A 144,179-nucleotide genomic window follows, 5' to 3' on the forward strand; every position below is an offset into this window, starting at 1 on the left:
TTCCCATGTCCTCTTCTCCTCTTCCCCCATTCCTTATCGTTTCTTTCACTTATAATATATGTAAGAAGAAGCATGGTGTAAAGAAAAAAGTTGAGATGTAGAATCCATGACATCTGAGCTCAAGCCAGGGATCTGCCACCTGCTGCCTTTGGGACCCTGGGTGAGTCTCTCTTGGCCTTTCTCTCTTTAGATCAATGCAGAGGCATATGCAGAGCATCCAGAACATGAGGCTTTGGATGACTTTTGGCTTACTTCTCTCCTCCTCCTCCCCCCACTTAGTTCATCCTGAGCGTGACTGCCAGACTGGCTCTCCTGCAGTTCCATACTCTCCATGTCTCTTTTCCATGACTCCTCTGACATCACAGTTTAGCTGTGATATCGAGGCCCATGTGGCCCCCTGCCTTCCAACTTTATCACTAACTTTATCACTTTATCTAGGAAGGACCTGGCATTATCTGGATTTTAATTCAAGTCAGATGAAAATAAACATTTAAAAATTGTGGTTAAAATATATATATAAATATATTAAATAAATATACATACATACATATATATATATATATATATATATATATATATATATATATATATATATAAAACATGGGGGCTTCCCTGGTGGCTCAGTAGTAAAGAATCTGCCTGCCAATATAGGAGACACAGTTTAGATCCCTGGGTCGAGAAGATCCTCTGGAGATGGAAACGGCAACCCACTCCAATATTCTTGCCTGGGAAATCCCATGGACAGAAGAGCCCAGTGGGCTACAACCCATGGGGTTGCAAAAGAGTCAGACATGACTTAGCGACTAACCAACAAAATACAACGTGAAATTTACCATTTTAACTTTAAGTATGCAATTCAGTGATGTTGCATACATTCACATGACTGTGCAACCATCGCCACCATCCAACTCCAGAACTCTTTTCATCTTGCAAAACTGCAACTCTGTGCCCATTAAAGAGCAATTCCCCCATAGCCCTCTCCCCTAGTTCTAGGTAACCAGCATTTTGTTTTCTGTTTCTATGAATTTCACTAGTTGAGTTTCCTCATATCAGTGGAAAGGTACAGTATTTGTCCTCCTGTGACTGGCTTATTTCACTTAGCACAATGTCCTCAAGGTTCATTCATGTTGTAACAAGTGACAGATTCCTTCCTTTTAAGGATGAGTATTATTCAGTTGTATGTTTATACTACATTCTGTTTATCCATTCTTCCATCAATATATACTTGGGTTGCTTCCACTTTTGACTGTTGTCAAATAATGCTGTGAATATGGGTGTGCTAACTTCTGCTTGAGGCCTTGCTTTCAATTCTTTTGGGCATGTACCTAGAATGAAATTACTGGATCATATGGTAATTTTATATTTAAAATTTTGAGGATCTACCATATAGTTTTTCATAGTGGCAAAAATGGTTTTAAAATATCTTCCTTAATTTTAAGACTAATATACATGCTTTATGAATGATTTGGAAATGACTGTAAAAGAAAATGAAAATTATTCATAGCACCACCATTCAGAGATAATCTGTTTACATTTTAATGCTGGCCTTGTAAAATGAGTTTGGAAATGTTCCCTTTTCTTCTGTTTTTCGAAACATTGTGAGAAGGATTCAGTTCAGTTCAGTCGCTCAGTCGTGTCCAACTCTGCGACCCCATGAATCGCAGCATGCCAGGCCTCCCTGTCCATCACCATCTCCCGGAGTTCATTCAAACTCATGTCCATCGAGTCGGTGATGCCATCCAGCCATCTCATCCTCTGTTGCCCCCTTCTCCTCCTGCCCCTAGTCCCTCCCAGCATCAGAGTCTTTTCCAATGAGTCAACTCTTCGCATGAGGTGGCCAAAGTACTGGAGTTTCAGCTTTAGCATCATTCCTTCCAAAGAAATCCCAGGGCTGATCTCCTTTAGAATGGACTGGTTGGATCTCCTTGCAGTCCAAGGGACTCTCAAGACTCTTCTCCAACACCACAGTTCAAAGGCATCGATTCTTCGGTGCTCAGCTTTCTTCACAGTCCAACTCTCACATCCATACATGACCACTGGAAAAATCATAGCCTTGACTAGACGGACCTTTGTTAGCAAAGTAATGTCTCTGCTTTTCAATATGCTATCTAGGTTGGTCATAACTTTCCTTCCAAGGAGTAAGCGTCTTTTAATTTCATGGCTGCAGTCACCATCTGCAGTGATTTTGGAGCCCCAAAAAATAAAGTCTGACACTGTTTCCACTGTTTCCCCATCTATTTCCCATGAAGTGATGGAACCAGATGCCATGATCTTCGTTTTCTGAATGTTGAGATTTAAGCCAAGTTTTTCACTGTCCTCCTTCACTTTCACCAAGAGGCTTTTTAGTTCCTCTTCACTTTCTGGCATAAGGGTGGTGTCATCTGCATATCTGAGGTTACTGATATTTCTCCCGGCAATCTTGATTCCAGCTTGTGCTTCTTCCAGCCCAGCGTTTCTCATGATGTACTCTGCATAGAAGTTAAATAAGCAGGGTGACAATATACAGCCTTGACGGACTCCTTTTCCTATTTGGAACCAGTCTGTTTTCCATGTCCAGTTCTAACTGTTGCTTCCTGACCTGCATACAGGTTTCTCAAGAGGCAGGTCAGGTGGTCTGGTATTCCCATCTCTTTCAGAATTTTCCACAGTTTATTGTGATCCACACAGTCAAAGGCTTTGGCATAGTCAATAAAGCAGAAATAGATGTTTTCCTGGAACTCTTTTGCTTTTTTGATGATCCAGCGGATGTTGGCAATTTGATCTCTGGTTCCTCTGTCTTTTCTAAAACCAGCTTGAACATCTCGAAGTTCACGGTTCACATACTGCTGAAGCCTGGCTTGGAGAATTTTGAGCATTACTTTACTAGCGTGTGAAATAAGTGCAATTGTGCGGTAGTTTGAGCATTCTTTGGCATTGCCTTTCTTTGGGATTGGAATGAAAACTGGCCTTTTCCAGTCCTGTGGCCACTGCTGAGTTTTCCAAATTTGCTAGCATATTGAGTGAAGCACTTTCACAGCATCATCTTTTAGGATTTGAAATAGCTCAACTGGAATTCCATCACCTCCATTAGCTTTGTTCATAGTGATGCTTTCTAAGGTCCACTTGACTTCACATTCCAGGATGTCTGGCTCTAGGTGAGTGATCATACCATCATGATTATCTTGGTCGTGAAGATCTTTTTTGTACAGTTCTTCTGTGTATTCTTGCCACCTCTTTTAATATCTTCTGCTTCTGTTAGGTCCATACCATTTCTGTCCTTTATTGAGCCCATCTTTGCATGAAATGTTCCCTTGGTATCTCTAATTTTCTTGAAGAGATCTCTGGTCTTTCCCTTTCTGTTGTTTTCCTCTATTTCTTTGCATTGATCGCTGAGGAAGGCTTTCTTATCTCTCCTTGCTATTCTTTGGAACTCTGCATTCAGATGCTTATATCTTTCTTTTTCTCCTTTGCTTTTCGCTTCTCTTCTTTTCACAGCTATTTGTAAGGCCTCCTCAGAGAGCCATTTTGTTTTTTTGCATTTCTTTTCCATGGGGATGGTCTTGATCCCTGTCTCCTGTACAATGTCACGAACCTTAGTCCATAGTTCATCAAGCACTCTATCTTTCAGATCTAGTCCCTTAAATCTATTTCTCACTTCCACTGTATAATCATAAGGGATTTTATTTAGGTCATACCTGAATGGTCTAGTGGTTTTCCCTACTTTCTTCAATTTAAGTCTGAATTTGGCAATAAGGAGCTCATGATCTGAGCCACAGTCAGCTCCCGGTCTTGTTTTTGCTGATTGTATGGAGCTTCTCCATCTTTGGCTGCAAAGAATATAATCAATCTGATTTTGGTGTTGAGCATCTGGTGATGTCCATGTGTAGAATCTTCTCTTGTGTTGTTGGAAGAGGGTGTTTGTTATGACCAGTGCATTCTCTTGGCAAAACTCTATTAGCCTTTGCCCTGCTTCATTCCGTATTCCAAGGCCAAATTTGCCTGTTACGTCAGGTATTTCTTGACTTCCTACTTTTGCATTCCAGTCCCCTATAATGAAAAGGACATCTTTTTTGGGTGTTAGTTCTAAAAGGTCTTGTAGGTCTTCATAGAACCCTTCAACTTCAGGTTCTTCAGCATTACTGGTTGGGGTTGGTATTCTTTAAATGGTAGAATTCACTGGTGAAGCAATTTGGCCCTGGACTGTTGTTTGTTGGGAGGTTTTGATTACCGATTCAATCTCCTTACTTATAATTGATCTGTTCATATATCCTATTTGTTTATGATTAAACCTTAGAAAGTTTTATGTTTCTGAAATTTATCAATTTCTCCTATGTTTTCCATTTGTTGGCATATAATTATTCATAGTTGTCTCTTATACTCCTTTGTATTTCTGTGGTATCAATTGTAATGTCTCCTCTTTCATTTAAAATTTTATTCTAGTCCTCTTTTATTTCTTGGTAAGTGTACTTAAAGTTTTGTCAATTTTGTTCATCTTTTCAAAACAATAGATTTTAGTTTCAATGATCTTTTCTATTGTCTTTTTACTCTCATTTATTTCCACTCTTTCGTTATTCCACTCTGGCCTTTTTTTTTTCTTCCTTCTCCTAACTTCAGGATTAGTTTGTTCTTCCTTTTCTAATTCCTTGAGGTACAAACTTAGTTTGCTTATTTGAGATCTTTCTTCCTTCTTAATGTAGATATTTATCACTATATACTTCCCTCTTAGAACTGCTGTTGCTGTATCTCACTACTTTTGGTATGTTCTGTTTCCATTTTAATTTGTTTTACAGTCACTTTTCTTTTTTTCCAGTTTTCTTAAAGAATAATTAACATATCATTGTATATGTTTAAGGCATACAGCTTGATGATTTGCTTTATATGTATCATGAAATGATTATCACAATAGTTTCAGCTAACACCAAGATTTTTCATTTCTCTTTTGTTTTCATCTTTGATGCATTGGGTATTGAGGAGCATGTTGTTTAATCTCCACATACTTGTGAATTTTTCAATTTTGTTCTTATAATTGGTTTCTAGTTTCATACTATTGTGGTCAGAAAATATGCTTGATATGATTTCAATCTTAAATTTATTAAGCCTTTTTTGTGCTCTAATATGTGATCTATACTGGAGAATGTTCTGTGCGTGCATGAGACGAATGTGCATTCTGTTGCTTTTGGATGGGATGTCCCATAAATGTTTCTTAAGTTCATCTGATCTAACATGTTAAGTCCAATATTTCCTTATTAATTTTCTGTCAGATGATCTACTCATTGATGAAAGTGAGGGATTGAAGTTTCCCACTATTAGTATATTTCTATTTCTTTCTTTGGGTCATTTAATATTTATATATGTAAGTGCTCCTCCGTTGAGTGCATATTTACTAATGTTATATCTTCTTGGTGAATTAACTCCTTTATTATTATATAATGGACTTCTTTATTTCTTTTTACTGTCTTTGGTTTAAAGTCTGTTTTGTCTAATATGAGTATAGCTAATTCTGCTTTCTTTTGGTCTCCATTTGCGTGGAATATTGTTGTCATGTTCAGTCCACTGTGTCCCTTAAGCTAAAATGAGTGTCTTGTAAGCAGCCTGTGTTTTGGTCTTGTTATTTTCTTTGCTTGGGCACTCTGTGTTTTTTGATAGGAGAATTTAGTCTCTTTATATTTAAATGGATTATTGCTATGCATTGACTTACTATTGCCATTTTGTTCATTTCTGGTGTTTTGTAATTCCTTTGTTCCTTTTTTTCTCTTTTCTTTCTCTTCTTTTGTGAGTTGATGATTTGCTGCTGTAGTATGCTTTGATTCCTTTCTCTTTACTTTTTTATGTATCCGAGTTTTTGCTTTGTAATTACATGGAGGTTTACGTAAAACATCTTGTATTTATAAAGTCTATTTTAAGCTGATAACAACTTAACATATGAAAGGTCTACATTTTTAACCCCCTCCCATTCTGTGTTTTTGATGTCACAATTGCATCTTTTAACTAGTGTGCTGCTGCTAAGTCACTTCAGTTGTGTCCGACTCTGTGCGACCCCATAGATGGCAGCCAACCAGGCTCCCCCGTCCCTGGGATTCTCCAGGCAAGAACACTGGAGTGGGTTGCCATTTCCTTCTCCAATGCATGAAAGTGAAAAGTGAAAGTAAAGTCGTTCAGTCATGTCTGACTCTTCACAACCCCATGGACTGTAGCCCACCAGGCCCCTCTGTCCATGGGATTTTCCAGGCAAGAGTACTGAAGTGGGGTGCCATTTCTTTCTCCATTTATGTAGTGTATGTAATAACAAATTATTATAGTAATAGTTATTTAGCACTTTTGCATGTTAGTCTTCACATTAGAGCTAGTATGACTTACCCACCCCATTACAACACTAGCATCATTTACTCAATGAACATGAGTTTGAGCAAACTCTGGAAGATAGTGAAGGACAGGGAAGCTTGGTGTGCTGCAGTCTATGGGGTTGCAAAGAGTCAGACACGACTTAGCAACTGAACAGCAACATTAGAATATTCTAAATTTAACTATATGTTTTCTCTTATCAGTGAGTTTTATACTTTCATATGTTTTCATGTTACTAATTAGTGCCCTTTTATTTCAGCTTAGCAGTTCTTGCAAAATTGGTCTGCTTGTGATCAATAGCCTCAGCTTTCGACTGTGTGGAAAACTCTTTATCTTGCCTTCAATTCTGAAGGACAGTTTTGCCAGATAGAATATTCTTGGTTACCAGGATTTTGGTTTTTTTTCTTTTTCTATCAGCACCTTGATTATATTTTCCCATTATCTTCTGTCCTACAAAGTTTCTCTAAAAATCCGCTGATAGTTTTATGAGGATTCCCTAGTACATAACAAGTTGCTTTTCTCTTGCTGCTTATAAGATTCTCTTCTTGTTTTTAACTTTTGATTATATAGTGATAATGTAATGTGGTGTGAGTCTCTTTGGATTCATCTTTTTCATACTTTATGGTATTCCTGAGTCTTAATGTCTCTTTCCCCAAATGAAAGAAGTTTGTAGTCATTATTTCTTTTAGTAAGCCTTCTGCCCCTTTCTCTTTCTCTTCTGCTTCTGGGACCTCTATAATATATAAATTGGTCCACTTGATGTGTCTTACAAGTTCTTTAAGCTATCATCACTCTTTTCATTCTTTCTCTTTGCTCCTCTGATGGGATAAACTCCATTGATCTTTTTTTTCCACTTGATCTAGTCTACTGTTGAACCCCCTCTATTGAATTTTTTTCATTTGGATATTATATTCTTCAGCTGTGTGAATGTATGCTCTATAGTTTTTTATACTCTCTCTCTTGGGCTTCCCTGGTGGTTCAGCTGGTAAGAATCTGCCTGCAATGCAGGAGACCTGGGTTCAATCCCTGGGTTAGGAAGATCCCCTGGAGAAGGAAACGGCTACTCACTCCAGCATTCTGGCCCAGGGAATTCCATGGACTGTATAGTCCATGGGGTCACAAAGCGTTGAACACAACCAAGTGACTTTCATTTTCACACTTTTTTTTTTTTAATTCCCACTTTGCTTTTTTGACCACAGTGAACATCCTTATGACCATTATTTTGAACTATCAGATAAATCTCTTATCTCCATTTCATTAAGATCTATTTCTGGAGGTTTATCTTATTTTGTTTGGAACATATCCTGTATTCTTCATTTTTTTTGCCTCTCTGTATTGGTTTCTGCACATAGGATAAAACAGCCACCTCTCCCAGTCTTGACAGAGTGGTCTCCTATAGGAGATAAATTCCATCAGTCAGCCTGGGCTGAGCTCATGCTTGTCTCTCAGACCTCTGTGACTGTCCAGGCCACCATCTTTGCTCTCCCAGTACTAGAGTGGCTGTGCCAAGACCTGTCTGTGTCCCAAAGGAGAGGACTGCATTTAATGCCTAGATGCAGGCTGGTGAGAAGTTAGATTCTCAGGCGGCAACCGGGAGAGTATGAACTTAAGCCCCTTCCAGGGAGAAACTGGAAGACAGGCACTTTTGTCTGCTCCCTCTGTACTGGGCCCATGTGTGTAGCTGTGGTGCAAGTGCTCCACTCGCCACTGCTTCTTTGATTGCTACAGCTCTATTGGGCTCATGAATGGAAGCCTCTTTGGCTATTAGAATCGTGCGATGCAGGAACCCATGCATTGGGTAGCAGCTGCAAAAAGTAGAGGCTGGAGGTATGTACACACTCTCTTTAGGGAGATACTGGCAATTTGGGTCAGACCACAGGAAGACAGCAGTGGAGATGTCCACCAGCTTCCCTGATCCTCTGAGAGGATCAAAGCCAGCCCCTAGATAAGTGATAACTTAGAAGACTGACACTTTGGCAGCAACTCGTGAGATGAGGTCTTTTCAGGAGAAGGCTGGGAAATGAACGTTTTGTCTGTCTCCTCTGGGCCGAGCCCTGAGGGGACAGTCAGTTAAAAACTCCTTTGGTGGGTATAGTCTTGTGGCGTTCGTGAATGGAAGCCCCACTGGCTATCAGACCCAGGCAATCTGGGGATATGCACCTTGGGCAACAGCTGCAAAAGCGTGGTTGCAGATGTGTGCACAAGCTCCTTTCTGAGAGAAACTTGTGATTTGGAACAAGTGATGAGAGACAGTGGGGGAGGTGTCTGCCAGCTACCCAGCCCCTGAGGAAGATCATAACAGCCCCTAGATGTGTTCTAAATTAGCAACCTGACCCTCAGGCAGCAGCTTTGAAAGTTTTCAGATGGAAAACACATGGACAATCCCAAACACATGGGATGATCATAAAAACAGATAGTCTGACGTTTAGAAGGAGATTGTCTGCAAGTTAACCAGATGTTTTTGAACTGTGGTGTTGGAGAAGACTCTTGAGAGTCCCTTGGACTGCAAGGAGATCCAACCAGTCCATTCTGAAGGAGATCAGCCCTGGGATTTCTTTGGAAGGAATGATGCTAAAGCTGAAACTCCAGTACTTTGGCCACCTCATGCGAAGAGTTGACTCATTGGAAAAGACTCTGATGCTGGGAGGGATTGGGGGCAGGAGGAGAAGGGGACGACAGAGGATGAGATGGCTGGATGGCATCACTTACTCGATGGACGTGAGTCTGAGTGAACTCCGGGAGTTGGTGATGGACAGGGAGGCCTGGCGTGCTGCGATTCATGGGGTCGCAAAGAGTCAGACACGACTGAGTAACTGATCTGATCTGATCTGATTCTTACTGTCTGTATATTATTCTCCTGAGGAACCAACTAGATTAAAAACACATTTTAAAACAAGTTTCAGAAATGAAATGTTGCCCGTCGGGAAATCTGCCTACTCTATCCCTATCATAACAGGCAGGATTCCAAACCACATCCAAATTCAGTCTAGCAAAATCTTACTTAATCCTTTCAAATAAAATAAAATAACAAAGTAAAATAAAATGTTTCCTTCAGTCCTTCAGAAGGGTTTAGATCACAACTCTTTAAAAAATCCTTGATATGAAATTTTCTAGAAGGTACTTGTGTGCATGATAAGTCACTTCAGTCAGGTCCAACTCTTTGCAACGCTTGAATTGTGGCCTGTCTGGCTCCTCTGTCCATGGGGTTCTCCAGGCAAGAATACTGGAGGTATACTGGGTTCCCAGAGGATCTTCTTGATCAAGGAACCAAAACTGTGTCTCCTGGGGCTCCTGCATTGCAGGCAGATTCTTTGCCACTGATCTACCCTAGAAGGTATAGTCTCACTTAAAAATTTGAAACTAAGAGAAATTCTCTTGGGCCCATGTCATAGCCAATTGTATCTCAGGTTCAGCCAGGAAAAAGCACACCTTCAAATTATACAAGTCCCTACAGGGTCAAGATTAAACTGCTGGCAGGTGCTACTGTGATCAGTATGGTTATCTGAGGAAGGAAGATTTATCTAAACAGTGAACCAGACTCACTATTTTCTATATCTGCTAATACATAAGCATTTCTCAGGAATAGGGTGTCTCTGCTTTAAAATCTTAACCCTTTGCATGAAAATGAAAGTGTTAGTTGCTCAGTCATGTCTGACTCTTTGTGACCCCATAGACTGTAGCCTGCCAGCCTCCTCTGTCCATGGAATTCTCCAGGCAAGAATACGGAGTGGGTTGCCATTTCCTTCTCAGCGGATCTTGCCAACTCAGGGATCGGACCTGGGTCTCCTGCATTGCAAATAGTCTCTTTACCATCTGAACCAAATAGCCTTGCCATAGTAAGGGTTGTCTAGTGGTGAACTTTTCCCCTTAGTAAATTTCTCAAGAATGAGGCTCTTATCTCTTTGTAATCCTTTATATTGATTTACAGCTTGAAAGATAACACTTTGTGTTTATTAACTGGAAAAGAAGGAAGAGGAGAACAAGGTGGAGAAGGGAAGGTCCTGGTTCCAGTTTTGATGGCACTCCTAGAGGGCAAAATATCCCAGGAGGAGAAAGCTCTACTGAGCATTTTCAACTCCTGTGAGGTGAGTGTTCGGAAAAGGCAATGGCACCCCACTCCAGTACTCTTGCCTAGAAAATCCCATGGATGGAGGAGCCTGGTAGGCTGCAGTCCATGGGGTCGCTAGAGTCAGACACGACTGAGCGACTTCACTTTCACTTTTCACTTTCATACATTGGAGAAGGAAATGGCAACCCACTCCAGTGTTCTTGCCTGGAGAATCCCAGGGATGGCGGAGCCTGGTTGGCTGCCATCTATGGGTTCGCACAGAGTCGGACACGACTGAAGCAACTTAGCAGTAGCAGCAGCAGCAGAGGTGAGTGTTGGATGAACTTCTGGATCCTGGATCCCAGGGTTTCTAGGTTGTGCTCCTGCTGCTGCTGCTGCTGCTGCTGCTTCAGTCGTGTCCGACTCTGTGCAACCCCATAGATGGCAGCTCCTGAGTCCTCCCCAATTCCGGTGAGGCACTTCAGGGACCTTGAATCGAGGGTGGGAGACAAGGCATGGAAATGTTATTTGGAAGCCCAGGTGCATAAACACAGATTTAACAAATCAGTCAGAGCAAGTCTTATGTTTTAAATTGTGGTAACTCACTCCAGTATTCTTCCCTGGGAAATCCTATGGACACAGGAGCCTGGCAGACTGCAGTCCATGGGGTCACAAAGAGTGAGACATTCCTGAGTGCACACATGCACAAACACAGTTAGTGCAGCGGACGATGCGATGTGGCAGGTAGATCCTGGTTCAGGACTGAGACATCTGGTCCTGAATGGCTTTCCCCTTCTGCTGGACATGTTAACAATTAATGACTCTCAGTTGAGTCCCTCTCCAGGCATTTCCCTGAATTGCCCTTGGCGGAAAAGAAACACCTTATCCAAGGTCATGCTCCCTCCTCAGAGGCAGCATCACTGGTCCATGTGGGGTGTATTTAAGAGGCTTGCCCTCACTGGGCCATCCAGAGTCTAGATCTGCCCTCTATGAGGTCTGCTGAGACCTTTGCTGCGATGGCCTCTATCCACTTACTTCTGTCCATAACTTCTCTCTATCCTGTCCTTTTTCCTTCATCCCCTTACCTTGAAAGCACTGATTCCAACAACACTCCTCAATAAATCTTGTGCACGTAAATCTCAGAGTCTGTCTCTCTGGAACTTGCCCTACGACCATTAGACCATTAGTCATCCACACACTGTGAACAAAGGGGATACAGAACTACACAACTTCCCTCTGCTGCTGCTAAGTCGATTCAGTCATGTCCGACTCTGTGCGACCCCATAGATGGCAGCCAACCAGGCTCCCCCGTCCCTGGGATTCTCCAGGCAAGAACACTGGAGTGGGTTGCCATTTCCTTCTCCAATGCATGAAAGTGAAAAGTGAAAGTGAAAACTCTCAGTCATGTCCAACTCTTAGCGACCCCATGGACTGCAGCCCACCAGGCTCCTCTGTCCATGGGATTTTCCAGGCAACAGTACTGGAGTAGGGTGCCATTGCCTTCTCCCTCTAGGACTCCTGAAGGCTGGCACCCTCCCCAGGCACCACCCAGAGCAAAGAGAGGAGTATGTGTAGAAGAGGCATGGGGTCTCCAAGAAAGAGCAGGCCTGGATGGGGCGGCAGAGCTGGGGCCTCCAGGCAGCCAGACCGTGTGGTCTGAGCACTGCATAGGAAATGCCGCCACCCCGGAGGGAGATAGGAGAGAGGGGACCCAGGAGGTGAGAAAGAAACCTGTGGTTCTCAATCGCACTAGAATCACCTGAGAATCTTTTCAAATATATTACTGCCAGGAGCACCCTTACTCAATCAAGATTCTGACTTGACTGATCAGGGGTGGGGCCCAGGGACAAACATTTTAAAAATGTTCCCAGGTAATTCTAGTGCATAGGAAGAGTGGAGAATCATTTGGTTAACAGAGGTGTGCAGACAGGAAAGGCTGATGACTTTCCCTGAAATCCCCTCTACAAGTTTACTCTGCCCCCTGCTGGACCGATCCTGACTTACTACTCATTGGGCCCCAGGCTGAGCTCACGGAGGGCAATCCCACCTCCTGACGGTATGAAGGCTAGAGAAGGCTAGAGGACCCCTCTTATACCACCAGTGTCTCGGCAGGGACCATGTGTGCATGTGATGAGGGTGTTGGTTCTTCTAAGTAGTGTACCAGCCCCAGCCAGGCTACTCCAGGTATTCAATATCAACTCCCAATTTCCTGAGATGCTTATCAAACCTGTGGATTCTCTGGCCCCACCCTAGACCTACTGAATACGAATTTCTGGGGTAAGGCCTGAAAATCCTCATTTTCAACACACCCCTACCCTCTCCAATGAATCTTGTGCACCTAAGTTTGAGAACTGCTACTGACAGCATCACCGATGGCATCACCGACTCAGTGGACATGAGTCTGAGCAAACTCCAGGAGACAGTGAAGAACAGGGAAGCCCGGCATGCTGCAGTCCATGGGGTTGCAAAGAGTCGGACACATCTTAGCGACTGAACAACACCAAGTGAGAGTTCACTTCCAGGAAACCCTTAATGCCCCAGTTTGCTGATAGGGAAGCCTTGCTTTCTCTGCAGCAGAGGAGTCCTGGCCTGCTCCTAGTTTTCTAACGCACACTGGAGTAGGCGGAGTCAGCTTCCTGGATGACCAGCTCAGCTTCCCACTGAGCATCTGAGCACAGCCTGAGAATCCTCTTCAGCAAATTCTTTCCGGTTCTTCTTTTTTTTTTTTTTTCCCCTTTTAGCTGCTCTCGTAAACATGGCTTGTGAATTGTCCCAAATACTTTTTTTTTTTTACATTGTGCAATTGAATCAACAGTTTTGCATAATAAAAGGTTAACTTGATGAGCGATCAGAAAATGAATAAAGCCTGATTGTTCAGATTAAGATTTGCCACTGAGCGCTCTGTACTTCTTTCCAGACTCTGCCCGTTGTCTAATGATTGCCCTCTCCAGATTAAGTGTGGCTCTGAGGTGGATAAAAATATTCACAGGTTTGGATGCGTCCCCCTCCCAGCAGCATCGTCTCATCAAGGAGGCACGACTATTTCTTTGACCTCCCATATTGGCTTTTGGGAATCATAACTGGCATATCTGAGCTTGACTGAAATCTCCTCTTTATGAGGCACGTCTGTGTATTCCTTGGACACGGTACTGAGCGGTTTGTTTGTTTGACTGTGCTGGGTCTTCATTGCTGCCAGAGGGCAGGCTTTCTCCTGTCCCAACAAGCAGGGGCTACTCTCTCATTACGGTGTGCGGGCTTCTTACTGCAGTGGCATCTCTTGTTGCAGAGCACAGGCTCTAGGGCTCACAGGCTCAGTAATTGTGGCTCACGGGCTTTGCTGCCTCACTGCTTGTGGAATCTTCCCGGACCAGGGATCAAACTCATGTCCTTGCACTGGTAGGCAGATTCTTTATCACTGGACCACCAGGGAAGTGCCTATTGGGCAGTCTTAACATCCTCATTTAGTTACTCTGTGAGGGTGCCAGCATCCATAATAATGAAATTACTTTGATTATCTTCCATAGAGTGTCCGTGGGCAGTTAGCAGCTCCGTAAGGAGCACAGTACAGATTTTCTGCCAGTTTATACTTAGGGTTGGAGAAGGCAATGGCACCCCACTCCAGTACTCTTGCCTGGAAAATCCCACGGACAGAGGAACCTGGTAGGCTGCAGTCCATGGAGTCACTAAGAGTCAGACACGACTGAGCGACTTCCCTTTCACTTTTCACTTTCATGCATTGGAGAAGGAAATGGCAACCCACTCCAGTGTTCTTGCCTGGAGAATCCCAGGGATGGCGGAGCCTGGTTGGCTGCCGTCTATGGGGTTGCACAGAGTCGGACACGACTGAAGTGACTTAGCAGTAGCATACTTAGGGTTTCCCCTTTTATCTCCAGATCTCTCCACCTTCTCTCCATTTTGTTTTCCTGGGGATTCATTTACCTGCTCTGTTAACCTCTTCAGAACATCCCTTTCTTTCTGTACTCCCAATATGAGTATAGGCGTCCTTTTTAGTTTTCTTGCTCATTACATTAGGGGACAGATGAGGGAGCCCACAGATCCCCAGGCAGAAGCTGTACTGGCCTAATGGGGCTCTCCGAGATTGTGTTCTGAGAGGGTCCCTGGATCCCTGGAGGTCTCTGCCATCAGGACTGACAGCCTCTTTCCAGGTGAATCACTCAAAATTAAGCAATCCTGCCATAGCCCCACATGAATTTGGGTTGGTGCTGCCTGTTGTGGTCTGGGCGCAGCTTGGAAAAGATTTTCCAGATGTGAGGCGGATTGAGAGGGAAAGTTTATTAGAGTGGGAGACTGTTAGACCAGTGGGCCAGCTCAAGGGAGAACTGACACTGAACAAGGGTCCTTAGTCTACTTTTATACCCAGGGCACAAGGAGTGAGATAGGGGTCTTGTGGGTCTTTTGCTAATTGGATGAGGCACATATACTGGGTGGTGGGGTAGGGAGAGTAAGGCAAATATCTTCTTCCTATGGGGTAGGACGGAGAAGGCAATGGCACCCCACTCCAGTATTGTTGCCTGGAAAATCCCATGGGCGGAGGAGCCTGGTGGGCTGCAGTCCATGGGGTTGCAAAGAGTCGGACATGACTGAGCGACTTCACTTTCACTTTTCACTTTCATGCATTGGAGAAGGAAATGGCAACCCACTCCAGTGTTCTTGCCTGGAGAATCCCAGGGATGGGGGAGCCTGGTTGGCTGCCGTCTATGGGGTTGCACAGAGTCAGACATGACTGAAGCAACTTAGCAGCAGCAGCAGCAACAGCAGCATGGGGTAGGAGGGGAGACAGGTTATACTGCTCAGGAGGACCAGAAATCCATTAATAGTTACAACACAGGGGAGGGAAGGATGGTAAGGGTCTGGTTTTTCTGTTCCTGCATTCCAAGACCCCTCTTGGTTTTATCTGCTCTTTCGCCCTTGGGTAACCACACTGCCATCAGGCTTGGTGGATTCCTGGTCCCTGCAGGAACCTGCTTGTCATCCTTTGTCCTGGCCACACTGCCTCTTCCTCCCCAAAGTCTGCTCACCTCCAAGGTCAATCACTGACTTTTCTGGGCAAGCACAGCCTTTCCCCACCTGGTTACCAAAGGCCCTTCCTCTCTCGGCAGGCCACTCTGAACCATCTAATCTGTACTCGTCTCTACCCCACCCCATTTGTCACCTTTCAGAAAGAAGGGAGACTTTTCCACAGTCCCCTGGGGTAGCTCAAGAATGAAAGTTTGGGGAGTAACCTGACTCTAATCCTTCCCAAGCCACCCTCGTGTGTGTGGGCTGACCTAAGCCTTCTTGCCTCCCTGGGGATGCAACCCGAGAAGGAAACAGCAATCACAGTCCTATATCCTGTCATCTCACTCACATTGTCCATAGCCTCAGGACAGTGCTGGTCCACACATCCTTCTTGGGCTGCAGTGACAGTGATCACCCTTGGATTGTGCTTTCATGGACCTGGGTGTTCAATGATGGAGCCCTTGCCCTGAAGGATGCTGGGGCATTGAGGGCCAGAGTAGTGCCCAGGGACCCTGTGCCTACACATACACATGTCTCTCAGGGTGCTGGTTTCCTGCTTCTTTAGCACAAGTAGGACATGGGTTCCCCCTATCCCTCTCCACTGTGGCCACCATATCAGAACACAGGAAAGGGGTCCATCTCCTCTCAGCCCCCTCACTATGAAGGTTTCCCTCATTATGAAGAAAGCACAGCTCCTTTCTACTTAGCCAGATGCCTCTGTATTTCTCAGGTCAGCAACATGTGGCAACACCACATAGAAGCAGACCATGCTGGTCTCAGCTGGTTTCTTCAGGCAATACTTATGTAGACTTACTTGTTATGGAAACAGAATTTTATGAAATGGATGAAGACAAGTTTCCTTTCCCTTTCTGGACTTTCTCTTCATCAGTGTCAAGCTCTCCTTCCCTAGCCTGAGGCATCACCTTTATCCTTCCCTTATCCTTCCCCAAAGAGTCCATGGTTTCCACCTTGGAGGTCCCAGCCTCTCTCCTAACAGTAGTTCTCTGAACTCCCAGCACCCGGGTACTATGTCTGGCTTCACTAAATAGCCACTATAAAGCCACTCATCGTTGCACAGTTACTGTCTGTCAGGCATAGTAGTAAGCAATTCACCTGCCTTTGCATTTTTTTTTTTTTTATTCTCATTGTGGCTGATGAGTTAAATTCTATTATCATCTCCATTTTGGATTTAAGGAAACAGGCTTAGCATTAAGTGTGTGTGTATGCGGGTCATTCATGTCTGATTCTCTGCAACCCCATGGACTGTAGCCTGCCAGGGTCCTCTGTCCATGGGATTCTCCAGGCAAGAATACTGGAGTGGGTTGCCATTTCCCTCTCCTTGCATTAAGTAGCTTGTCCAAAATTCCACGATAAGCAAGTGATTGTGCCAGGACATTTCAGTTTGAAAACTTGAGTGTTTATGATAGAGACAGAGTAAAGAGACAAAATAGATGATTACATAGTTTATCCCACTAGGGGATTGTAAGTACAAAATATATGGGAAACCCCTGTAAGTTAATGATTATTCAAGAAAGCAGAATTACTTAACCACAAAGCCAAGCACGCTTGCTTAGCAACAAAACCATGTGACAGAAGCATGAGGCATGCCCCCAGACAATAAAACAGTGGAGGCAGGAGACCCATATCCTGCCCAGTGAGATAAATAAGGAAATGATCCCTAGGACATACTCTCTGCACACATAAAAAACAATAATTCATGGACCTAGCTTGACCATGTCCCAGGTGGTACAGTGGTAAAGAACCCACCTGCCAATGCAGGAGACACAAGAGACATGGATGGGTTCATCCCTGGGTCAGGAAGATCCCCTGGAGGAGGAAACGACAACGCACTCCAGTATTCTTGCCTGGAAAATTCCATAAACACATGAGCCTGGTGGGCTACAGTCCATGGGGTCACCAAGAGTCAGACATGGCTGAGTACACACACACACTTGACCATGAAGGGACAAGAAAACTCCCCTGCTCAGCTTGGAGGAGGAGCTGATGATGGCAGCATGATGTCTACTCAAGAAAGACAAGGAAGTTCTCCCTGCCACCCCTCCATTTTTCCTTTGATTACAAATCTGTAGCCCAATAAGTTCCCAGGGTGTGGCATCTCTCACCTGCCCATTTGTAAAACTCACAAGCATCCTATTCTAATAAATCACTTCTTACCCATCACTTTTCCTCTCGCTGAATTCTTTTCTGCACTGAAACATAAAGAACTCTGGTACCAGAGCTCTTCAGAACCTCCCCTCTCCAGGAAATACCAACTAACCAGTTTCATTTATAATGCTTCTCTTGAAGATATTGTTAGATTTGTCACCTATTGCTCTGAGTCTAAGAATATGACTTGGCTGATTCATACAGAGTGCAGCCCACAGTGCAGCACTAAAGCTGGGTGAGCTTGTACTTTACACTTCTTAGCACTAAGAAAAATCATCTCATTTTGTTGACTTTTTCCACCCACAGAGGAATGTAAAAACCCATGAAATCTGTGAGATGAGCCATTTGATTACATGGCAAATACTCTGTATACCTGTTTGCCCCACCACAATAGTCTCCTTTGTCATATTTTATAGGGACTTTTGATTTAATCCCTTAAATCAACTCTGAATTTGTTTTCTTAAAAGAGGAAGAGGATAGAGCTTATCAAAATGCACAGGACTGGGAATAGTTGACCTTGAGGCTCTCCTGGAGGATAGTGATGGGAAGGAGATCCCCAAGCGGGCTTTGGGGTGCTGGTAATGTCGGCCCTTAACGTGTCTGTGGGTGATTTGGGTTTCACTTCATCCAAGGTCCTCAAGCTGTCCACCTGGGATTTGTACTTTCTCACCATGCTCACCCCTGCCTGGACCACTTCACCACCTTCTTCTCTTGGCAAACGCTCCACTACCCATCACTCCTTAGCAGGGCCTCCTGCATCTCATCAGCAGAAATAAGTTTTCCTTCTTTTATATTGTGAGTGAAAAATACTGCCAGCCATGTCAGTAGACAAAGGGTGTTGCAGTCATCAGCCACTACAAAAGCCCTGGATGGATGGACAGGAACAGGCCTGCCCACTGCCAAGGACCTCGGACATTGTGGCCACCCCCAACAGCGCACCCTGAGGGGACTCAGGCTGAGAAAGAAGAGGATACTGGCCATAGATAGCTGAGGTGCATATCAAAGGAATGATTCCAGTGAGCCTGGACTCTTGCGTCTTCCCATAAACAGAAAAGTGCCAAATTCCTTAACTTGAGATACGTGATTTTCTTTCCTAAACGGTAACCTTTTGATGTTCCAACGAACCTGGTCTTTGTTATAAAAACTCCTATAAATCCTGGTTCCTCCCTTACCTCTTTGGAGCAGTCCCTCAGAGCTATCTGAGAGGCTGCCTCTCAGGCCTGAAGTCCTAAGAATTCTCAACTTCTAGGCTGTGCATTTTTTTTTTCAATCAAGGCCTACAACATGAGTGGGCCATGCTATCAGTGGTCTGGAGTCAGGAAGTGCCTGCCTTACACGCTTCATCCCTTTCTCCACCATCCATTAAGCACGAATGATGCAGAGACCTTCCCCGGGTCTCTCCACGCCCAGGGTTCATCGAGTCTGCCATTTATATTTGTCAAAAGGAGATGCTCTTCTGGCACAAAGCCCATGTGGTGTGACTTACTTTGAGTAGTTAGTTGCTCTTGATGTGTGACACCTGGTGAAGGCACTTGGGATGTGAGAAAGAGGCACCAAGGAAGGGCATTTCCCTCTTCCTCAGCCCTTCCTCTGAAGGAAAAGTCCCTGAAGTTAAAACAAAGCAACTGAATTATTTGGAAACCTCGGATGACCACAAATCAGGCAGCCAAGAAATCGAAAGCTCGGGACTCCAGGAAGTGAAATGGGATCAGGTGGAGACTGGCTTGGGGGAAGATCTGCAGTTCAATCCAATATCTTCTCTCCAGGTCCCAGGATGGAGTCACTGTTTAACTAAGGTGGGGCGGTGTCTGCCGTGCCCATATAAGGAAGAGCCCAAGGGGAAGAAGCAAGCAGACATCCAGGCAGTTGACCGTCAGCCAACTGTTTCTGCAAAGGAACTGCCACTGTGCCACCACCAGTATCCTCCATTACTCTCTATCCTGCAGAGTGGCTGCAGCCAAGCTGGTGGGACCCACCTAGTCCCAACTTGGCTCCCTGTGGGGGAATCCTGCTGACCAGGCTGCATCAATACACCTGTCTTCAAAACAGGTAGGGTGTGAGAGGTGACTTCTCAGGACTTTGGACCAAGAAAGCACTCCAAACTTTAGTAAGCATATAAATGTTTCAGAGACTGTCTTAATTCTGTAGCTTCGAAATTTCCACCCCCAGAGATATGGATTCAGTAGCTCAAAAAAGCAGGTGTCTGTGATGCAAAGGGTCCAAGAACAAGTTTTAAGAAAAACTAGGGCAAAGGGTGAGTTGACTCCCTAAATGAAGATAACCTCAACTTTGCCCGTTTCATACAGTGAGAGGATCTCTTAATCGGCAAGTCACCTTTGCTTTCTGCTCATTCAGTCACAACCTGGAGGGCTACATTATCATCAGGGATACCCTGATGGCAGGAACCATGCCTTTGTTTACCACTGTATACTTTCTGACATACAGGATAAGCAAAATTACTTGTCTTTTCAAAAAAAATAGCTCTTGGTTTCATTGATGCCTTCTATCATCTTTTTGATCTGTTTTATTTATTTCCTCTCTAATCATTTCCTTCCCTCCGCTGACTTTGGGTTTTGTTTGTGCTTTTCCTAATTCTTTTAGGTGGTAAGTTAGGTTGTTTCAGATGTTCTTGTTTCTTGAGGAAGCCTGTATCACTATGAACTTTCCTCTTAGAAGTGCTTTTGCTACATCCTGTAGATTTTTTGAAGGGTTGTGCTTTCATTTTCATTTTGTCTTGAGGTATTTTCTGATTTCCTCTTTGACTTCTTCATTGGTAGTATTCAGTGAGTGATTCCCTGGAAAGAATGCTTTAGAAGAAAGGGTGCTAGTGAGAAATATACAGATTAATGATCCACCTACTGACCCTGATGGTTAACTCTGTGTCTAGCTCTGTACTTGATCCTCACATGTGTGATTTCTAATGCTATCATTTGGGCATGTTATATAACCTCTCTGGGTCCCAGTTTCCTCATCATTAAAATGTAAGATGTATAGAACAGTCTTTTGGACTCTGTGGGAGAGGGTGAGGGTGGGATGATTTGGGAGAATGGCATTGAAACATGTATAATATATGTGAAACGAATCACCAGTCCAGGTTCGATGCATGATATAGGATGCTCAGGGCTGGTGCACTGGGATGACCCAGAGGGATGGTATGGGGAGGGATTTGGGAGAGGGGTTCAGGATGGGGAACATGTGTACACCCGTGGTGGATTCATGTTGATGTATGGCAAAACCAATACAATATTGTAAAGTAATTTGACTCCAATTAAAATAAATTTATTAAAAAAAAATAAAATGTAACAGTAGTGTATGCTTCACACAAGCATACACTTTTATTGAAAAGATTAAATGAGATAATATATGTAAAGTACTTAGATAATATATATAAAGTACCTGGCACATGATAAGCACTCAAAATATTCTAGTTATTACTGTTGATATTATTCTATCCTGGGTTCTCTACAAAACAAAGCTTGAGGCAAAGCTTGAATGCTAATGCCTCACTGGGAGGTGCAATCCCAGGGCAGCAAAAGTGAGGGAAATAACAAATGAGGAGAGGAGGATGGGAAGCAATACAAGGTGATGTATCACCCACGTCCCTTCACAAAAAGAAATAGCTACTTGGCTAAAGCAGGACACCTACAACTAGTTTTGCAAAAATGCTGGGTCTTGGAATAATCCACAGGAGAGATGTTAGAGAGGAAATTTACATGTAGGCTCCCTTCTGTCTTCCATCTCTCATTGCTTAAAGTTTGCCCCATGGGGAATTAATGCTTCTGAACCTCTGGCTTGTGCATCTGGCCCCTTGGCAGTCACTGGGAAATCCAGATCCTACTCCTTGAGGTTTGGCACCTCACCTCAGTCCGGAAGAGGTGAGAAGAGCCTCTTCTTTGCCCAGAGTCAAAGAAAACCCTCAAAAGAGAGATAAGGGTCCCAGAGACAGTTGAGACCAAGAGGACCTGAGACTGCACATAAGGTTCCTGCCCACTGGGAAGCGAGCCGTCTGGAGTGACCTGGGGAGGATGGGTTGGAGATAGTAACTCTTAAAATCAGATAATCATTTGATACATGACGGGCCCCAACTTCCTAAATCCCCCGAATGTGCTTTAGAAGGAGTTTAAATTAGTAAGTGGGAAGTGTATCCTCTCTTTATGGATGGAGGAAGAACCGTGCCCAGAAATCCGTGATCATACTGAATGTTACACAGTGTTTCTGGGACACATGTAATTATAGAACCCAGGAAGAAGGCTCTGCCATGTCCTCAGAATACATCGACAAGCTACTTGGGAACTTTCTAGGCCTCTTCTGTATTGAGTAACACGTCAAAGCATTTGGGAGATGGGAAGGAGAAGCGTTTCATGCGAAGATGTTTGGATTTTCTGTGTTTGCACGTGATGAACTTAACTGAAAGGAATGCTGTATTCCAGTTTCACTGCCTGCCCAACAGTATCAAGGAGTGTGCATAGAACATTCTCAGTTCCAGAAACACAGAACGTTACCGCTGAAAAGCACTTCAGAGAGTAAGTCCAACTTGCTCAGTGTTCCAAACGGTGAAAGGGAGGCCAGAGAAGAGGCACGGCTCATGGACTTAATGGAGTGGCTCAGACTCCTTGCTGCCTGGCAAGGGCTCTCCTTGTTAACCCACAGGGTGCCCTGGGAGGGACCCATCAGCCATGAGTCCCTGAAGAGGCTGGGTCCACATGGCGAGGCCACCTGCTAGAGAGCACAGTGGGGTTGCCCCATCCATGAGCCACACCAGTGGTTTCTGCTTTCTGCCACTCTTGTGCCAGGCTGTTCATCTCCTTGGCAGTCAGCCCAGCGTTGAACCCAGAGTCACTGGCAGACGATGGATAGTTCTATTCTGAGTACTCACTTCTCTGGCACCTGGTCCCCATCTGGGGTGCTGCAATGCTCTGTAAATCTGAAGCCATGTGAAGGCTTCTCTCATCATTCCCTCTCCCGAGGCCCTTGGATTAGAGATTATCTCAGCTCCAACAGAACAGAAAATAAAGATACCCCTCAGCAGGGCCCATGACAAGCTTTGCTTCCAGGCCAAAGCACCAGCCTTGAAGCTGGGAGCCAGACAGCCATCTACTCCCCATGCTGCCCAGACACCTCTTGTCTGATCTTAAGCCTCAGTTTCCCCTTCTGCAGAGAGCCCTGGATAGTCTTCCTCTGAGGCTTGCCTTTCCAGGGACCAGAAGCCTCCATTCACAGCTTCCAGGCCATTAAGGCAAGGAACGCCGCTGAGACGATTCTGAAGCCGGGGAGCCACCCAGGTAAAGCCCTGGTCTAGGTGTTAAGTTCCATTTTAAAGCTCGAAATTTATGTTCATTCTCACCTTCTCACAGTCTCATATCCATTCTCCTTGAGAAATAGTCATGTGCCCTCCCCACTCACAGTGAATTTACCTCTGCCCCAAGTCCCCTCTCCCTCCTTCCCTCCCCGCCATCTTTGTTCTTTCTCTCCAACCCTTCTCCCCACCCTCTCTCTCCCTGCGAAGCCCTGAGGTGTGCGAGGTCGCGCACAGCTGAGAGTGGTTTGCACGGGGCTCTTTTCCACCGGAGAGCAGTTAAGTGCCTTATTTTCCCCACTCGGGTGGCTAAATTATTCTCGATGTGTTAAACAGTGTAATTAAACACATACACACGCGAGTGCGCCGGGCCCCTCCCCCCACTCTTCCTTGCTCCCTGTCAGCAGAGAGCACAGTCAGCCCGAGCCTTCAAGCTCTGTTAGTTTTAATTTGAGTTGTGGAATTAGTAATGGGTTTTGCCGGAACACTGTTGTGGGAAATAGATCGCTCCTCATGCGGGGTGTGGGCACCATTTCAAATGAGTATTTGTTAAGAGAAAAACCGTCCCTTGTCGTGTTCTGCTACATTACATCAGATATATTTCCACTGTTCTGGAAAAAAACACGAGCTAGGAAAGAGCTGTGTGCAGCCCTCCTGGCAGGGAACAGCTGAACGCTGCTTCCGGTTTCTTAGTGGACTGAGAACAAAATGCAAACAGCATCCCTCTTGGTGGCTGGGATGTGCTAAGCTCAGGCCGGAGGCCAGGTCACCAGGGCCAGCCCTGCACCTGTCACTATGAGGTCTGTCCTGTCCTATCACTGACAGGAGGGAACTGGGTGGTTTAGTGGCAAAAATACAATGTTGAAGACAAGCAGGTGAGTGCAGAGAACCTCTGCAGGTCAAAGTGAAAGGATCTGCCCAATTCAGGGCTACTTCTGCACCCCTGTTTTATAATCATCCAACCTCATCTTGACTGTCTCCACTTACGGGTGCTCAGGCCCTCCTGGTTCTGTGGTCATCGCTGCCATTACCCTCTTACCCTTGACTCTGTCTAATAAGACAGGTGCTAGCCATGTGTGTGGGTATTTAAATATAAATTCAGTTCAGTTCAGTCGCTCAGTCATGTCCGACTCTTTGTGACCCCATGGACTATGGCACACCAGGCTTCCCTGTCCATCACCAGCTCCCCGAGCTTGATCAAACTCATGTTCATCGAGTTAGTGATGCCATCCAACCATCTCATCCTCTGTCGTCCCCTTCTCCTCCTGCCTTCAATCTTTCCCAGCATCAGGGTCTTCTGCAATGAGTCAGTTCTTAGCATCAGGTGGCCAAAGTATTAGAGCTTCAGCTCCAGCATCAGTCCTTCCAATGAATATTCAGGACTGATTTCCTTTAATTAATTAAATTAATTTAAACTTAAAATTCAGTTCATTCGTTGCATTTGCCATATTTTAAATGTTCAAAAGCCACATGTATCTAGTGGCTACTCTGTTGGACTCAACTCTGGGGACCTGGGAAGGCCTACTGTTAGAAGTCCAGGAGTAACTGGCCAATGCCTGAGGTGCCCCTTCCTGTCACAGGGTAGGGCGGTGGGTACCTGAGGAGATCCTGGTGGTGATGGTCACAAGATCTACCTACCTAGTTGTCGTTATGTTCCATGCCAAGCCCTTTACAAGAAACTTCTCATTTAATACCCACCTACTGTTAAAAGGCTGGTTTTATTGCCACCACCTCCAGTCCATTTTATATGTAAGAAAAGGAGGCTCAGAGATATTAAGGACACTGCTTAGTCATTAAGCAATATCTGGATTCAAACCAAAGTTTCAACCTGATTCCACATGCTCTTGACCACTATTCCACGATGTCTTTTTTTTTTTTTCCTTAAGAGATAGGGCAAAGCCCAGTTTTCTAAAAGGGAGTATTGGGAGTTAGAGAAGCAACAAAGGTTCCACCTGTGGGACCAGAGATTGTTAAATCTGTGCTCTCTAAGACCAGGATTATTCTAGAGGGCTGGGGATTAGGACTACAGGGCTGGATCTGACAGTCACTGTAAATTGTTCAGTCTTTCTCCCAATAGATATTCTTAGATTTCTAACTTCCCAGGAATTAATCTCTAGATTCCTTGTGTACTTAGCTGATGGCAAGTTTGTGCCAATTAGAAAAAGTCATCACCTTTTCTGGGTGGATATTACTGCATACTAGGAAACCATCCTTGCAAGCAGACTGCTTCCTCCCTGGCGAGGTACCCTCTGCTACTCTCTTTGGATACCATTGAAGATGTTGATGTTTCTCTTAAAGTGTGGCCCCCAGAACTGAACACAGAGGGTTAGATGGCCATGAGAAGATTTGATTAGGGGGCTGGAGGTGTCCTTTCCAAAGCAACCCCTTACTACTGTGACAGCAGTTCAGATTGTATCCAATCTTTTACCACATTTAAAACAGGAAGTCAAGTAAGGCACACAAAATAATTCTGAAATGAAATTTAACCGAGGCAGAGCCCGCTCACTATTTACTTGCAATTAACTTTAAAATGTGAAGACAGCTTTGTAGTTTCATTGGTTATATTCCATCTTCTCGATTTTGAGGTCCTTTAGAATTTTGTTTCTGCCATCTGCCTGGTTAATTGTAATGTTTTCTTTCTATCATTAGAAATGATGAAAGTGTTGAAAAGTATTTTCCTTTTCACTTCAACATCTTCATCCAGGACCAAGATAAAAATGTTAGTGCAAGGGACAGAGTTTTGTGACTATTACAGTATGATGATTCCAAGATAATCTGAAATCATTCATCTGTGATTTCTGGTTCAAACTGTGAATTATATTTATTATATTTTATTTTACTGTGCTATACTGCACTGTACTTCTATATAATACTACAGGATACATACAACCTACTCAGTCTAGCTTGATTTACCATCTTGTATATAAGGAATAAAGGATTATTTTTATTGGACAATTTTTAAAATCAATATATTTTATCTATCTATATGTATATAAATCAATCATAAACATATGACCATATATATGGTATTCTCCTATTATTCTAAAATTGGAAGTCTATTGTTAGAATAAAAGAAAAAAGAAAAAGAGCAAGAAAGTTAAATGATTAATTTTGGTAAGGCTCTATTTGCCTCTAGAAAAACATGCACCATTTCCTAAGTACTCAAAGTGTTTCTTTACAAGTTCATTTCATCATTTTGCTATGAATATCATAGTGCTTCTTTACAAGTTCATTTCAGAGTTTTGCTGTGAATATCATACTTCTTGAAAACATTATTATAGGGCCATAAAAATTTTTAATCAATACTTTGGGGAATGAATGTGTAAATTACTAATGAACTTCCTGTTTTTAAAAAGAGAAACTCTCACAAAGTTTCTTAAATTAAGTTCCCATAAGAATTAACATATGGCTCAATTAAAAAAAAACTAAATTTCTAAGCAAAGATTCATAACATGTTTATATTTGTATACAATGAATATCTTTGTTCATCCAAAGACATTATAAAGGAGGTAAAAAAAAAAAAATAAACCACCAACTGGGAGAAGACGTTTGCAACACATATGACCGACAAAATAGAAATATCCAGAGTAAATAAAGAATCCTCCAAGTCCATAAGAAAAATATAACTTACAGACAAATAGGCATAGATGTGAATATTCATCTCATACAAGAGGGAGTACAAGAATAAACATATTGAAAGATGCTTGGTCTACCAGTAATTTCAGGGAGACATAAATTAAGACTGCAAGGGGTTGCCATTTTGCTCCCACCAGATGGATACAAATAAGAATCCTGCCAATATGCAGCATTAATGAGGAGATAGAGGAACAGGAACTCTTTTACATCACTGGTGAGATTATAAATTGTTAACAACCTTAGAAAATACTGAGACATATGTAGTAAAGTTGAATATATGCAAAAGTGAAACCCAGAAATCCCACTCAGTAGACATATCATTTCACATGTGCACCAATAGTATGTTAAAGTTCCAGCCATTCCATTTTGCCTCACCAATACTTAGTATAGTCAATATTTTTAATTTTAGTCTTTCTACCGCATGTTTGGTGGTATCTCATTGTGCTGTTAATGTCCATTTAACTGACAAGATGTGGAACGTTTTTCATATTGGTCCTTGCCTGTTTTTGTATACTTCTTGGTAAAATGTCTGATCAAATCTTTTGATCATTTTGAATGGATTATCTTCCTTTTATTATTTATGAGTTCTTTATATATTCAGAGTGCCTGATGAACTATGGACAAAGATTCGTGACATTGTACAAGAGACAGGGATCAAAACCATCCTCAAGAAAAAGAAATGCAAAAAAGCAAAATGGCTCTCTGAGGAGGCCTTACAAATAGATGTGACAATAAGAGAAGCAAAAAGCAAAGGAGAAAAGGAAAGATATACCCATTTGAATGCACAGTTCCAAAGAATAGCAAGGAGAGATAAGAAAGCCTTCCTCAGTGATCAATGCAAAGAAATAGAGGAAAACAATAGACTAGGAAAGACTAGAGATCTCTTCAAGAAAATTAGAGATACCAAGGGAACATTTCATGCAAAGATGGGCTCAATAAAGGACAGAAATGGTATGGACCTAATAGAAGCAGAAGATATTAAGATGTGGCAAGAATACACAGAAGAACTGTACAAAAAAGATCTTCACGACCAAGATAATCACGATGGTGTGATCACTCACCTAGAGCCAGACATCCTGGAATGTGAAGTCAAGTGGGCCTTAGGAAGTATCACTACGAACAAAGCTAGTGGAGGTGATAGAATTCCAGTTGAGCTATTTCAAATCCTAAAAGATGATGCTGTGAAAGGGCTGCACTCAATATGTCAGCAAATTTGGAAAACTCAGCAGTGGCCACAGGACTGGAAAAGGTCAGTTTTCATTCCAATCCCAAAGAAAGGCAATGCCAAAGAATGTTCAAACTACCACACAATTGCACTCATCTCACACGCTAGTAAAGTAATGCTCAAAATTCTCCAAGCCAGGCTTCAGCAATATGTGAACCATGAACTTCCAGATGTTTAAGCTGTTTTAAAAAAGACAGAGGAACCAGAGATCAAATTGCCAACATCCGCTGGATCATGGAAAAAGCAAGAGAGTTCCAGAAAAACATCTATTTCTGCTTTATTGACTATGCCAAAGCCTTTGACCGTGTGGATCACAATAGACTGTGGAAAATTCTTCAAGAGATGGGAATACCAGACCACCTGACCTGCTTCTTGAGAAACCTATATGCAGGTCAGGAAGCAACAGTTAGAACTGGACATGGAACAACAGACTGGTTCCAAGTAGGAAAAGGAGTACGTCAAGGCTGTATACTGTCACCCTGCTTATTTAACTTCTATGCAGAGTACATCATGAGAAACGCTGGGCTGGAGGAAGCACAAGCTGGAATCAAGATTGCCGGGAGAAATATTAATAACCTCAGATATGCAGATGACACTACCCTTATGGCAGAAAGTGAAGAGGAACTAAAGAGACTCTTGATGAAAGTGAAAGAGGAGAGTGAAAAAGTTGGCTTAAAGCTCAACATTCAGAAAACTAAGATCATGGCATCTGGTCCCGTCACTTCATGGCAAATAGATGGAAAAACAGTGGAAACAGTGTCAGACTATTTTGGGGGGCTCCAAAATCACTGCAGATGGTGATTGCAGCCATGAAATTAAAAGACACTTACTCCTTGGAAGGAAAGCTATGACCAACCTAGATAGCATATTAAAAAGCAGAGACATTACTTTGTCAACAAAGGTCCATCTAGTCAAGGCTATGGCTTTTCTAGTCATGTATGGATGTAAGAGTTGGACTATAAAGAAAGCTGAGCACCAAAGAATTGATGCTTTTAAACTGTGGTGTTGGAGAAGACCCTTGAGAGTCACTTGGACTGCAAGGAGATCTAACCAGTCCATCCTAAAGGAAACCAGTCCTGGATGTTCATTGGAAAGACTGAGGTTGAAGCTGAAACTCCAATATTTTGGCCACCTGATGTGAAGAGCTGACTCATTTGAAAAGACCCTGATGTTGGGAAAGATTGAAGGCAGGAGGACAAGGGGACGACAGAGGATGATATGGTTAGATGGCATCACTGACTCAATGGACATGAGTTTGGGTAAACTCTGGGAGTTGGTGATGGACAGGGAGGCCTGGCTTGCTGTGGTTCATGGAGTTGCAAAGAGTCAGACACAACTGAGCGACTGAACTGAACTGAACTGATACGAGTCCTTTGCCTAACATATGTGCTTCATATGAATATTTTTCTCCTGGTCATGGTTTGCATTTTTGTTAATGGTGTCTTTTACACTTCTGATTAAGTTTTATTTATCCATTTTTTTCTTGTAAGGCTCATATTTTTGTGTATAAAAGACCCCAAGATTGCAAATATTTTCTATATTTTCTTCCAAAATACCTTTGTGATCCTTTTGATTGGATTTTGTGTGTATTGTATGAAGGAAGGGTTTGTGTTTACTTTTTTTTCCCAAGTGAATATCTTGTTGCTCTAGCATCCATTTTTGAAATACATTTCTGTCCCCGTTGAATTGCTTTGGAATCTGGACAAAAATTAATTGACCACATATGTTTTGGTCTATTTCTGGATTCTCTACTCTGCCACATTGATCTATTCATCTGTCTTTTTGCCAATACTGTATCTTTATAACAAGTTCTGAAGTTAAGTTGGCTAAATCCTCCAGTGTTTTCCTTTTTAAAAATTCTTTGGTTATTCTAGGCCTTTTGTGTTTAGATACAAATTTTAGAATAGGCTTATTAATCTCTAAAAAAAGAGCATGCTAGAATTTCAGTTGGGATTTTATTGAATCTTTTGGAAGAACTGTAATACTTAGCCATCTAATCAATGAACCTGATCTATCTTTCTGTTTATTTAGGTCTTATTTAATTTCTTGTCATAATATTTTATAATTTTGATATGGAGAACTTGGATGTCTTAAGTTAAATTTTTTCCCAAGCATATATAATAAAATATTACTATTTTCCTATTGTTTGCAGCTTGTATCTGTGATCTCAAATTCAATTATTAATTCTAATAGCTATTTTGTAGATTTTGTTTCTGAAATCCAAATATCAAATAGGGGTCATTTTTTTCTTCTTTCTGATCTTTTTTTTCTTTCCAATCTTTTTGCTTTTTATTTTCTTACTGAATTGGCAAGGACCTCTGGTACAATGTTAACTAAAAGTGGTGACACAAACAAAAGCCCAGGTCCAGATGGCTTCACAGCTGAATTCTACCAAAAATTTAGAGAAGAGCTAACACCTATCCTACTCAAACTCTTCCAGAAAATTGCAGAGGAAGGTAAACTTCCAAACTTATTCTATGAGGCCACCATCACCCTAATACCAAAACCTGACAAAGATGCCACAGAAAAAGAAAACTACAGGCCAATATCACTGATGAACATAGATAAAAAAAATCCTTAACAAAATTCTAGCAATCAGAATCCAACAACACATTAAAAAGGTCATATACCATGACCAATGGGCTTTATACCAGGGATGCAAGGATTCTTCAATATCTGCAAATCAATCAATGTAATTCACCACATTAACAAATTGAAAAATAAAAGCCATATGATTATCTCAATAGATGCATAGAAAGCCTTTGACAAAAGTCAACATCCATTTATGATAAAAACTCTCCAGAAAGCAGGAATAGAAGGAACATACCTCACCATAATAAAAGCTATATATGACAAACCCTGAAGGAAAGTTATGACCAACCTAGATAGCATATTCAAAAGCAGAGACATTACTTTGCCAACAAAGGTCTGTCTAGTCAAGGCTATGGTTTTTCCTGTGGTCATGTATGGATGTGAGAATTGGACTGTGAAGAAGGCTGAGCGCCGAAGATTTGATGCTTTTGAAGTGTGGTGTTGGAGAAGACTCTTGAGAGTCCCTTGGACTGCAAGGAGATCCAACCAGTCCATTCTGAAGGAGATCATCCCTGGGATTTCTTTGGAAGGAATGATGCTAAAGCTGAAACTCCAGTACTTTGGCCACCTCATGCAAAGAGTTGACTCATTGGAAAAGACTCTGATGCTGGGAGGGATTGGGGGCAGGAGGAGAAGGGGACGACAGAGGATGAGATGGCTGGATGGCATCACTGACTCGATGGACGTGAGTCTCAGTGAACTCCGGGAGTTGGTGATGGACAGGGAGGCCTGAGGTGCTGCGATTCATTGGGGTCGCAAAGAGTCAGACACGACTGAGCGACTGATCTGATCTGATCTGATGACAAACCCACAGCAAACATTATCCTCAGTGGTGAAAAATTGAAAGCATTTCCCTAAAGTCAGGAACAAGACAAGGGTGCCCACTTTCACCACTACTATTCAACATAGTTTTGGAAGTTTTGGCCACAGCAATCAGAGCAGAAAAAGAAATAAAAGGAATCCAAATTGGAAAAGAAGAAGTAAAACTCTCCGTTTGCAGATGACATGATCCTCTACATAGAAAACCCTAAAGACTCCACCAGAAAATTACTAGAACTAATCAATGAATATAGTAAAGTTGCAGGATATAAAATCAACACACAGAAATGTCTTGCATTCCTATACACTAATAATGAGAAAATAGAAAGAGAAATTAAGGAAACAATTCCATTCACCACTGCAACCAAAAGAATAAAATACTTAGGAATATATCTACCTAAAGAAACTAAAGACCTACATATGCTGCTGCTGCTAAGTCGCTTCAGTCGTGTTCTACTCTGTGCGACCCCATAGACGGAAGCCCACTAGGCTCCCCCGTCCCTGGGATTCTCTAGGCAAGAACACTGGAGTGGGTTGCCATTTCCTTCTCCAATGCATGAAAGTGAAAAGTGAAAGTGAAGTCGCTCAGTCGTGTCTGACTCTTAGCGACCCCATGGACTGCAGCCTACCAGGCTCCACCGTCCATGGGATTTTCCAGGCAAGAGTATAGAAAACTATGAAACACTGGTGAAAGAAATCAAAGAGGACACTAATAGATGGAGAAATATACCATGTTCATGGATCGGAAGAATCAATATAGTGAAAATGAGCATAGTACCCAAAGCAATCTATAGATTCAGTGCAATCCCTATCAAGCTACCCATGGTGTTTTTCACAGAGCTAGAACAAATAATTTCACAATTTGTATGGAAATACAAAAAACCTCGAATAGCCAAAGTAATCTTGAGAAAAAAGAATGGAACTGGAGGAATCAACCTGCCTGACTTAAGGCTCTACTACAAAGCCACAGTCATCAAAACAGTATGGTACTGGCACAGAGACAGAAATATAGATCAGTGGAGCAAAATAGAAAGCCCAGAGATAAATCCACACACCTATGGACACCTTATCTTTGACAAAGTAGGCAAGAATATACAATGGAGTAAAGACAATCTCTTTAACAAGTGGTGCTGGGAAAACTGGTCAACCACTTGTAAAAGAATGAAACTACAACACTTTCTAACACCATACACAAAAATAAACTCAAAATGGATTAAAGATCTAAATGTAAGACCAGAAACTATAAAACTCCTAGAGGAGAACATAGGTAAAACTCTCTGACATAAGTCACAGCAGGATCCTCTATGACCCACCTCCCAGAATACTGGAAATAGAAGCAAAAATAAACAAATGGGACCTAATTAAAATTAAAAGCTTCTGCACAACAAAGGAAACTATAAACAAGGTGAAAAGACAGCCTTCAGAATGGGAGAAAATAATAACAAATGAAGCAACTGACAAACAACTCATCTCAAAAATATGCAAGCAACTCCTGCAGCTCAATTCCAGAAAAATAAACGACCCAATCAAAAAATGGGCCAAAGAACTAAATAGACATTTCTCCAAAGAAGACATACAGATGGCTAACAAACACGTGAAAAGATGCTCAACATCACTCATTATCAGAGAAATGCAAATCAAAACCACAATAAGGTACCATTTCGTGCCAGTCAGAATGGCTGCTATCCAAAAAAGTCTACAAGCAATAAATGCTGGAGAGGGTGTGGAGAAAAGGGAACCCTCTTACACTGTTGGTGGGAATGCAAACTAGTACATCCAGTATGGAGAATAGTGTGGAGATTCCTTAAAAAACTGGAAATAGAACAGCCTTATGACCCAGCAATCCCACTGCTGGGCATACACACTGAGGAATCCAGAATTGAAAGAGACACGTGTACCCCAGTGTTCATCACAGCACTGTTTATAATAGCCAGGACATGGAAGCAACCTAGATGTCCATCAGCAGATGAGTGCATAAGAAAGCTGTGGTACATATACACAATGGAGTATTACTCAGCCATTAAAAAGAATACATTTGAATCAGTTCTAATGAGGTGGATGAAACTGGAGCCTATTATACAGAGTGAAGTAAGCCAGAAAGAAAAACACTAATACAGTATACTAATGCATATATATGGAATTTAGAAAGGTAACGATAACCTGTATGCGAGACAGCAAAAGAGACTCATATGTATAGAACAGTCTTTTGGACTCTGTGGGAGAGGGAGAGGGAGAGGGTGGGATGATTTGGGAGAATGGCATTGAAACACGTATAATATCATATAAGAAACTAATTGCCAGTCCAGGTTCGATGCAGGATACAGGATGCTTGGGGCTGGTGCACTGGGATGACCCAGAGGGATGGTACGGGGAGGGAGGTGGGAGGGGGATTCAGGATGGGGAACGTGTGTACACCCGTGGCGGATTCATGTTGATGTATGGCAAACCAATACAATATTGTAAAGTAACTAGCCTCCAATTAAAATAAATAAATTTAAATTAAAAAAAAAAGTGGTGACAGTGGGCATCTTTGCCTTGATTGTGATCAAAAGGGAAAAATACACTCTTCCATCATTAAGTATGATTTTAGCTGTAGGTTTTTCATAGATGTCCTTCATCAGTTTGAGGATGTTACCTACTTTTTCTAGGTAACTTTCCTTTGAAAGTTTCTATCATAGGTATATGTTGAATTTTGTGAAATAATTCTAATTCAATTATTGGTTTTCTTTTTAGCCTTTTAATATGGTTAATTACACTGATTTTTTAAAGTGTTAATCCAACCTTACATTCCTAAAATAAATTCAACTTAGTCTTAATGTATTACCCCTTTTTTCTTTTTTACATTGTTGGATTTGGTTTGCTAAAATTTTTAAAGGATCTTTGCCATCTCTGGTCATGAGGGATGCTGATTCATAATTTGATGAGGGGCAGGGTGGGGGTGGATTCCTTTATAAGGCTTGGTTGTCAGTGTTATGCTGTCCTGATAAAATACATTCAGCACTGTTTCCCTTCTCCTTTCATTTCTGAAGAAGTCTATAATCTTAGTGCTATTTTCCATTGACGGTGTAATAGAATTCACTAGTGAAACCACCTAATTCTGGGAGTTTCTTTGGGGGAAAGCTTTTGATAACATATTCAGTTTCTTGATTAGATATAGGGTTATTTAGGTTCTTCTCCAGTCAACTTTGGTAAATTTATATTTTTATTTTATATTTTTCAAGAAATTTATCCATGTCATATAACTTATAAATTTGTTGGCCTTAACTTGCTCATAGTATCTCACCGGTTCAGTTCAGTTCAGTTCAGTCACTCAGTCGTGTCTGACTCTTTGCGACCCCATGAATTGCAGCACGCCTAGATAGCATATTGAAAAGCAGAGACATTACTTTGCCAACAAAGGTCCGTCTTGTCAAGGCTATGGTTTTTCCAGTGGTCATGTATGGATGTGAGAGTTGGACTGTGAAGAAAGCTGAGCGCCGAAGAATTGATGCTTTTGAAGTGTGGTGTTGGAGAAGACTCTTGAGAGTCCCTTGGACTGCAAGGAGATCCAACCAGTCCATTCTAAAGGAGATCAGCCCTGGGATTTCTTTGGAAGGAATGATGCTAAAGCTGAAACTCCAGTACTTTGGCCACCTCATGTGAAGAGTTGACTCATTGGAAAAGACTCTGATGCTGGGAGGGATTGGGGGCAAGAGGAGAAGGGAACGACAGAGGATGAGATGGCTGGATGGCATCACTGACTCGATGGACGTGAGTCTCAGTGAACTCCAGGAGTTGGTGATGGACAGGGAGGCCTGGCGTGCTGCGATTCATTGGGGTCGCAAAGGGTCGGACACAACTGAGCGACTGAACTGAAGTGAACTGAACTGAGGCTTCAGTTCAGGCTATCAGTGATGATATTGGTGATTTGTGTTCTCCCTCTTTTGTTCCTTCCTCATTTGACTTTGGGTTTGTCAATTCTGTTGATGTTTTCAAAGAAGCAGCTTTTGCTTTGTTCATTTTCTCTACTGTTTTTCTCTTTCATTCATTTCTGCTCTTGTCTTTATTTACTGCCTTCCACTTCTTTGGGGTTTTCTTAATTCCCTTATGATATCACCTTTGACTCAGGATTATTTAGAAATGTGTTTAATTCTGGATATTTGGGGTTTTCTTAATCATTGTTATTAATTTCTAATTTTAATTCTGTTGTGGTTCAAGAATACTCTATGAGATTCGATCCTTGGAAATAATTGTGTTTTACGGCTCAGCATATTGTCTATTTTGGTGATTATGTATCACATGTTTGCAAAGAAAGTATATACTACAGTTTATATGTATAAAGTAGTATATATGTCAATTAGACTGAGATGATGGATTGTGTTATTCAGATATTCTGTTTCACTAATGTTTTTGTCTAGTTTGTCTACTAAATGATGAAAAATGCATGCTGAAATTTCATTATAATTATGGTATTGTTCCTGTCTTTCTTTACTTCTGTTAAGTTTTGATTTATATATTTTCAGTTTCTATTATTAGGTTAGATTTATGATTTTATTTCTTTCTGATGTATTTTTATCAATATTAAATGTCCCTGGTAATTTTATCCCTGGTAACACTCTTTGTTATGAAGTCTGACTAATCAATCTACTAAAAATATTCACACCAGCCTTCTTATGATTACTTTTTGTCCACTTATATTTCTTTTTGTCCACTTTTTTTCAAATTATTGTGGCTTTGCATTTAAAGTATGTCTTTAATAGGTAGAAAATAGTTTAGTCTTACTGTCAATCTCTGACTTTTACTGGAATTAAATATTTAATTATTAATATGGTTGGACTTATGTCTATTTTATTTGTTTTATCCACTCTTCCACTTTAATTGATTTCTGTTGATTATTTGAATATGTATTTGTATTCCATTTTAATTTGCCTATTGGATTTTGGGTATATCTCTTTTTGTCAGTGGTTATCTGGGAATTAGAGTGCACATACTTAACCTTTCTCATTCTATTGTACCACTGCATTCTAAAATGCAGAATATTTGCAACCATATGCATCCCTTTCATTCCCTTCCACTATTCCTTATTTATAGTTATCATATGAATTATACCTGCATATATTTAAAATCTCTCCTGATAGTGTTATAATTTTTGCTTTAAACACATATGTATTTTAAAGAATTTAAGAGGAAAAATAGTCTTATATACTTATTAAGATATTTACTATATACCATTTCTGGAAATTCAATTTTCCCTATTATTACTCCCTTTTATTATTTATTACTGTTCTTTATTATTTATTTATTACTTCTTTAATATTTCTTCTGAGACATGTCTCTGCATGATGTCTCTTCATTTTTGTTTATCTGAAAAGTCTTTATTTTTATTCCTGAAATTTTCACTGGATATGGAATTCTAGGTTGACATTTCTTTCTTTCAGCCTTTTAAAGTTACTCCACTGGTTTCTGTCCTCCATGGCTTTGGATAGGAAATTTGTCAGTATTGTCTCCATTTTTCCTTTCTGTTTAATGTGTTATTTTTCTCTAACTTATTTTAACAATTTTTCTTTCTTTTCTCTAACTTCTTTCTTTATCTTTGGTTTTCAACAGCTTGATTATGATGTGTCTAGTTACGGTTTTCTTGACTTTGCATGCTTCTCTAGTTCATAAATTTATCATCAAATTTGGGGGGTTTGGGGCCATTATTTCTTCAGGTACTTTTTCTGCCCTGATATCTTGATCCTCTCCTTCTGGATTTTCAATTACACATAAATCAGACATTTTGATATTACATCATGTGTCTCCCTGTGGTTATATCCTACTTTATTTTCAATGTTTTATTCAGTCTCTTCTTGGGATGGATACTTTTTATTGATCTTTTCCCTCATTCCACTTATTCTTTCCTCTGTCACCTTCATTCTGCTTTTCAGCCCATCCAGTGAATTTTTTATTTCAGATTTTACATTCTTCAACTCAAGATTTAGCTTCTATTTGTTTCCTTTTTTTTTTTTTTTTATAACTTCTGTTTCTCTATTGAGATTGCCTACCTTATCATTCATTTCTAGTGTGTTTCCCTTTATTTCAGGAGCATAGTTTACTAGTTGCTTTAAAACCTTTTCTTTGTAATTTCCACATCTAGATCATTGCAACATTCTCATTTGTCAGTTGTGTTTTCTCTTGTAAATAAGTCACCTTTCCTTAGTTCTTTTATTTTGAGAAGTTTGAGATTATATTCTGGACAAAGTGGATGTTATGTTGGGTAGATTTTGTGTTCTGTTATAATCTTCTGGGGAATGTTGATTATTTTCAGAAGCAGGAATCAATTTTATTAAGTTCAGAGTATACATTCTAGCTCACCTTCTGTGGAAAGTGATTCAAATATCAATTTATTTCTTTAAACCTCTGCTGTACTGATTTGGCTCTGGATCACACATCTATAATACAGAGAGGTTAGGCTAAAACAAGTGCAAGCTTGCTAACATACTTAGACAATCTCATTCTCTGGTGCCCTCTCTTCTCGGCTTCTTTCCCCTAGTGTCTTCTCCCTCCAAGTCTGTAGGAATTCCTTTCCCAGAAAAACAGCAGAGTGTCCACCAAAGCTTCAGTTATCTGTACTGGGACACTTGATGACTGAGCCCCATCCTCATGGCAAAAGTATGAGAGGGAAAAATCAAAGACCTGGAAATTCACCCTCCTGCTTGTTTCTTCTCCAAGTTTTGACTCCCCTGTACAATTTGCCAGCTTTTGTTTTCAGATTCCCAGTTTTTATTGTTTCCAGAGGTTATAGTTACAGTTATAATCAGGAGGACAGGTGGATTGTATAGGGGGCTTCTTACATTGCCATAAAGGAACTGGAACTCCTCTCTATAATTTTTAAAAGCTGAAAAATAAGGAAAAGTAAAATGATTCAATATAGAAATGCATAAATATGTGATAAACCTGTTTTTCAATAAAAGCAAGAGAATGATAAATACAGCATTCTGGTTTTGGCCTCCTCTGGGGGAGGAAAGCACAAATACCTTCATAAGTATTGGTGTGTTCATAACCTTGGTGGTAGGATCATGAGTGTTCATGAGGTTATGATATTTCATAGTCTACATAGCTTATGTAGGTCAAAGGCTAACAAAATGAAGCAGGTCAAAGGCTAACAGAGTTTTGCCAAGAGAATGTGCTGGTCATAACAAACACTCTGTTCCAATAGCACAAGAGAAGACTCTACACATGAACATCACCAGATGGTCAATACCGAAATCAGATTGATTATATTCTTTGTAGCCAAAGATGGAGAAGCTGTATAGAGTCAGCAAAAACAAGACCAGGAGCTGACTGTGGCTCAGATCATGAACTCCTTATAGCCAAATTCAGACTTAAATTGAAGAAAGTAGGGAAAACCACTAGACCATTCAGGTATGACCTAAATCAAATCCCTTACTATTATACAGGGGAAGTGACATAGATTCAAAGAATTAGATCTGATAGACGAGAGCCTGAAGAACTATGGATGGAGCTTCATAACGTTGTACAGGAGGCTGTGATCAAAACCATGACCAAGGAAAAGAAATGCAAAAAGGCAAAATGGTTGTCTGAGGAGGACTTACAAATAGCTGAAGAAAGAAGAGATGCTAAAGGCAAAGGAGAAAAGGAAATATATACCCATTTGAATGCAGAGTTCCAAAGAATAGCAAGGAGAGATAAGAAAGCCTTCCTCCGTGATCAATGCAAAGAAATACAGGAAAACAATACAATGGGAAAGACTAGAGATCTCTTCAAGAAAATTAGAGATACCAAGGGAACATTTAATGCAAAGGTGGGCACAATAAAGGACAGAAGTGGTATGGACATAACAGAAGCAGAAGATAGTAAGAAGAGGTGGCAAGAATAAACAGAAGAAATATAAAAATAAGATCCTCATGACTCAGATAACCATGATGGTGTGATCACTCACCTAGAGCCAGACATCCTGGAATGCAAAGTCAAGTGGGCCTTAGGAAGCATCACTATAAACAAAGCTAGTGGAGGTGATGGAATTCCAGTTGAGCTATTTCAAATCCTAAAAGATGATGCTATGAAAGTGCTGTACTCAATATGCCAGCAAATTTGAAAACTCAGCAGTAGCCACAGGACTGCAAAAGGTCAGTTTTCATTCCAATCCCTAAGAAAGGCAATGCCAAAGAATGCTCAAACTACTGCACAATTATACTCATCTCACATGCTAGCAAAGTAATGCTCAAAATTCTCCAAGCCAGGCAACAACAATACGTGAACTGAGAACTTCCAGATGTTCAAGCTGGATTTAGAAAAGGCAGAGGAGCCAGAGATCAAATTGCCAACATCTGTTGGATCATCAAAAAAGCAAGAGAGTTCTGGAAGAACATCTACTTCTGCTGTATTGATTACACCAAAGATTTTGCCTGTGTGGATCACAACAAACTGTCGAAAATTCTTCAAGAGATGGAAATACCAGACCACCTGACCTGCCTCCTGAGAAATCTGTATGCAGGTCAAGAAGCAACAGTTAGAACTGGACATGGAACAACAGACTGGTTCCAAATAGGAAAAGGAGTACGTCAAGGCTGTATACCGTCACCCTGCTTATTTAACTTGTATGCAGAGTACGTCATGAGAAATGCCAGGCTGGATGAAACATAAGATGCAATCAAGATTTCTGGGAGAAATATCAATAACCTCAGATATTCAGATGACACCATCCTTATGGCAGAAAGCGAAGAAGAACTAAAAAGCCTCTTGATGAAGTGAAAGAGGAGAGTGAAAAAGTTGTCTTAAAACTCAGCATTCAGAAAACTAAGATCATGGCATCCAGTCCCATCACTTCAACACAAATAGATGGGGAAACAATAGAAACAGTGAGAGACTTTATCTTTGGGGGCTCCAAAATCACTGCAGATGGTGACTTCAGCCATGAAATCAAAAGAGGCTTGCTCCTTGGAAGAAAAGCTATGACCAACCTAGATAGCATATTAAAAAGCAGAGACATTACTTTCCTTTTTTTTTTTTGATTGTTTCTTTTTTTTTTAATTTTATTTTATTTTTAAACTTTACATAATTGTATTAGTTTTGCCAAATATCAAAATGAATCTGCCACAGGTATACATGTATTCCCCATCCTGAACCCTCCTCCCTCCTCCCTCCCCATACCATCCCTGTGGGTCGTCCCAGTGCACTAGCCCCAAGTGACATTACTTTTCCAACAAAGGTCTGTCTAGTCAAAGCTATGGTTTTTCCAGTAGCCATGTATGGATATGAGAGTTGGACTATAAAGGAAGCTGAGCACCGAAGAATTGATACTTTTGAACTGTAGTGTTGGAGAAGACTCTTGAGAGTCCCTTGGACTGCAAGGAGATCCAATCAGTCAATCCTAAAGGAAATCAGTCCTGAATATTTGTTGGAAGGATTGTTGCTGAAGATGAAGCTCCAATACTTTGGCCACCTGATGTGAAGAACTGACTCATTGGAAAAGACCCTGATGCTGGGAAAGATTGAAAGCGGGAGGAGGGGATGATAGAGGATGAGATGGTTGGATGGCATTACCAACTCAATGGACATGAGTTTGAGTAAGCTCTGGGGGTTGGTGATGGACAGAGAAGCCTGGCGTGCTGCAGTCCATGGGATCACAGAGTTGGACACGACTGAGTGACTGAACTGAACTGACATAGCTTATATATTGTCTTACATATATCAAAGTGGCCTAATTTAAAAACTAACAAATGCAATTGTTTGTAAAGTTTAAAGACTGGCTGTGCTGTGTTGTGCTTAGTTGTTCAGTCGGGTTTGACTCTGCTACTCCATGAACTGTCCATGGGCTACATGGACTCTAGGCTCCTCCGTCCATGGGAGTTTCCAGGAAGGAATACTGGAGTGGGTTGCTGTGCCCTCCTCCAGGGGATCTTCCCAACCCAGGGATCAAACCCACATCTCCTGCATTGCAGGCAGATTCTTTACCATATGAGCCACTAGAGAAGCCCATGTATTCTTACAGCTATCCATCTCTGAGTGGTAGAAATGCATGAAAATTTAGGACAAGTTTATTGGAGTCAGAGAAATAAGAAATTAATATCTTTGTATAATGTTTCATGACTTACATCTCGTCCCACCTATTTTTTCATTTTATTTTTCAACAAAGTGTCATTGTACCCATTTGACAGAAAAGAAAACTGAAGTTCTAAGTGCTTAGAAAAACGTCTTTGGGCTCATATGACTAATAAGGGGCAGAATAAAAACTTGAGTTGGAATCTTCTGTAGTCATTTAACTTTGGGACTTTTTTTTTCTTCTGAAGTCCATCTTCTCTTTATGTTAGAATGGCTCTCATTAAAAAGTCTACAAATGATAAATGCTAGATAGGGTGCAGAGAAAAGGAAACCCTTGTAAACTGTTGGTAGCAATGTAAATTGGTACAGTCACTATGAAAACCAGTAAAAAACTAAAAATAAAGCTACCATATGATCCAGAAATCCCACTCTTGAGCTTATATCTGGAAAAGATGAAAGTTCTAATTCAAAAATATACATGTACTCCACTGTTCATAGCAGTGCTGTTTATAATAGCCAAGAAACAGAAGCAACCCAAGTGCCCATCAACAGATGGTTTAAGAAGATATATAAATATACAACAGAATATTGCTCAGCCAGCAAAATATTGTCATTTGCAGCAATATGGATGGACCTAAAGAATATCATACTAAATAAAGTAAATCAGACAAAGAAAAATATCATTTATATGTGGAATCTAAAAATTAATACAAGTGAATATATACAAAACAGAAAAGATTCACAGACATGGAAAACAAACCTATGATTATCAGAGGGGGAAGGATAAATTAAGAGTATGGGATTAACAGATACAAACTACTATATGTAAAACAGATAAACACTGAGGTTTTACTGTAGAGCACAGGGAACCATATTCAATATCTTATAATAACCTATACTGGAAAATAACCTGTACATATATGTGTGTGTATATATATATATACACACATATATATCTGAAAAAAACTTTGCTGTACACCTAGAACTAACACAATATTGTAAATCAACTATATTTCAGTTTTAAAAAAGAACTTGATTTCAACTCTTTTTGCCATTTTTCTAGCTTCTTCTATGCCATTTTCATTTTGAGATCAATAAGATACCACAGCAGCAAGACTAGGTATATTCTGACTATCGGGTAGGCCTTCCATCTTTCTTTTTTTCTTTCTCTTTCTAAGATAGTTGAGTCTTCTCCTGCCTTTGTTTATTTTATAAAGTGAAGCAAATATGATATAGAAGAAAAGGAATAAGCCAAAGAGTCCTTGCCAAAGTGACAGGTGGGAATATTGTTTGGCCTTTTCTGCTGCACGCAAAAGGGAGATGTTGTCAAGTTCTGTAAACCCTTTATGCCCAAGAAAGCGAGTCTACAGGCTCTTCCCTGGCAAAGCCATTACCAATTCAAAGAGCAAGAAGGTGAACCCAGTAGGTGTGATATCTGTGCCTATTGAGGCTCCCTTCCAGCCTATTCTCTTTTCCCATCAGTATTCTCCTCCCTCCCAGAGCAGCAGACTACCTCCTCCAGCAATGGAACCAGGCCTGCCGCCTGGCCCCCAGAGCCTTCTCCTTCCTCACTGCACTCTTGGTTAGTGGAAACAGAGCAGTGGCAAAGCCAAGGACATGGGTCTGATGCACCACTCCTGACCCTTACCCATGCTGGCCCTTCTGGGCCTGGCCCATCATTCATAAGAGCAAGTCCTCCTCTTAGAGGGTGTATGACTTCTGCATGTCCTTTCATGGCCAAAATGATAATAATGTTAATTATGCTAATAACCACTGTTCAGTGACCAGTTTCTGTTGATTAGTCAGTGCTAAACATTCAGCAAGCATGGTTTCATCTGAGTCTCACCACAACTCTATAGCTTGTGTATGAGTATCATCTCCATTTCACAAAAGAGAAAAGAGAGTCTTAGAAGGGGGATTCCTAAAGCTACCCAGTCCGCTGCCCAGTAGTGGGCAGTAAGGGCCCTGCAGATGAGCCTGGATCTGATCCCCAAACATAAGGCCTTTTTTCAAGATTCTCGTGGAGAAGTCAAGCCAAACTCTTCCGACTCATTTTCAGCTGTAATTAAGAGCTGCTTAAGAATAGTCCCATAATCATAGGTTAATGGCTTGGTGGTGCTGTATTGGTTCCACCATCCCTAAGCATGTGCAGGGTTGGCAGACCCACAATTTTCACAACTCTTCCTTACCAGGTGTCATTGCCTTGTCTTTACTTGGAAACCAAATTCTATTATTGTTTTCTTGTTCTTGAATTGTACCTGACTGTTATTTCAGCTTTATTACTCTTACATAATTTGTTGTAGGTTTTCCTCTTAACCCTATAGTGAGTGGTGAGGTACATTGACATATTTTCACCTGTTATTTTCCAAGAACTAGAATGAAGAAATGTATATATCATACAGGACTAAACCAAATAAAATTGCCCATATTTACTTTCATATGGTCCAACCTAGTAGTTCACATATAAATTATTCTTACTTTGTTTATTGGGCAATTGTATATATAATTCTCTCTAAATATGTGTGTGCAGTGATACTTCATTGGTGCTATTTTGTGTATTTATTTGTGTTATCTAAATAATTTGCAATATACTATTATATATTAACTGTAAGAAAATTATAAATTATTTTTTGTTTGCATATTTTTTCTGTGATCTGAAATCTTGATTATAAGCTCATATTCTTTCTTTATGAGTTGTTCATTCATGTTCCTCTCTAGTTCTTTGTCATCATTCGATTGCTTTTTCACTGTGAAGTAGGTATGGATAGGACATATGAACCTTGGGGTCTTTTGTGTCACCTTAACAGACTCTGATCAAAGAAGCTTGAAAAGTACAAGTTTAAGTGCTAAATAGGTTTTTCAAGTCCCGCAGCTAGTAAGTGTGGATTCAGATCCAACCCAGCTTGTCTAGCAGATGGAGGATGTGAAACATATTTTGTTAAATGGCATCAGTTACACCCCTGTAGCTTCCTGAACAAGAAAACCCAGACTTCCTTGACTTCTCTTTAGAGAAATTAGGACACTGACATTTATTGACTGCCTACTGTTGCCAGGTGGCTCAGTGGGTAAAGAATCCATCTGCAATGCAGGAGATGCAGGCAGACATGAGTTTGATCCCCTGGTTGGGAAGATCCTCTGGAGGAGGGCATGGCAACCCACTCCAGTATTCTTGCCTAGAGAATCCCATGGACAGAGGAGGCTGGTGGGTTACAGTCCATACGGTCGCAAAGTGTTGGACACAACTGAAGTGACTGAGGATTATTCAGTCTGTTAGGTCCAACCTCATTTAATACAGCAATAAACACTCCAAGATTGGTATCATCAATCCGTATAGGTAGAGAAATAGGTTCACAGGGTTGAATACTAACTCACGATTGCAGAACTGGATATGTAGCTGGTGAGAGCAGAAAGCAAACTCAAAACTTATTTGATTGTTCATCACACTGCCTTTTCTTTTTCCTACCCCACATCTCCATATTCTACCTGTATATACCTATATATATATATATATATATCAAGCCCTATATATTCTACCTATAAAATGACTCTAGAATCTCTCTCTCCACCATCTTTATGACCACTGCCATAACACTGACCCTCCCAAGGACAAATGCAGCAGCCTCCCAACCTCCGCCCTGTCTCAGACCCTCTCCATTCCGCCACCTAGCCTCCAACTTGCTCCGTAATCCCACACACGGATCTTCAATGGCCCTGCAGCACTTGAAGGGTATAAAACAAAAACAATCCAGCTTTCCAACCTACCTTCCCGGCCTTGTCTGGCAACACTCATTATCCCCAACCCCAACTCCACCGACCCTCCAGCCCATCCCATTCCCTCTAACACCCATGACCTTTCTAATCCAACTCCTGGTCCTCCACATACTTGCTACTTGGGACACTGGAGGGACTTTTAAAAAAATTTTATTTATTTATTTATTTTGCTATCCTGGGTCTTAGTTGTGGCATGTGGGATCTAGTTCTCCTCAGGGATCAAACCCATGCCCCCTGCATTGGGAACACAAAGTCTCAGCCATTGGACCACCAGGGAAGTCCTGGGACTTTTTTTTTTTTTAATCTACCTACCATTTCTCCACCTGGAAAATTCTTTTCCCCCAAGGCCAATTGCAGGGTGAGAACTCGTGGGAGAAACATTTCTTGGCAGTTCCTAGCTCCTCCTCTTTATATCCACAGGACTTTTTACACATTTTTAAGTAGACCATTTCTGTTGAACGATAGCTAGTTGTTGAAATGTCTAATATATTTTGCCACTTGATAACGAGCCTCCAGGGGATAAATATCATGTCATATTTATCTTTGAATTACCGGCATTCAGAAAAGTGCCTGGTACAAGGTCAGTACTCAATAAATGTTCATTAATGTACAAATAGTCTCTCATGCATGTAAGAGTATCCTGAAAAGCTGTTCGGTATGCAGATTGAAAACTGACCTAGAAGGAAGTTTTCTTGGATTCTAGTCTGGGCTTGCCCCCCACCAACTGGCTGGGTCCACAGGGACAGAACTTACCTGGTTCCAGTCTCACTTGTAAAGGTGGCAGACATCTGAATGCCTTCCAGGGCTCACATCCAGTGATGCAAAGTACTTGACAGCTTATCCCTAAAAATACCTCTTTTTCTCACCCAAAAGGAAAGATCTGATACCTCTTCTAGGAAGAATCATGGCACACAACCAGCAGTTTCCAGCCAAGACCCCCATCATCAAATTCAAGGAGCAGGACTTTTACTCCTTGCGGGATCATTGCCTAAACAGAGGGCTGCTGTTTGAGGATGAGACATTCCCTGCCGAGACTTATTCCATAGGTCTGCAGCTCCTCAAGGGAAAAAACCTCTCCAACCTAAGCTGGATGCGGCCAAAGGTGAGTGAAACTCCCCACCTGGGACATGCCCAGCTCCTGGGCCCTCTGACTGTCTCCCATGGTACTTCCCACTGAAAGGATGGGCTTGAAACCTGGTTTTCAGGGCTGGCCCAAACCAAACTGGAAGGAGACTGAAATTCATCTGATCCCCTCAGCTACAGTGTTGCATCCACAGTGGGATGGAAAGACTCTATACCAGGAAACAGGACCCCTGGGTTTTAACCCAGTTCTAACACAGCATGTCACTAGGTTACATGTCTCAGGATTCCCACATAAAAAATGGGGAAGCAAAGGTATGAGGATTGTAGTAGTAGCTGTAGGGTCTCTTCCATCTCCATAAACGAGCCCCTCTGTCAGTGTTCATCAGTCTTTATTCTGTTCAGGTATCACTGTCTTTTTCTTTTTTCTTTCCTAGTTAGAATTTACTCAAAGGGAAGATAACATGTCAATCATTTGTACAATAGGATGAATTTCAACAATTGCCTTGCCTCTCTCACATGTATTTGTATTTTTAGTCTTGTAAAGGCTGATCACCTATAAAAGAGTTTTAGACATCAGTTATAAAATTAAAGAAATATTTTGTGGCAATGTTCAAACCCCCTGACTCCCCCACCCCAACAGATGACCACTAACTCCACCTTGCAGCCAAGTGAGCCCACTTGGCTTTTCTAGAACTATCTCAGTTTCAGGACATGAAGCTCCAAGGGAAATTTCTCAGTCCACTAAACATTCTTGTGCTGGCATTTTCAATGATACAAAGGACCTGGCTAAGGGCCACTTTGAGGGCACTGATGCTCAAACATCCTGTTCATGCTTCCAAAAGCCGACAGCAGAACCTAAAACAAGAGGACAGAGTATAATGTCTAGTAAGCTAATGATTATAATATCACTAGCGTTACTGAATGGGAATGAAACGCCAAGCACTCTGTGGAACACACTCAATGAAGCCAGGTTAGGTTACACAGAATAGGGGTTTTCTGATGACAGAACAAGACATAAACCTTGGAGTAACCATCTCTTGACCCCACTCCAGTACTTTTGCCTAGAAAATCCCATGGACAGAGGAGCCTGGAAGGCTGCAGTCCATGGGGTCACTAGAGTCAGACACGACTAAGCGACTTCACTTTTTTTGCTTTCATGCATTGGAGAAGGAAATGGCAACCCACTCCAGTGTTCTTGCCTGGAGAATCCCAGGGACGGGGGAGCCTGGTGGGCTACCGTCTCTGGGGTCGCACAGAGTCGGACACGACTGAAGCGACTTAGCAGCAGCAGCAGCAGCAACCATCTCTTGTCCTAATTCAGGACTGATTTGTAGCTTTGGGGAAGGCGAGGGTGAGTGGGGATCTGATGGGGTTTAGGATGCTGCTTAGTTAAGATGGAGAAGGAAATGGCAACCCTCTCCAATATTCTTGCCTAGAAAATTCTGTGGATTGAGGAGCCTGGTGGGCTACAGTCCATGGGGTCGCAAAGAGTTGGACGTGACTGAGCGACTTCGCTTTAGTTAAGATGAGGGTGCTTCAAACTTCTAGGATCCAGCTTACCAGCAAGAAGCAATAAGTCCCCAACAATGACTCCCTTCTGGACTTCATTCCTAAGGAGAACTGAGCAGAGAACTCTATTTAAAGCTTGGAAGGATTATTTTTTTCCCCCCTTTGTTATTTTCAGATGAGATTCTTTTAGAATGTTGTTTTTTCACAAGGTACTGAGCAATAGATGTGAGACTATATTTATAGTGTTGAGAATTTATAACATTTTTATTTAGAAAGGATTGAGTTTTTTATCTAATTCCAACAACATCTCAACTTGTGATGTCTTTTGGGGTCAAGGAGAAACTGAGGCAAACAGAAATGAAATGACTCACACAGAATCATTCCAGGAACCCATAGTAGAGGCAGCCAAGGGCCAAGTACATTTTACTCCCATTCTTCTTCTCACCCCAAAGCTTATCCATCCAAAAACTCTACCAGGGGATCATTTTTCATTCCCACATTTCTTTTAAAATGTATATGTTGATATTTCTTTGTATCCCTTATCGCAACTGGCAGCACTGAACATTTGTATTTTTCAGAGCTTTCCATACGTCTTCTCTTTCTCTGTTTTTTGTTCTTCCCAGTTTTGTGAGGGAATGGGTTCAGACAGGTGATGTGACTTGCACAATGTGACATAGTTAGGGAAAGAGCAGGATTTAAACTAAACTTTCTGACTTCACATACTACATGTGTGCATCTTCAGTTGCTGTCATGTCTGACTCTTTGCGACCCAAAGGACTGTATGCAGCCCACCAGGCTCCTCTGTCCATGGGATTCTCCAGGCAAGAATACTGGAGTGGATTGCCATTTCCTTCTCCAGGGGATCTTCCCAGGGATAGAAACTGAATCTCCTGCATTGGCAGGCGGATTCTTTACCACTGAGCCAACTGGGAAGCCCCCCACATACTGCACTTTTCCTCATATTATATTTTAGGCTCCTGTTTGCTACTAATAATACCTTGTGCATCAGTAGAATCTCCTGCATTGTCTGAGTAACCAGGAATCAATCTCTGTCTATGTTCTGCCCATTTTTTCATTTTTTTAGGTGAAAAGAATGAGGATAAAAATGGTGCCAGTGCCTAACAAGATTATTTTAAGGAATAAATGAAGACAATACATAGAACATTGTCTAGCACATTGTAAGAACTTACTAAACACTAGTTATTGTTACTCTGATTAATTTGAGAGGGATGGCATCGTATAGCAGCTACAGGGGCCATCCCCTAGGATTCCTTGGACTTTCACTGTCTAGTCATCTCAGCTTCAGTCTTCAGCTAATTTCAGCAGAGACTTTTAAGGAGAAATGTGGGTCAGAGGAAACCATCTGGGGAGCCCAGGGGAGGCTGGCAGGGAGTGTGCAGCGTGCTTTTCCTCTCACATTCTGCTGTCTATCTCTATTAGAAGGGTGCCTCCCAATCTAAAGCTTGCTCAGTGCCGACCTGACTGCATCCCCTAAACTTCAGTTATATAGCAGCTGAGGTGGCACCAAGGCTCCCTAGGCCATTTCTGCATTCTGTGTTTTCTAGACAATGGGAAAGCATCATACTCTAGGCAACCGCTAAACCAGCATGGGTATCATTCTACCTCAAGTACTCATTCACGCTTGGTAGGTTCAACAACAGAGCAAGAGTCAGGGACATGAAACTAGGCTTGGCTTTCTACACGAAGAAGAAAAGTTGTTTCTCCTGTAGTTTATGTTCTCTCTCTTGTTTTGTCTACCTCTTCCTTCTTCGGAGAAGGCAATGGCAACCCACTCCAGTACTCTTGCCTGGAAAATCCCATGGATGGAGGAGCCTGGTAGGTTGCAGTCCATGGGGTCGCTAAGAGTCGGACATGACTGAGCAACTTCACTTTCACTCCTTCTTCTTATCTCCTCTCTCTCTAACAATTAAACCTGATCCATTTTGCTACTGTTCCTCCCATTGCTTCCTTCAGCTGGGTTTAAGGAATCAGCAACCCACTCCCCAGACTCTCCCTTCCCCCGACCAGCAGGCAGTCAGGTTCCATAAATGCCTGTGACTGTGCCCAGAGCAAAAGGCGCTGAAAGGACCCAACTCCTCATCCTCCTCAATGCTTCCTGCAACCCCAGCCTCAGGAAAAACGATGCTGGGAATTACACCTGTACTCAGAGACTCTACATGAGGTTTCCTCGAACTAAATTTGGTAGAGTCACTTTCTTCTAAAAATTTTATCTCATGAATAGTATCAAATTCCATTTATCAAGCATGTTTCTATGCTAAGTATTAATCTAAGCACCTTACACACAACATTTCATTTAGTTGCCATAACAGGCCTCTGAGGTAGATGATATTGTGTGTGTGTATGTTAGTCGCCAGTGGTGTCTGACTCTTTGCAGTCCCATGGACTGTAGCCCGCCAGGCTCTGTCCATGGGATTCTCTAGGAAAGAATGCTTGAGTGGGTAGCCATTTACTTTTCCAGGGGATCTTTCCAACCCATGGATCGAACCCAAGTCTCATGCATTGCAAGCAGATTCTTTACCATCTGAGCTACTAGGGAAGCCCAGATGATATTATCCTCATTCAATAGATCAGCGCCATCCAAAAGAACTTTCTGCGAGGATGGAAATGTCCTTTCTGCAAATACAGGAGCCACTAGTCACATGTTGCTATCAAGCAACTGAAATGTGGCCAGTGTGACTGAGGTGTTGAAGATTTAATTTCATTTAAATGTAAGTAGCTAATATAGCTTGTGGCTACCATATTGGAAAGCACAGAATTGTAGATGCAGATCTTCACAGCAGAGTTGCCAATATATCAGGCTGTATATGCATGTTCAGTCATGCCTGACTCTTTGTGACTCCATGGACTGTAGCCCCCAGGCTCCTCTGTCCATGGAATTTTCCAGGCAAGAATACTGGAATAGGTTGCCATTTCCTTCTCCAGAGGATCTCCCTGATCCAGGGATTGAACCCATGTCTCTTATGTCTTTTGCACTGGCAAGCGAGTTCCTTACCAGCTGAGCTGGATTTAATTTAATTTGAATGTAAGTAGCCAATATGGCTTGTTGCTACCATATTGGAAAGCAAAGAATTATAGATACAGATCTTCACAGCAGAGTCACCAATATGTCAGAGTAAGAGATTGAAATTTCATCTTTGTCTTCATTCTTTAGTGGAAAACATGTTCATTACACAACTGAAGAAAGGGCTGTGGGCCCAAAACAGGTTCAGGGATCAGCACCCAGCCCCACTGTGGATTCTGGCCTGTGGCAAGCCCAGAATATCACTTACCCAGATGACAACATTCATCTTCCAAGTAACCAGAGCAGAGTTTCTGAAAGGACCATTTACTAGGTATGACTCACCTTGGTTTCAACATAAGTTGTCCCAGAAAGGAAGGGGTTAACAATAGGTAACAGAAGGCAACAGACAATTAGCACAGCACCAAAGAACTTTGATTCCAATAAAGCAAAGTTCTCTAGCAAAAAATAGAAAAGGGAGTGACGCTGCCACCTGGCCCTGCCTGAACTCTGGCCACTGGCTGAAAGGGGCTGTGTCTGAAGGCCAGCATGCTAAGCCTGGTGTTTCCCCATCCCAGAGCAGCAACTGTCTGGGGCAGGGCATGAGGAGCTCTTGAAAAGAACACAGGAATCACCGTCCAGAACATAGGAAGTGATGCCACTCTAGAAAGACACCTCCAAGGATGTGTGCGGGGGAGTGCCTGATGTCATACCACTTCAGATATGGGTGTGGGTGTGGATGCAGAGGGGAAGAGGGAGGCAGAGAGGGGAGAGGTCGAGATCTCCTATAGGACATAACCAATAGTAACTGCACAGATATAGCCTGTGGCTTCATCTATTATGAGGAATTGGCACACGTAGTTATGGAGGCAAGACATCCCACAGTCTGCTATCTGCAAACTGGACACCCAGGAGATCCGATGGTACAGTGCAGCCCATGTGGGAAGGCCTGAGAACCAATGGGGCTGATGATGTCATCCCCAGTCCCTGGGCAGCAGTCAGGCAGAGAAGGGGTGAATTCTCCCCTCCTCTACCTTTTGTCTGTTCAGGCCCTCCATAGATTGGATGGCGCCCATCCACATTGGGGAGGGCAATCTTCTTTACTGTGTCCCCTGATTCAGATGCTAATTTCATCTGGAAGCACTCCTTTGAAATAATGTATAACCAAATATCTAGGCACCCTGTGAGCCAGTCAAATTGACACATAAAATGAACCATCACAGCTTCCTTCTGTACGGATGATGTTGCAGAGGCCTCAAAGGGTCAATCCATGTCACAGAATCAGAAAACACTGAAGACCCTGCCTGCTGGTGTGGTCCACAGCAAAGGCACTGTGTGAGTGGAGTGTCTAATGCACAGCCTGCCTCCTGTGTGACCTAGGATAAATCACTCAGCCTCTCTGAACCTGCTTCTTGCCCTGCTGAGCCTCGGAATCACCAGAGGAGCTATAATACAGGTTGTGGGAAGGCGACATCCAGCAGCTTGTATATCTGCAAAACTTGTGGGTGATTCTGAGTCACTCCCGGGGCGGAGGCTGCCCATCACCAGTCCTGTCACACTCCCTTGCAGACATGGTGCACCCGGCCCACGTAGTGCCAGGGCACCTGCCCAGGGCCAGAGGGTTTTTATCTTCCAAGCATATTGACCTGTTTTCTCTGAGGGCCTGGTCTCAAAGCCGGCCCAGCAGACTGAAATGCTTCTGGGTATGATTTCTGTCTCCTCCTACCTTTGCTCTTTTGGGATTGCCCAGGACCCTTCTTAAGCCAGGGTGAGGAAGGAACGGGTAGCTCAGGAAAAGAGACAAAAAATGCTAGTTTTGTGCCCAACTTTGATGCACACACTTCTGGTGTTTGTCCATGAACTTGATGTTGATGACTGATTTTTGGTTTGAAATAATTGCCATTTAATCTTCAAAACATTAAAGTATCCTTCTGTTCCTACTTGGCAAAAATTTCAGTTTTTTAATTTTAATATTCTGGTAAATCAGAAAAATTTGTGCATTTATGAAATGCCTTCATGGCATTTACTGGAAAGAGAGCAATTATTTTTCTTTTGGCCTATGTAAATGTCATTTGATGTCATCAGATATCCTGATAGGAATCCATCCTGGCATCCTACATTTCTGTGGCAAACCCTACTTGATGATAGTGGGTTAGCTGTATAATTTATTGTTGATTTCCTTGCCAGGGATTTATTTCAGTATTTTTCCATAAGTGAAATCAATCTCTGTGTGTGTGTGTGTGTGTGTGTGTGTGTGAGGTTGGGCATCCTGGCTGTGCTGGCTTCTTAAAATAAACAATGACAGGATTCTTTTTTTTTTCCTAACGCTGAAACTACAAGCGACACAGAAATTGTTTATTCCCTGAAAATCTGAGAGAACTCAGCAACAAAATTGTGTGTAGAAGCCTTGACAGAGATATTAGGGAGATATTCTTTAATCATTAAAAACTACTATAGCAAGGTTATTGATTTTCAGGTGATTTACCAACTTGGATCATTTTTGGCCATATTAATTTTTGTCCAACAATCTTCAGTATGTTTTAAACCGATTAGTATAGAATTTTACATCATGTTTTTATATTGTTAAAACAAGATTTCTAATTTTATTTGAAATAAGATTCTCTACCATATTAGCCAAAGATTGGGTCTAAGTAAACCTTCTCCCCCAATACAATGTATTTGCTGATCTTGCTATGTTTCTATTTTGTAATTCACCAATTGTTCTCTTTATCATTTTCTCCCACCTATATATGTGAGGCTCTTTTTTCTTTCTTTTATTTTATAATTCGACTGTGTAAATCATGTTTTTATTCTCTCTTGTTTCATAATGAATGCATTGGAGACACTAGGTTTATCCATGAGTATGGTCTTTTTAATTTTGCAAATATTACAGAAGCAGGGAATCAATATTTATTGAACAGGCCCCTTGTCTGACGCTATGCTAATATTTCACATCCTTCCTCATTTGTAAAATAATGAAGACTCCTGTTTGTCAAGTCCATCAGGAGATCACTGTGAATGAGGCATCTCATCCTCCACGAGGGTTTGGTCACAGCAGCCAGGACATCATGACTTTCTCATTTGATGCCATTTTCTTACATATGAAGAAACCAAGGCTCAGCAAAGTAAAGGAAGTTGCTCAAGGTCACCCCAGGAACAATGCAGACAGGATTCCACACCAGGTTCTGCTCTTCTGACCCTCAGCACACCCACCCCTGCTCTGCCCATCAGGGTGGTAAACCAGGAATAAATGACGAAGAAGCTGCAGCGTTCTTTATGCAGTGGTCAAGAAACCTGAGCCAAAACCCAAACGCCTTCACCTTCTTTAACTCCCTTGAGTGGAGGATCTCCAGCCAGCCTCCACTAAGATCTCAAGTTCCCTCTTCCAGTAGAAAGGGAGGGGACAACTAGAGGCACTGAAGCACCCCAACCTGCTTTGACACTGGGAGAGTTGCTCCCTCTTGGGCCCTGTGACAGCTCTGCCCTTTCTGTTGGTATTAAGAGAGACCCCGAGTTCTTTGCAGCCAACGGTAGGGCAGAGGGTCAGCTCAGGGCCTCCACTGCAAGGACTTGGGCCTGAGGGCCCCCCTCGTGGTCATCAGAGAGGGCCAGTTGTATGCAGAGAAGATGGTGGGAGGAGGCCTGGTGCGGTGGGCTGGCTGAGTTGTTTGCAGGCACGCACACCTTTGTTTGCCCCTTGGAGGCTCCACCAGGAAACTGGAGGGCAGTTTACGAAGGGCTGACAGGTCTCACTAAGATACAGGACTCCACATGTTCATGGCTGTTGAGCAGATGAATCCTTTTCCACTTTGCAGCCCCTTTCTCTGGGAACTCTCTTGTCAATGTGAAAAGAAATGACACAGGAACAATTATACCAAATCATGCAAATCCATGCAATGGAGATCCAGGACACAGAGAGGATGCTGAGGAAATCCTGTGGGCTCCTGGTTGCAGGAAAACCTAGAAGCTGCCTGGGGTCTTCCAGAATCAGTCTGGGTGTTAGCCAGGGAGTGGGCAAAGACCTGAGTAATACACAGCCTGCATCCTGTACCGCATGTGGCTGGACTTGAACCTGGAGCTCCGAATGCCTATACGGACTTCTGAGAGATGACATTTCACAAGGAAAGTGTGATTATGCTTGTAAAATTTCCTCTAGTAAATGCATCCTTTTCTTTCTTGGCTAATTATAGACTCTTAATGAAACACTGCTGTTGGGACCAGGATGGCTGATCATTTGATGTAGGATCCTGGTCCTTATCTCCTCGTGCAGTCTGCCCATGCATTTACTGCCTATCTGGGCAGTTACACATACGGCCCTCTGACATCTGCCTCCCTGTTAGCAATAAAACCTGAAGAATGAGGGGAACTTTCCTAACTCAGATCCTAAACACCTCTTTACAAAGTAACCTCTACTCCTCAAAGATGAGGAGAGTGATGTCTTGGGTACCACACTGGGAGACAGAGGGATAAAAGATGCTCATGGCTTTCCCCTGCTCTTTTCTAAGGATTTATTGAAGGGTAAATCAGAGCCTCTCTTCATCCTGGAAGGTGCGAGCAGATTTGACATCCAACAAGGAGAGGCAGGTAAGAACTCAACCTCTTTCTTCTTGGCCCTGGATGGAAGCAGGCTGCCCAAAGTCCACCTCTGAGCAGTGGTGGGTGGAGAGAAGTGCCCCCACCCAGACCCATAGAGGCCGACACCCTCAGTGTTGCTGTGGTTGGATTATTCATGCTCAGACCTTCAGCCTGCAAATCAGCTTAGCAGTGGGTGTGCAGAGCCCTTTAGGGAGAGGAATTGTCAAAGAAAAGGAGAAAATATACACAGAGTTTAGTCTGAGCACTGAGTAGAGGGAAGTAAATGTTTATTGAACTGCAAGGCTTTGCTAGATACTTTGCATGAAATAGTTCATTAACCCTGCAACATCCTCATTTTATATATGCAGAAGCTAGGGGTCCAAGGGACACAATAATGTCTGTCATGTCACAAAAGCAATACATGACAGAGTTGAGTTTGAATCTAGAGCTGTGTGACTCCCTCCAACCCACTGGACAGGCACAGGGTGGAGTTGTTGCTGAGACCTGAGTGTGGCAGGAGAAGGGAGGCCCATGGGCGGTAGCAGGTGTGGCCATGCAAGACCCCTGAGCTGAACCCTAGGAGTGGGGGCCGAGACTCCTTGGGGTGGGCACGTGGACATGGAGCCCAGAGACATAGCAAAATAAGATACAACCCTTGGGACTCCCCTGGTGGTTCAGTGGCTAGGGCTCTTTGTTTCCAGTGCAGGGGGCCCAGGTTCGATTTCTGGTCAGTGAACTACATCCCACATGCCAGAACTAAGACCCAGTGCAGCCAAATAAATGAATAAGACACAACCCCTCTGACAGCAGGCTCTACGTCCTTAGAATGTCACTTTCCAGTTAATGCCCTGGCACTTGGACTTCAACTGGTGAATTTGATAGAAGCCTGCCTGGCTTGCTGTCTGTGTTGGAGAAAGTCCCCTCCAGCCAGTAGCCTCCTGACGGGAGAAGGGACCTCTCCCAGGGCATCCTTGTGGCTTCTGCACCCAGCAGCATGCCTGACTTGAAAGGGCATTCAAGCCATTGTGTGAAGATGGAGAGAAGACTCAGGAGAAGAGGGTGAGCTTACTCAAAAGGGCTCACAGTGACCTTCAAGGAGAAACTCAAAGCTATGTTCCCTCAAGGGGGAAGAGGGGAGAACCTGGATATGGGCTGGAAAGGCCCCGACACCAGGAGGAACTGAGTAAATATTAGCAAAGAAAAACAGAAATCTGTTATCCCCAATATTAGAGCACACCATTTCCACTGATGCTGGCAACAAAATTTCCTGTAACTTTGGTTCTGGGCACCTTGGGCCAAACGAGAATCAGAAGGCAAGTTGGCCCATCAGCTTGGCTGGGGCTCTCCTGACTGCACTACCATCACCATCAGAGCAGCACCAACACCACCAACCCTATCACTACTCCAGCCCTACCCCCACCGCTGTCTCCATAACTACCACCATCACCTCTATCTTGTTTGGAACTGGCCCCAGTGAATCTTTCCCCCAGTTCTCCTCTCTCAGACAGGAAAAAAAAAAAAAAAGCATTATTTGGAAGGAGGTACGCCAACTCTGAGCAGTGCATGGGGTGGATGCTGTCCAAACAGCATCTCACGACTTATGTCCCCCTCCCCTCCAGGAGATTGCTGGTTCCTGGCAGCACTGGGGGCCTTGACACAGAGTCCACAGTATCTGCAGAAGATCCTCATAGACCAAAGCTTTTCATACCAGGATGCGGGGATTTTCCATTTTCGGGTAAGTATGCTGCTGGGATGCTCCTTAAATGGGATTCTCTGTGAGCCTAGGGAGGCAACTGTCTGGAATGTTCTCTTGGTCTAGCAGCCTGAGATGTGGGAGAGACACATAAGTGTTAGTTAATGTGTGTTAGTGCCTCAAAAGGATTTGAACTCAGGATCTGACAACACATAGGGAAGATAAGAGTTAACATGTTTTCGTGTAAATATTGGGCTGGCCAAAATGTTCATTTGGGTTTTTCCATAGCATCTTATGGAAAGATCTGAATGAACATTTTGGGCAACCCAATAAAAAGTATGGCAGAAACAATCAGCCAAAGAAAACAATTCTTGATCAAAGACCCCGTACCTCATTGAGGTTTTGTCTGTCTGTCTGTCCTGTGCCACACCCTGTTGTTTTGATTACAGCAGCTTCAGAGTGAGTTGTAACAGCTGGTGGCACACGTTCTCCTTCATTATTCAGTATCTTTCCCTCAAAAATATTTTATCTTGTCAATTCTTGCACATTTATTCTTCTGTGAGAATTTTTAAATCGTTGTATCTAATTAAAAAGAGAAGCCACCATGAAGCAGAATAGAGCAGCATTAAATTTATGTATTAATTTGGAAAAATCACATTTTTATTATTGTAATTATTCCTTTCCAAAAGCACAGTATATCTTTCCATTTATTCAGAACTAGTTTATGTCCTTCAATAAAATGTAATAGTTATGTTTTGATATTCCTTCCATACCCTTCTTGATAAATGTATTCTCAGATATTTTTCTAACTATATGTTGATGGAAAGAGAATGCTAGTCCTTTTTTTATATTAAGTTGTATCTAGCCACCTTATCAAATTCTCTTATTCTCATTTTTTCTTTATTAATGTCTGGATATTTTTTAGTTATCTAATATTATCCACAGATAAAGATAATTTTGTCTCTTAATATTTATAGAGTTATTTTGTTTTGCTGTATTAATTAGAAGATGTAATTTTGAATGAGGTGACAAGAGCAAAATTCTGCCTTCTCTTGATTTTAGTGGCATACTTTCTTGGTATGCCATTCTTTTAATCCACTGTTGGATTCAATTTGCTAGAAATTTATTAGAATTTTTGTATCCATATCACATGTGCAATTAGATTCCAGATTTTTGTTGTTTTTCTTTGGAGTTATACTAGCTTTTTAATATGAGCACACTGAGATTTACTTTGATCTGAAATAATTTGTATAGTGGTTGTTAATCATTATCTGTTCTTTGCAAGTGAAATAGACAATTGTTAAATTGTCTAGACCTATCTCCTTTTAAAATATGAATTCTTTAACTCTTCTAATGTGTTCAATAGCTATTGATCTGCTTGGGCCTCTTATTTCTTCTGAAGTTAATTCTTGAAATTTATATTTTGCTGGAAGAATCAACTATTTCTTCTATAGTTCTAAATGCATTGCCCCAAAGTTGCTTATATAAGTCTCTGAAAATTTACTTAATTTCCTCTAATTTGTGGTTAAGTCTACTTTATCAATCTCTTTGCTATATATTTTTTAATATATTATCGAATGTTCGTAAGTTTAATATATGCAATCAAATTCTCTGATTTATAGATTATATAATCCGCAATTATCTCTATTGTCTTGGCTTATTTTTTATCTGTTTGTTTTGGCATATTCTAAAAGAAGTGAATTAAAGTTCGTTCCTTCCCAACGTTATAGTTTGGAGGGTTCCTTTTATGTTCTGACTATATAGTTTTCTTGCTGTATTCTTTTGTACCCAAATAATTATGTTTTTGCTCTTCAGTTGTTAGAATAAAACTTACACAATATCCCTCTTTGTTATGTATGAAGCTTCTAACCTTGACTTCCTCCTCACCTGATCTTCACATTGCTATTCTAGATTCCCGTTACTTTCATTTCCCTGTTATATTTTTGCTCATCCTTTCACTATCAATTTTACTTTCACGATGTTACAAGTATGTTTCTTGTCCACAGCATATTCAAAACTCATTATTCACCATTGTTTCCTTCAGCCTTCATTTCCCCTTAAGATTTTTGTTCTAACTTCATTATCATTTGGTAGAAGTAATTCCTTGAATAGTTTCCTCAGATTACATGAGTAGTTTTTCACTTGCTCTGTCTTAAAAACAGTATTTCAGTTGGGTTTAGGATTTTTGGATTACATTCCTTTTTCTCAAAGATCTGTAAACATTTTTCCATTGTCTTGTAGCTTCTCCAATGTTGCAGAAGAAATATCCAATCTATCTTCTTGACCTTGTATGCAATTCATCCTTTCAAATTGAAAATTTGTATAGGCACTCTCTCTCTCTCTCTCCTTGGTTCAGAAATTTCTTTAGAATATGTCCAGATGTATGCCTTTTTTATAATTAAATGTATTTATTTTTAATTTATTTATTTTAATTTATTTTTAATTGAAGGATAATTACTTTACAGTATTCTGTTGGTTTCTGCTGAACATCAACATGAATCAGCCATAAGTATACCTATGTCCCCTCCTGCTTGAACCTCCCTCCCACCTCCCTCCCCATCTCACTCCTCTAGGTTGTTATACAGAACCCTGGTTTAAGTTCCCTGAGTCATACAGCAAATTCCCATTGGCTATCTATTTTCCCTGGTGGCTCAGACGGTAAAGCGTCTGTCTACAATGCGGGAGACCAGGGTTCGATCCCTGGGTCGGGAAGATCCGCTGGAGAAGGAAATGGCAACCCACTCCAGTACTATTGCCTGGAAAATCCCATGGACAGAGGAGCCTGGTAGGCTACAGTCCACAGGGTCGCAAAGAGTCGGACACAACTGAGCTACTTCACTTACTTACTTACTACTTAATGTCTATGTTTCCATGTTACTCTTTCCATACATCCCACCTTCTCCTTTCTCCCCCACCCGGCTGTGTTCGTAAGTCTGTTCTCTATGTCTGTGTCCTTTTGAAGAATAATCTTGCCTGGAATTCATGAGCCCTTTCATTCTGAAGACCTGCCTCCTCTTTCTGCTCAGCTGTTTCCTTCCATTTCTTTTCTGGGCATCCTCCTTTATCCTGTTTTCTCTTCCTGAAGTCCAATTATTTGCATGCTAGGTCTTCTAACAGATGATGCTGATATTACTGGTCCAAGGATCACACTGAGAAGTTAGCCGGAGGGGGCAGGGTTTAGCATTGTCCAGGCTCACCTCAAAGCTACAAGTGGTGGAGAGACAGGTGGTTAGGACAAATTGAGGTCTAGGCAGGGTGTGCTCTGCCCTTCTGGAAGGTGAAGAAAGTTCCACTATTCTCCAGAAATAGCTGCAGTGCTGACCTCTGTACATCTGTTCTTTCTGAGTTTGGGCACAGTTCTCAGGAAAGAGCCCTGTATCTGGGCAACTTGGATGCTTTGCCCAAAACCCTTCTGGTTTCCTGCAGATACTTGGGTGCTGGTCAGATGGCCCAGCCTGCTTGTTAAAGGGTACAGACATTATCTAGGGGCCAGCCCTCCTCATCCAGAGAAGTGAACTAGGAAACACAGATCACTGACCTCATTCTTGACCACCCCATTTTCATCAGGCCATTTGCATCCTTTCTGGGAACAATGATCTTACCTGAGGTTCCCTTTGTATAGGGAGAGCAAGTCTGGTCAGCTCTACTGGCGTGGGAAGGTGCGAGTAAGGGTGGAACCAACCAGAGGGGCTCATTCAAGCCAGGACTCACTCAGTCTTGATGGCATACTGTGTGCTGGGCACTATCCTAGGTGCTGAACAAAAAGGCTATTGAAAAAACAGTTCCTTCTTTTTTTTTTCCTTTCTTTTTCCTGTGATCCCACTCTCATAGTCTCATCCGATCCCAGTCGCAGTGTGAGGTAGTTCTTACTCTTACACCATTTGACAGATGAGGAAACTGAGTCACAGAGAATTAAGTATCTTATCCAATAGCTATTGCTGAGGACAAAACTAGGCCTGGAGCACGGTTCCACTGACTGGACACTGGCTCCTACACTTTGCCATCCAATTAAACTCAAATGGGTCTGTCCTTCTGGTACCCTCCATCCAAGAGTCAGGGTTATCTTCCTTCGTGCTTCAGACATGTTCAGTGATTTCACTATAATAGCATCTCTGTTGGCTCCCCACTTCACCCGCCTGTGCGTCTGACTGCAGTGAGGATGCAGACCCACAGCTGTGAGAACACCAGCTCCAGTGGACTGGTTCATTAAAGACCACAAGAACACCTTCTTTGTTTTGTCTCCCCTGACATCTCTGTCTTGGTCTCCATCTCTGCTTCGATAATGCATCCTCATGCAGGTGCAACAGACCAACACCTGGGACATTCAGCTGTGGACATGGCCACGAGGATGGCTCCCCCTCACCACGAGCAGGTGATGGATCACATCCACCCGGCCTTACTCTGAGCCCCGCTGTCAGAGGCTTGCCTGCGTCAAGACTCAGGCCTAAGACCAGAAGCCCTGTTGCTGATCCAGAGACCAGCAAACAAACTCCAAAAAGCTGGTTTTGTTATGAATTTTCATCATTTGGCAGTGTCCCCGGGTGAACCATTAAGAGTTGAATGCTGAAGATTAAACCAGTCTGTTTTGGAGAGGAACATCTGGTTCGTTTGCGCTCTTGGCGGCAGCAGTGCCAGCCCGCTTCATTGCTGCTGATCTGATGGCAGGGCCAGCTGGACGTGAGGATAGGAGGGCCAGGGCGAGGCTCAACCTGCTCAGTCCTCCCCAGCAACCTCACGTTTGTTGGCCTCCGGGCCCTGCCCACTCTGTGGCTACCATCTGGGATGCTTTCCCGCCTCCTTGCCACCTGCAGGAATCCTGCCCGTCTTCCCTCGAGCCTCCAGCTCCCTGAAGGCTGTCCTTCCCCATCAGGACACTCCCAGTCACCCATTCTCCTCTGCTATCAGCATCTGCTCCCGCCGTGCCCATTTTGTACACAAGATGTACCTGGAGCATCTTGCGTGTGTCCAGAGCTCACAAAGGACATGCCAAGGTGAGGCAGGGATTAGTAGCAAAGTCCAGCTAGACCCGAGACGCCTTCCTCCCGACTGTGTTTTCCTTGATTAACTCGACCTGTGACTCACCTGTCAGTGGAGATGACAGGCCCGTCCCCTGTCTGCAACCTGGGCTACGATTTTGATCTGCATAGACTTGTCGCACGGTAGTGGCCATACAGCGACGGTGGTAATCTTTTGGCCTGGGCTGGGGGTCAGCACCTTCCTCCTGCCCCAGCTCTACTAAGGCATATATTTTGCTCTCTCTCCTCCAGTTCTGGCGGTGTGGCCAGTGGGTGGAAGTGGTCATTGACGATCGCCTACCTGTCCTGAACAACGAGTACCTCTTTGTCAAACCTCGCAACAAGCGAGAGTTTTGGCCGTGCCTGCTGGAGAAGGCCTACGCCAAGTAAGGATGGTCTTGTCCCTATGCCTGGGGCCTGGACACTGGCCCTGCCTGCCCAGCCACTAGCCCTGACAGATGCTCCCCACCAGTCGGTCCTGAGACCTTTGGCTGCTGCTGCTGCTGCTAAGTCGCTTCAGTCGTGTCCGACTCTGTGCAACCCCATAGATGGCAGCCCACCAGGCTCCGCCGTCCCTGGGATTCTCCAGGCAAGAACACTGGAGTGGGTTGCCATTTCCTTCTCCAATGCAGAAAAGTGAAAAGTGAAAGTGAAGTCACTCAGACCTTTGGCAACACTGCTCAATTCAAGCAATGCCCCTGGGAGCCTCAGAGCCTTTGCCACCTGGTGGGACATCCTATATAAATAACCACGTGTGCAAGGGTGTGTTAGACACAAGCATTGGGAGGGACCCAGAGGCACATAGCGCGGGATGGGCAGGGCAGAGCTGGACAGAAATAGGGACTGACAGTAGTATTATTTTAGGGGTGGTGTACAGGCCCAAATAAAATACAATATCATGGTCAAAGTCTGCTGAGAGGGCAGAGAAGAGAGCAGTTCTGACTTTCTGACTCACAGAGAGTCAGCTGACGCTGCACAGTGGAGGTGGTGGAGAGCGAGGCCTTAAAGGATGGGTGAAATTTCAGCAGAAGGAGAGGGGATGTGGGGGCATGGACATCCCCAACAATGGGAATGATATGAGCAGCAACCCCAGCAGACAGTCTGGGGCCTGGTGTGGGTACCGTGAGATTGGATTTATATGTGGGGGGCAGGGCAGGAGCTGCTTATTATTATATGGTCTAAACACCCTGTGTCAAGGACTATTTTCTGGTGTTCACAAGCTGAAGTACCTATAAACTCAAGTCACGTGCTTCACTTGCACAATTTGGGTTGATTTTATTCAGCAGATGTTTATTGTGCCTTTAGTCATAGTCTAGGCACTGCACTGCATGCTGGGATAGAGATGCTCAGGCTGGCCCAGGTTGGGTATGCAGGAGTCATATGTGTGTAAGAGCCACATCAAAAGCCACACAGGTGAGGGACACATCACAGCTAAGAATACTAGGAGACAGAAGGCCAGGGGACCACACATTTCGGGAGAAAATGAGCCGTGGAGAGTGTTCTGGAATCAAGTTCCCCAAAGATCTTCCTAACCAATGCTTCATATGATGAATGGAGAAGCCAAGACTCTGAACAGTGATGTGGTGGCAGGTGTAAGGGATTAACCTGAGTCTACTGAGGTCTTTGGTCGTGTGATCAGGTTATTTGGCAAGACTGAAGACCCCACCCCGGCCAGTCTTGGGCTCTGAAGAATGGTTACCACACCATAGACCACCACCAGTCCCTGTCCTGCTGAAGGGCACATAGCTAGCACTCTTTTTATACATTGTTTCTTTTGAGTCAACTTGTTCAAAACTAAAGCTGTTACTCATTTCCAGTGTCAGGAAGAGCTGGACATTAACATTTGAGAATGAAGCCCAGAAAACAACCAAGGTGGTTGAAACAATCCATATGTTTTGGGAGGTTAATTCACTTCTAAGCTTCTTATGCAAATACTGCCATTATCTTTCTTGGGTGGATTTAGCGTTCACCATTCCAGGGCTTCATTTTTTTTTTTTCCTTTATTGAAAGGGGGGGAGCAAGATGGTTCACTTGGAGAATTAGAGAGCTCAAGAATGAAGTGATGACTTTGACCCCATTTTGTTAACAGCTGACCTAAAGCTGTCATTCAGCTTGAAAAGAAATGGGAAACTGGACTCAGAATCCACATTGAACCCCCTGAAGAAATCTAGAGCAGGAGAAAATGTTGCCAACTCCAAAGCTATTTAAAAGCTTTTCCCTCCATCCAAAGAAGGGGATTGTAGAATGTGGAGGAAATCAAATAGAGCACATCAGAGCTAGAGGGAGCCTCTGTCAGCATCAAAGCCTACCTTCTCTGAAAGATGAGGAAACCGAGGCTGGTGGGGGATGAAATGACTTGCCCAGGGTCACACAGTGTTGGAGGCCAAGCTGGGATCAGATCTGTCCTCCCCAGGCACATGCCTGTCCATCATCCCTTATACTGCCAGTCCTGGAAGAAAAGGATTTGTCTTTTGCTTCTTTTTGCTTCAGTGTCTGGCCCACAAGAATTGCAGAAGAAGTATGGAGAACCCACATGTCTGAGTGGAGATGGTCCTCTTTCCCTCCCAGGGTGTAGACAATACTGAGTGAACACGTGGATTCCAGACTTTGAAACACTGTTGCAGCTGGGGAGTCTGGAAATGAATTGGTCAAGTGAGTCAGATGTGGAGGGAAAAATATATATATTTGCCTGGCTTTTTTCCCCAGAGGTCACAAAACAGGAGAGTGGGGGACAGAATCTGGTAGGCTGCCTAGCATCCTTTTTGGGATCCCTGCAACTCAGAATTACAGCCTTTCAGCATCCTTCCTGGATCTGATTTGACATCTGAATTCTTCCCTCTCTCCTATCATTGTCAGGTAGAGAGACGTTTTCCTAAAATGAGGCTGAAGCTGAGGGGTGAGAACAAGGCTCTCTCAGAATTCCTGGGTCCAGGTGACAGGCTTGGTGACAGGAGCGGCAAACGCAGCGCTCTCTGTCTTTCCCTCCCCTTCTATTTCCTGTCAGCCGAGGAGGCTGAGAAGAGCTGCCATGTCCCTGAAACACAAGCAGGATCTGTGAGCTCGTGTCTGAAAAGCAGAGAGAGAGCTCTTTGTCTAAACACTCAGCCACTGCTGGGACAGGAAACACAGGCATCAGGGAGACGTAGCGAGAGGAGGCTGCTGGCCGTGGACCCTTCCCCTTTCGTTTGATGTCTCTGTGATGGCTGCTGAGGGTAGGTTGCTGACATCAGATACAAGAGTCATATGTGTGTAAGAGGTTGCTAGCATCAAGAGCCACACAGGTGAGGGACACATCACAGCTAGGAATCAATACTAGGAGACAGAAGGCCAGGGGACCACACATTTCAGGAGAAAATGAGTAGTGGAGAGTGTTCTGGAATCAAGTTCCCCAAAGATCTTCCTAACCAAAGCTTCATATGATGGATGGGGAAGCCAAGACTCTGAATAGTGATGTGGTGGCAGGTGCAAGGGATTAACCTGAGTCTACTGAGGTCTTTGGTTGTGTGATCAGGCAACATTATTTGGCAAGACTGAAGACCGGGGACCGTCCAGTCTTGGGCCCTAAGAAATGGTTACAACCCTACAGACCACCACCAGTCCCTGTCCTTCTGGAGGGTGCATTGCAAGTACTGTTTTTGTACATTGTTTCTTTTGAGCCACCTTGTTCCTAACTGAAGCTGTTGCTCATTTCCAGTGTCAGGAAGAGCTGGATGTTAGCATTTGAGAATGAAGCCCAGATAACAAGACAAGGCCTGTAGACACTGAGGTTGTGGCCCTGGAGTGACTGGACAGAGCCAGCAGGGCCTTTCTGGTGTGGCTCTGGTGAGGTTCTATTTGAAGCCAGAAGGGGGTGTGGCAGCAAGGGAGGTGGGTCATGCTGGTGGGCTCTGGAATAGATTCTAAAACCCTGGTCTTGGGCTTCCCCGGTAGCTCAGACGGTAAACTATCTGCCTGCAATGCAGGAGACCTGGGTTTGATCCCTGGGTCAGGAAGATCCCCTGGAGAAGAAAAGGGCAACCCACTCCAGTACTCTTGCCTGGAAAATTCCGTGGATGGAGGAGACTGGTAGGTTACAGTCTATGGGATTGCTAAGAGTCAGACACAACTGAGCAACTTTACTGGTTCACTGGTCTTGGTGACCTTCCGGCACCCTCAGCACCCTCTTAATCTATGACCCAGAGCCTGAAAACATGTGGAAAATCAAGTGAGTCAGATATACTGAGACCCACCTGGGCACAATCGTGACCAAAGGGAAGCTTTGCAGTTGACTCAGCAAACATTACAGAGATAAGAGTCTAATACCGAACATAACCCTGGTCAGAGAGAGGGAGATAAGATTTAGAACCGGTTTAATAACAAGTTGAGATCCGTCTGTCATCTGTTTCCTGTAGAATGGCCCTTGGGTTCTGTGGGTTCTTTGCTTTCATTAATACAAGGCTTTCTCAGCATCCATGGTGTTTGTACCTGGGACAGTGTCCTGCTGAGAGCGGCTGCTTGATCTGTGTTTGCTGGAGTGGGTTTATGTGAATTTTGGGGGTCTCAGGGGAAGAGAACAGCAGAGTTGGAAGTATGCTGAGAGAGGGGTGTCTGAGGGGCCCCGGAGCAGGTCCAGGTGAAGGGCTGAGGACTGGGAGGGGTCTTATCCGAGGCCATGGGCCCCAGTAGAGGCGGCAGCAGAATGGACCCACGCCTGACCTTCATCACCAGAAAACAAGCCAAGGCCAGGGCTTTCCCTGGGAGGGGCTTGGCCACTGCTTGCCCATCGGGGACAGGAAAGCTGAGATCCCTTGCCAGGGCCCAAGTGACCAGGCAGTGGTGGGGAACATGCCCACCAGACACCTTTGACTATGGGAGGCAGGGTCTCCCACCCAGTCTGGCTCACCTCCATGTTGCTGTGGGTTTGCCCTGCCTGTATTTTAGGACCCCACAGTAATCTTCCCAGGTCACCCCATTGACAGGAATTTGAGTTCTCAAATCGAATATGACCTCATCCATCTGGCCCCTGCTGTAGGCTTTCCCCGTGATCTATCAATCTTGCCTCTCCCAGGAGCACCAGTCAGTCCATCATTGGCCCCGCTCCACCATTCTCTTCCAGCTCCAGAGCCTCCCTGATTTGTTCTTCCTCCCCAGAGTGTCTGTCCCACTGTCCTTGTTGTTCAGTTGCTCAGTCATGTCTGATTCTTTGTGACCCCTTGGACTGCAGCACGCAGGCTTCCCTGTCCATCACCAACTCCTGGAGCTTGCTCAAACTCATGTCCATTGAGTCAGTGATGTCATCCAACCATCTCATCCTCTGCCGCACCTTCTCTTACTCTCAATCTTTCCCAGCATCAGGGTCTTTCTCAATGAGTCAGCTCTTTGCTTCAGGTGGTTAGAGTTTTGGAGCTTTGATATCAGTCCTTCCAATGAATATTCAAGGTTGATTTCCTCTAGGATTGACTGGTTTGATCTCCTTGCAGCCCAAGGGACTCTCAAGAATCTTCAATACCACAATTCGAAGGCATCAATTCTTCAGTGCTCAGCCTTCTTTATGGTCCAACTGTCACATCCTGACATGACTACTGGAAAAACCATAGCTTTACTTGGATAAAACTTAGTTCAGAGTTGTGTTCCTTCTCAGAAACTTTCCCAGAACCCCCAGTCACTTCGTCTCTGTTCCAAGTTGATCCATGCACTTTCATAATTAAGAGACACCCGAGGTAGGCCAAGCAACCTGACATGTCCTTTGAAGGGGAGAGCATCTCGGTGGCAAGTGCTGCTGTTCATGGGGGACAGTAGGAGCAGGGAAGCAGGGACTTGCTGTCCCGATTGTGCCCATGCAAAGCACACCTCCGTGAGCCAGACCCTCTCCACATGCTGTGTGTGCTTTACTGGCAGCACCGCTGCAACAGCCCATTCCCTGGATGAGCAGAGGGGGCCTTGAGAAGCTCAGCCTCCTGCCCGAGCCTGAGACATCATGACAGGGGAGGCCAGGAGTTGGCCCAAGCAGATTGGCTCTTGAGTTGAGACTGTCTGCCTCACCAGTAGGTGATTGGGGCTGCCGCAGTTGGGAGAAAATTGGGAGGAAGGCAAGATAGAGGCAATAAGGCTGGGCTTTTCTCAGGGTGTGGGTCCCAAAGCAGAAACCCCATGGGAGGGTGGGAGAGGCACTGTGGAGCACGGGTCTGAAATTTAGGTGGTTTGCTTTGGGGATGTGTATGGAGGCCTCGTCCTCACCTGTGTTACCTTCAGTGACATCACCTCCCTGATGATTCTTGGGGTGGGGGAGGGTTAGTTCTGAGGATGGAAAGGGGAATTCTGCATCAAGCTTCACACAAGAGTAAGGACTAAGGCTGCTTATGGTCACAGAGGGCATCAGAGTTGTTGACTGTGGTCTCTTGGAGGACAGAGGTCTCACCTGTCTTTGAATACAAAGTACCCTGCACACAGCCAGTACTTACCACTGTTGTTAAACAGGAAACAGTGGATCCTCATTGTATTAACAGCCAGTCTTTATTAAAGGCTTTCCACATGCCAGGCACTATGTGAAGCCCAGCCCTAGGAGGTTAAGTAACTTATCTAAGGTCAAGTAGTTAAATATCTGGGGAATTGGGGTTTGACCCTTGGCCTGTGGCCCCAGCACCTGCATTCCTAACCTCTATATAATGCTGCCACCTGTGAGACTGCCCAGGGGACCAGGAGAAGGAAGCGATAAGGGTGGCACATTGCTAGAATCTTTATCCAGGAGAGCAGAAGTTGGGCGGATGGCCACAGCCAAGGGGTGGTTTGGTAAATCCTTCCCCTGGGAAATACACAGAGGTCCAGTGTGCTATCTCCCTTCCTGGAGGCACCAGAGGCACCACTGGGGTTGATCTGCCTTCCTCTTTCTCAGGTTTCATGGGTCCTATGCCAACCTGCACTATGGCTACCTCCCCGATGCCCTGGTGGACCTCACGGGAGGGGTGGTCACCAACATCAGCCTGCACTCATCCTCGTCTGACCTGATGACGATGGTGAAGACAGCCGCGGAGGCAGGCTCTCTGATGACCTGCAGCACCCTGGCCGGGGTGAGTGGATCAGGGATCTTGTTACACTGGTTCGAGCCTTTCCTCACCCCAGAGTGTTCAGCCACTGGCCCATTCAGTTAGTAATGGGAATGGCCAAGTGACCACCACGGAGCACTGATGCTGTGCTTTATTGACACTGCCTCATTTAATCCTCACAACGGCCCTCCATCTGAAACAGGGATCACAGAAATCACTTACAGAAGAAGAAATGGGCTCAGAGAGGCTAGGTGAAATGCCCACCATCACACAGCCAGTAAATGGCTGAGCAGGGCTTCAAATGCTGTTGTCTAATGCTGAAGCCTTTGCCCATTGCTTCCTGTGACCAGAAGCAGTGGGGTTCAGAGTGATCAGGGGAGGCCCTTTGTTCTCACTGGCTCTAAAGGCAGCACCCCAAAGGCAGCATGCCCCATTCTGAAAAGCTCGGCTGACCCTCCAAATTATCTGATTCAGTTCCAAGGCAGCCAATGCCCTATCCCTGCGGATCCTTCCTTCACCCTTTAACCAAATGGGCTTTGAGTCACACACCCCTGGTCTGAAACACCACCTGAAACCAAAATGCACTTTAAATCCCAATTCCTCACGGCCTGGAGGTGGCAGGTCTCCCCGACTCCCACAAAATGCCCAGAAGATATGTGTTGGGGTATGTCTCGTTGATAACAAGCCATTAGAGAAAAGCAAGCAGCCCAGGTCCTCAGGACCCAGTGGGCTTTTGTCTGTCATAGAGTGGTCTCCTGAAGTATGAAGTGCTGGGGCCTCAGACACCCTACAGCCTTCAAACTCCTCCTCTCTAGGAAAAAGATCCAGGAACACATGGCGTTCCAGCGTGAGTCAGTGGGAGGCTTGTCATCTAGACCCAGCTCAGCTGCTGAGTGAATTGTGCTTTTCTGGGTTTTTTCTGAAGAATGTATGAGTGTTTACTGCTTGGTCTGCTTCCCTCCTTTGAAGCCCACAAGCGAGTCCGTGACGATGGCAAATGGACTGGTGAGCCGGCACGCCTACACGGTGACTGGCGCTGAGCAGGTAAGGCTCCCTGTGGACACGGTGCCCCAGAGTTCTTGCTCCCCTAAGCAGGAATCAGAATCACATGCCAAGTTGAGCCCAGCAAAGCTGAAATGGGTACTGATCACTCTTGCCTCCGCTTTGTCCAGGCTGTCACGGACAACCTCATTCCCTCTATTCGTCCAAACGTTCTGGCGTCTGGTATCCCCATCCCTCAGGGACAACCCTGCCAAACCAGAGATCTTACTCTCCTTAAATGACCTCAGAGAGGCTGAGTGTCTAGCCAGGTTGGGGGATTAGCCCCAAAAGAAAGCAGAATAGCTACCCAATTGACTTTGGAGGAAAGTTTGCCCCAAAAGGGTTTTATTTGCTACATACCAACTTAACTATGACAAAGACTCTCCAAAATGTAGGAGCTCAAACAAGATCAAGTTCACGTCTCAGGTGAGCAGGCGATTCCAGAGCTGGTAGGTGGCTCTGCCACCTATAACATGGAGCTTCTACCTGCGAGTCCAGGGCAGCTGCCTCCCGTCTCCTCATCTCCCAGTCTGGGGAGGAGAAAGAGGCTAGGGACACTTACACACCCATCTGGAAGGCATATGTCAGCACAGGCACACACCATGGCCTCTCAGATCCCATGAGTCTGGACCTAATCAGGCCACCCCAAGGCCCAAGGGTATCTGGAAAACATATCTGGTAGGGCCGCCATATGCCCAGCTAGAACTTTATTCCCACCAAAGAAGGGAGGGTGGCTCTTGGGGGATAGTCTTTCTCCCCAAGGCAACAACCGACTTGGGTTGGACAAAAATGCATGTCACCAGTGTGTGCAGTAGCATTTATTCTGGAAAACATGACTTAAGTCCAGCCTCCTCCATTCATAAATGGGAACCCGAGGCCTGAACGGGGAAGGTCAGGGTCGCATAGCTGCTTGCAGTGGCTGGGCTCAGACACCACGTCTCCTCAGTTCCCATCTATGCTTACCACGCAGACATGCTATCCTTCCTGGCCTTGTGATGATTTCCCACAAATGACCCCCCCCCACCCCGATCCCTCTATTTCTCACAGCTCTTGAGGTCTGATAATGTTTTCTAGGCCCTTAGAGACAGAGTTACAAACCCCAGGGTCCATTTTTCACATGTATTTATGGAGCAAGGAATTCAAAGCCTCAGCTTCTATTTCTGGCTTGTTTCTCGTATCTCCTTTCCCTGTGCCAATCTGTCTCTCTTGTCCATTGACCAAAGGCCAGTTGCTCTACTGTTTTGTGTTTGGGTGAATGTTCCAATCTGCAAAACAGAGGCAATATCTTCTGTCTCCTGCCCGCCTGCCTACCTCCCTAAGGAAATCAGTACCAGAATGCTTCCTCTGCACAGCACCTGGAGGAGAGTAGGCACCTAATAGATGCTCTTGGATCAGTGGATGTGGGCACTTGCCTGAGTGAATCAATGCTTTTGTCCTTGGCCTGTGAAAATGACATCACAGATCCTCCATCATAGAACGTATGTGAGGAGCTCAAATATTTCTCAGAAGCAAGAAAGAGGCCCTGACAAACCCAGGCCACAGAAGAGCCCAGTCTCAACGGCTCCAATGCACTTCATCTGGAACTGGCCATGCCCTTCTCTGAATTCTCAGTGGAGACAGACAGTACTGTCATCACATCTGACCATGGATGGATGCTCCGCTTCCCCAAAGCTCCCCACCCCAGATGTGGACAATTCTGGGCTAGGGAGAGCAAATTGGCTTTCTCATGTGCCAGCCTTGATCCCGGCACTGCTGCCTAGATAACTGTGTCAACAAGACTTTGGCTCTGCTTCCAGACTTGGAAAAGAGAGCTGTGATCAATGAGTGACATCTCTGCTGGGCCTGGAAGGAAAGAGCCGTGGCACCTGTGTGATGTGCCGGCCATTCCTGACAAGGCCCTTTTCATACATTGAAATGACCTCTGATTCTTCTCTGAACACAGGGGAGAAGGCACTTTGTGTATTGAGAGGTCTGGATGGCTGTGGAATGTAGGTCCTGCCAAGGCTGGGCCTGGGGATGGCAGTGACAGAGTAGCCAAGTAAACTTCTAGGGCAAATTCAGGGAGGCAAACTGGGGAATCCAAGTGTGGGTTTAGCCAGGGTTTGGGCTCCTGAAATGTGAAGTCAAGTGGGCCTTAGGAAGCATCACTATGAACAAAGCTAGTGGAGGTAATGGAATTCCAGTTGAGCTATTTCAAATCCTGAAAGATGATGCTGTGAAAGTGCTTCACTCAATATGCCAGCAAATTTGGAAAACTCAGCAGTGGCCACAGGACTGGAAAAGGCCAGTTTTCATTCCAATCCCAAAGAAAGGAAATGCCAAAGAATGCTCAAACTACTGCACAATTGCACTCATCTCACACGCTAGTAAAGTAACGCTCAAAATTCTCCAAGCCAGACTTCAGCAATATGTGAACCGTGAACTTCCAGATGTTCAAGCTGGTTTTAGAAAAGGCAGAGGAACCAGAGATCAAATTGCCAACATCTGCTGGATCATGGAAAAAGCAAGAGAGTTCCAGAAAAACATCTATTTCTGCTTTATTGACTATGCCAAAGCCTTTGACTGTGTGGATCACAATAAACTGTGGAAAATTCTGAAAGAGATGGGAATACCAGACCACCTGACCTGCCTCTTGAGAAACCTGTATGCAGGTCAGGAAGCAACAGTTAGAACTGAACATGGAACAACAGACTGGTTCCAAATAGGAAAAGGAGTACGTCAAGGCTGTATATTGTCACCCTGCTTATTTAACTTCTATGCAGAGTACATCATGAGAAACGCTGGGCTGGAGGAAGCACAAGCTGGAATCAAGATTGCCGGGAGAAATATCAATAACCTCAGATATGCAGATGACACCACCCTTATGCCAGAAAGTGAAGAGGAACTAAAGAGCCTCTTAATGAAAGTGAAAGAGGAGAGTGAAAAAGTTGGCTTAAAGCTCAACATTCAGAAAATGAAGATCATGGCATCTGGTCCCATCACTTCATGGGAAATAAATGGGGAAACAGTGGAAACAGTGTCAGACTTTATTTTTTTGGGTTCCAAAATCACTGCAGATGGTGACTGCAGCCATGAAATTAAAAGACGTTTACTCCTTGGAAGGAAAGTTATGACCAACCTAGATAGCATATTGAAAAGCAGAGACATTACTTTGCCAACAAAGGTCCATCTAGTCAAGGCTATGGTTTTTCCAGTGGTCATGTGAGAGTTGGACTGTGAAGAAAGCTGAGCGCCGAAGAATTGATGCTTTTAAACTGTGGTGCTGGAGAAGACTCTTGAGAGTCCCTTGGACTGCAAGGAGATCCAACCAGCCCATCCTAAAGGAGATTAGTCCTGGGTGTTCTTTGGAAGGAATGATGCTAAAGCTGAAACTCCAGTACTTTGGCCACCTCATGCAAAGAGTTGACTCATTGGAAAAGACTCTGATGCTGGGAGGGATTGGGGGCAGGAGGAGAAGGGGACGACAGAGGATGAGATGGCTGGATGGCATCACTGACTCGATGGACGTGAGTCTGAGTGAACTCCGGGAGTTGGTGATGGACAGGGAGGCCTGGCGTGCTGTGATTCATGGGGTCACAAAGAGTCGGACACGACTGAGCGACTGAACTGAACTGGGTTCCTGGTGATGCTGCTCATGGCCCTGATGTTTTCCCCCCACAGCACATGCTTTGAGTTGTTCTTACAATGCATTAAGCAGTCTGAACAGGACATTCTCCTGTGACAGTAGGTGATGAAAACCGTGTGTCCTGCACGGTCCATTCCCGCCATTCCTGCCATTCTGTGGCTACTGACACTTCCCAACGTGTGCTCTCATCAATCCCAACCTGGTGAGATGCTCTGTGAAAGCAGTATTTGGATGTTAGCACTTAAAGTCTCTGAGAAGGCCTGTATTAACAACGTAAGTGCAGCTTGGTTTTAATCTACTGTTAGCCATGAAACAATTTTCTCTAGGAGTCACTATTAACCACCTTGAACTCACATTCAAGAGGATACTTTCAAGGAATTATTATCCTAGGAAAGATGACCTGGATCACCTCTTCCCTGTGCCCACTTTCTGAGAGATCTGACCAGGGTCAGGGTACAGTCAGTAGCCAGGAAAGTGATGCAAGAAAGCTCACCCATTGTCAGATGCAGCTGTGACCTTGGCCTTGAAGGTGACTCCTGAGCCCCTTGGCCAAGGCCCATGTGATAACAGAGCCCTGTCAGAAAGAAGTAACACAGTCAGACAAGGACCCAAGAACTTGATTAAAGATTCTTCCTTCAGAAAGAGGGGCTTATAACTCTGACCATAAGTGCTAAGATTAAACCAGCCCATAAATGCAGCATGCTTTTTAATCTGCTCATCCTCCCTCTGGGCGGGACACAGACAGGAAGATAAATGAAATTGGCATTTTTTACTACACACCTACCTGGGTCGGTGACTCCCCGGGGCAAGGGGATGTGTGTTTCTCTGCACGCATCATTTAGCGCTGCCTCAGCCCCTTCCAGTCACTGGCTGCTCTTCTCCCGTGCCTGCCTGAGCCCCTGACTGTCCCTTAGGCACTAAGGGTGGCTTATTAAGCTTTTTGGACCACCAGAAGATTGTTTCTCACATCCCTGTTCCATGGGCTCCATCATATGCTGGCGGTTAGTAATACACCATGTACAAAGCCTGGGGTCCCAGGGGATGGGGCATAGAAGGGGAACCCCCATCTCATGTGGCATTAAAAGTCAGAGTACCTTCCACTGCAGTGTCAGCCAGACAGGAGTAGACAGAAAAGAACTGTACGCAAGCTAGGTTCATGTGCCCTTCTCTGACCCCATTGCTGTCTCCTGTATGTGTGTTAGTTGCTCAGTCGTGTCCGACTCTTCGCAGCCCTGTAGACTGTAGCCCACCAGGCTCCTCTGTCCATGGAATTCTCCAGGCAAAAATTCTGGAATGGGTTGCCATACTCTTCTCCAGGGGGTCTTCCCCACTCAGGGATTGAACTCGGGCTTCCTGCCTTACAGGCAAATTCTTTACCATCTGAGCCTCCAGGGAAGCCTCTTGCTCCTTCATGGCACCACCCTTTTGGTAATCACATGCTCGCCCAGGGTTTCCATGCAAGGTCAAAGTCTCAGCCACATCCAAGAATGAGCTGGGCCATGGAGCAGCTGTATCCTTTATCCACTCCCAATTCCAAAATTAAGAGCCTGGGCTTTGGAGACTGACCGTGGTGAGGATCGGAATTCCTCCTCTGCCACTCACTCTGTGGCCTTAGGAAAGTTGCTTAGCTTCTCCCATGCTCATTCTCCACCTCTGCAAGACAGGGGTTACATGAACATCTACCTGGGAGGATTGAAGGCTATAGCACACATCACACGCTCAGTCAGGCCTGGCTCTGGGCCTGCCTTCACACACGTTTCTTTTCCACGTGGAAATATTCCACTCAGAACTTTCTCCTCTGACCTGGAATTGGTGAACAAATCCTCCCCTTCTTCACCCCTCTGTCTCTTCCGACAACATTAACACCGATCAATATCACGGCTGCAATTCCATCATGCTTTAATTCCTCTCCCCAGGCAGAGGCCTACTGGATCCAGGAAGTTAAGTTCAAAGGGTTGTGATTGTTTTAACTTGCAACAGACAGTCCTGCCCTCTGGCCTTAGTGGTTTGCTGGCCTCCTTATCTGGGAGGGATAATGATGTGACCCCTTCCACCTCCACCCCCCCACCCCCCAGGAAGGAAGGAAATTTCAGAGCACTCAGGAGATGCCCCTACAGAGACAGGCTGCCAGAGCCAGGTGCAGCACCCCCCCTGCCCCCCGCCCCAGCTGCAGGCTGGGCGAGGGCTCAGTTCCCAGGCAGTCCTCTTCCTGCTCAGATCAGCCTCCTCTATTGGCCTTGCTCAGGACAGTGCTATGGAGACCCCAGCACAGCTCCCAAGGGGCTGCCAGCCAGGAAGCAGCTATTTCTGTGGAATAGAGATGCTGGCTGCAACAAGATGTGGAGGAGGCTGGGGACCCATAAAGATCTCCCCTCTGCAGCCGTGGCAGCACCATCCTCAGTGTTTATCAGCCATGCAGTCTCAGCTGGCACAGGCTTTAGGATGCAGTCTTACGGAATGAGGAAGCCGCACCTGCCTTCAAGGTGCTGCGCAGAAAAAAAATAGGACCATTTTCTTCTCGATCTCATTCCAACTCCACACGGGCAGAAGCATTGATTTTTTTTTTTTTTTCCTTTCCGTTTTTTCTTCTGGCTGCAGCCAAATGAGGTCAGAAGTTAAATTAGTCCTTGGAGGTGAAAAGCAGCTGCATTCATATCCCTTCTGCCAACTTTTGCTGGGAAACACTGACAGTTTTCCTTTTCTGTTCTTTGCAGATTGAGTACAGGAGGAGCTGGGAGTATCTTATCCGCCTGTGGAACCCCTGGGGCAAGATCGAATGGAGAGGGCGCTGGAGCGACTGGTATGCCTTCTAGAAACCTTTCTCTCTCTCCTTCATGGACACCTGGTGTTCAGAGAGCACCCTGGCCTACGAGGGCAGCAGGTGGACCTCCCTGCGAGCCTATCCAGCTCACACCTGTGTGGGACTGTCCATCCATCACACACTCCCATGATGCCATTCACCAGGCATCATTTAGACACCTACTGTGTACTCTGTACTAAGTACACTGCGGGATGGGAGCTGTGGGACAAGAGATAGTGTCTGTCCTCCAGTGGGTACAGCAGAGTAGTGAACTCATATACTACCTAGAATAAGTGAAAAATTTAAAGGGGTGGGGCAGGGCAGACGCTGGGTTCTACTTGGCAGACAGAGATGGAGAGCAGGAGCCTCAGCCCATAAAAGGATCCCATGGGATTCAGGTCCTGCTGATGCTATGTCATCAGGATGGAAAAGCCTTCTTCTAGAGGGGGAGATGGCACGCTGAGGCAAAGATCTGGCTGGTTTTTTGACTCAGTCCACCTGTGTTTGTCTCTCTTGCCCTATCGGTCCAGACTCACCTTGCTGGCGGTGGGAGTGACGAGGGGAAGTGGGTCTTAGTTGTGGCCATGTTCCAGGCAGCTGCTCGCTGGCCCAGCTGACCTGTGGGGCCCCCGCTGTGTGGTCTGTGGTTCCTGGGAAGCTGGGCTGGCCTTTCCCAGCTGCCAGGAGGACTAACTCCTGGTCCCCACCCCTTTGCTGACTAAGAATGACACGGCAGTCCTGAGCGGGGATGGAGGGCCAGCCACAGCAGACTGGCTCCTCTTGGCTCCTCTCCTCCAGTGAGGCCCAGCCCATCCACAGGCCGCTGAGGACCTGTGTTAGGTCCATGGAAAGAGTCCAGAGGCCAAGGCAGCTTAACACAAGGAAGAGATGATCAGAAAAGAAATGCAAAACATTCAGGAGCACAAGAGAACAGGCCCAACAAGCAGTGAGCATCAACGCTACCTCCAGAAGCGTGTCCTGGAGGTAAAGGCCAGTGTTGCCCCTGTCCCCGTCCTGACCCCTGTGCCCCAGGCTTTGTGGTGTATGATACTGTGTGGGTCCCGGGATCCTGTGTGAGCCCCAACAGCTGAGGTGCCTACACAAGTGGGGCTGGAGGGTAGTAACGTGAGAGAGATTGAGAGAGGAAATAGGTAACCTAACTTAGAGTAAACCTGTTGTGATCTCAGATACCCTCTGAAAAAAGGGCAGCTAATCCCCCCTCCCCCGACAGAAGGGGAATGAACTTGCAAAACCACGAACCACTGGAAGCAATTTTGTTCCCTGCCGCCTTCCCTCCTTTTACTGTACCTCTGTTCTTTTCTTCTTCCCCAGGGGTATCCATAGCGCTACCAAGTCCCTCCCCCCACCTTCCCCATCATCACTCCAAGCTGCCCACTGTGGCCGGGGCTATCAGATTAGCCGGAATCCCTGATTGAGGCTGGCCACGACAGCAGGAGTAGAGGAAGGGAAGGTGTCTGCAGTACATTCTCCTTGAGTGAAAGAGGCAAGAAATTCACACAAGCTGATGTTCTGGCCACAGTCCCTGTTCAGTTCAGTTCAGTTCAGTTCAGTCGCTCAGTCGTGTCCGACTCTTTGCGACCCCATGAATCGCAGCATGCCAGGCCTCCCTGTCCATCACCAACTCCCGGAGTTCACTCAGACTCACGTCCATCAAGTCAGTGATGCCATCCAGCCATCTCATCCTCTGTCATCCCCTTCTCCTCCTGCCCCCAATCCCTCCCAGCATCAGAATCTTCCCTGTGCTAGAGATCAAATGGCCAGTGAAGGCAACTGGGGACCCCAGAGGTGAGGGAAGAGAAGCTTCCCATGGGCAGGTCTGTTCAGGGATGGATGGATGGGGTTGAATGGAGTTCAACCAAAAAAAAAAAATGGTATAACTCACTTTGAAAGTGATCCCTAGGTGGGAGGGAAGTGTCGGCTGCTGTGCCTAGCCACATTTATTGGTAGTGTGTTAAGGGCCAGGAAGCTGGCCTGGGGAGTGGAACAAGAGAGAAAGATGTGTCACGACCTGGAGCCAGGGAGCCTGGTGCCAGCTGAGAAGTTTAGATTTGTGCCCTAGAGTCCTGGGGTTCATGAAGGCCTTTGAACAGGGCAGAGAAGTGTGAAGAGCAGGAATGGGGGGTGGAGCCCACCACATCTTCTCTGGTGGATCACATGACTGAGGGCTGAGGTTCACAATCCCCCACCAATGACCAGGCTGGAAGGAAGTGGCATGGCTGCATCCTCACTTTCCCCATGCGCTGGTCAATTCCCTCCCTAGTTTTTAAGAACTGGAGACGGATCAGGAGAGTGGATGGTCTAATCTCAACCATAATAGAAATTTCAGTCACACACACTTAAAGGCAAACTTGCATGAATCAATAGCATATTGATTTACACTACATTTATTTTCCCTTACACACTGCAGAAAATGTAATTATCACTTAATTATAAAATTACCATTTTACAATAACACATCTGACTGGCTCAGCCTGCAGCCAGAAGCCTGAGTGATCCCTGCCTTGCTCTCCTGGCTCAGAGGTGACCCACCACCCACCCTGGAAGTTACTCCCAGAGAAAGATCTCATTACACTTTTGTGCCTATGGGGCCCATCTCCTATGAGCATGCCTCTGCTTTGAGGAGCAGGCTGGAAAGGAAGGGACAGCTACTCCCTTCTGCCTATAAGGGTATCCTTCACTGTAGACCCTAGGACTAGCTTCTGGAACACATCGTCCCAATGAGGCAGACAGCTTTAATTGTTTATTAAGCCAGCATAAAACTATAGCATTCTACTATACGACTCCTCTGGTGGCTCAGACGGTAAAGCATCTGCCTATAATGTGGGAGACCCGGGTTCAATCCCTGGGTCGGGAAGATCTGCTGGAGAAGGGAATGGCAGCCCACTCCAGTATTTTTTTCTCTCCCCCCCTCCCCCGCCCCTGCAAAAAAAGGGGCTCAAAGAAATGTAGACAGCTTCCCTTGTGGCTCAGAGGGTAAAGTGTCTGCCTACAATGCGGGAGACCCAGGTTCAATCCCTGGGTCGGGAAGTTCCCCTGGAAAAGGAAATGGCAACCCACTCCAGTACTCTTGCCTGGAGAATCCCATAGATGGAGGAACCTGGTAGGCTACAGTCCATGGGGTCCCAAAGAGTTGGACACGACTGAGCGACTTCACTTCACTTCTTCTACTATATGCCAAGGCATGTGTTCAAGCCCTATGTCGGATGATATTATGCAGTGCTGAGCAATGTCACTGATCTCATGGACCTTGGAGGCTAATTCGGGACAAGAAATATACAGGCACTAGTATCAGAGGTTGCTCAGTGCTGGGACAGGAGTGGTACAGTGTGCTGTGGGGGCTCAAAGGAGGGGCACCACAGTGGGGACAAGGAAGGTTTCCCAGCAGAAGTAACTTTTAGAAGGAAAAATGAATAGAAGTTATTGGGCTTCAGGACTGAAAGGATGAGGAGTATTCCAGGCAGAGGGAGCATCATGGTGAAGGCCAAGGTGGGGTGGAGGTTGGGTGCTGCCATGGCCACCGAACAGACCAGCATTTCTAAGAAACAAAGATATTCATTGTTGTTGGAGTATGTAGTTCAAGGGCAGGGAGAACAGGTCGCTGCTCAGGTAAAGCTGGAGAGGTGGGCAGAGGTCAAGTTCTGTTTCAGAGTTTGAACTTCATCCTGAGAGTAGTGGGGCAGTGCTTCATGTGTTTATGGAACTGCCATAATCAGACTTCTGCTTTAGAAAGATCGTTTTGATTGGAGGTGTGGAGTATGAATAGGAAAGTGGGCAGGGCTGAGTTCTGGGAGGCCAGTCCATGAGGGAGATGAGGGTTCTTGAACTTGAACACAGCAATAAGGATGGAAATAATTGGATGGTTTTGAGAGGGGTTTAGAAGGTAGAATCAAGGCATCATTAATATTTGGTGATGGCTTGGATGTGGAGGGTACAAGAGAGAATAACCCTTCATGTTCTCACTTGGGCAATAGGAGAAGGCAGTGGGTGAGTACGGTTTGGAATAGGTTGATTTCAAGGTCATGGTGGGGCTCTGGTGGAGACAAGGGATGAAGCATAGCATGTATCATTCTAAAGGTCAGGAAAGAGGATAAGGCTGGGGACAGTGTAGAAGCTGTCAGCATAGAAAGAATCGTCAGGTAGAGTGACACTGTCCACTCGCACCTGGAAACTTCTGGAGGCCTGTGCAAAGGGCCCCTGTCAGGGCACGTGTGGTTGAAATGAAACATCCTAGGGGATCTCATCCTATGGTCTGTCTCTCCACGCCCAGGTCTCCAGAGTGGCAGGAAACCCACGACCAACGGAAAAGCCAGCTGTATGAGGATAAGGACAATGGCGAGTTTTGGTACTTTATTTCATTGTTTGGTACTTTAAAAATTATTATTATATTTTAAATCTTTAACCGTTAGCCCAAACCCTCAATCCCCACCCTTTCCCTAAACTTTTGTGAGAATGAGGATTAGCTTTGCAGAGACCTATATAGAAGGAGCTTATTTTCTCCACCAAGACACCAAAGCTTTGAAAAAGATACTGTGTGTTCTCTCTTTGCATGAAAGGTCTTTCAGCTTTGAAGTATTAGAACTTGCAGCAGATGTTAATGGTGAAAAGGAATATTGGCACTAAAGCTTTGAAATCAGCAGTTTCCTGGCAACCAGGATGCATGGTTATCAGGCATGTAAATTCTTTGCCATCTTTTTGGAACCCTGGAGTGCCACAGTCTTTCCTCGCATGAATCGTAAAAGAGCAACTTGAGGTTAACCTCCCAGCCTTCTCTCTGGAGTTCTGAGTAAGATGTCAGTGTCATCACTCAGCAGCTATGTAAGACTAGATGCTTTAAAACATATCATCAGATAAAGAAGATGTGGTACATATATACGATGGAATTTGCCTCAGCCATTAAAAAGAATGAAATAATGCCATTTGCAGAAACATGGATGGACCTGGAGAGTCATACTGAGTGAAGTTAAGTCAGACAGAGAAGGAGAAATATATGACATCCCTTATATGTGGAATCTAAAAAGAAATGATACAGTGAACTTACAAAACAGAAAGAGACTCACAGACTTAGAGAATGAGCTTTACGGTTGCCAGGGGCAAGGGATAGTTAGGAAGTTTGAGAAGGTCCTGTACACACTGCTGTATTCAAAATGGACAACCAACAAAGACACACTGTATAGCACATGGAACTCCGCTCAGGGTTACGTGGCAGGCTGGGTGTTGGAGGGGAGTTGGGGGAGAATGGCTACGTGTATATATATGGCTGAGTCCCTTTGCTGTCCACCGGAAACTATTGAAAAATTGTTAATAAGTTAAACCTTAATACAACATTAAAAATTTTTTATTTTAAAAAATTTAAAAAACATCCTCAGCCCTACACTCACATTGTAAAGGATAAGATGGACATTTCTCTGATGAATTGTCTAGTTTTTTTAGCGACATATTTAAATAAAATTTAGCGTGTGTGAAAAAGAGACTAGGTCTAAGTAATTGAGAATCAGAGGGACAAATATAAATTAGATGGAAAAATATTTCCAGTCTTGCAACTTTAATCACAGGCGTGATTTTAGGTGTTGAATCCATTGTATTCTGATAAGGGCTTCCCAGATGGCTCGGTGGTAAAGACTCCACCTGCGATGCAGGAGACACAGGAAATGCGGGTTCCATCCCTACGTCAGGAAGATCCCCTGAAGAAGGAAATGACAACCCATTCCGGTATTCTTGCCTGGAAAATCCCATGGACAGAGGAGCCTGGCGAGCTACAGCCCATGGGGTCACAAAGAGTTGGACACAGCAGAGAGATTGAGCACACACAAGCACGAGACTTCAATAGTGCATTTGGCAAAGGGCCTATGGAAAGGTGATTTTATTAGCAGAGTGTAGGACCCAGGACAGAAAGAGACTGACAGTCATCTTGCTGGTCAGAAAAGGGGCCTGTGGAACCCATAATTTAACTGTGTCCTTGTCCTCCCCATAATTTGACTGTGTCCTTGGGCTTCCCTGATGGTTCAGCTGGTAAAGAATCTGCCTGCAATGTGGGAGACCTGGGTTGGATCCCTGTGTTGGGAAGATCCCCTGGAGGAGGGAACAGCTGCCTAGTCCAGTATTCTGGCCTGGAGAGTTCCATGGACTATTCCATGGGGTTGCAAAGAGTTGGACACGACTGAGCGACTTTCGCTTTCACTTGTCCTCCCAGGAGAAATCAGAAGGGCGTTTGCCCGCAAACGAACCAGAATGGGGTTCTGGTCTTTGGGTAGGACAGTGGTAAATCAGTGGATACTGTAGTTGACAGGCAAAGGGACAGTAAAGGGATGGGAACCTCCACTAAAGCGATGTGTCTCTGTTTATAACAGGATGTCATGTCAAGATTTCCGAGATAACTTCTTCGGCCTGTTTATATGTAACCAAGTTCCAATCAGCCTGGACCATGGAAGCATGCCCCATGAAAGATGGTCCCAAATGATGTTTAAGGACCACTTAATTCCAGGAAACACTGAAGGTAGCTATGACAGTAATTATTCTACCAGGTGAGAAGCTGCCAGCTCTTGCCCTTTCCTGGCTTAAGCTCTCAGGGGCCTTTGATTCTAGACCATCAGTCTAAAGAAGGGGAGGACTTTGTCAGCCCAAAGGGACAACTGTGTTTCTCCAGGAGAAATGATTGCTGGAGGGGGTGGGTGGGAGGCTCTCAATTATGCCTCCCCTGGCTTTTTGCTTTCCCACAGCCCTCCCAGGACTAGAATGGGGCCACTGCACTTCAGTGATTATCCAGGACTTTGGGAGGGCTGTGAGAAGAACATTGGACATGTGTCAGGGCCTGGGTTCAACCATTGTCTTTGCCACATTTTGGCTTTGTGGCTCTGGTCTCTCTGTCCTAAGTCTCTGTAACTGTTCCCAGTGAAATTAGTCATCTCTGTCTGCCCCTGGAAGCCACAAAGCCCCATCCAGCACCAGGGAGCATACTCCTGCCCTTGTTGGTTGATGTTGATTGGTACTTGCAGCCTGCAGCACTGTACTGAGGTCCCAGAGGTGGGCACCTCAGAGCCTGTCTTTGGGCTCCTGGAAGATGAGTTTTATTGATGAGATTTTAAGGGAGTGAGTGACATAGTCTCACTTTGCCTTGGCTCCCCATTTGTGACATGGATGAGTGAAATATCACCCTCTGAAGATGAACCTGAGTGTGATTACACACCTGGATAGGAAAGGCTATGCAAACAATGTATTTGTGTGTGTGTGTGTGTGCACTTGCACCTCGACATGCGCATTCCCTCTCCTTGGCCCCAGCCTGCCAAGAATAGTGTGTTTGAATGATCTCACCACCTACCCTCCCCCGTCTTTTCACTCTGCTGGTCAGAGAAGCTAGTCACCAGGAGGCCATGGGCAGATTCTAAGAAGTCACTGAGTCACTCTTAGGCAGCAAGTTGACTGATTTAATCTTCCTGAGCTCCATCTACCCAACTGTGGGGCTAAAGCACTCTTCCCTAGATATAGTGCAGGTCGAGGAACTAACCAGAATTATACATTGCCGCCATCTTTAGTAATTCCTTACAAGGGAGAGAGGGCAGGGAGGCAGCCAACAGCACCGGCTATGTGCTGCTAAGTGCACTTGAGTGTATCATCTTTGATCCTCACAAAGCTGTGAGGTCATATATGTCTCCCTCTTTGCCTTTCAGAGCTTCCCAATTGTGCCTTAACCTTCTGAGGTTTACTAATTCATCTCTATCTTGATTTATCTTCATTTATTTTTCATATGTTATCTCCCACGCATTTGAATCTAATGGTTTTCACATTAGTGATCTCCCTCTGGCTTTGGTGAGGACACTTGGGTAGCAGAGTTCTATGAATTGACATCTCTCAGCCTCTCTTCCTCTGTCTTCATGTGTGCTTGGGGGTTTGACATCATTTCATGGCTCCATGGTTGTCCCCAGTGCATAAGCTCATATATACCCGAGGCCTCTGGAATCCCACTTATTATAAAAATTGTTTATGTTTAGTCACTAAGTCATGTCTTACTCTGCAACCCCATGGACTATAGCCCACCTGGCTTCTCTGTCCATGAGATTTCCTAGCCAAGAATACTGGGGTAGATTGCCATTTCCTTCTCCAGGGGATCGTCCCAAATCCAGGGATTGAACCCACATCTCCTGCATTGGCGAGCGAATTCTTTACCATGGAGCCACCAGGGAAGCCTTTTGTAAAAATAGCCCTCCATTTTACAGTGTAAGAAACATTTTCATTACATAGGAACTATACTTTCCCTCCTTGTTTTTAAGAAGAGACTAAGGCTCACAAAATAAAGCAGCTTGTGCCACAACTAGTAACTATGGGGACTGGAACCCTGGTCGTAGGTCTTCACATCCAGAGTTTCTTCCACAACCCACTGAACTGGGCTTGGCTCTCTGAAGTGATCATGGTCCCATCCCAGAACCCCAGGGACAAGCTGAGGTCCAATCACTGCTGTTTTTCATGCAGGATACCAGAGGGGCATGCAATACATCTTCTCTGTGCCAGACAGCATGGAAAACAACAATGTCATCATGTCCTTCAACATTGGGCCACAAAATTTAAAGGCAAAAGACAGGACATTTCCACTGAAGTATGAGGTGTTCAAGGTAAGGCAGTATGTTTCAGGGCTTGCCCTTTGGGGACATTTCCATACACCTTGGGTGGAGAAAGCAACTGACTAGCCTGGGAAATTTCACTTGGCAACAGACTCAGAGATAAAACCAAAAGGGCAATTGAGTTCACCTGGTTCGAGTCTATGAATTTGCAGGAAAACCTGAGACAGAAGAGTGCAATGGGACACACCTCCTGTCCTTGTCACTTGTCACAATTTCCTGGTATGCTGGTGGCTCTAATGCTTGTTCCTCAAAAAGTAATCTGGTCCAAGGCCAGCAGTTGTAACAGTGCATATTCCCAGGACCACCCTCCAGCCTGCTGAGTCCCAGTCAATTCCCCTGGGCAGAGCCTGAAAGTCTGCATTGTAATGAGCTCTCTGGAGACTTCGTATACCCAGGAATGTTTGAGGATCATTGGTTACACTCTGGGAAGAGTTTAAGGAAAAAAACAGTCCTGGGTATACATCCGGGAGGTGCATTTTTCTCTCACGCTGAAACTAAAGTCTGGTGAAATTCCATGGTTGGCTTACAAGCATCTGCTTGGCCACTCATCCAAGGCCAGGCCTTCCTCTCTACCCAACCTCCCCTCCCCTCCCCTCCCCTCTCATGGCTCTCCCAGCCAGCCCTTCAGCTCTGAAGGGGTCATCTCCTCCCCTCGCCTACTCATACTCACCTGCACACACCCTAACTGTGAGTAGATGATCAGGGAATTCTTTTTTTAAAAAAATGCCATGTAAAATAAAGGAGTTATGAAAGAAAATCTGACACCCTTGATCCCTTCTCCTTTCCCAAATAATTTAATGCATCCCAAAGATCAAGTGAAGGGTCCTCAAAGCATACACCCTGCAGCCTCTCTGCACAAACATCCGATGCTGGGATCCTCTGTCCCCATGTCAGAGGTGAAGTGACATTGTCAGAGTTAATGGCAGAACAGGGAACTGGGCACCAGATGTCTCTCAGGCCTTCAGTACACCCATCATCTGTGTGACTGGAGCTCTGATTATGGCATCTTTAGGATGGAGCCCAGGAATGTTAGCCGAGACTAAGGCAATATTCACATCTAGGGCCTCAGCCCCCTCATGGACAGGCAGAACTCCTGGGTCCTGAAACAGTCCTGTGTACTGGCTATGGTTCACTCTAATAGGAAGGCCTTGCTGATAGAGAACTTCAGAGTTCCAAGTGTGTTCACATTCATTGTCTCAAAAACCCTAGTACACCTGCTTTTATAGATATGGAAGTCACAGGTCAGGGAGAATGAATGTCCCACCCAAGGTGCAGCAAGATGGTGACAGGGGTGTGCCTGAGACCAGAACTTGTGGCCCCAGGACCAAAGCTCTCAGCAGGACTTAGGCATGTGCCTTTCTGGTGATGCTCACAGTGCAAAGAAAAACAATGCTTCTGGTTCTAGAAGGTGGAGAACCTTTTGGATCCTGTTATCTCTGAACACATTTCCACTTCTAGTTGCATGAAATCAATGGAAAAGACCATACATTTGAGGTGCCTCAAACCAGCAGAGACTATCAAAAGAACATCGTTGGATGCTGTAGTGGACAGGTGTCCTTTTCATCACCACTGGGTACATGTGAACCCTTTCCATGTGGGCGGGGACTAGGCAGGGCCTGGTCTCCCACTGCAGCAAAGAGGTCAAATATTGCCTCTCCCAGCCCTTGGATACAAAGGAGTAGACTGTTGGGCCAGGCTTGTCCAATCAGATATTCTTGGTCACTCTAGGGCTCGAGTCTTGAGAAAGTAACTAAAGGACGTGGGGTCAGCTGAAGGATTCTTTACAGCAAATCTTTGGGCCCATGAGCAGCAATGCAGTCAGATCCGGTGGTGGTGTCCAGCTGTGTAGCCGTCTCTTTTCATTCCTGCCCACCTTCCAAGCTGCATTCTTTAGATTTCCCATTGACTCTGTGACTTTCCTTTCCATAAATGACTTTTTGCTGACTTCACCCTAGATTGGTTTCCACTGTGTTTGGCCAAGGATCCCAATTGATTCAGGTGCCTCCTAAGAGTACCCTCAACTTCAAAGTCCCCCAGCTCCCCACCTATGAGAAAAACAAAACAATAGGAGTTGGGAAAGGCTGGGATGGAATGAGGCATCTGGTATACCCAGTCAGACTTTTACAGTTCAGGACCAGACAGGGCTACTAAAAATATTTCAGCCTACTCTTCTGTTTCCTAATGTGAGAAGTCCAGAGAGGATATGGGGGCTGTCCCCATTGCACAGAAGTTGGGTGTGTACTTTGTATTGTCATCTATGATTCTAGGTTGCCCCAGAGCCAGACAATGTAGCAGCCTTGTGTTTACTGATTTGCCCAGAGTCTTTATGGTTCAGTAACAAGATTTTAATCATATCTGTTTTCTAAATGTTGCCAAGCCCGTCTGTCTACTTTCCAACTGCTGCTGCTGCTAAGTTGCTTCAGTCATGTCTGACTCTGTGCGACCCCATAGACTGCAGCCCACCAGGCTCCCCAGTCCCTGGGATTCTCCAGGCAAGAACACTGGCTGCCTTATTTCTCATCTGCCCACCTTGCTGAAGGGTCATGCAGACCTCAGCTTCCCAGGAGGTTCAGTAGTAAAGAATCTGCCTGCCAATGCAGGAGACATGGGTTTGATCCCTAGGTCAGGAAGATCCCCTGGAGAAGGAAATGGCAACCCACTCCAGTATTCTTGGCTGGGAAATCCCATGGACAGAGGAGCCTGGTGGGCTACAGTCCACAGGGTCGCTAAAGAGTCAGACAGGACTTGGCAACTAAACAACAACAATGTGTAGACCCATGAGCTCCTCAGGCTCCCTGGAGATCCCACTGCATCTTGGAGGATCCTGGATTGAGTCCAGACCTTGACAACTCGAGAGACACTTGTGGGGTCCTTCCACAGTTCTGCTGAGAAATAAGCCATGTTAATGCCAGCAACTATGCTTTGAAGTCTCCAGGGCTCCAGTGGTGTTGTGGGTACAGGGCTGCCACCTTGGCATGGGCTTGTGACCCTCCAAGTGCTATGGGAGCGTGGCTCTGCCTTGTAGCAAACCAAACATGGGTGATATGCAAATAGGCAGGGAGAAGACCGAAAGGAAAAAGGGAAGGGTGGACAAGCTTCATCCTCCCCGAGGCTGGACTTTCCGCCTCCCTTCCAGCTCACCCCTGAGGTCCAGAGATGTCTGAAGAAGGCAAGTCAAATGGTCTATACACCTAAGTGGAGCCAAGGATCAGCAGTAGAATAGAACTGAAACCCATGCCAACATGAAATACAGTGCCTGGAGGTGGTGGGTATTAATTGAAAAGGAAGCAACACAGCTTTCTGTCTTCTCACCTCTGCTACTGAGACCGCAGAGCCTCAGTTTCCACACTCATAGAATAAGGAGCCTACCTTTTGCTTGGGATTACTGTGACAATCCAATACATTACATGGAATTACTTTGTAAACCCTGAAGTGGCTTAAAAATGGGACTCCATCTTCAGTGCTTCCTTCTACAACATGGGCAGAGTGGAACATAGACATTTCCCCAGACACACACATACATCCCTACAAATGCTGGGATGCAGTGGGGTGGGGACATTAGAACAAACTCCCATCATGCTTTACAGTAATCTGACAGAACAAGTTTCCTTCTCATTGGAGCTCCAGAGCTGGAGAATTTACACTTGATCCAGGTTCTGTCTTCCTTCCAGTCCCCATCACCATTTACCTTTTCCTCTCAAGTTTATCATCATTGCTGTGAAGAGTAACCAAGCTGAGATGATAAAGGAAGACTCTCCTCTCCTCAAACACCTCCCCCACCCTTGATTTCCTTCCCTTCAGGTCTCTACAGCAGCTGGCTTTCCTTTCTTGCAGCTTCACATGGGGAAAGAGTGATGGTCCCCATTCACCCCCTGGGTGTTCCAGGGAACAGGCTGGGCGTGCAAGAAAAAGGAACACAGAGCCCTGGGCTGGGCTGCTCGGATCTACTCACCTTTGGGTTTTTGTTTGGGTTCCTGAACCTGCCTTTCTTCTCTTCCCACAGGTCGACTATCAGGTATGGCCACCGCCCTTGCCATCTGTCGTTACTGCTATGCCTCTTCCAACACCCTTGACCTCCATGTGTCTCTCGCTGTTCGGTGGCTGCCAGTTCAGTCTTGCTATGTCCTGCAGCAGACATAAGCTTAGAACTTCCAAACAGGTCAACAACACAGGAAATATTTCAGCTGTGCTCATCTAAAGCTGGATTCCTTGGGTTGTTCTCTGGCTTGACGTCCCAGAGAGGCTGCAACCATGAAAACATCCTCAACATTTGGCCCCTGATAGATAAGATTGATGCTGCTGATTCCTTCTAAGACGAGAGACAGGACTAATGGGTATTTTTAGCCTCTTGTATTCTTTTTCAGCCCCCAAACCCACCACAACTAGGATGCATGCAACGCAAATACAAGCTCAAGGCATGTCCTCCAACCCTTCTTACAACCACATCACCGCCACCACCCTCCTGCTAGCTGCTGCCACCACTATGACCCCACCCCCCACCCCAGTAAATATTGTGGCTTGGCATGGGTGAAAGGTGACCCAAATATGGGTAAGGATGGAGAAGGAAAGACAGAGTTTGGGAAACCTAACCTCACAGGTACTCAGACCACTTAAATAGATGTGTGCTCTGCGGTGCTGTTATTGCCAAAGGGAGGTGCATGTGACCAGACCGAGGATGGAAGGGAGAAGAGATGGAGCAGCGTGGAGCCACAGTCAATGAGTAGTGACTGCAGCCTGCTGGCAGGTCCAGAGACCCTCCTCCAGACCTCCCAGAGGTGCCGCGATGGAGAGACAGAGGCTGGGATAAGAGCCTCTGAGCAGGAGACACACAGAAGCCCAGGCAGACTGCAGACAGCAAGGCCTGTCTGTCACAGTGGCGGCACAGCCACAGAGCTGCATTTAGGGTCTGACTCTGGTTCTCAGCATACCAGTCATGAAATTAGAACTTCTGGAAGGACTTCAAGGGCAGCACTCAAGTGCAAGAAACAGGTCAGGGTTCTAGTTCTCACAGCTGGAGAATGAAATGAGGACTTGATTAAAGAAAAGGCATGAGCCCCTTCCCTGGAATTACAGGGTCAGGTCTTGTGATTGTAGGAGGCTCAAAGCCCACACACCTCTGTACATACTGCCTCCCCCTGTGTGTGTGCGCACACACACACACACACACACACACACACACGCACGCAGAACAGTGCTGACTCTGGAGAACTGATCTCATCGTTGATTTTGCCAGAAAGGCCCAAGCGAGGTAGGCTCCAAACCTACTGGGGCTGCTGCTGCTGTCAGCAGAACCACTGTGGAGCCTCAGCCGAGCTCCCTGCTGCTCAATAGCCACCGTGGTCTCCTCGTACAGCCCAGCCTGGTCCCCAGCCCCTGCAGAGAACCTCTCCCGTCTCCGTTTCCCCCCAAGGCAGAGCTCACAAGTAGTCATTTCACGCTGCGTGATCATTCTAAATGGAATCCCAATCTCAACTGTATTGGGGAAAATTTATTTAGTAAAGGGTTTTTATTATGTAATAGGTATGTGACATCCGGTAATAGGAACTGCATTATATTTATTGTTTTGTCTCTAAGCAAATATTGAAATAAAAGGAAAATGATCAGGGCCTATTATTCTCCAGTGAGAAGGCATTTCAGGACTTCACTGGAAGGACCAGAGGGAGTGAAAGGCCCCCAGCTGCAAGTGCTTCAGGGGTCCAAGAGCGCTTTGCAAAAGAGCCCAGGGAGAAGGGACTTGAGGGGCTCTGAAGGTAATCTAGGACTGGAAGAATCTCACTAGTTTTCATGGAATTCGTCTTTATATATAAGCAGAGCGATAAACCCAGAAGCCCAGGATGCTGTAAGATTTAATGAGGTAAAACCATGTACCATATTTCCTTGCATTCATTGCAGTGTTAGCATCTATATTAAATAACAGTCTGAACTCTATTGCATTTTGAGACTTCAGGTAAGCAACTGTGTCTCCCTTTTCAGGGCCTGTAGGGCTGTTCTGAGGGATAGTGAGGGGCCTGGGAGGTGGGGGTTCTCTCCCAGTGTCTGGGGCCCATAGACATAGGGGGTTTCTCACCAACATCCCATCTCCTCTAGTTCCAGCACTTCCAAGACAGATTGCCATCCACCTTCTTCTCCCAATTCAGAATTGCTGAGAAGGGCATTGTGTCTGAAACCACGTGCAACCTCACAGAGTGCTTCAGTCTGAGCCCCGGGACCTACGTGGTGGTCGTCTCCGAGGGCAGAGAAGCTGTTGAATTCTTGCTCCGAATCTTCCTGAAGATGCCAAACAGTGACAGGTACAGAACTTCTGGGATTCTAAACGTTTTTATCCTACTTAATTTTATAAGAACACATCATATCATTCTGTGCGGCAATGCACTGTGTCAGTGGGGGACACAGAATGGCCCTCACTCTGGAGAAACTCAACGCCAAGTCTAATGCCAAGACAAAAAAGAGGGTGGGGATGTTGCTTGATGGAAGGCAGGGTCACATGGGAGACTGGAGGGACCCATCTCTGGCAAGAGGGCCGGAGGAAGGCTTCTTGGGGGCATGGCATGTGAGCTAGTCCTTGAGAAAAAACATAACTCAGAGTTTCAAAGGGGAGGGCAGTGCTGTTGTTCAGTTGCCCAATCATGTCTGACTCTTTGCGACCCCATGGACTGCAGCACACCAGGCTTTGCTGTCCTTCCCCACCTTCCAAAGTTTGCCCAGATTCACGTCCATTGAGTCGGTGATGCCATCAAACCATCTCATCCTCTGTCGTCCCCTTCTCCTGCCTTCAGTCTTTCCCAGCATTAGAGTCTTTTCTGATGAGTTGGCTCTTTGCATCAAGTGGCCAAAGTATTGGAGCTTCAGATTCAGCATCAGTCCTTCCAATGAATATTCAGGGTTGATTTCCTCTAGGATTGACTGGTTTGACCTTCTTGTAGTCCAAGGGACTCTGGCGGAGGAAAAAAGCATGAGGAGAAACAGGGAAGTGGGCGAGGATGGGGCTCATTGAAGATTCAGCAGAGCTGTCCGTAATGCGCAGGAAGGTGGTACATGGCATGCGTGGTAGTTGTCTGAAATGTGGCCAGAATGTGGAATCACTGCCAAGTCGGCAGTTAAGACTGGGACCAACAGCACACCCGCTGCTGGGGCACCGAGGCAGGTATCGCTGCTGCCATGGCAGTCTTCACAGCTGAGTGCAGATGAGGCTGTCTCAGTCCAGCATCCCATGCGGTCACTGTGCCATGACTCAGAGTTGGAACCTAAGACAAATCTTACTTGCCATCTTGGCAATGGGGGTCACTAAACACCCATATTTGGGTGTGAAAGGAACAGTTTACTAAATGATTTGAAGGCCAGGGGAGGCCCGCCCTGAAGACTGGACATGAGGTCACAATGTTCATCTGTCTCCTGACTGCCCACTTCACAGCCCGCTGTGCTGTGGGCTCTCCACGCATGTCCTTGGCATAGATGCCCAATGCCTCCAGAGGTGCCCACCATATGTAAGCATGAGCCTCCTTTGAATAGTGAGCTGGTCATCCTTGTCACACTGTCCCCTGGTTTTCTAGGAACCTGGATGGCAGTCTCAACCTGAGAGCCCTGCAGGTAGGTGTGCCTCAAGGCTTGGTTGGCAGCCTTCAGTGGGTCACGGCCCATCCCCAAGAGCTTCTACCTCCTTCTTTCTGCCTCACCACTGACCAGTGAGTGAGAGATACCACAACGGGCTGGTGACAGCTCCAAGGGGACAGGGACGAGGGGAGAAGCCCAGGCTTCAGAGGCCAGGCTGGACCCAACCATCTTCCTTCCACAAGCTTCCATTTTCCTATTCCCCACTAAGGTTTGATCCAGTTGCTGGATGAAGCCTCTTATTTCCAAGTGGGAGGTTCTGGGTCCCTCACTGTATCAGACAGGGGATCCCTTTCCCAGAAATTTGATGTTGGCTGTTCTTCCTTACATCCAGGCAAGTCTTCCAGAAAATGGGTCCCAGCAGAGCATTTTCTACAAGTACGCTCAGCAGGTACTGTACTTAGCAACATGGCCATGAGGGGCCCTGCCTAGGACAGGGATGAAGAGGTGAGAGGAAAGAAAGCCTCTCCCAGGTCCTTACCAGGCTAGAGAGGAAGATGACTGGCCTCTCTCCCTGGATGCCACCAGAACTGATCCGGGGAGACGGGATGCCCCAATTAGGTGACATCTGGAGTGAAGTGTAGTTTTGAAAGGGAGGGGCTCCTTATAGGAGGGTGAGATGTATAAATCTTTTAACAAGCCATCGGCAATGCCCCTGGAAATCTTCCCTTCTCCCGTTCTGCCGCCTCCCACTGCCATTGGCACCCTTCCTCCTGGGAGCTGGCCAGCTTTCAGAAGGCACCACTAGCCTTCTTCCTGCCAAGCCACCTATGTGCACAAGGGATTTTCTTAATGGTTTAATAAGCTGTTATAAAGATCCTTGACTTGTCAGGAGAAAAACAGCTGCCAAGGGCTCCACACGATGGGCTTCTTACCATTAGTCATCATGTCAGTGTGGAAACAGAAAGCCATATGGGTGACCGTACGCACTGAGCTGGCCTCGGGAAGACAGGTGGGCAGTTCTCAGGCCCTCGCTGTGTCAGACAGGTGGCCTCCTTCCCCAGAAATGTGGGTTCCCAGAAGACCCCCAAGGAGGCGTCTTCTCCCCCCTGACCTCGTGGTGCTCTGCAGAGCCACTGCTGGAGCCCTCTCGCCAGCTCCTTCTCCCATGGGACAAGCTTTCCCAGGGTGGTGACATCTCATTATGCCCTTGCTTTTACCAGGCTGGGTGTGAGAAATGCCTGCATGGGGAACAGCTCTGCTTCTCCATAAAATCATCATGGAAGCCACTGCCCGTAAAGCTGGTCAGGGTCCCTAACAGAAAAGGGAAGGCAGTTAACACCTTCAGGAGTTCAAGCCAGGAAGAGCGTCTCGCCCCTCAACCTCTGTTGCTTCTTGTTTTTCATCCAAGGGAAACCGTGATGTCTCCCTTTCTGGCTTCTGTGGCTGGGAAGATGAATGCTAAGTCATGTGCTCAGCGAGAGCAGCTTCTCTTAGCCTGGATTCCTGGCATGTGTCTCTTCTCACCACACACACACAACACACAGTAGCCATGTCTTCTCTCACTCCCATCTTTCTGGAAGCAGATGGGGACACACACCTGCAGGGCGGAATTGATTCATTCAGCAATACTTCTCCCGAGGGGCTCCCAAGTGCCTGGTATGATGGGGAGGAAGCAAACACTGCTTTCAGCCCAATAATGAATACAGAGAGAAATGCAAGGTGACCCTCACCGGGAACCAAGTGTCAGGAGTGATCAGCACTGCAGATGTTCAGGGAGGGAGCTATGGCCTGGAGCAATCAGGAAAGGCTTCATGGGAATTCCCTGGAGCCCTGGTGGTTAGGATTCCATGCTTTCACTGCTGAGGGCACGGGTTCAATCCCTGGTGAGGTAACTGAGATCTCAAGTCGCGCCGCGTGGCCAAAAACAAAAAGGAAAGGCTTCATGACAAAGGTGAGATGGGAACTTAAGTGCTCAGACACCCCAGTGCTTTCACAGTCAGGCGGGCATGGCCCCTCAGTTCCTGGGCACTGATGTGATGCCTGCATCCCTTCCTCATTTGGAGCAGGGGCTGGACATTGATGCTACGCAGCTTCAGAGCCTTCTCAACCGGGAATTCCTAAGAGGTAAGGACCTGCTGGCCCGGCCCCATCCCCATGGCCGCACCAGGCCAACACCGCCCTCTCTGACCTCTCAGTCCTTTCTGCTCTTCCGCTCAGGACCTCCAGGGGACCCGTTCTCCTTGGATGAGTGCCGCAGCCTCGTGGCTCTGATGGATGTATCCTTTGCAGTCACCATCCAGCCCCCACTGCCTCCCCAGCACTGAGAGCCTGTCTGCTCCATCAGCTTCCCCAAGGATCTAACTGGGACAGTAGAGAATCTTCTTTCACTCTCACTGTTTTCTCTTCTTCCTTGGTTCTAAGGGCTCACCAAAGAGCCTGGGCTTCTGGGGACTCTGCACGAACTCACTAACTCTCTAGAACCACCATAGCAACAACAACAACACTTACTATCTATCAAGTGTCTACTGCATACCCAGAATGGTACTGATAGATATTTTTTCCCTTGTAGTTCTTGCAAGAATCTCTGTGATATAAGAAGTATTGTCCCATGGTACAATGGAAGAAACGGGTTCAGAGAGGTTTAGTCATTCACCCAGATCGCACAGCTAGTCAGGATTTGTGCCTGGATTTGGACTTGAAGTTTTCAGCTTCCAAAGCCCGTGTTCTAATAGTATTCTTCACTGCTTAGCAAAGGATAGTATCCTAACTTCTTTACTTCTATCCCTCTCCTTACCACTATTTAAATCCCTTGCTCAACAAACCCCCAGTTCAATAAAGGTAACAACCACCAAAGTGAAAGTCGCTCAGTCGTGTCCAACTCTTTGTGACCTTGTGGACTATACAGTCCATCCAGCTAATGGAGGAAACCCTAGGTCTGCATGGCAGTTACACCCTGTTATTACTATTCTGTTGCATTGACAGATGAGACTGGGCTGGGCAGTGCAGTGACTTGCCCTGTGGCCACAAGTGGCTGGACTAGGACCCAAGCCCAGGATCTTCTGCCTCCCATCCTGACTTCCACTCCCCTGGGAGCCATTTCTCCCCTGCCACTCCATCTCCCCGCTGGTGGGCATATCCCGCAGGGGTCACCTTGCAACTCTCCCCTTGCTATGCACTGTCTCCCTGAGGGGACACAGATCCCCCAGCTCTTTCACTCTTAACAAGGCTCTACTGGGGACATGAAGCTGGGCATTGTCGAACAAGAGCCATCTTGATGAACTCATCAGTCAGGCCCTGTCTCTTGACTGTTGTATAGAATCACTCGGAGACACTGCTCATCCCTGCAGATAAATCAGAATGACACTCAGGAGCCCTGCAGCCTAGGGCAGGTAACCCCAGGGGAGGTCATGTCTGTTGGACCCCTGCGCAGAAGACCAGTCTTTTCTACCCTTCCTTCTGCTCACCCGTCAGCTCCCCTCCAGTGCCACAGAGATCCATTCTTTCCATTAGTTCTCATTAAACTCTTTGTATGGAAGGACCAGGCTTCCCTGGTGGCTCAGATGGTAAAGAATCCACCTGAAATGTGGAAGACCTTGGTTCGATCCTCAGGTTGGGAAGATTCCCTGGAGAAGGGTATGGCAACCCACTCCAGTATTCTTGCCTGGAGAATCCCCATGGACAGAGGAGTCTGGCGGGCTGCAGTTCATGGGGTCGCAAAGAGTCGGACACGAATCAGCAACTAAGCACAGCACACAGCGTGGAGGGACCAGGGCTGGCTTTAATACCCAGAATGTGGTCCATCCATGGCCGCACACTTAGCACATGTGCTCATCTCTCAGCCCACCTCAGGAGTTGCAGTCACCTCCCCACACTGCTGCTTCCCACTCCCCTCTACAAGGGGGACCCACCCCAACTGGCGCAGGCTGTGTTTGGGGTTCAACCTCTTTCCATGGGTGCAAATGACGTTGGCATCCCTTTCTTAGGGCTGCCTTCTTCCAATTACCCATTTTCTCCTGTGAAATGAATCTAAGCCAAGTCTCTTTTAGACGCATCAGAGCCAGCTGGCGTGGGGTCACATCCAGGTGACTCTGGACCGCCTGTGTTACTAGGTGACGGATGGAGCCTCTCCATGCCTGAGGCCCCTCTGCTCACTGCACACAAGACTGCTTGACTCTTAACTCCCTACCAGCTGAAGGTGAACGGGCGACTTGACCAGGAGGAGTTTTCAAGGCTGTGGAGCCGTCTCGTCCACTGCCAGGTACCAGCATGTTCTCTCTTGACGAGTGTTCATTCCAACTGGGTTGGCACAGATTTACTGGGTGCCTGATTCTGCCCCAGCATTGAGGGCTGTGAAAGAAGGGGAACCTCACCCCACCCTCAAGGGGAGCCCCCGTTTTGCTTGGGGAGATGTGCGTGCACCCCTGGATGGCTCAAGGCCATGCTCAGTCAGGTGGCAGGCTGAGGACCGCTCTAGGAGGCCAGAGGAGAAAGGGTCACAGTGGACTGTAGCTGAAACTGCCGGCTGGCACCGCCCTCCCCATTTCTCTGTGGGCCCACTGCAGCATCCCCCAAGCCGCTGGTTTACCTCGTTCCCCTACCCTACCTCTGCCAGAAAACAGATCAGAGTCACAGTTGTGGTCTGTGGCCTCTGTGTGGCCTCACCATTGTTCCCAGGACAAAGTCGAAACTCACTAGCTGTACCCAAGACCCTCTGAGTTAAGACTCCACTTTGGGGTCTAGGAGAGGCCCCTTCACTTATCCCACCTGCTCCTTTGAACCCTAATGTAAGACTCCGCACTTTCCCTTCCCTGCAATGGGAGCCTGCCTGGTGCCCACCCAGCCTGAGGGTCCAGACCCCAAAGCTCCGTGGGGGCCTTGCCTCCCCTCTACAGATCCGGTTAGTTTCCACTCAGCTCCCAACACTTGAACTCACAACAGTAAGACGCAGACACTTCCTGTTTAATACTATTTATTTGTATCGCCTACCTCTGATTGGAGTGATTGGGTTTCCCCCTGGACACAGCAATGACTGATGGCCCATCCATTAGACTGCAGGTCCTCCTGGGCAGGGAGCCCTCATGTTCGTCCTTTTCCCCAGCGTCTCCACAGTGTCCAGCTCACAGCAGATGCTTAAAAGTGCTGGACAAACGACTGAGCAAGTGCATGACACTGAGTCCCTACCTAATTGAGAACATCTAGGACTCTGAACTCACAAAAGCCAAATAAGGCCAGGAAAAAGTTCTCAAGCTGCTCTTCCACTGTAATTGGCTCTCACAATCAGCCCAGACTGAGCACCTGCTGGGGGTATTTTGCTTTGAAACATCCTGGGTTCAGTCCTCTGGTGCTTGTCTGTCTCATCAGGGCACGTGACTCAACCAGCCCATGTTCTCACCTGGGAAATGGGAGGAGGCTGAGGGTTAGAGTGAGAATTAGAGGGAGGTAGAAAAGTCCCCAGAGAAGGCAATGGCACCCCCCCACTCCACTACTCTTCATGGACGGAGGAGCCTGGTAGGCTGCAGTCCATGGGGTCGCTAAGAGTCAGACACTACTGAGCGACTTCACTTTCACTTTTCACTTTCATGCATTGGAGAAGGAAATGGCAACCCACTCCAGTGTTCTTGCCTGGAGAATCCCAGGGATGGGGGAGCCTGGTGGGCTGCTGTCTAGGGGGTCGCACAGAGTCGGACACAACTGAGGCGACTTAGAAGCAGCAGCAGCAGCAAAGTCCCCAGCAAATGGAGAACTGCCCTGTAAAAAAATTGAGATGTTCAGGGGACTCCACCCTGAGGCATCGCCTGGTCCCAGAGACAGTTCTCACCTGCCTTCCGTGCTGCCTACACTGCCCTCACTAGTGTGCAAGGTGCTCTCCTTAGCTCTTTATAAGATGTGCTCATTTCTTCCTCGCAGCAAACCTACAAGGTAGGTAGTATATTGGCCTTGTGCTGCAGAGGGGGTAGACTGAGACCCAGAAAGATCGGGTCACTTGCCCAAGGTGACACCGCTGTAGATAGTTAGGCTGGGATTTATACCCAGCAATTTGGTTGTGCAGTCTGTGCTCCTAATGCCCATCCTAGGCAAGCTCTTTAGTGAGCTCTTCACGTCCCTGAAAAGTGACAAGCCGCCCTGGGTGGATGGAACCCAGTCTATGGGGTGTAGAGGCTAAAGGAGAGTAGGTTGGGAGGGAGGAGGTGCAGGCCTGAGAGAGGGGCCTGCAGCCCTACAGTTGGCAGGTAGGAGGTCTGTGGACTTTAACAAGCGGAACCCATGCTGCCTCCCCTTCCCCCTCTCCCTCCTCCTCCCCACCATCCTCAGCTGTGCACCCATCGACCTCTGAGCTGAGCCCATCATGTTTAGTGAAGCAGCCTCCAGGGATGGGTACAAGATCTTCCAGGACACCCTCTTCCACGTGGGGCTCATACGGGTTTCTTGCTTCTTCCTCCATATCAGAGTGTTTTCCAGAATTCCCCAAAGAATGCTGGCGTTTTCCTCAGCTCGGATTTGTGGAAGGCCATAAGGGACACAGGTAAAGCAGACAACCCTTTCAGCTTTGATGATTGGGAGTGGCAGGGGCGTGTGTGTTTGGTGTATGTGTGTGTGCCCGCCCTCTGTGGACCTCCTGGCTGCAGACTCCGACTCCATCCTCCCCAACCTGAGTTCTCACCTGCCAGTCAGCTCTCCTAATTGCCTTCTCTCCCCAGCACAGCGCTAACCATGAAAAATGACCCTGAATGGTTGATACCCTACCAGAAATCTAACTTGCTTGAAGACACATCCACCTCAGCATCCAGGCCATCAGGATTAAATACTCACAGGCCAGCTGATGCCCTCTCTTCACAGAGGGTCTGGGGTTAAGTGAGATCACGTGTATCTGTTTGCTTCAAGGAGGCAAGAGCTTTCAGTCCTGGGAGAATGATAATAACACCGAAGGGCGAGGGTGCGTCAGAGTTCAGCCATAACTTGCACGCACATCACCTCCTTTGATTGTCTAAACAACTCTTGAACTGCGCAGGGCAAGAATCATTGTCCCCACTGTCCCTGCAGGCAAATGGCCCACAGAAAGGTGAAGTCAGGAAATTGCCACCTTCCCTAATGAAATGTAAAATCAGACTCCCACAGGTCACTGCTGAAAGGGCAGCCTCAATGGGTCTCCCTCCTGGGGCTCCTGGCCTGGATGCAGAGCAGGTAGAAACCTGAGCACCTGCTCCCTGCCCCTCCCCCCACTTCCCCCTTTCTCCTTCCTCTTCCGCTTATAAAAATATGTGTTTATTTGGCTGCATGGAAATGATTAGTTGCAGGAAATGGGCTTAGTTGCCCCACAGCATGTGGGATCCTAGTTCCTCGACCAGGGATCAAACCCACATCCCCTGCATTGGAAGGGGGATTCTTAACCACTGGCCCACCAGGGAAGTCCCTCCCCTCCCTTAATTCTTCACAGCAGAGGGTTGTGTTTCTCACACTTAAGGTTGAGAAGAAGCCCCTGGGGGCTTATGGAAGCAGGGAATGTTGAGCCTCACCACCCACCCCAAGGTACTGACTCAGGAGGACTAGGCTGGGACTTGAGAACCGGCATCTCTGCCAAGTTCCCAAGTGAGGCCAAAGCTCCTGGTCTGGGGATCACACTTTGAGAACCACTGAATGGCCAGTGGAAGTTGAAACCTTTAAAGGAGACCTCACCCATGACTCCAGAATAATAAAAGGGAGAAAGAAAATAGATGGAATTCAACTGACAAGCTTGCAGGGGCCAGCAGGTAACTGAAGAGGGCCATGGAGCTGATGTGATTTGCGGGGGCAGTTTGAGAATGTACAAGCTGCAGGCATGTCCTATCTAAAGGCCTTCGTATTCACATTTTATTAATTCTGCAGGAGAAACCAACGTGTCTTATACTGTGAGGGGCCCGAAGGCCACCAGCCTTGTCCCCATGATGGATGGTCCGGTTTACAGGGTTCTCGTAGCTCACTGGGGTGCATAGACCCCCACCGGATTTTCAGTCTGCCCTTGTGGGTTCTGTGGTCGGTGCGTCCCTGGAGCTTATAGCTAGACACATAAGATCACAAGACCCAAAGAGGGCAAGGCAGCTCTGTCCTGCCCACCTGCTGCTCTGAGGACCAGCCTCATCCCTGGATGACCAACCTAGGACTAAGCCCCTTCTCCAGGAACCGCATATGAGACCACACACGGTCCAGGACTAGGCGAGGAGGGCTGTTGGAGAGGGTCACCAGCAGAGGGAGGCCTGACAAGGTGGGGCTGGGAGCAAACTTTTCACGTGTCCTGGCAGCTCCCATCCCCCACAGGAACTATCAGATGATTGTCAAGGGTCAGGAGTGTTTTGAGTTGGCCTCTGGCCAAACTCTAAAACAGTATTGTTGGGGCCTGGACGCTAACATTCTGAAGAGTCAAAAGTACACAGAAGAGGAGTGGACTGGCCGCTGAGCCAGGTGGAGGAGGGGATGGTGGTGAAAGGCCACGTGGTCTCCGCACAGGTGTTTCTGATCTCCCGAGGTGGAGGACCACACCCGTTCCTCCCTGCTCACCAGCTCCTCAACTGTGTCCCAGACTTCCTCGCAGGGATCTCCATCACCAGCGAGCTGCTGGACCTCATGAAACTCCGGTACAGCGACAGCACTGGCAGGGTCAGCTTCCCCAGCCTGGTCTGCTTGCTGATGCGGCTGGAAGCCATGGCAAGTAAGTGTCACCCGGAGACCATCACGCTGACCAGAGAACACAGCAGAGGACCAGGAATGCACTCTGGCTCCAGGCCTGGGCAAGGCCTCAGTAGCGGGATGGGCTGGAGTCCTGCAGAGGAGCCCTCATCCTGAGGGGCAGAGCCAACATCAGCCTAGGTGACCGTGTAGCTGTCCTGAGACCCCAGCCTCCCTTCTGCATCCTTTTCTCCCCAGGACATTCCACATCCCAGATCGTTTATTTCCTCTTCACCCTTCTCAGCACCTCTCTCACTCAGGAACAAGGTTAAGTTACCATGGCCCCGCCTCCAGATTGTTTACGGTTCAAACCTAGTCTTTAGTCATGCAGTAAATGGCTTGATCTCTGCTGAAGGATTTCACAAATGGTGTCTTGGTGGGTGCAGGAGGTCCCCCCAAGGCCTCAGAAATCCAGCTTTGTAGGCCAGAGTTTTGGACACTTTTTAGCAGCATACCCCTTTGTTTGAAATGAAATTTCACATGAAACCCCAAACCACAATAGAGCTGCAAACGGAGCTGTGGTGGCTGAGTTGAAGTGGGGTCTGGCCTCCACTCGCATCATTCCACACCCCCCCCCAACCTCCTCACCCCACCACGTGGTCCTTAAACCCCACAGCTCTAGCCCCACACCTCTGTACTAGGCAGTTAACAGGACAGAGAGAACAGAGCCCTGGGAGGGTAAAGGAGAAGCCAGAGGCATAATCTTGCTCCAGAGAATTCACAGTTGGACAAGAGCTCTGCCCTTGAAATACCTCCTAAGACAAGACCTCTGCATCTCTATGGCCAAGAATAGAGGGTCTGAAGTGCAGAGAAGCTAGAGAAGGGAGGGGCGAGGTGGGCAGAGCAGTCAGGGAGCTTTTTTGAGAGCTGAGCCTTGAGCTGTCTCACGGGTGTGGAGTTTAACTGGGAAGAGAAGCGGAGAGGAGGCCAAGCGCAGCCTGTGGCTTCTCACGGGATCAACACGCTGGCTTTCCTCTCATGTGGGCCCAGGCCCGCCCTGATCCCTCCCCTCCTCTCTACCCTAGAAGCTTTCCAGAACCTCTCCAAGGATGGAAAAGGTCTCTACCTGACAGAAATGGAGGTGAGGTGCCTTCCCCTCCCAGAGACAGGACACAGCCCTGGCCACCTCTCCTCACCCGAGTCCAGGGGGCATTTCCCTCCCTGAAGCCATTGAACAGTCTGTCAAAGGCCAGCCAAGCTGCCGGCCCCCCTGCCTCCAATTACTGCCTTTATATATTGCTAGCTGCCAAGGCTGCTTTAGGATCTTGGCAGACAGATTTTATTTTTTTCCAATAGCTTAATAAAGCAGAGGATTATGTGGGAGTCATAAATCCAGGAGGGAACTAAAGAACACCTGCTGAGCTCACTGTACATTAAACTGACTCCCAGTGAGTTTTAGAGAGAGCCTCCTGGCCCAGCCAGCTGGTCGACCTCAGCTGTCCCTCTCAATGCCCGGCTCTTCAGGGAGTAGCAGATGACAGTGTTGTAACAGGGGGCTGAGACCTCCCGCTTGGGTGGGAATTAACTGGAAAGAGTTGATGAGACTAGACTGGGATCTTTCAAAGGAAGAGGAAACCATTTGCCCCGCTCTGTGTTAAGCTAACAAGTTTAAAGATTGGTTGTAATAGGGATGTTTATTTCTCAGTGGATGAACCTGGTGATGTACAACTGAAGCCAGGAGAAGAACAGGCAACAGAGCCCAGGTAAGACATGGCAGCTTTGGAATCATTTCCTCCCAAGGGCTCAATGTGTCTTTCCTTCCAAGAACTACACACAAGACTCTCTCCCTGGGGGCAGCCTCCCCATAGATTACAGAGCCCTCATCTGTGTGAGTCAAGGCTTACAAGATGCTTGGCCTGTGAGTTTCAAAGCCAATACTGCAGATTTCATCCAAGTCTCATGTACATTGATAAAGAGTGTGGCCTGGAAGTTATGAGTGAGGAATTTAGAATTTTTTTTCACTTGTTTGTATTGAGATATAGTTGACGTTTAACACTGTGTTCATTTTAGACATACAACATAATCATTTGATATATGTGTGTATTGTGAAATGATTACCATGACAAGTTCAGTTAATATCTATCACCTGACATAGTTACATTTTTTCTTGTGATAAAAACTTTTACAATTTACGCTCTTAATAACTTTCAAATATACAGCACAGTATTGCTAATGATAGTCACCATGCTGTATGTTACATCCCCAAAACTTATAACTGGAAGTCTGCATGTGATACTTTCACCCATTTTGACCACTCCCTCACCTTCCTCCTGTGGTAACTACCACTCTGTTGTCTGTATCTATTTATTTATTTATTTATTTTTATTAGTTGCCACATGCAAATGAAGTTATACAATGTGTGTCTCTCTCTGACTTACTTCACTTAGCATAATCACCCTCAAGTTTCATCCATGTTGTCACAAATGGCAGAGACACCACAATGGGCTGAATAATATTCTGTTGTATGTATATATAAATATGTATACCACATTTTCTTTATCCATTCATTCACTGATGGACACTTAGATTATTTCTGAGTCTTGGCCATTGTAAATAATGCTGCAGTGAATATGAGGGTGCCTATATCTTTTCAAGTTAGTGGTTTTTTTTCCTTTGGATAAATGCCTAGGAGTGGAATCATTAGATCCTGTGGTAGTTCTGGTAGTTCTATTATTAATTTTTTTCAGTTTAGTGACTGTTTATAGAACAGCTCCTATATGGCTATGTGCTGGACTCCAGGGATTCAAAGATTAAGAAAATTCACATGGCTTCCATCCTTAGTTCCTCACTATCTAGTGGGAGAGATAGTCTTGTAAATAGGAAACTGTGCTGTTATATACAAGATTCAGTGAATGAGGCTTGGGTCCTCTGTGGATACTAAGAGCAGATGCTTCAGATGATTTCTGCTTTGGACAAGGTGATATGCTTGAGGGACACCCATATGGAGATCTCGCATGGACAGCTAAACACACAGGTCTCTGGGGAAATCAAACTTGATCCTTGCCTTGGAGGGTCTTGCTGCGAAATGAAAGAGACAGAAATGTAAATATAATAGATCAGTTACTATACTCTGTAGAGAAGGCTAACACAGAGGTTCACGCAAAGATGACAGTACAGCTAACTTGGCCTGCAGTTGTGATGTCTCTCTAGGAGACAGCCCAGGAAGTGAGTCTTGAATGATTCAGAGTTGTTATCCAGAGTTGTGGGTAGTTGTTGAGGTCAGCGTTCACATGGAATTCTTTGGATAGACTGAGCAAAGCTTCAAGTCACAAAGACATTACCAGCTGGGGAGCCAGTGAATGATATGCAGGCAGCGGGTCATGGGAGGTTCTCTTCTGAGGGCAAGACACACAGTTTACAGTCTACCTTGATGCAAGTAAAAGGTGGCATGCTGTCCCCACTCAAGTGAGGGGTGTTTTTTGATGGTCCTAGGAGTCAGTTCAATGTCCTGTGGAGAGCAGACACCCAGAGCCTATTACTCATTTTTAAGGAATCTCCATACTGTTTTCCATAGTGGCTGTACCAATTTACATCCCCCCAATAGTGCACAAGGGTTCCCTTTCTCCACTTCTTCATCAACACTTGTCTTTTTGATAGTAAATGTGAGGTGGTCATTCTACAAGGTGTGCAGTGATGTCTCATTATGGTTTTGATTTGTATTTCTCTAATAATTAGAAATGTTGAGCATCTGTTCATGTGCTTATTAGTCATCTGTATGCCTTGTTTGGAAAAACGTCTATTCAAGTCTTCGGCCTATTTTTTTTATGGGACTGAGTTCTTTATATAGAGTTGTATGAACTGTTTATACACTTTGGATATAAACTCCTTGTCAGTCACAGCATTTACAAACATTTTTCCCAATTCACAGGTTGTCTTTTCATTTTGTTGATGGTTTCCTTTGCTGTGCAAAAGCACTTATTATTGTTTTTATTTCCTTTGCCTTAGGAGACTGATCCAAGAAAATACTTTTATGATTTATATCAAAGAGCATTCTGCCTATGTTCTCCTCTCAGAATTTAACATGAGGGAGCGTTCAAATCTCATTGTTTTACATGTGATTGCCCAGTTTTCCCAGTGCTGCCTGTTGAAGAGTCTGTCTTCTTTCCATTGTATATTCTAGCCTCCTTTGTCATAGGTTAATTAACTATAGTTATATGTATTTATTTCTGGACCCTCAGTTCTGTTCCATTATCTATGTGTCTGTTTTCATGCCAGTACTATGCCGTTTTGATTATTGTAGCTTTGTATTATTGTGTAAAATCTGGAAAGGTTATACTTCTAGCTTTGTTCTTTTTCCTCAGCATTGCTTTAGCAATTTAGAGTCTTTCATGGTTCCATGTAAGTTTTAGGATTATTTGTTATGCTTCTGTGAAAACTGTTCTTGGTAGTTTGATAGGAATTGCATTAAATCTGTAGATTGTTTTGGGTGGTACGGTCATTTTAATAATGTTAATTATTTTAATACAAGAGCATGGAATATCTTTCCATTTCTTTGAATCATCTTCAATTTCCTTCATCTCACCAACATTTTTCATTGTCTATTTTTTTTGTTTTAGCCGTCCTGGAGGGTATGAAGTGGTATCTCATTAAGGTTTTGACTTACAGTTTCCTGATAGCTTGTGGTATTGAGTATCTTTTTGTTGTCTACTAGCCATTTGTATATCTTCTTTTGAGAAATGTCTATTCAAACCCTTTGTTTAATATTGGGTTATTTATTATTTTGTTGCTGAGTTGTAAGATACACACACACATATATACATACATACATTCTTGTTACCAGTCCCTTATCATATATGTGATTTGCAAAATTTTCTCCCATTCTGTAGGTTGTCTTTTAAGTTTCTTGATTGTATCATTTTCAGAATTTTATCAAGTCTAACTTATCTGTTTTTCTTTTGTCAATACCAAATACAGCCTTTGGTATTGTATCTAAGAAATCATTGCCTAACTTAAGATCATGAATTTACTCCTGTGTTTTTCCCCTAAGAGTTTTATAGTTTAACTCTTACATTTTGGTCTTTGCCCCATTTCGAGGTAGTTTTTGTGTACGGTGTGATGTAGTGGGTCCATCTTCATTCCTTTCCTGCCAGAAGCTTCGCCAGGCAAGCCTGGATGTACTTCATTGTGAGAATACTTCTGTCCCTCTCACTCATCTTCAGCCCATCTGCCCTCCTCTGACTTACTAAACTGCTGTATTAAAAGCAATCAGACAATTCCTCTTCCTTCCCTCCCGTCACATCTGTTTCTTTTGAACAAAGCACACACTTCCGTTGTCACACTGGGGGCAATGTTTAAAGTTGTTTGAAATATTGAATTCTTTTTTTAAATGTTAAATATTTGGCTCTGCTGGGTCTTAGTTGCAGCGTGTAGAATCTAGTTCCCTGACCAGGGATTGAACCTGGGCCCCCTACTTTGGAAGCATGGAGTCTGCCACTGGACCCCCAGAGAAGTCCCCCCAAATATTGAATTCTTACTTTAAATAATGCTTTAAATACTCATGCTTTGGTATATGGTCCTTGGATATCTGAGGCTATGATGATCTGAACTGATTGCAGAGTCTAGAGGTTTCATACATGCTAGTCACACCCACTAACAGTTTGTCTAACTGATGTCATCTATATTCATGTTGATCTACAGTCAATATGGCAGTAAAGTGCCTTACTCTAACAAAGTTAGTATTTAGAACAACTTCCCACTACACATAAATAACGTGTCTCAAGGGATGGGCCACCTCCTCCTACTCTGCATGAAGGTGAAATATGAGCAGCAGAGGCCCAGGTCCTGCTGATTTACCAACAGCCATTTTCACAAGAGTGGGTCTACTTCCATCCTAATAAATCCCGTCTCTCCTGCCTTCAGACCAGAGAAATTCTTTTTGAGAGGTAGGAATTTGCATTTGCCTCCACTGATAGGAAATCTCCCCACCTCCTTTAGCAAACATGCACCCGGTGATTACAGGCACCTTTCACACCTAGGGTGTCCACCTTGCCAGAGCTGACCTTTAAAGAGAAATGTATCAAACTGGGATGATAACGTGAACACTCCAAGGGCATAAACCAAGCAGGAGAAAGAGCTGGAATTCAGGAAATAGGAGGCTCAACATCAGATCCATCACTGGCTAGGGAACTCCAGAGTCCAGGGCTGTACAGCTAAATGGGAGAGCCAGAAACCCAGCAGAAATCAGGAAGAGCGATCTTTGGGGAAAAAGGATCTGCCTGCAATGCAGGAGACCCAGGTTCATTCCCTGAGTCGGGATTGAAAAGGGACATTTTCAGCCTAGAAAAGGGAAGTTTTATCTAATCCGACTCTTTGCAACCTCATGGAGTGTAGCCTGCCAGGCTCTTCTGTCCATGGGGATTCTCCAGGCAAGAATGCTGGAGTGGGTTGCCATGCCCCCCTTCAGGAGATCTTCCCAACCCAGGAATCAAACCTAGGTCTCCCACATTGCAGGCGGATTCTTTACCATCTGAGACACCAGGGAAGCCCCAATCTAATCACTTATTCATGGGTAAAATAGTATTCAGAAGGACTTTGAATTTCTGCTGGAGGGTTTTGGAAGAATTATTAGGATAATGACATAGACCAAACAGATTTTTTAAATGAGGTAATTATTAATTCCTAGAAGAACAAAGACTTCTAGAAGAAAGCAAACGGAGTTTTTCTTCACTCAGCAGAGAATTGTACATACATAATTGTAGTAAAATAAAAATGGAATATTGATTTAATAAAATATGTGACACAAATATATTAGAGAAAGGAAGGAGAGAAGATACAGGCACAAAAGTGGGTTAAGAACACCCCAGCTTCATCTTCCATCACGAGATGTCAGTAGGCATTTAAAATTGGTAAGTCAAGGGGGTAACCATATAAAATATTATTTAGAAGTAAGGAGTTCAGAAGAAAGAGTTACGAGAGAGGAATTCCATGTAGGAGTGGGGCAGGGGACTGCTGTTCTTTCTTCCTGCTTTGTATGAATGTCTTGAATTTTTTAATGTATCTTGGGCTGGACTTTTATGAAAGTAAATAAGAAAACTAGCATATAATAATAAATAAATAAAATAAATAATCTGAGAAACAGAGTTTAAGACTCAAGAGAAGAGGAGGGAGGTGGAGAGCAGAGTTGAGACTGTTTCTTTACCTCGTGGACAGGAAAGTAGGTTGTTAGAGTTGTAGAAAAAATGTCCATGCAAGAACGTCACTTGAATCTAGGAGATAAGCCCTTGAGAAAAGCCACTGTTCCCTGGGAGTCCTCTGGACAGAGGAGAGTTGCCCCTGTTCTCAGCCCTTCAGTCCTGTCCGTGGGGTCATAGGAACATCTGCTCCCCAGCTTTCCCTCCACTCTGCTGCAGGTACTCTGGAGCTAAAGGGGCAGTGGTTTGCACTCAGACAGGGCAGAGTAGGGTGGGTAGGGTGCATCTGGAGAATTTTGAAGAATGAAGTAGAGTCACTGCCGTCCACTGGAACCAAGGGTGTGATGGAGCTCGGCCAGCCTCGCCAGCACGTGGTACACTCTGTTGCCTGGTGGTCCTGAGAGTAGATCTGTGGGAAGGGGGCCTGCCTCTGCAGTCACTCAAAGAAAGGAAAAGCTTCTTTACTCACCCTGGGCCTTCTGTGTTTGAATGTCTGTGTCTTTCCCTAGGATGAGAATCTGGCTCTTGTTCCATTGGGCTGTGCTGCCCCCCTGGGTGATATACATCAAAGCCTGCCCTGCCTAGATGCAGTCAAACCTGCCTCCAAGGAGCCTGGGCCGGGTCCTCAGCTGGGTCAAGCTCTGGTTCGCCCAAGGTCATAAAACAGGTTATCTGAATATTTCAGGACACCAACCTGGAATCCCAAGAGAAAGAAGCAGAAGATGTTCCCTTGTGGGAAAGCAGGGGAAAAGCCGCATCTCGGTCCCCTCCCACCAACCCAGTCATTTCTCAGTCTGTCCAGCCACAGGATGCTGTGCGTGACATGGGAGTGGATCAGTGGGTGTCTGCAGAATTAATCATACTCTCTGATATCTGAATCCTGACTGTTTCACAGCCAGATGGCAAAATAAAACATGGTTCCCGTAAAGGTCTTCAACTTCATGACGAGTAAGATCTTAGTTCTGGATGAAAAATACCTTTGGGAAAGGGGAAATCCAACCAGCAAGGCAAGCACCTCCCTCCCTCCTAATCTGTAAAGTCATCAGATAGTTCCAAAAGATCACGACCCACCAGAGTACAGAAGAGATTCCAGAGTGACCAGGCCAGACCTCACTCAGGAGAACTGGCATTTGAGAACTCATTCCTGGATGCATCTCTCCGGTGAGGGAATACTTGCAAATGTGTGTGTCAAGAATAGGAGGGCAGGAACCTTCCAGAGTGTGACTTTTCTGAGAAGAAACAATCAAAATGTCGGTGGCATGGGCAAGGGTGTGTCATCATGCAAATACCCACACTCAGGAACTAGGTTAGCATTTGGACGCGGATGTGTCCTGATCAAGGAACAAACACACAGCCAACTAACTGCCTCTCACAGGGGCTGCTGCTAAGGGTGTGCAGTCATTTCAGTAGCACAGCAGGGTGAGACACGCAGCATAGCCTGGGCCACATCATGTGGGTCCTTGCCCTGTGCTTGGCTAACCAGGATAGATGGCCATGGTTAGCAGCCTGGGCTTCAGAGGTAGACAGAGCTAATGCCTGAAGACCCCAAGTCCTAGGCTGTTATGCAAAACAATGAGTCCTGACCAATCAAGACAGACTGTTTTAAAATAAAAGGAGAAAGTTCAAAAAAAAAAAAACGAATGAGCTATTTTGGCAGGACTCGGAGATGACCTTCACCTACCTGTGCTTCCAGGTAGAAAGTCCAACACGCCTGCACACTTTGTTGAACCAAACACCTGGACTGAAACCCAACTTCGCCTGGGGAGCCCTCAAGTGGAGGAGCAGGAAGAACAGTCTTGCTTCCCCAGAGCCGGGGGTGATCCTAGTGAGGATGGACATCTGAAAGTGCACACACACACACACACACACACACACACACACACCAGGGAAGCCCAGCCCTAGAGAACAGCACACACCCACCCACCCACCCACCCACCAGGGAAGCCCAGCCCCAGAGAACAGTTCCATATGCAAGCCCACTGATCAGGGATGACATCAGTCTTGCTTCTCCCTAGAACAGAACCAGTTTGCTTTGAGCACTTGCTCCTCACCACCTCCAGGCAGAGGCAGGATTGCAGTGGAGCAGCACAACACATGTATGCCCCTTCCCTCCCTAACCCCTATGCCCCATCAGGGCCCTGACCCCCAGGACAGAGTCCACAAGGTCCTTAGATGATAACCAACTCAGTCCAGGATGGGTTTCCCAATCTCAAGAACATGAGCCTCACATTCAATTCACTTGTGTTTTAAATTAAGAATGGAGACACTATAACTTATCCAATGTAAACATTTAAAGCCTTAAGTTTCATATAATAGCCAATTAGGAGGCGAGGCTGGGAACAGGGAAAGGGGAGAGGCTGTGGAATAGAAGTAAGGTTAGGTGGGAGGGAGGAACAGAGAGAGTGCAGCAGGCAGCATCAAGCAAGTGTAAAACAGGAGCCGCTCAAGGTATCTTACGAAGGAGGAGTTTAACACAGGGAGCGAGTTGCTCACAAAGCTGTTGGATCAGCTGGAGGAGCACAGGCCAGAGAAAGAAAGAAAGTGAAGTCGCTCAGTCCTATCCTACTCTTTGCGACCTCACGGACTGTAGTCCACCAGGCTCCTCTATCCTTGGAATTTTCCAGGCAAGAGTACTGGAGTGTGTTGCCACTTCCTTCTCCAGGGGATCTTCCTGACCCAGAGATCGAACCCGGGTATCCCGCATTGCGGGCAGATGCTTTACAGTCTGAGCCACCAGGGAAATCCTAGGCCAGACAAGATCGCCACTAAGTCCCAGGTTCACCACCAAGAGAGAACGATGAAGCTGCTACCTCCACCCTCACCAGACATTATAGGGAGTGGCCAGAAATGGTCACGGCTGCCTGTAGCCCTAAGCGGGTGAATTTCTGGACAAAATTTCACAACTTCTGAAGCCCACGTGTCTGCCCACCCTGCCCAGAGGCAGAATAAGGCTTCTGCCTCTCTGCTGCCTTCCAAATCTTAAGTGCAGAGGAAAGAGAAAAATGTGGGGAGAGGGAACAACAAGCAGATGGAGATGGAGAGCTGGGGTGGTGGGGGGAGGATGATTCAGACAGACAGGGAGAGGACAGATGAGGCATGCAGGGAGCAATACAGACAAATAAGATGGGAGAGACCAGTGACAAGAGATTAAAACAGAAGGAGGAAGGCTGAGGTCTATGGGTGTTGATGGGAGTGGAGGCCATAGAGCCCAATCATTCAAAATCTGTTGCCGGTGGAAATGCTGACTTACGATGCCAATCAGGTTGTGCCTCTCAGACTTCATTGTGCATAAAAGTCACCTGGAATAACTTTTATAACAAGCTTTAGAAATTCTGATCCAGAAAGTCTGACACTAGACTAGTCTGTGAATCTGCTTTTTTTTTTTTTTTAAAGCTCAAGGGCTTCCCTTGTGGCTCAGACGGTAAAGAATCCACCTGCAGTGTGGGAGACCTGGGTTCAGTACCTGGATTGGAAAGATTCCCTGGAGGAGGGCATGGCAACCCATTCTAGTATTCTTGCCTGGAGAATCCCCATGGACAGAGGAGCCTGGTGGGCTGCAGTCCACAAGGTCACAAAGAGTTGGAGACAACTGAGTGACTAAGCACAGCAAGTGATGCCTGTGGTCCTTGGATGACTTAGGAATCACTAAGGAATCACCTAGGAATCACTGCTTTTGCAGCTCCACTGAGTGGTGAAATGCTCTGGGCTGCAGCAACCAGGGCGGCTGTGAAATGCCTGATGAATCCAAGCTTAAGTTCTGCTCTGGTCAGAGGCCTCTTGCCATGCTTCCCCACCCCCAGCCCCTCACTGCTGCTTAGAATATCTGAGATCCCTCTCACCACCTCCAAGCTCACTGCTCCCCTCCTTCCTGCTCCCTGAGAACTGATGTCCTAGTTGATTTTTACCTCTAAACAAGCTCATTAAGCAATAATCCTAGAAGAATCCATCACTCTGACAAGGTTGTTGATTAACCATCCCCCAGCAGAGCCTAAAGTGCTTAATATCCAGGCGGAGTGGTCAGTAATGAGTCAAGCGGCAGCACTGGCCTGGTTCTGAGCAGATGGATGCGAGGTGAGCAGTTGGGCCAACTTTGCAGCCTGGTGGAGGTCAGTGGAGAGGAAGGTGGACGGTCTCCAGGCTGCCCAGGCTGCAGCAAGTTCTAGACCCTTCTAGCCAGGTTCTAGGCCATTCTTTCTGAGACCACTGAATGCCCCCAGAGGGTATATAAGGATATGAACAACTCTGGACAACAGACAGGAGAAGGACCACTTGAAAGGGGCTGGACCCAGAGACGTAATTCCCCAACCTTTCAGCTCTGCCAACTATCTAATTGCCTGAGTAAGAGAAGAGACAGGCAAAATGATAAAATGACTGCCTTCCTGAGATCAATTTCAAGTCCAGACTGTTATGTCTTTCTTTTTCTCCCCATAGTTAGACTCTTGTTTTAAACACCCCTCTGTTCCCTTAAAAGATTTGCTTTCTGTGCGTGGAAGTGCCTTGGACCGAGCAGGATGTGGCAAAACACTGCCCCCTGGAGGTCACAGTTGTTACAGCTTCAAAGCATCCGCCTCCCAGAGGTTCCTTCGAACTCAAGCCTCCAGTGTGGGCTCAGTGGCAGTCTCCAGCCAGCCTGGCCGTTGCTGCCATCTAGGCTGCCCTGTGTGCACAATTGCCCCATCACCTGCCTGACTCCATCTCATTTCTGCCCCCCCTTTTTGCATAACGACTGCATGACATTGGTAAATACTCTTGACCAAGGGGAAGGGAACTGATCCCCCCACCCCCGAGCTGTGCAGCTCTGATGGGATCACTGACATGCCATGTCATCCTGTGTCTTTAGATATTTCCAATTCTGTCCAGGCACAAAGAGAAAATAGCATAGAGTGAGTGCCAGTAGTGTTAAGAGAATGAATGGCTGAGCTTGTGTAGTGTGAATACAGGGGGCATGGCAGAGTGGACAGAGCACTGGGCAAGTCCTCTGGAGTCTCAGGTTCACGTCTTGGTGCTGCCTCCATCCAGCTGTGTGTGCTCTGAGGATGTCCCTCTCTGGACTTCCTTCTTTAAAATGAAGGGGCTGAACTTGGAGATGTCTAAGGTCCCTTCCATGGCACACACTCGGGGGAGCCAAGCCTAAGGATTCTAAGTCACAGTCATCATTTGCTGCTGCTGCTGCTAAGTCGCTTCAGTCGTGGCCGACTCTGTGCGACCCCATAGACGGCATTAAGGGGAAGCAATTAGTCAGGAAAAACAAGCCCCAAGGGCACCCCACTCCAGTACTCTTGCCTGGAAAATCCCATGGACAGAGGAGCCTGGTATGCTGCAGTCCATGGGGTCTCGAAGAGTCAGACACGACTGAGCGACTTCACTTTCACTTTTCACTTTCATGCATTGGAGAAGGAAATGGCAACCCACTCCAGTGTTCTTGCCTGGAGAATCCCAGGGACGGGGGAGCCTGGTGGGCTGCCGTCTCTGGGGTTGCACAGAGTCGGACACAACTGAAGCGACTTAGCAGCAGCAGCAATGTGGCAGCAACAGCTCTCCAGCGTGGGCTCAGTGGGAGTCTCCAGCCAGCCTGGCCATTGCTGCCGTCTAAGCTGTCCTGTCTGTAGAGAGAGACCCACTCTCTAGGAAATAAACAGGACTCTTTTCCTTTGACCTGGGAGTTGCTGTTCCTTTTATGATGTTTTCAATGACAGAAGTTCAAAATCCCCTTCACTGTATATTATAGCATAAGGAATATGGTCAATAATATTGTAATAATTTTGTATGGGAACAGATGGTTACTAGACTTACTGTGATCATTTCGTAATGTATGCAAATGTCAAATCATTTTGTAGCTCGCCTGAAAATAATAAAATATTTAACATCAACTATATTTCAATTAAAAAATTTTTTTTAAAACTGTATGCATGAGATGAATAAACAGTGCTCCTCCATTCAGCCAGAATTGGTCTTTAGCTTTGACCTTGCTCTGGAAATGTGGAATCCAGGCCACAGTACAGCCGGGGCTGGTGGTGGTGCAGTGACACCTAGTGGCCATTTCCACTAATCACAGCCCAGCTCAGCTTCTCTGTACCTGAGAAAATCCCATCCTTTCCGTGGCTGAAAGGGCTGCATTAACTCTGAGTGAATGCAAGTAATGCAGGGCCCTGGGTTGTAATCTCAGTCTTGCAAATGCCTCTCTGTCTGACCACCTTCAATATCTTCAAATGGGATTTTGGCCCTTATGTGCTTCCCTTCCAACTGCCTTGCTCTCTGGACCACCACGACTAGGACATGTAGTCAGGGATCTTAGGTCCATGCAGAGGGCAGGATGTCCCTACTGGGAAGGCACAGCCCAGAGTTCACCACTAGGACCCTGGGGTCCCAACAGTGTGATCATGCACGGTCCTGCCACACCCACCTCCAACACAGCCTTGAGACAAGAGCACATGGCCAGAGCATTGACCACAGATATTCCATCCAAGGCTTGCCTCCATCCTGGCTACCAGCTGCTGAGGTGGGAAAAAGTAACAGAACCAGTCAGAAGAAAGCATCATTGAGCCAGCTTCCAATGGGTTGGGTGGGGAGGGGAACTTCACCTGCTAGTCCCCAATTTGGGTACCAGAATCTTGCCCTATTGATGGGATCTGTGGGGTTCATGTACACCTAAAGAACAATGTAAATGGGTTCTTTTTAACACATTCCTCCCTTTACTGACACCTGCACAAGCTGCATAGAGGAGAAAGAGGGCTGTGTACGGAAGCTTCCAAACCTCCCCCTAGTCACTCACAGTCTTTTGGCACGGCTAAGGACACACAGGCTGAGCTTTCAGGGTCTTTCCTGAGTCACACATTCTTCTTACCCTAGAAGAACTGTGCTCCCTTCCTCTTGAGCCATGCCCCTCACTAGTTTCTGGTCCTTATTTATGAGTCTTTCTCCTAGTGTAATCTTTGAGAGCTACATGATTTCTGCAGAGGACTGTGATACTTTTCTTTATGGCTGTGTTCACGTCACCGTCACTCCCTACAGCTTCCCCTAGACTGTCCCTGAGAAGCGTACAGTGGTAACACCCAAGAACCCCTTGAAGAAGGAAGTGAGTCTTTCAGATTGGGGATATGATTTCCAGAGTCACCACAGCTTCTGGTGGTATGTGGTCATTTCCCCCTGCCTGTTAAATAGTGTATGTAAAAATACTTTTACACACAGAGAGAGCACACGAGCTATCATTTTTAAATACCTACTCTATATTCGCCAGGGTCCATTCAGGAGACAAAAATCATACCAGCTGTTTGAATAGGGAAATTTTAATACAAAGAATTATTAACTAGTGAAAGATAATTAACTATTAAAAGGGGCAATAGAAGACTCTAGGGAATAGAGGAATAGAAAATGCAGGAAGCAGCTGATGCTTCTAAGGATGAAGGAGATTACCCAACAATGAGAGAAATAAATTGGGTGAGATCCAGTCCGCTTTGGAAAGAGTGTGCCTGCCTCCCACTGGATGGTAAAGATGTTCATGTCCTGCCAACTGGAGGACACCTGTGGGGGGCCTTGCTGGGTGAGAGATTCCAGTTGCTGCTGGCAGTCACCTTGCAGGAAGAAAAAGGCACCCTGGAGCCAGCAGGGGCACTCTGTGTGCCGTACAGTGTCCCTCTAGCTCCCTCTGCTGACAAAGCCTAACATTACACCAGCTGGCTTTACTTTCTTGGGCTCCAAAATCACTGCAGATGGTGACTGCAGCCATGAAATCAAAAGACGCTTGCTCCTTGGAAGAAAAGCTATGACAAACCTAGATAGCATATTAAAAAGCAGAGACATTATTTTTCTGACAAAGGTCCATCTAGTCAAAGCTATGGTTTTTCCATTAGTCATGTATGGATGTGAGAGTTGGACTATAAAGAAAGCTGAATGCCAAAGAATTGATGCTTTTGAACTGAAGTGTTGGAGAAGACTCTTGAGAGTCCCTTGGACAGCAAGGAGATCCAACCAGTCCATCCTTAAGGAAATCAGTGCTGAATACTCATTGGAAGGACTGATGCTGAAGCTGAAACTCCAATACTTTGGCCACCTGATGGGAAGAACTGACTCATTTGAAAAGACCCTGATGCTGGGAAAGATTGAAAGCAAGAGGAGAATGGGGCGGCAGAGGAAGAAATGGTTGGATGGCATTATTGACTCGATGGACATGAGTTTGAGTAAGCTCCAGGAGTTGGTGATGGACAGGGAAGCTTGCGTGCTGCAGTCCATGGGGTCACAAAGAGTTCGACACAACTGAGTGAATGAACTGAACTAAACTGAACACCAGCTGGCAGAGAAGAAACCAGGGTCCAATTGCAGTATTACAAAGCAGAGGAAAGAAGCGTGAATTTGGAGTTGAAAGGCAACAAATTGATAATAGGTCCACCTGCCAGGCCTGGTGTTAAGCATTTCCCTAATGACTCTCATATACTCTCAAGAAGCACAATTCTTTGAAATAGTTACTAGAATTCCCATTTTAATGTTAAGTAGATTCTGAAAGTTAGAAGTAATCCGAGAAGGATACACAGCTAATACACGTGGCTGAGCTGATGCTTAAAGTACTGTGCTTGTGACTCTAGAGTCCGGGTTCCTACCCCAAGCTAACAGTGCCTCTCTCTGTGAAGGATGAAGGACAGTGAGATCCTTCCTCCCCCTTCCTCCTCCATGAACTCACATGAACCTTCCCAGCATTGCTTCTTGGACTCTCCTCCTTGGAGAGGCCAGTGGTGAGGCAGATGCCTTGGGGTGCCCTAAGGCAGTGGTTTCTAAACCAAAATCACCGGGAACAGCTTGGTGCAAATAGAGGCTCCTGGCCTTCTCTGCAGACCCCAATTTAACAGTTGGGAACAGGAGTAGGGCTGGAGTCTGCATTTAACAAACTCCCCAGAAATCGTGATGTGCCCATAAAGGAGCGCCAACTGCTCCACTGTGCTAGAAGAGCAAGTGAGAAGCTGCCTGGCCTTTGCTGGGGGGAAGGGACTTCACACTAACAAGCTCCTCTCAGCCCCAGCACCCCGCAGCAAGGTCAGTGCTGCTGCCTGATTTGGAAATGAAAATCAGATGGGGCACATGGATCTGTTTCATGGGTGATAAAGTTGTAATGGCTCTAATGGAGGCCTAATTAATTCCTGTTTGCCAGCTGGAAAATTGGAAGGTGGGCTCCATGACCCCTGGCCCCCTTTAGATATATTTTCTGGACAGGAGGTATTTCCAAGCTAGAGCCGGCTGGGCAATCCCACCTGGGTCAAGAATAAGAGCCAGCCACCGTGTGCTAGGAGCTGTGCCCCGTTGTCTCCAACCCTGGAACCTGCTGGCAAGGATTAACACCACAACAAGGAAACTGGGGGTCTGCCCAAGGCCTCATGGGGCAGAGCTGAAATTCAGGCACACATGAGACTTACTCTAAAGCTGTGTGCATGGCTTGGGAGAGGAACTGGCTCCTGCCTCAGAGCCCCTGCTTGGGGGGCAGCCAAACCCTAGTAGGCTGGGGGTTATGTGCTCATGGTCATCAAGGAGTTAATGTCTTTCATTTGGTGGGGGATTTTAGCATCTATAATACAACTCAGGAAATGGGCATCATGTGCTATTATCTTGATCCTTCAGAGAGGAGCTAAAGCAGAGGATATGGGGGAGGGGTCTGTCCCGGGAAGGCCTCATAGGGTTCTGCTCCATTACACAAACCCATAGGACTATGGCACCAAGAGTGAACCCTAGGATGAACTGTGGGCTTTGATAAGGACGGGTCAGCGTAGGTTCATTGACTGTAGCGTGTAGCGCTCTGGTGGGGGATGTTGATGGTGGGGGAGGTGGTGGGGCAGGGGGTATGTGGGAACTCTCTATACTTTCTGCTCAGTTTTCCTGTGAACCTAAAAACAAGTCTAGTGAAAAGAGAAAAAGTTACTGCCTCTTAATGTGGTTGTGAGAATTATTAAATAAAATAATGTTGTGGAAGGGCCTAACCCAGGCTTTGGCATGCTTCAGGGTCCCTGGTAGCTGAATGAGGGGAGATATCACCCTGTAAGCTCAGTGCAGGTCCAGGAGGACCCTGACAGTGGAGGAAGGGCGATGCTCGTCTCCCTCAAGGAGCCCTCGGGGGTGGGGGATGATGGGGCTGGAGGTGTCAGAATTAAGGACCAGTCTGGGCCAAGTGTTAATCAGTCAGAAGACGGAACAGCAATTTTGGCCCAGGACTGGATATGATAACAGGCCCAGGTCTACGATTTGTAAGATCAGTCCCTCCCTCTCTCCAGATGAACCTTCTCATAGCCAGTGGAAGGAACCAGAAGAGACTAGTTACTTGGTAAAAATAATATTCTGGCAGGCCACTCCCTGGCTCTGAAGCTCTCACTTGCTCCCCAGCACCTTCAACTCGCACATAGGCCTTCCGTCCGCTTCCTCTGCTGTACAGCCACTCTGGGAACTGTTAGTGGAGTAGAAAGAAAACAGGTGACCAGAGACCCAAAGTTTAGACCCAACTCTATGTAGCTGTGTGACCTTGGGAACATCTCTCCCCGACTCTGTGCTTCAGCTTCCCCAGGCTGGATTCCTTTCTTCTTTCCTTCACTGAATACACTATTGAGTGCCCACTATGATCATGACAATCTCTAAGGTTCTCCCTATTGTGATGTTATGTTTTATTCAGTGTGGTTCAAATGCACTGGGAGAAATATAAAACACGCAAAGGATAAAGGTGAAAATGAAGAGGTTCCCTTACTTGTGGTATTCCTTCCCAGGCTCTGCCTTTTGACTCTTCATTTCTGTGCCCACCTTTGAGGGAATGGAACACATGTTTGCAAACTGCTCAGTTAACTCTGAAGACTGCTGGGTTGTGACCTTGCCCTCAGTGTCTGATTCAAGATGAAAGTGGATGCTCCCTGACCAAAGTGCTTAATTCTGAGTCCCCCTCCATGTTCACACCTGTCCTCCCTGCCAAACCCCCTCCCCTGCGAGAGGATCCAGAGCTTCTCTGGGGGAGGCACATGATGCTCAAACAATTAGGAGTTCAGCTTCCAAACAGATCGGGTTCCAATTCTCACTCTGATTTTGCTTGCTGTGTGACCTTGGAAAGTTACTTAACTTCTCTGAACCTTGCTGCCCTCTATCAATTTAATAGAGAAAATAAATGTCCACCTGAACGGGTGTTGTAAGATTAATGACATAAGTAATGTTTCTGGCCACATAAATAGCAATACCACTCTATATGAGTTATTAGGTAACTTGCATGAGATAACTCATGTAAAGTGTTTTTTGCTTGGTAAGAACTCAGGCCCTTCTTTTCCTCACACTCTTCAGTTTCATTTCCTTCCCTGTGACTGCCAGGTGGCAGCATGGGGCCGTATATGGAGCCCTCTTTCTCACTCACAGAATGGGAGTGCTGGCAAGGCCCCTTGGTTGACAATAACCACAGATTGTTTATGGAGCTCTTACCATGCTGGGCGCATGTCACAAACCCTTCCTTTAACCCGGGTAGGTTCATATCGGGGGGAGGTTCAGTTACCTGCCTTGGACAGGGGAGGGATGATGGACTCTGGCAGGCAGGATCCATAAGGGTGCAGAGCCTAGAATCAAATAATCCCCTGCTGGCAGCTGGGGCACTTGCCCACTGTGGTTGGTGGCCTCCTGGTGGGTTGCAGGAGCCCCACATGGTGGATGAGGACAGTGGGGCCCCAGGAGGGAGGGAGTGACCCAAAGCCAGAGGCCTGACCCCAGGCAGGCACCCTTTCCTGCAGGGCCCAGTCTCCAGGGAGGGTCCCATTGGCCAGGGCCCCCACTGCCCTGGGACTCAGCCTGGGCTCTCTGAGGGGGAGCTGGGAACCCCAAGAAAGCAAGCACCCGACGTCCTGCTGTCGGCTTCTGCTCATCCAACAGGACCTCTTCTGATCCCCAAGTAATCTTCGCCTCCAAGAGCCACAGTGATTTGTGGATAACTTCCTCCAAATCTCCCTTGGCTAATCCTCCCTAGACTGAACCCTTTAGTGATTGCATTTGGGCTGGTGGCCTCTAATCCCTTGGGCATCAAATATTCCTGGGAAGGCACATGGGGAGCCATGTGTCCTGCTGGGGCCCAGCAGCCAGCGGATCTGAGCTGGGCACACCTGGGACCGCCAGCTTGTCCCTGAGTCAGCCTCTGTTTCTCCCTCCTTCAAGTCTCACTGGGCAGGAGGTCAGGGAAAAGTCCGGGCCTGTGTGCAGCAGTACCTGGACAGGGCAGCTGGCTGGCAGCCAAGGAGCTGGGTCCCTGGTCTCCACACCGAGTGATTCTCAGAAGGATGTTCTTGTCTGAAGTCAGGGCCTCAGTTTCTTCCTCTCATAAATGGGGGTAAAATTAGTCTTGCCTCATAAGGATGAGGATTTATGAAGGTAACATATTTAATGACCTTAAGGCAGAGCCTGGAAACTAACATGCCATCATAGCTGGCTAGCTGTGGTTAACCTACAGTGTCTCCCTGCCACCCCCACCCCTCAGTGACAGCCATGGCTCTCCCCTGTCTCCCACCTCTAGAGATGTGGACCCTAGAACACCAGCTCCTCACACAGGTTTAGCAGTGCAGTGGTGGGAGAGCCACTGTGGGCTGTCTGGGGTCTGGGGGCTCCGGGAATGGCCCCAGTTTTGGTGCTGGGGGAGACCAAGGACCTGCAGCTCTGAGAAGGTGCACCCACCGCAGGAGAGTTGCCCGGTGCAGCCACGGCCAGGCTCGGGGACTCAAGCTCTTGCGGCATGAAGGAGCCCAGGGCCAGGGAGGCTGGCAGGCTTCAGTGGGGCAGCTGGGCATTCCTGACAGGGGTGGTCCAGCCCACTGGACAGACAGGATGGTCCCAGACACTGCACAGGCAGAGGGATGCTTCAGGGGCAGCTCCACGAACTGGATAAATTAATCTTTTTTTTTTTAGATTTTTTAAAAAAATGTGATCAATTTTTCTAAACTCTTTATTCAATTTGTTATGACATTGTTTCTGATTTGTTTTTGGTTTTTTTTTGGCCACAAAGCATGTGAGCTTAGCTCTCCAACTAGAGGTGGAACCTGCACCCCCTCCTCATTGGAAGCCAAAGTCTTAATCACTGGACTTCCAGGGAAGTCCCTAAATAACTGAGTCTTTGAGATGCAGTTGCAGTACTTCCTCACCAGCAAGTCAGCAGGTGGCCCTGCCCCTAAGAAGGAGATAAGATTGGCTCAGACTCTCTGTGGGGGTTTAGCTCCGTCTGGGAGACGTTAGCTCTGTCCTGACCCCCATCTCTGCACTTGCCACCACCACTCTGGGCTCACAGTTATGTCCTTGTCTCTCCCAGGTGTGGGCCTCATCACATAATCCTGTTTCCCTTCCCTCTGTCCATACTCTACTGAAAAACTAAAATAAAAACTAAGCTGTCTCACACTTTTCAGGATAGAGAGTTCTAGACCTTGCCTGGGGTCCTGCCTGCTTAACCCAAAGCATAGAAGCTTGCCCTTGGCCAGCCAGGAGCCACCTCCTGCCAGGGAGACCCCTGCCCACCCTAGCCCAGCTACTTTCAATGTTAGCTTCCTCCGTGGCCCAGAGGCGGAGCCCCGCATCCTGACAGCCCATGTGTTACATACGTGTTCCTAGGAGTGTGTCTTATTGACAGTGTCTGAAATCTCACTACTCTCTCAGCCTAGAAGTCCTCACCTCTGTTCACTTGAGTTCCTCCAAGGAGCCTGGCACATAAGGAGGCAAGGAATACAATGACTGCGACTGCGTGTTTTGCAACCCCATGGACTATAGCCTGCCAGGCTCCTCTGTCCATGGGATTTCCCTGGCAAGAATACTGGAGTGAGTTGCCGTTTCCTGCTCCAGGGGATCTTCTCAACCCAGGGGATCTTCTCAAACTGGCAACTCCTGCCTTATCTCCTGCACTGCAAGTAGATCCTTTACCACTGAGCCACCGGGAAAGCCCCATAATGTACACTACCATTTGTGTAAACATGAGTGGAAAAAGAATAAAAGTATTTTCTTATAATTGCGTATAATATTTCTAATAAGATAACAAGAAACTTGTCTCACTGGCTTTCTGTAGACAGAGCAAGGTAGTAGGGAAATAGAAATGGGAGGCAGATTTGTTTATTGTACAGTCTTTTGAATTTTGAACCATGTGAAATATATCCTAGCCGAAACTTAAAATTGTTTTAATTGAAGTATACTTGGTTTACAGCATTGTGCTAATTTCTGCTGCACAGCAAAGTGACTCACTTGTACATGTATATACATTCTCTCTTCCTATATTCTTTCCCATTATGGCTTATCATAGGATACTGAATATAGTTTCCTGTGCTGTACAGTAGGATCTTGGTGCTTATCCATTCTACATATAAGAGCTTGCATCTGCTAACCTCAACCTCCCCCTCCATCCCTCCCCCAGCTCCTTCCCCCTTGGCAACCGTAAGTCTGTTCTCTGCATCCGTGAGTCTGTTTCTGGTTCCTAGATAGGATCCTTTGTGTCATGTTTTAAATTCCACATATAAGTGATATCATATGGTATTTGTCTTTCTCTTTCTGACTTACTTCACTTAGTATGATAACCTCGAGTTGCATCCATGTTGCTGCAAATGGCATTATTTTATTCTTTTTATTGCTGAGTAGTAATCCATTGTGTATAAATACTATATCTTCTTCATCCATTCATCTGTGAGGGGACATTTATGTGTTTCCATGTCTTGGCTATTGTAAATATTGCTGCTATGAACATAGGGGTGCATGTATCTTTTTGGATTAGTTTTGTCTGGATATATTCCCAGGAGTGGGATGCTGGATCACATGGTAATTCTATTTTTAGTTTTCTAAGGAAACTCCCTACTGTTCCCCATAGTGGTTGTACCAATTTACACTCCCACCAACAGTGTAGGAGGGTTCCCTTTTCTCCACACCCCCTCTGACATTTGTTATTTGTAGAGTTTTTAACGATGGCCATTCTGACTGGTGTGTGGTGGTACCTCTCTGTAGCAAAACTTACATTTAAAAATACACATAAGAAAAAGAACAAAAAGAAACCAGTTGTAGGAGGCAGAAACAAAGACATATTAGTCTCTTACTTTAGCTATGCATAGAGTGATTTGTACTCTCAAAGATTCCAAAGTGAAAATAAAAGTTCTATTTTTAAAGATTTTCTAACATTGCTCAATAAAGTAAGCATCTGGACTTTTAAATGCAAAAGATCAGTCAGATTTCTGGCTCCCACTTAGAGTGCAGAGCTCTGCAAAGCGCATTGCTCTCACCCTTACCCCCCAAAAGTGCCAAATAATTTACAAAATGACACCTTTTCATGAACTCATCAGAGAACTGTGATGGAAGGCAATAAACTAAGCTGAAATCTAAGGAAAAGCAGGCACCACCAAGGAGAGACGGGACACAGGTCCTCGATTACCTGTTATGGAATTGTACACCATATAAGCTGGAAGGAAGAATCCAACCAAACTTTTGAATGAGATGTTAAAAGCCACGTGTGGGGCCTGTGTGGATGTATAGCCCCCTTGAGAGCTGCAGACTTCAGGGAAATCCACACCCGCTTACAGGCCCTTCTCGTGGGACACACTTGATGCTCACAAGAAAGATGGGGTGAGGGTGAGCAACCTGGGCAGACCTATCTCTTGATTCAGGTCTGGGTAAAGGGAACAGTGCTTTCAGAGAAGCACAGAGTTCCGTGCAGATCCTTCTCCCTATATCCTTTATGGAAAAATACATATATAACCACTGGGGAAAGGAGAGTGCCTTAGGGCACAGGATCCATGGCAGCTGGGAGAAGAGTAAATTGCTCAATCCTGGGGGAGAGGGGTAAAACTACACTCAGACCAGAAGTCCCCTGCCGATGGGGGAGGGACAGAATCGATGAACTGTCCCCCCTCCCAGGCACAGCACCTGCCCAAGCTGAGACCAAAGGAGAACAGCAGAGGCTGCCCCCGACCCCCACCCCGTCTCAACAAATATTGAGTAACAACAGCAATACATTACTGGGGGAGAATCAAGAGGGTGAAGAGAAATTTTCCCTAAGAGATAGGTGCAAAGGGAAGCCCTAAAGGGAGGACTTAACAATTCACCTCATGTTGATCTGTCTGTTTAGTGCCATTCCAATAAAACTCTAGGCAAAAGTTGTTCATAGAAATTGACACACTAAAGCCAACATTTATATGCAAAGGCAAAGGAACTTGAAGAGCCAAACCAATTTCAAAGAAGAAGAGCAAAATTGGAGGAATCACATTATCTGACTTGAAGACTTACTAGACTTTCTATAAAGCTACAGTCATCAGGGTAGTATGGTTTTGGAGGGAAATGTATACAAATAGATATTAATAATACTACTGTATAATAATATATTTATATTAATGTATATAAGTATATATGTGTAAAATATATGCAAATAAATATATGATATATATTTTGTATATATGTTTACTTCTGTAGAAATGTATTTTATGTAATGTATATTTATATATTAAAATATATTTTATATGTATTTTATATATATATATATATATATCCATCAATGGTACAGAAGAAATAACCCAAAAATAGATCCACATATTTAGTCAACTGGTTTTTTGCAAAAGTACAAAGACAATTCACTGGAGAAAGGATGTTCTTTTTAATAAATGATGAGAAAAGAATTAAATATCCAAAACACACAAAAAATTAAGAAACAAACTTTAAGCCATATGTCCCACCCTATACGAAAATTACCTCAAAGTGAATCTGTGCATGTGCTCAGTCGTGCTGGACTCTTGGCGACCCCAAGGACTGCAGCCCACCAGGCTCCTGTGTCCATGGAATTTCCCAGGCGAGAATACTGGGATGGGTTGCCATTTCCTCCTCCAGGGGATCTTCCTGACCCAGGGATCGAACCCACATCTCTTGTCTCCTGTATTGGCAGGTGGATTCTTTACCCCTGCACACCTGGGAAGTCCTCAAAGTGGATCTAAATGTGCATAAATGTCGTACCTAAGATTGTAAAACTGCTGGAAGGAACGTAGAAGGAAAACTCTGTGACTTCAGCCACCTGGACCTTACGCCTGGAAGCTGTGCAAGACACAGCTGCAGAGGCCTGAGTTGTGTTTCCCCGTTTCCTACTTCCCTGGTTTTCCTGGCGACATTTACTTCCTACAGATGTTTGCAGGTGTTGGTTATTTCCAAGTAAATGCAGAACTGAAGGTGGGTGTTCATCCTTGGAACAGTTCGTCTCGCTGTTTCTCTAACTTGCCCTGCCATCCTGAACCTGGCTTCAGCTTTCTCACCGCCCACTCAGCTTTGGGTCAGCTGTGAGCCTGGTTTGCCAACTCCACTGAAGCCAGAGAGCAAACTGTTCACTCCAGCCCCTCACCCTGGCAGGTGCCCCTTGGGCCTTCTCTCCTGCCCTTGGTCAATTTTCTTCCTACTCAGTATGTGCTAGTGAAGTTGGAAGAGAAAAAAAATAAACGCCCAAACCCACAATTTCTTCACTGTGGGTTTGGTCATTTATTCAGTTTTGTTTATTCCTTCTGTCTGTCTGCCTATTTATCCATCATGTTAACTAGGCCTGAGTTAACCACAGAGTCTCAGAATTGTAGTTGTTGAACCAAGGGTCTGCCTTTCTGTGTGTGTGTGCACGTGTGTGGATGTTTGTGTGTATGTGCATGGGTGTGTTTATACAGAAGAAGTGTGGAAGTGAATAGGAATGAGAAACTCTTTTTCTTCCCCTGGAGGGAAAGAGCCAGAAATTACATCCGTTCAAAAATATCCTGCCTCTCTCACAGATAAATATAGCGACATGGGTGGATGTGTCACCGAATAAAACTCTCAAAACAAATCCGGGAAGAATCACTTGAAGAGGCTGCCACTGCTGGCTCTGTCCTGCAGTTCCTCTGTCCCCCATCTCCTGACCCCACGCTCCCCACAGCAATCAGGAGGGAGAGCGAGGAGGGAGGTCTGTGCCTGGTTTCCCCCAGCATTCTGGCCAAGGGGAGGGGTAGCAGGAGCAATGATGCTCCTTCAGGGGTTTCTGGTCAGAGGGGCTCAGTCGCCAGATGTCTCCTCACCACCACAGGAAAGAGTTTGAGAGACCACTTCTCTCCATGACAAAACAGCAGGGCAGCCCCACAGAGACGTATTTACCAAGTGCGGTGGCTGGAACGAAGGATCCATGAGTTGGACTCAAGGGCACCATTAAAACCATTTGGCCACCAGCATGGCAGAGACACCTACAGCCAGAATGGACATTGCCAGAGGGAAGGCGCAGTCATCCTAGCACTGCATGCCAGCTGAGACTCAGCCCCCCTCAGAGGCACATGCAGCCAGTCCTTCCAGCAGCCCTATGAAGGGGGCATCATCATCCCATTTTTCAGATGGGGAGACTGAGGACAGGAGTGATTCAGTGATTGATCCAGGGTCCTGTGGCAGGTCATGGCAGAGCTGGGCACCGTCTCTTCTGAGAGTGTCAGGGAGGCCACCCTGCCACCATGTACAGAAGGGTAGAAGCTGTAGTGGCCCCCAGTCCAGCCTGGCCCATCAGCAGAAGCCTCCGCAGCTGGGTCACTGAAGGGGCTGCACCAGCATCCCAAGCCCTGCAGGAACAGAGTTGTCGTGGGTCTTCGAGGGGGAAGGGTAGAGCCATTTTGCAGTTGTGAGCTTCTTGCTACCTAACACTCACCTCACCTCCTGTCTCAGCCTGGACTCCTCAGTGTCCAGAGCCTCAAGTATCTGTCGGTCCACCTCTGCCTTAGGCCTGGGACACCTCTCTTACCTGGCCAAGAAACAGCACCTTAGGCCAGCTCTGAGCTCCAATAAATAAGTTTCTTGACATCTTTTGGACCTGGGGAGTCAGACCAACCTGGATTCAAATGCTGCCTCTGCCACTCCCCAGCTCTGTAGCCTCGGGAAAAGCAATGCCGTATTTATTAGTTTCTTATTGCTGCCGAAACAAAAGTCCACAAACTTAGTGCCTTAAACAATCTTACAGTTCTGAGGAAAGGTGCCAAAATCGGTCTCACTGGGTTAAAATCAAGGTGTCTGCAGGGCTGTGCTCCTTCTGACTCCGAGGGAGAATCCAATTCCTTGCCTTTTCCAGCTTCTAGAAGCTTCCTGCATTCCTTGGCTCGTTGCCCTGCATCACTTGGACCACTGTGTCCATCACTACGTCGCTCTCTGACTCTAACTCTCCTCCTTCACTCTTATAAGGATCCTTGTGATAACATAGTGTTCCTCTAGATACTCCAGGACAGTCTCACCATCCCCGAATCCTTAATCACAGGCCAAGCCCCTTTGCCGTTTATGGGAACCTCGCCACAGGTTTTGTGCATTAGGGCATGGCCATCTCAGGCAGTGGTGGGGAACATTACTCAGCCTACCACACCTCACTTTCCTCATTTGTAAACTGAGGTTGCTAATCTGCACCTCCCAAGTCTGCCGGGACGGAGAAGGCGATGGCACCCCACTCTAGTACTCTTGCCTAGAAAATTCCATGGATGGAGGAGCCTGGTGGGCTGCAGTCCATGGGGTCACTAAGAGTCGGACACAACTGAGCGACTTCACTTTCACTTTTCACTTTCATGCATTGGAGAAGGAAATGGCAACCCACTCCAGTGTTCTTGTCTGGAGAATTCCAGGGAGCGGGGAGCCTGGTGGGCTGCCGTCTATGGGGTCGCACAGAGTTGGACACGACTGAAGTGACTTAGCAGCAGCAGCAAGTCTGCTGTGAGGACCAGTTACATTACAAAATACTCTGCCTTGTACCTGGCACAAAGTTTAAAATGAGATCCTGAAAAAACACTCTTTGCCCCCGCCCCCATCATCTTTCTCTGGAATCTATGGTGCCTGTCCCCAGGCTGACTCTCCGTGGGGACTTCACGAATCCCTGTGGAAATAAAACATGGGGGTGATGAATGGCTCTGACCTCCCAAATGCCGAGGCAGGGCTGTTTGCAAATTTAAAGGTTTCTAGGCAGCAGGAGGAAGAATGTGAGCAGAAACGTGGAACGGTATGTGCAGGGACATAAATTCCAAGGGGTTTTTGTTAGGAAAGCAGAACAGAAAACCCTTCCATCTGCATTCCCCACATTGGAACTACTCTCCCAGGTGGGTGGGGCTGAGGCCCATTCCAGTAATGGAGCACATCTTCCTAGAATCAGGGTGAAGGCCTCAGCAAGGGGGGGCAGGACACTCTGAGAGCCAGATCCACGCTCACTGCCCACGCCCGGGGGATCATGGCTCCGGATCACAGGAGCTGGAGCAGCAGGTGGCTAATCAGAGCACAGACAGGCAGGCCCCCCCTTCTGGGAAGGAAGGAGAGCCCTAGGGGGTTGTGTCCTTTATGGAGAGCAGGGGATGGGGGGTCCAGACCCCTAGAAAGCCCTCCCAATCCTCCCTCCACCAGCAGGCTCTCACCCAACACAGTTTAAGCCCATTTTAATCCAATATTCTGATTAGTAAAATGTCTTTCAGCACATCCTCCAATAAATACATATTTATTTTAAATTATATGGCATGAATTGCTACCCAAATATATCATGCTCATTAGAACTTTCAGAAATATAAGCATAGCATAGTTAAAAGCTAAAAATATATATAAATAGAACATTTTGATCCTGCATTCAGACAAATGAATTGGTGGGCATGCCTCGCTTTGGAGGTAGTAGAAACTCTAGTTGCATTTTGTTGCTCTTGTGTTTTCTTGAATCTTGTTTATTTGTGTGTCCAATTCAGTGAGCTCCTCTCTTGTCAGGTGGGGTTGGTCTCTCAGTTTCTCCTCCTGGCTTGTTAAGTTGCCAGAGGCTAAGAGCATTGTGCTTTGGACGGTGCAGACTGCGGGTTACTCAGCTGGTGCTAATAAAGTTGTTCAGTATTTTGTGAACACGTACTCTGAACCCAGAACTTTGTGGCCGGCACTGGAGTGGGGTTCAAAGAGCAAGACGTGGTTCCGCCCTCACGGAGGGAGCTCTGTAGACCAGGTGTCTCACCTGGGCCTGGGGTGGCTAGGCCACATACATGAGGCCTGAAGGAGCCTGACATGTTCAGATGTGGTCCCTGGGCAGTTCTGGCTGGAACTCAGGAGGGGATGAAAGGGAATGGTGAGAAAGAAGGTGGGCGCTGGGCAGGAGGTGGGTGATGAAGATTCCAGGTGGGGAGAGTGTGTGGACAGCCCTGTCTGCATGGCTCTCCCATCCTCAGGCCCACTTGGAATACTCTTTGCCCCCTGGATCTTCAACACAAGGAGACAAAAGGGACTAGAGGGCTGGGAAGGAGACACCCCAAACTGCATAGAAACAGAGGGGCTCTCTTGGGCCTCCACCAAAGCAGTAGGCCTGGGCCACAGGCAGAGGGTCTGGTCATCCAGGTTTCATTCACCCGTTGTCCCACTGCCCCACAAAGCCTCCATGACTGCACTGTGAAGCCACTGGGGTTCCTGGTTTGATCAAGGGGCTTCACGAGGCTTGAGTATGGGGCACCAACAGGCTGCTCTCATGGCTCAGTGTGGGAGGCCTTGCTTTGGGGGCCAGCACCCCGCCCCCACCATCCAGCAAGTCTGTGGCTCTGAACTTCCTGCCCACTCCTTGAAGTGGGGGCTGGGCTCTTCCAGCTTCAGGTTCAGATCCCTGGGCATCTTCCAGAGCAGTGAGGGCTCCACCTGAGCAGGTCATGTCTGCCTTGGATGAAGGATGAAGGAGCTTCGATCCTTTCATGGGAAAGAATCTCACAGGCCAGGGGAGGAAAGGTATGAAGGCTCTGAAGCCCTGGAGGTGGGGTTTGGGGCTGCCACAGAGCGGGAGCCAAGAACCCCCACACCGTCCCCCCTCGTGCACCACGTGGCCATGGGCCTGCAGAACTTGTGTGCGTGGCCCTGTGCCTGGGCCCAGGCTGGAGGTTTTAGGCCTTACTGTGGGAGGGTGTGCGCTGGCACTGGACATCAGAGTTGGCCTTGCCCTAGAGGCTGGGGGAAATTGAGAGAAATTTTGCTTACTGTTTATCCCAGGTCAACAAGAACACGCAGAATCTGAAGGAGCCTGGAAAGGGCTGGGGAGGAGGACGTACCTGCCGGGCTGGGTCAGGATGAGCAGTTTGTCTGTGTCTTCAAGGAAGATGTGGACTTCTCGTGGCTCAGCTGGTAAAGAATCCACCTGCAATGTGGGAAACCTGGGTTCAATCCCTGGGTTGGGAAGATCCCCTGGAGAAGGGAAAGGCTACCCACCCCAGTATTCTGGCCTGGAGAATTCCATGGACTGTGTAGTCCATGGGGTTGCAAAGCGTCAGACACAACTGAGCAACTTTCACTCACTCACTCACTCACTTACTCAAGGAAGAAGCAGAGAGCAGATATGCAGACATTTGCAGGTGGCCCACAGCAGAGGGTTGAAGGGGTCATCTCATATAAGAGATTGAAGCAACGATCTGTATGATCTGTGCAAGTATGGAAAACACAAGCTGGAGGAGCCCGTGCTGGTCCATTCAGCACACGCCAACCCAAAGAGCCCCAGGGCAAAGTCACCATTGGAAGTGGCACCAGCTCTGGGTGGTGCTGGGGCAGGGATGGTTCTGTGTTAATAGGTGTTAATAGGGGCACACCTCCAGCACCAAGGCAGGAAGCAGCATCCCTCTAGCTCAGCAGGGGAGCCTGCAGGCAGGAGGTCTCTGGCCCCTCTGCTTAGAGACTCAGTGACAGGAGCTATTGCACATCTGGGGGTAGGGGGGTTGGGTCCCTAAGGCCTCAAGGGCAAGATCCACATGAGGCTTAGACCAGGTCGGCCCGAGGAAAGAGGATGAGAGCTGCTCTTGTCTCAGCCCCTGACTCCTGGGCTCCAAAATCACTGCAGATGGTGACTGCAGCCACGAAATTAAAAGACACTTGCTCCTTGGAAGAAAAGTTATGACAAACCTAGACAGCATATTAAAAAGTAGAGACATTACTTTACCAACAAAAGTCCATCTAGTCAAAGCTATGGTTTTTCCAGTAGTCATGTATGGATGTGAGAGTTGGGCTGTAAAGAAAGCTGAGCACCAAAGAATTGATGCTTTTGAACTGTGGTGTTGGAGAAGACTCTTGAGAGTCCCTTGGACTGCAAGGAGATTCAACCTGTCAATCCTAAATGAAATCAGCCCTGAATATTCATTGGAAGGACTGATGCTGAAGCTGAAACTCCAATACTTTGGCCACCTGAAGCAAAGAATCGACTCATTGGAAAAGACCCTGCTGCTGGGAAAGATTGAAGGTGGGAGGAGAAGGGGATGACAGAGGATGAGATGGTTGGATGGCATCACTGACACGATGGACATGAGTTTGAGTAAACTCCGGAAGTTGGTGATGGACAGGGAGGCCTGGTGTGCTGAAGTTCATGGGGTTGCAAAGAGTCAGACACGACTGAGCAACTGAATTGAGCTGACCGACCCCTGGGACCCAGCATTGGGTTCCTTATTTGGGCAATAGGGAGGGTGGCTGCACACCCTCTAGGGTCCCTTCCAGCTTTCTTGACTCTGTCCAGGCTCATCCAGGCCCCACCCTGACCTTTTCCGTCTTCCAGCCTGAGCCCCCCGAACACTGGGCCACCAGAGCAGTGACTGGGCACACTGTGGGGTTTCTGAGAAGTTGCAAACAACCAGCAGTTCTTTCCTGAGAAGTGGTGGAGTCATGCTGAGCCCTGGACCCCCCTCCCCACCCCACCATAGGCGCTGGGGAGAAAGTGCCACCCTCTCCTCGGCTCCCGTGACCTCTGTGGCATTCTCTGAATGAGTCTGAAAACAAACCATCAGAGGGAGAGAAAAAGAAACCACCCATCCCAAAATAGCTCTCTGAAGGCTGCCTAATCCCATGCCTTTGCAGCAGAGCCGATCTGTTATTTTGACAAGGCAGAGCGAGTCACCCGATGGGTCCTTGTGGACTCTCCCTCTTGGGAATGAGTTTGCAGCTCAGGAGTGAGTGTTCTGGTCTTGGGGTGGTGGATAATGCCTTCAGACCCAGGGTGGGATGCTGCAGGCCTCCATTTGCAGCTTTCCTTGGTGGAGGGAATAGTTACAGGTCATCTTGGGCCAGAGGCACCTGATCACAATCCAGGAGAAAAGATGTGTAGACACCCACCCCGCTACCCCACCACCACTGCCCCCACAGTCAACAGGACTTAGAGCAAAGAATGAGCACTAAGGAGCGCAGCCAAGCCACGGCATTGCAGCATGCTTCAACTGCTCCAGAAAAACATACCAACACTGATAATTAGGGATAAGAACTTAGATGGCTGACATACACTGTGCTGATAGATTTCCATTAGGGGCTCTGGGGCTCACGGACAGAATTCAAAGGGTTCGGACACTTGGAAAAATCTTCTATACCTTTATATTTGAGCCAAAATTTAGCATTTCTTGCTGTTAGGAGTGTAGGCAAAAGGAACTCGGGTGTTTTAGCTGAGTCTGTGATTTGCCACCAGCAGAAATCCCAGAAACTCTTCCTACCAGACTGGACTGGTTGCAGATATCTTAAATTACTGCTTAAGCTCCTCACAGCTTGAGAATTCCGGGGTTGTTAGGCCTGTCACTAGATCTTGTTGAATGTGTGAACAAAGAAGCGCGTGCGGTACTAGATTGCAATTTTGAGGTTTTAGAAAATATTTTGATAACTGTAGTTCAATGTAATTTGTTCCCTTTGTAATCTTATGTATTCTGTCTAATGCATTTGAAAATACTGCTTGGAGAGGTTCATATGCTTCACCAAATCGCCTTAACAGGGAAGGTCAGGATCTGCTTTCCCTGCAGATCCTGGTGTAATTCTCCCACCCAGCCAGCCAGTGTGAGGGGTGCGGGGCTGGGGGACTCGTGTGGTTCTTTAGCATGTTGGGGATGCATATCCCTTTGCTTAAACATGAAATTTATCAGGAAGCCCGGGCCAGCTCATGAGGTGAAGGTGGTGCTACTCTGGCTGGATTCAGAAGTGGGGGTTTCTTGCAGCTGCCTGACCCCTCCACCCACCCCTTCCCATCAGATGCCCTCCTCCCCTCCCCACTTCCGGTAATCTCCATGGAGTGCCCACGTTTCCACTGAGCGCACCTACAAATCATCAACCCAGGTAACCTCTCTCTGGGAACCAGAGAAGCCATGCTACGGCCTCACATTGTTCGTGGCCTAAGTTCTTCAACTGTCATGCTTGTGGGAAGTCCTGAATGTGGGCAGGTCTGAGGGGACTGGGAAGGGGGTTGTCGTTTGCAATCCAAGTGTCCAGTGTATCTAGAAAAATAATGGAGAGACAAGGGAGCTTAGCCCAGGGTGCTCTGCACCTTGGGCTAAGCTCTGGGTTGAAACCGGTTCCACCACTTACTTACCCGTGTGGTCTCAGTTCATCTGTTAATTTGTAGTAATAACAGCTTCTACCTTAAACTCACCTAGAGCCAGACATCCTGGAATGTGAAGTCAAGTGGGCCTTAGAAAGCATCACTACGAACAAAGCTAGTGGAGGTGATGGAATTCCAGTTGAGCTATTCCAAATCCTGAAAGATGATGCTGTGAAAGTGCTGCACTCAATATGCCAGCAAATTTGGAAAACTCAGCAGTGGCCACAGGACTGGAAAAGGTCAGTTTTCATTTCAATCCCAAAGAAAGGAAATGCCAAAGAGTGCTCAAAGTACCGCACAATTGCACTCAACTCACACACTAGTAAAGTAACGCTCAAAATTCTCCAAGCCAGGCTTCAGCAATATGTGAACCGTGAACTTCCAGGTGTTCAAGCTGGTTTAGAAAAGGCAGAGGAACCAGAGATCAAATTGCCAACATCCACTGGATCATCAAAAAACCAAGAGAGTTCCAGAAAAACATCTATTTCTGCTTTATTAACTATGCCAAAGCCTTTGACTATGTGGATCACAATAAACTGTGGAAAATTCTACAAGAGATGGGAATACCAGACCACCTGACCTGCCTCTTGAGAAACCTATATGCAGGTCAGGAAGCAACAGTTAGAACTGGACATGAAACAACAGACTGGTTCCAAATAGGAAAAGGAGTACATCAAGGCTGTATATTGTCACCCTGCTTATTTAACTTCTATGCAGAGTACATCATGAGAAATGCTGGGCTGGAAGAAGCACAAGCTGGAATCAAGATTGCCGGGAGAAATATCAATAACCTCAGATATGCAGATGACACCACCCTTATGGCAGAAAGTGAAGAGGAACTAAAAAGCCTCTTGATGAAAGTGAAAGAGGAGAGTGAAAAAGTTGGCTTAAAGCTCAACATTCAGAAAACGAAGATCATGGCATCTGGTCCCATCACTTCATGGGAAATAAATGGAGAAACAGTGGAAACAGTGTCAGACTTTATTTTGGGGGGCTCCAAAATCACTGCAGATGGTGATTGCAGCCATGAAATTAAAAGACGCTTACTCTTTGGAAGGAAAGTTATGACCAACCTAGAAGGCAATGGCACCCCACTCCAGTACTCTTGCCTGGAAAATCCCATGGATGGAGGAGCCGGGTAGGCTGCAGTCCATGGGGTCGCTAAGAGTCGGACACGACTGAGCGACTTCCCTTTCACTTTTCACTTTCATGCATTGGAGAAGGAAATGGCAACCCACTCCAGTGTTCTTGCCTGGAGAATCCCGGGGACGGGGGAGCCTGGTGGGCTGCCATCTCTGGGGTTGCACAGAGTCGGACACGACTGAAGCAACTTAGCAGCAGCAGCAGCAGATAGCATATTGAAAAGCAGAGACATTACTTTGCCAACAAAGGTCCGTCTAGTCAAGGCTATGGTTTTTCCAGTGGTCATGTATGGATGTGAGAGTTGGACTGTGAAGAAAGCTGAGCACTGAAGAATTGATGCTTTTGAACTGTGGTGTTGGAGAAGACTCTTGAGAGTCCCTTGGACTGCAAGGAGATCTAACCAGTCCATTCTGAAGGAGATCAGCCCTGGGTGTTCTTTGGAAGGAATTATGCTAAAGCTGAAACTCCAGTACTTTGGCCACCTCATGTGAAGAGCTGACTCATTGGAAAAGACCCTGATGCTGGGAGGGATTAGGGGCAGGAGGAGAAGGGGACGACAGAAGATGAGTTGGCTGGATGGCATCACCGACTCAATGGACATGAGTTTGAGTGAAGTCTGGGAGTTGGTGATGGATGGGAGGCCTGGCGTGCTGTGATTCATGGGGTCGAAAAGAGTTGGACACCACTGAACTGAACTGAATTGACCTTAAAAGGCTGGTTGAGGGATTAAAAGAAATAATGCTTCTAAAGAGCTTAGCTGGCTGGGGAAACTCTGCTGCTACCGTTTCCCAGAGGGCTTCCCTGAGGGCTCAGCAATAAAGAATCTGGCCACCAATACAGGAGACAGAAGAGTAAGATCCCTGGGTTGGGAAGATCCCCTGGAGGAGGGTGTGACAACCCACTCCAGTGTTCTTGCCTGGAGAATCCCATGGACAGAGGAGCCTGCGGGCTACAGTCCATGGGGTTGCACAGAGTCGGACATGACTGAGCGTGGGAGCTCTTTCCAGAGGGAAGAGATATGCGCCTGGCACAGCTTCCTCCCCCCACCCCCCCATCCTCTGTCTTGGAGGCGTCTCCCTGACAGAGTGTCCCTGGGAGCCTGTTTTCACCATCAAGCCCTAAAGTACTTAGTCCTTCCCATCTTTGCAAACACATCCCTTGGTATCCTCGGGGTATTTTGCTAGCAGCTGCTGACCCAGACAGCACACACTGTAGCTATTATCTAATCATCTAGTAATTAGCTTGACATTTATAAAGGGGCCTCCAGGGCCTTGGGATGACACTGCCTTTTTCAGATGCAAGGATACTGTGATTTTGCACTTGTGCAGGGCAAGAGGGGAGCAGAAGGGAAAAGTGATCGAGGTTTTGCCTGCCGTCAACAGCCCTGAGCAGAGGCAGATAGACAGCTGGGGAGGTAACAGAGTATAATCTTCAGGGCCCCTAAACTGCACAGTCCTGTATTTTCTATGAATTTTGCATAAGTACTATACGTTTCTTCTTTTTTCCTGAAGACACACTCCAAAGTTGTATAAACTTCAGACTCAACAAAATGTAATCCACCCCTGGGTTTAAAGCAAAGTTGTCTCTTGGGTCTGCTCTGTCTGGAAACTGACCCTGCATCTCATTGCCACGAAGGGCCAGCGAGCAGATTAGGAGGTACAGGTCAAGAAGGGGTTATACTGAACTCAGGAACTTGGTGACTCGCTGGAGCACAAAGGACCCTGGGACTTCCGTCTTCAGGGAGTCAGAGAGCTCTGCTCGCCACCTACTGGCCGGGTGCCTTGGGTGCAGCCTAGGAGTCTCAGAGCCCAAACTGCCCACAGTTTGAGATTGGAGAAGGAAATAGCAACCCACTCCAGTATTCTTGCCTGGGAAATTGCATGGACGGAGGAGCCTGGTAGGCTGTCCATGGGGTCACGAAGAGTCAGACACGACTGAGCAACTTCACTTTCACTTTTGAGACTGATACAAAGAGCAAATGGGACATCTGTCAATGTGGTGACAGAGATGGTGGTGTCAGTGGTGATTGAAAAAGCACAGAAAACATTGATTTAGGGATGGAAAAGGCCAGAGATAAAGCCCCTGTCTCAGCCCCTGGCAAGTCATGGAACAAGTTACATAGCTGGTGTGAGCCTTGACTAAGAAATAAATGGGAAATGAAAACACTCCCCACCCATCATTAGTGGGAGCAAAGGGGCGGGGGAGGAGAAAGCAACCATCTGCTCCAACACCTGGAGCATCGCTGTCTTCCGGTTTCTCTTAGAAGCCCCTGGAACAGATGACCAGGGAAAAGCATGTGGTTTCAGCCAGGACATGGAGGAGACAGGTAAGAAGTAAAGGAACAGCACCTTCAGCAAGAAGACCAGGCTCTGTCATTGCTCTGTCTGTGGCCCCACATCCCAGCTGGGCTCAGATCCCACGGCCCTCTGATAGCTTTCCTTCCGTCTTCCCCCCATCTACTCGGCTGTTAAGGCTAACATTCCCACCCTCAGCATCTGCTGCTTCACCCTCGCCTCTCTATTCCTGCAGGCCGGCATCCATTTCTTATCTGGACAAGAGCAGCAGACACCTATGCGGCACTGCAGACAAAGAGGCAACAGGTGTGCTGAGCGTTCAGCCCTCTGGGCTGGTGGAGGCTGGAGCCTCTAGACCAGCCTCAAGAAGTCTCACCTGCTGATCTCAGTGTGAATTCAAATGTCATCATTTGTTACATTGCTTCCATGTGGGAAGTGTAGGGAAGCACCCATCTCTCGATTGTACTCTTCTGTCCACATGGCCCCATACCCAGGCAAGGTGGCCAGGTTTATCTCCACGGAGTCCAACTCGGTGCAGCTTGCCTTCAGAATGGCCATTAGGATTCTACAAGATGGGAAAGCTGCTGAAACCTACAAGGACGGGCAAGGAGAGCCAGTACAGGGGTCCTTCTTACAGCTTGGGTGCCGTGGATTGAGGAGATGTGCAAAGGAGAGCAGCCCCCGAGGGCCCCTGGGAAGCTCACTCCTCCTGCTCCTTCATCTGGAATGGTTGTTCTCACACTCCACAGTGTGCAAGCACCAACTGCTGCAACTGTCAGCAATGCAGATTCCAGGGCCTTCTCCTGCCCCACCCACATTTTAAGTCAATGTGTTTGCAACCAGACCCAGCAGTCTGCATTTTCAGGGAGCATGCTGACTGTGGACAAAGATCTTCCTTTGAGAAACAGTGCCCTGATGATCTCAGCTAACAGTAGAGTTCACCCAGTCTTCCTCAGAAGATTGAACAATGGCATATGGGCAGGAATTTGCAGTAAAAAGCAGTGTCTCAGCCTAAAATCTCAAATCAAACACACCGCTTTGAAAAGACAGAAGAAAAAGGAATCCTTAAAAATATGGAAAGTGGTTGAAAGGAAGACCATCTGGGCAAAGCAAAATTACTCATCCCCAAGAACATTCTCGGAGAAAGGCAAATTGCATGGAAAATACAAAATGTAATCCTAAAGGAAGCTTTGAAATTCTGGAAAGAATTTATAACATGTAACCTATGCAGCCCACTGGGCAGAGTACCACAGCAAACCGCTCTCTAAAGTGTGACGAGACGGAAGGTACAGGGAAGGCAGGGAGTGTGTGTGTGGCTGGTGAGTGCAACCTGTGTCCTTACTCACTGAGGTGACTCTGCTGGCTGTTGTGGCTTTTTCTGATCCCCAGGTGGAGAAGGGGTCTGGATCACGGGAATGCCATGAACTTACCAGGCAAGTGACACAATATTTGAAATCCAGGCTGACTGGCAAATGTGAATCCCCATCCACTATGATTCTGTGGGGATGCTGGGCTATTCCAGCTGCAGGTATTTACCATCAGTGTGGGGTGTTGCTGCGGCACGCTTCTCTGCCTCCTTTTGCATACCATGTGGATCACTCCGTGACAATTCAGAACTCCCGCTTCCCTTGTGGCTCAGCTGGTAAAGAATCCGCCTGCAATGCAGGAGACCTGGGTTCGATCCCTGGGTTGGGAAGATCCCCTAGAGGAGGGAAAGGCTACCCACTCCAGTATTCTGGGAATTCCATGGACTGTATAGTCCATGGGGTCACAAAGAGTCAGACATGACTGAGCGACTTTCAGAACTCCACCCAGAGCATGGAGTAGGTAGGGGCTCTGATCTGTTCTGTGTTAACAGGTGTTAACAGGCATAGCTAGAGACCAGAGAGCAACTGCAACCTGGACAAAAACTGGGGTCCGTCCTCTTTGCTGGAGAAAGACTAGGAGGGGGTATTCTGAAAGAGGCAGCACCATCTGGGTTAATGGCACCCGACTTGGGCTGGCTCAACACCAGTGGGACGGGCGCCGGCTGACAGTTTCCCCAGAGGACGTGTGGGGTTTCTCAGCTTGCGTCTCCACGAGATCTCACTGAACTGGCTCCACAACCATGATTCAGGAGAAGGTTGAGAATCAGCAGGAGGAAGAGGTGAGAGAAGAAACCTGTTTTCAGCTCTGGTGGAGATGCTACTTTTAACTGAGATATCTGTGGAGGAAAGAAACACAGAAGGCTCAATAGGGTCCTTTTAGAGCTTTAGTGAACACTCACCCAAAGTGGAAAAATGGCCAAGTGTTAAACATCGAGCTGAAGCCAAATATTGCTATTATAGATACCCTTCAGGATAATCAGAAATATAAGACTTTAAGTACGGAATTTGTGCTACACTTTTGTTAGTAAAATGTTTAATGTTCAGATTTCTAGTTGGACCGTATAGAGGAGGGACAGCAATGTCTTAGCACTGTCCACTGTGGAATGGCTCCAGCCACCTCACTGTTACTCACACGGATGGTAAGCACTCACTGTCACACATTCTTCTGCCAGTACAAGCTGCTCATAATGGTGATGTCACCGAGCTATCTTGAACTGTAACTGACTTTAGACAACTCCTCTTGGACTCCTGTAAGTCTTTCAGGACTTCTTGAAAGACTCATGTCACGTGTTAAATAACTAAAAATTAAATGTGGCTCATATGGTTTAATTTGTTTATTTTTATGAGTGCTTATTATACCAAAGAATTCTATCAGGATTAGATTTATAATCTAGTCTGTCTTGTTCTGCCCTGTGGTATCCATGTAATTGTTACTAACAGCACTACAGGTGGCCACAATCAGATCCAGCATTCAAGGTACCTCCCCCATGTGAAGCCTCAGGGTGGGGCCTTGGATAAAGCCCTGGGCTCAGAGTTCGGTGAGTTCTTGGTGCACAGAGCTCCAAGAACCACTCCAGCACACTGCCTGCCACGGAGCAGGGTTTCAGCAAGTATTTGCTGGATGAGTGAGAGGCTAAGTGGATGAATAAAGATCTAAGTCAGAGTCAAGCTAGGAATAGTCTGCACCTCAAGGCTCTACCAGCACTAGGTAAGGTGAGGTTTGAGGGGATGGACCTGGAACGGGCAGGTGTCAAGGCCCAGGGGGTCCAGAGGCCACTAGAACAGGAGCTGAAGGCAGGACGTGGCCACCGAATACAGCCTGTTAGTAGACCTGAGATCAAGGTCAGAGAAGGGCCCATCCTGCTGGGAATCCACAGCGTATACAGAGAAGATGGGACAGGCAGGGAGCTGTGAGAGGGCAGCCTGGCTAGAGGTGTAGAGTGGGTATCCTGGCAGACAGATCAATAGGTGTCCCGAGAGCAGGAGACGTGTGAAGCTCATGCAGGGGGCACAGGCCTCAGGAGCAGGAGCCCAGATTCCATCCAGCTTGAGTTATAGAGGAAATGGAACTTGGACCTAGCAGGTGTCAAGGCCCAGGGGGTCCGGAGGCCACTAGAACAGGAGCTGAAGGCAGGACATGGCCACCGAATAAAGCCTGTTAGTAGACCTGAGATCAAGGTCAGAGGACTAGCCAGCCTGGCTCAGGGACAAATCCCCCAAGCCATTGAACTTAAAATTTCCCCATCTTAGGAAAGGGTCTACCTAGAGACTGCAGAAGAGATGAGCCTACATGAAGATATTCAAGGAGACCCAGGGAAGGTGTCTAAGAGGCTGTGAAAGCATGAAGTCACACGGGCCATGGCTGTCAGCAGAGGAGGTAAGCCTACGTGTTACACGTTATTTCAGGCTTTGGTTGGAATTTTGCAACCAGGTGTTCATGATAATCAACTGGCTGACAACAATTCTGCGAGGCCTGCAATGTGCCTAGTGTTGTGCATCACCTGTTAGGAGTTAGAGGCATGAAACAGTCATCGAACAGATGTGTTTATACTACACATGCATAATGTGTCACTATTCACAGAGAAGAAAACACAGATGTGAAAGGGCTACAGCCAGAAAGTGCTGCATGGGTGGCAGAGGTCAGGGAGGGCTTCCTGGAGGAGGGGGAGGCACCCTGGACCTGTAGGATATAGGACATCAGAAGAGAGAGGGGAGAATATTTACCATTGATTGCTTTGTGGTTCCTGATTGCTCAGAACACACCCCTCAGAGCTAAGCAAGACAGTTTGCTAAACTGCAGGAGAGGTGAGTGAAGGAACGGAGAAGTCATCCTTGCCTGGTGTACTCTTGGAAGTCCAGCTAACAGTAGGGGGTTGGAACCCCAAGGCATGACCAGGCCGGAGCTAGTTCATGGCAAAGTCAGATGAGTAAGGATGTCCAATAGGGCCAAGGCTCCATCGTCTTTTCTGACACCAGACAGCTGCCCTCCTCCCCCCCTGCCAGTTGCAAAGGAGTTGGATTTATAGTGGAGGTTTTGGCTGGTTTGGCTTGGTTGGGCGGCTTTTTCTTTGTTCTGTCTTGTTTTGAAACGGCTACTGAAGAAGGGAAAGGAGAGGAAATGATTTTCTTCTCTCTCTTGCGATAGTACCAGTTCTGCCCTTAGATGCAGGCAGGCAAGAAGGCCCTCTCTGGGCCACAGCAGTTAGCAGAGCCCCTTTGGCCCTTCTCTGTCTGCACCCCTCCTCACGGCCATCACACCATGGCTGTTAGTTTCCTATATCTGATGTAGCAAGTTACCACAACCTTCGCGGTTTGAATCCACACAGGTTTATTAGAGTTTGTCGGTCAAAAGTCTCACTGAGTATCAACAGGGCTGAATTCCTTTCTGGAGGCTCTAAGGGAAGGATCTCTCTTCTTGCCTTTTCCAGCTTCTAGAGGCCACCAGCATTCCTGGACTTGTGGCCTCTTCCATCTCCAAAGCCAATAAGGACTGATCCAGTATTTCTCACACCTCGTCACTCTGACCTTCTCTCCTGCTCCTCTTTCACTTTTTAAAATATATATGTATGTTTGACTGCACTGGGTCTTAGTTGTGAAACGTGGGCTCTTTGTTGCTGCATGTAGACTCTCTAATTGTGGCATGCAGGATCTAGTTCCCTGACCAGGAATTGAACCTGCAGCCCCCCTGCATTGGGAGCGTGGAGCTTTAACCACTGGACCACCAGGGAAGTCCCTCCTTTTTCACTTTTAAGGACTCTGGGGATTGCACTGGGCCCCTACAGATAATCTAGACTATAATATATAATCATAAAGCCAGCTGACTGGCAGCTTTAATCCCATTTATAACCTGCTGCTGCTGCTGCTAAGTCGCTTCAGTCGTGTCCAACTCTGTGCAACCCCATAGACGGCAGCCCACTAGGCTCCCCCATCCCTGGGATTCTCCAGGCAAGAACACGGGAGTGGGTTGCCATTTCCTTCTCCAATGCATGAAAGTGAAAAGGGAAAGTGAAGTCACTCAGTCATGTCTGACTCTTAGCGACCCCATGAACTGCAGCCCACCAGGCTCTTCTGTCCACGGGATTTTCCAGGCAAGAGTACTGGAGTGGGGTGCCATTGCCTTCTCCATTTATAACCTTAATGCTACATTATATATTTATAGGTTTCAGGGACTAGGATATGGACATTGGGGGAGGGGGATTTTTATTCTGCCTACTACAGTTGCCAAAGTCAGAGGACAGAATATGTTTTATTTAACACTCTGTTGACTTGGTTTATAATTTTATGTATCTCGAGGCATGGTGTGTGGCCTTTGTGCTCTTGCCCCAGCCCGCAAATATTAGGGCTGCTCTGGTGTGAGCAGTGATCGTCCCAGGTGAAGGGTCTGCAGCCTTATAGTGAGTGGGGTTGTTGAGTATTCCCTGGCCAGAAGCAGCCTCTTCTGGACAGTTTCCAAGGTTCCCCCAGTCTGTTTCTCCAGAGGAACATGTCACCTTCATTATCTTACCTCTGATTCAGATCCAGTTCTGACTTCCAACACTTTACTCTTCTTACAAAAGCATTCTTCCCAAAGAAGGTACATTTCCCATTCTTTTCGCTTTTTTACTTTTACATAAAAAGGGTAGAAACAAGGGAAGAATGATTCTACTCACTCCAGCCCCAGTAGTACAGATACATCAAAGGATACCAAGCCCCTTGAGAAGCCAGAGCATGGCTTACATCATCCTGCAGCACACCCGCTAAGCAACTGTGAGATCAACATCTGTTTCCATGGAGACATCACTTCATCACCATTCTCCAGGCAGAGCAGAGAAGTGCATCTGGGAGGAAGGAACATGCTGGGCTGTGCCAGAGAATAACAAAATCTGGTGCTGTGAGCAAAATAAAACTATAATCAAGGTGAAAGATTGATGAGAGAGGGCATTAAAGTGAGAGAGAGGGAGAATGGCCACTGGGTGGGGCCTGGGGGACTAACTGGTCAGAATCAGATGGAAGTGCACATCACCTTCCTCTCTTGATCCACAAGGAAGCTCAGAAAGGCCTCACACTCCTGCTGAATATTGCCCAGCGGTCCACGGAACCCAAGCCTAATGCCCCTTTCCCAGGACCCATCCCAGTGGATGGAAGACAGTAAGGCACAATGATGCTTTTCTGAGCCCTGGTGGCTCAGACAGTAATGGATCTGCTTGCAACTCGGGAGTGACATGTTCCTGGGTCAGGAAGATCCCCTGGAGAAGGGAATGGCAACCCACTCCAGTATTCTTCCTGTAGAATTCCATGATAGAAGCAACTGAGCGACTCACGCTTTCACTTTTTCAATGGTCTTCTGTTGCTTCCAGTCAAGCAGCGATGAATCTTGGCCCTTGTGCTCCCTGCCTTGCTTTGACCCACCTAGCACAATGCATTACAAGGCCAGCGGCTCCCACTCACCGGAACAAACCTTGTTGCTCTGAGGCCTGGCTTTCTGAAATGACAAGAGCAGAAGCGGAGGGGAGCGGAAGGGAATTAGCAGTTATTGGGTGCTGGCTCTGTGCCAGACATCACACTGTCTCAGCTAACCCTCAAATCCCATCTTACAGCTTCATTGTACAGGCCAGGAACTGTGGTTCAGAGAGGTGAGGTAGCTTATTCCATGTGATGAGATGAACAACAAACTTCCAGAATTCCTTACTTTGTGCCAGGCATCATTTTAAACTCTTCACAAGTACTAATTCATTTCATCTTCAAACTGCATCTCTGAGAGGGTATCGTTATCCATCATTTAATACGTGGCAGAGCCAGCAC

At 46.1% G+C, this 144,179-nt stretch overlaps 1 protein-coding gene across 1 annotated transcript; it reads left to right on the forward strand.

Annotated features, from left to right (window-relative positions):
• The first annotated feature begins 19,402 nt into the window (after positions 1 to 19,402).
• Positions 19,403 to 95,341, forward strand: CAPN13 (calpain 13). Its single transcript, XM_027554416.1, has 16 exons — positions 19,403 to 19,603; positions 45,790 to 46,018; positions 55,033 to 55,111; positions 56,722 to 56,837; positions 62,063 to 62,196; positions 68,682 to 68,856; positions 69,802 to 69,876; positions 76,213 to 76,298; positions 80,587 to 80,661; positions 82,667 to 82,812; positions 84,783 to 84,922; positions 88,935 to 88,946; positions 91,019 to 91,221; positions 92,874 to 92,930; positions 94,549 to 94,606; positions 94,700 to 95,341. The coding sequence occupies exons 2-15, from the start codon at positions 45,821 to 45,823 to the stop codon at positions 94,601 to 94,603; spliced, it is 1,551 nt and encodes a 516-aa protein (XP_027410217.1). The 5' UTR covers positions 19,403 to 19,603; positions 45,790 to 45,820; the 3' UTR covers positions 94,604 to 94,606; positions 94,700 to 95,341.
• The last annotated feature ends 48,838 nt before the right edge of the window (positions 95,342 to 144,179 follow it).

This window comes from Bos indicus x Bos taurus, chromosome 11 (genome assembly GCF_003369695.1).
Source record: "Bos indicus x Bos taurus breed Angus x Brahman F1 hybrid chromosome 11, Bos_hybrid_MaternalHap_v2.0, whole genome shotgun sequence".
NCBI classification, from domain to species: domain Eukaryota; kingdom Metazoa; phylum Chordata; class Mammalia; order Artiodactyla; family Bovidae; genus Bos; species Bos indicus x Bos taurus.

Bases quoted from the DNA above. Each gene is read 5' to 3' on its own strand.
- CAPN13 (XM_027554416.1), top strand. From the start codon at position 45,821: ATGGCACACAACCAGCAGTTTCCAGCCAAGACCCCCATCATCAAATTC. The intron at 56,838-62,062 runs GTAAGTATGCTG...TCTCTCCTCCAG, and splicing joins CGGGGATTTTCCATTTTCGG to TTCTGGCGGTGTGGCCAGTG. The intron at 80,662-82,666 runs GTACTTTATTTC...TGTTTATAACAG, and splicing joins AAGGACAATGGCGAGTTTTG to GATGTCATGTCAAGATTTCC.